The sequence below is a fragment of the Gastrolobium bilobum genome, unplaced genomic scaffold (genome assembly GCF_033153095.1).
Source record: "Gastrolobium bilobum isolate Gb01-03AN ecotype WA unplaced genomic scaffold, APGP_CSIRO_Gbil_v1 utg3261, whole genome shotgun sequence".
Taxonomy (NCBI): domain Eukaryota; kingdom Viridiplantae; phylum Streptophyta; class Magnoliopsida; order Fabales; family Fabaceae; genus Gastrolobium; species Gastrolobium bilobum.
This window is the reverse complement of record NW_026899069.1, coordinates 487-144,665: the sequence shown is the minus strand read 5'-3', so window position 1 is coordinate 144,665 and position 144,179 is coordinate 487. Positions and strand designations below refer to the sequence as shown.

Here is a 144,179-nt window from a genome sequence, read left to right as displayed (position 1 = left end):
AAGCTAAAAGTTATTTTAAGTTAAAGCTAAAAAAAAAAGTTTTAAAAATAAATCTAAAAGTTGTTTGATAATTATAAATAATTTTTAACTTAAAAATTGTTTTTTTAAAAAAAAAACTAATACAATCTAAAAAAAGCTTTTCTTTTGGCTTTTGACTTTTTTTTATTATAAAAAAATTATTTTATTATAAATTTTCTTTTGGGCTATTAGAATAGTCCTTGATTCGCCATAAGATATTAGGTCCAACCATAAATGTGCGGATGCTCCTGGTGCAAACCAAAAACAAAGTGTAGAAAAATAATATTTCATTCAAACCAACCGAAAATTTCGTTTTTATTTATTTATCTTATTCGTATTTTATCACGTTTTCATTTTATTTTATCATTTTTTAATTTTTTTATTATGCTTAAAATATTATTCTCAAACACAAATCAATTTTTTAACCTTAATTTTTTTTTATAAAGATTTCTTTCAACATCTATTTTTTCCATTTATAAATTTAGATATAAAATTTTACTTAAAAAAATATCGAGTTCCTTGCATCTCATACATGTTGGTACAAGATTTTATTCCATGTCAGTTAGAGTGTGCATGACAATCATTCTATTTTCAAGAACTGTTTCTGAAAAGAAATAATTTTTTTCTATTTCTGTGCCTTGAAAAAGTTTCTGAAAAAAAAAATGTGTTCGATAACATGTTCTATTTTTATTCCATTATGTTTAATAACACAACAAATAATATAATAAAAAATAATTCCTATTAAATATAAATTTGCATATGGTGTGGTTGTGGTGGTGGTGGCAGTGGGGATGGCATGGTGGTAGTGACGACGGCGGCGGTACGGTAGTGGTGGTGGCAATGACGTGGTGATGATAGTGGTGGTCGTTGGGACGACAATGACTGCGGCGATGGCGATGGTAATGGTGGCGGCGACTGTGATAGTGGTGGAGATGGTGGTAGTAGAGGTGACGACAGTGGCTGCGACAATAGTGGCAGAGATGGTGGTTGGTGGTGTATGTGGTTGGTGGCATTGATGGCGGCAACAATGGTAGCTGTGGCATGGTGGTGGTGGTTGTGATGGCATCATGGTGGTGGAGGTGATAGTGGCAGTGGCTGCGACGGTGGTGGCGGTGGCGGTAGGTGGTGGTGGCGGTGGCGGTAGGTGGTGATGGCGGCGTGGTGATGGTAGTGGCGGGGGTGGTGTAATGGTGGTGGTGGTTGGTGGCGGCGGCGGCAGTGTCGGCAGTGGCTGCGGCAATGATAGTGGTGGCGTCCTGGTGGCGATGGTGGTGGTGGCAGTGACGGCAGCGGATGTGATGTTGATGGTGGTGGTGGCGACAGTGGTAGTTGTGATGGTGGTGACGGTGTCATGGTGGTAGTGATGGGTGGAGGAGGTGGTGATGGTGGCGGTGACATCGTGGTGGTGGGCGGTGGTGACAACGACACTAGTGGTACAACGGCGGCGGCGACGACGATGGTGGCGGTGTTCATGTCGGGATGATGGTGGTAGTGGTGATGATGGTAGAGGTGGAGAGTGATTGAGAGAGATAAATGTTTCTCATTTTGTGCCCGGAAAAAAAAACAGAAATTTTCTGATTCTTTTTTCTGTTCCCCTGCACAAAAATTAAACTGGTTCATCTCGAGAACAAAAAAAATAAATCCATTTTACCAAACGAGTTTTCTATCCATTTCTGTTCCCGAGAACATAAATTAAAAAAATTGATTCCGGAAAGGTTGTCATGCACACTCTTAGACTTTAACTTTTTAATAAAGAACATTAATTTTATTTACTCATAGAAAATATCACATTTATTATATGATTGCGGCTGATCACAATTACACAGTATATTCTCAAGCATTAATAATTTTTTTTTTTTCATGTACTAGAAAAAGTAAAAAAAACTTTATAGTTATCACTATAAGTCGGTAAATTGACATAGCTACTCCAAGTCTTTAACTTAGATGAGATGTGTGGTAAAAGAATTAATTTATTATTATTTAAATAAAAAATTATGAAAATATAATCATTTTGAACTAATTTACGGATATATTGCACTCAATTTCATCTAATTTAGGAGAAATTTATCTCGCCCAACTTAGGCGAAACACCTGAAGCGAAACTAGTGGAGCGAGACTATGTATCTATCTAATTAGGGTTACATATTATACCCACTTTATGATCACGTAGGGAGTCAATGACAATATGCAAAATTAAGAATTGTAGGATGGTCGTAAATTCCATTATAGAATGACCACAAACCCTGTACCAATATAAGAATACACAGATCTATCATAAATATGACCCAACGTTAAATAATCATTCTGCAACAGTATTAAGGATGCCATGAAGGCTATCATATACTACTACAATTTCTCATGCACATGAGCATATAAACTACAACATAAAGTCTTACTTTTCAGCTAGCCAATTTTACAATGTCACTCCAATGACTCAGGTCGTCAGAATTATACTTTTTAAGAAGTTTATTTTGATCCTTTGTCAATGTAAATTATTTTTGTTTATATTAATAGTCTAATAATGTGTTGTCACGTCATTAAAAGAGTTTATTTAGATATCAAATATTTCTTTGGCAAGCATATAGTCCACATCAACTGGAATTTCATTGTTTTTTGGCACCAAAAAGGCATTGATATACTGACTTGGTTACATATATCATATTATTCATTGGATAATGTGTTATTTGATTTTCATTTTTTATGATGATTTTATCTCTAGTTGATGAAACATTTTACACACTGAATATTTTATCTTGAATCAAAGGGGAAAAAACCAATAATAATATTTTACCTTGAATCAAAGGAAATTGGTGTAATAGAACCAAAGCTAATTGGAATCCCTTTATTTTATATTTTTATGTGAAGTTTCTTATAAAACCCAATAATAATAATAATAATAATAACAATAATAATAATAATAGTAATAATAATAAAACAAAAACAAAAACAAAGAGAGAATTATTATATGAAGTGAAGATATATTTGATGTGGACTGTTTGGCTGCCGAAGGAATATTTGATGTGGTATGTGTCTCAAATTTGTTCGTTGTGCAAAATATTAAGTGGATAGAATTGTTATAATATATGACTCGTAATTGCTGATAAAAACTCTTGTTGACTTATGTACCAAAAAAAAAAAAAAAAAAACTCTTGTTGACTTAATAGACAGATAAATGAAGTTGCGAGGTAACAAAGTCTCACTCAAGTGAGGCGACACTCCTTCGGGTGTTTCCTCTAAGTTGGGCGAAACTAGTTTCGTCAATGTGAGGCGAGATTCTTTCAGGTGTTTTGTCTAAGTTGGGCGATACTTGTTTCACTTAAATTAGACAAAACTGAGTGTAATAGATTCGTAAATGTTAGAGAATAATATAAAATATTAAAAAAAATCATCACTTAACACATTAAGATTTTGGGTTGAAGTGATTTCTTAGATGGTATCAGAGCTTTAGCAACCATAAGGTTGCAAGTTCGATCCTCACCGCCTCCCACTTTCAAGTGGAATTAAGAAAAACCTCCTACTTTCAGGTGGAATTAAAAAAAACACAAGTCAGCCAAAAAAAAGGAGCTTGTGTCATATCCACACTTCAAGCCCAAAGGAATCTTGCGTGAGAGTGTGTGTTAGAGAATAATATAAAATATTAAAAAAGACCATCACCTAACACCTTAAGGTTTTTGATTAAAGTGTTTTTTTATTAAAATAATAATATATCAATTTTTTTGCATGAGATGTGTTGGCATGGGAAGTTTTATTCTCTAATAAATCACCCTTTCTTTTCTTTTACTTAGCTTAGTTAGGCACTTGTACCTTCGAAGACAGGGAAAAAATAAAAAACTCAACGATGTTAACATTTAGTTATTCATATTATTATAATATGAGTAGGATTATATTGACAAATATTTTTTTTACAAACTTACAAACTATATTATGTCTGACCGGTAACACTCTACTCAAGAGTGTCTTACCGGTCAGATAATATAATTTGTAAGAGTTTGTAAAAAGAAAGTTTGTAAATATAACTTTCCCCTTATAATATAATTGTTGATTTATATGAAATAAATGTAAGTAAAACACTGATCATACAACAAGAACAACCTTCGTGGCTGAATCACTAAATGTATCAAATGTCAGTTTTGATGCACCTAGACTTGGTTTAAAATTGTGTGTATACGTGAGTTGTAAGTAGGTTTTTAAGTCTTTACTTGTCAGTTTTGTTTTTTCATTTTGATTGCATTTTAAGGTTAATTAAGAGTTTGTAAAAGAGAGTTTAAGTCTCTAATTGTCGTGCTGAATTTTCTTTTATTTAATAATTCATCTGAGAAAAAGAAATTATTAATTTTTTCGCCGTATTACTCTCTTCAATCATAGTTTAAACAGAATAACAAAAACGGATATGAATTAAATTTTTTAATAAAAATAACAAACAATGAATTATTTTTCTAGATAAATTTATGTGTATAAACAGAGCACACAAATTTAAAATATAAATATTCATTTTAAAAGATTATGAATATTTATATGTAAGTTTATCAAATCATGGCGCTTAATTATTACCCTCTAGATCCGTCCTGATCTTAACCTATCAATATTTAGTTGCTTATGAATAATTCCATAAAAAAAAAATATAGAATGCAACTTTCGAACCATCTATTTCTGTATTTCAATTTTATATTTTGCTTAACAAGTAAAGCCTAGCTATATTATGGAAGGTGATGAGAAATTATAAAATATATAGGATAAATATTTTTTGGACTGTCATTTTTATCTGGATATACTCAACGAAAAATAACATTCTGAATGAATACCAAATCTCAAACAAAAAACACCAATAGTGTATTTATTCAACCCATCAAACACTTTTTGAGAAGTAAACATTCTTAAACAAGATAGAATAAAAAGTGGTGAAACAAGGAAATAAACAAGCCAGTTGTAGACAATCCATCATGGTCACTTATTTTGGCATCTACAATGATAACCATACATCAAACAATGAAAACTTGGACCCTTTTTCAATGGAAAAAGGGATTTGGCCAATAGCCATTTTGGTTATTAACATCTCCAAAAGGCAGTGCCTCTTCCCCACCACCACCATTATTCATCAAATTCACAAACCAATTCTGCTTTTGCATGACATCCATGTTCATATCCAATCCCTGGCCATGACCACTCCCTTGTGCCTTCTCTTCAATCTTGGCTACTCCATCAGTCACCACTGGTGTTGCCATTTGGGGTTGGCTCTGAGCATTCTTGTTCAATGTTTCAATCCTTCTATTGATGTCCTTCAAGTTCTGGTCAATCAACCATGCCAAATCATTCAAATCAACCATGCTTATATTGTGAAGAATTTTACCTGCACTAAGGTACTGAAACATGAGTTGAGTCATCTCCTTTTCCCTATTGTCCTTCCTTTGTTTCTTCAGCTGCTCTTTGGCCTTTAGGATCCTCTGCCTCATAAAACTCTCTTGGTTCACCATCTTCTTGCTTTGCTCCAATTCAGGCATTCTTCTGAACTTGGCAAGCACCCTTTGAACTCCCAATGGGGATGGCCAAACCTCTGGTTGAGGATCATAGGGGCTATAAATTATAGCACATGCATCAATCCCACAAAGGGTGCTAAGTTCACTAACCTTCTTCATTAGACCCTTCTTCCTTTTCTTGAATGTTGCCTTCCTTGCTGAGTCATTTACTATGAAGGCAAGTTTCACCTTCTTTCTAGTGATGGTGGTGATAAGGAAACAGAAAGAACAATATGGAAATTGGAAACTTTCTTTGTTGTGGTTTTTGCAGACAAGCTCTTCTTTATATAGATCACTTCGAGATAACCAAATTTATTTTACAGCAAGTCATTGTTGGCAGCATTAACATGAGGCATTCAATACCAAATATTTTGCCATGATTGGGAAATGTCCTTCTATCCATGGAGGATATAGAATATTTTTGTTATTAAGAGGACAAGATACTCAAACTGTAACCTTCACAATATGAGTGAACAATTTAATGGATTAAATCAGTGTGTATTAAGAAAAATTATTCTCATTCAATTCATAAAATTAGTAGATTTAGGGGTATAAATGGGCTAGGCCGACCTACAGGGGCCTACGACTTAGCCTATATTAGACTAGACTTGGCCTATTATAAATAGTAAATAGAATAGGCCTAGACTTTTAAGAAAACCTATTTAGAAAACAGGCCATAGACTTTTTTGTACATATCGGGCCTATAAGCCTACAGGTCGGCCTATATTATATTATTTATTTTAAATAAAATAAATAAAATTATTATTTTAATAATTTTGAAAAATAAAGTAATATTATTTTAATTATTCTTTTAATTGTTGAATGTTTAATAGGCTTAAACAGACTAACAGGCTTAGGCCAAGGCTTTTATTTTTTAAATATAGGTCAGACCAGACTTATAATTTGAGACCTACACAGGCTAACAGGCCAGACCATATCCAATATTTTTAACACAGACCTAGCATCTTTAAGTCAAAGCCTAGCCTAGCCTAACCTATTTACACCTAGGTAGATTGATCTTATTGTATTGTCAATTTGTGATAGTGGATTTTATACGTGTGATTATTATATTTTAATTAAGAGTAAATACACTTTTTGATCCCTAACAAAAAAACACGGTCTCCACTTTAGTTCCTTACAAAAAAAATTAGTCTCGAGGTCTCTAACAAATTCAAAATGGACTCATTTAGTTAAAATCGTGGTCACTCACAAATTCAAAAAAAATCTACATTAGTCCCTCAAAAGGACTAAAATGGGTCCACTTTGAATTTCATAGGGACCAACTGACTAATTTTTTTATAAGGGGCTAAAGTGGGGACCGTGTTTTTTGTTAGGGACCAAAAAGAATATTTACTCTTTAATTAATTTTACTTAATTTTTACAAGGGTTATATACTTCTTCTGTCACTGCAGATGGGAAAAAGTGCAGCAACACTTATTTTTATCGGGATACGCGTCCGGATCCTGATGTGTTTTTTTTTTAGGCCAGGATCCGGACGTGTATCCTAGTGTTAATAATTTATTGCAACTTTTCTCATCAGCAGCGAAAGGAGAAACGACAAACCCTTTTTACAATGCTTAACCTGTTTCTACTTATAACATGCGTTAGTCTTAAAATGTAATAGTATTCATTCCTTTTATTATAATATGTATATCTACCCAGATAAGATTATCAGTATCATATAAGAGTTTGTTTTTTCTGATATTACTTTAGATAATTTTATCTAATGTTCATCAAAACGACGTCGTTTTGGGACGGAAATCATTGTATTTTTGTAATTTTAATTTATTTCAGGGTTATAATAGTCTTTATTACTCTAATTTTTTAATTTTTTAACCCCAAAACGACGTCGTTTCGATGAACATTAGATAAAGTTATCTAAAGTAACATCGGAAACTTTTTTCCCATCATAAATTAGTTATGTCTTTATTAGATATAACAATCTTTCAATTTTTAAAATAAAATATAATTGGAAAAGAAAAGAAAAAAGATAATTAAGTTATATAAAATTTACTTTAAAGGAAATCAAGAATCATATTCATTTTAAATTGAGTTATTATCAAATGAATAAGAATATCAAAATAAAATTCTATCTGTGATTATTTTGTGATATGGAAATATAATTTGGATACCACAATCTTAATTTTAAAATCAAAATTATGAAATCATTAAACCAGATATCTCTTTGGCGATTCTATTACAAATAAGGCCTTTAACTAATTAATTGTCATTAGTCATTATTGTTTTTATGATTTTGAAGGAAACAAAAATTAATAAATTACAGCCCATTTAAACACTTCATCATATTTGCTGATTGCAGGATAGGTGTTTATTTCGCAATGGTCTATAATATCAACAAACTGTAATTAGCAGAATTCAGTTTCATTTTTATAACATCATTCGCTAGAGAGATAGTATATAATCCAGAAGGTCTCATTTCTATGATGCATAAGATTACTAGAACAGAGAATACAATATAAAAATGAGTTGTTAACATCTTACATCTTTATTTTAGATATTCTAGGACTTAATAAGAATAATGTTTATTTACACATATTTAAGCGCACGCAAGCACATATACATATATATACATCACACAGTTATATATTAATTTAAAAATAAACAAACATATTATATATGATTAAGCACAATCGCATGTTTAATTTATAATTTTATTAATTATTTAAGGTCAAACTACAAATAGATAAAATTCTTATCAATAAGTAATTAATTTAACTTTGACCTAATTAAAAAGCAACCAATATACCCTTAAATTTAAAAAATAAGGACAAGATAACTTTAGATAGTATTGACATACAAATAAATATTTATATTTACATATAAAAATACAATATAATAAGCTAGAGAGTTTAGTTTTAATTCATTATTAATCAAAAAAAATTTATATCATCATCAAAATCATATGTCAATATAACATTAAAAGAAATTATACTTTATAATAAGTATATTAAGATGCAGGCAGGGAGTTGGAGCAAATATTTATAAATTATAGGATAAAAAAAATAAACCGTAAGTATTATTATAAATTTACTCTTTTTTTGCTAAATAAATTAAACTCTTTATCTTTTACTATTTTTTTTTATAAAAAAAACTTCTTACAATCAGAATTCAGTCTGGCCCACTATGACTAGAAGCCCAACCCAGCGCATCTGGTTCTCAGATCCCTGCAATACGTAGAGGTGTCAATATGGGTTTTGACACGCGGGTCGACCCGCGACACGACACGAAAATTCGTGTTCGGGTTGACCCGTAAAAAAATTCGTGTCGTGTTCGTGTTGAAAAAAATGACACGCAAAAAATTCGTGTCGTGTTCGTGTTTATGAATTCGTGTTCGTGTCGACCCGTATTATTTTTAATTATTATTATTTTTATTTTTTTATTATTATTTTTTAATTTTTTATTTATTTTCGATCTATTTTTTTAATTTTTTTTGTCAATTACCGTTTTGTCCCCTATTTTGCGTGTTATTCGTGTAGTGTCGTGTCAACCCGCAAAAAATTCGTGTCGTGTCAGTGTTGAAGATTTTGACACGAATGAAAATTCGTGTCGTGTTCGTGTTGATGTATTCGTGTCGTGTCGAATTCGTGTCGTGTCAAATTCGTGTCGTGTCAACCCATATTGACACCCCTAGCAATACGTGTTACTGTGTAACACTCAAAAGGACAAGAAAAAAGAAAAACAGACAAGCCCTAACCTCAAACTTCAACAGTTAAACTACGTTTTAGCTTTTATATTTTTTGGACTGATCCGTAGAAATCCCTGTTCCTTTATGTCATCTTCCTTATGATGTTCTTCTTTTACATTTAACTCTCTCTCTCTCTTGTAGTTAGGATTATGGATCCGACGTGAATCCTAGTCGTGGTTTAATTTAGTTTCTTTAATAAATTGTTTTAGTTATTTGTGTTTACCTTGCATGAACTTCTATATCCTTATATGAATTGATCACTCTTATAGGGATTTGAGGGTTAGGGCTCACAATAGACATATTGGGGTTTGAATCCTGACAGGGGTAAAATATCAATTCTTACATGATCTAGACATAGGCTTGCTTGAGTTGTAGACTTTATAAATCATTGTGTCTAATGCTTATTTTAAGAGGAATCACTAAGACATTAGGATTCTAATTAGAATAAAGGGTTAAAGTCACTAAGACATTAGGATTTAACCAACTATTTTTTTAGAAGATGAATTGTCTGAAATATCTGAGATACTTTAATAATTAAATTAAATTAAACAATTCTAGGAGGATCTGAGGTGAAATAATTCCTAACTACAGTTTCCGTTTTTGACATTCTTTACTCATATCTTTTCTTGCGTTCTTAATTATTCTTGCATGTTCTTTAATTGTTCTTGCAATTATTATTTTTTGTTCTTTTATTTTTATTTTAATTCATAAATTATTCTCAAAAATCAATTTGATTTGTCCAAATTAGACGGAATAGTGAGAATAGTATTTGGTGCATTAATCCTCGTGGGATGATACTCTACTCACACTTTATTACTTGAAACGAACGGTATACTTTCCGATTTTGGAACATTGTGTCAATTGGTACTGTTGTTAATAAACAGTCATTCGAGACGGTTGTTGCTGCCTTATCGTCTGAGGAGATGAGAAGGGTAGGTTCTAAAGATACCAGCAATGAGGCTCTGGTTGTTAGAGGGAAGAGTGGTGACAAATCAAAGTCTGGTCACAGAGAAAGATCGAGGGGACGATCAAAGTCTTGTGAAAAATCTGAAATAAGGTGCTGGAGGTGCAAACATGTTGGACATCTGAGAAGAAATTGCAGAAGCAAAAGCGTAGGTCCTGTGAAGCGGGATGATTCACAACCTTTTGTTTCGAGTATAAAGACAGATGATGATGATAGTACAGGGGACCTGTACATGGTGTTTGACTGTCATAGTGATTGCAATGACTAGATTATTGACACTGGAGCATCGTTTCATATGACACCTCATAGGGAGTGGTTCTGGACCTATGAATCATATTCTAGCAGGACAGTTAGAATGAGAGATGACATAACTCGTGTTATTGTGGGGCGTGGGAAGGTAAAGCTGAAGATAAGTGGCGTGACAGTCAAAAATATGCCGAGTGTGATGCATATTCCGGGGCTTACCAGAAATCTGATCTCCGTTGGTAGTATAGAAGATGCCGGTATTAATTTAAGCAATGACAAGTATTCCCTCAAGCTGACTTGAGGAGCTTTGGTTATTGTAAGAGGAGAGCGCCATGGTAAATTGTGAAAAATAGTGGGTAGAACAGTATTCAGTGGTGAAAGTTATGTTTCAGAACATGCGGAGGAGGACACTGCTACGTTATGGCATAGAAGACTGGGGCATATTGGAGGAAAATGTCTGGATACTTTGACATCAAAGAAGCTGGTGGATGGAATTCCGAGCTTCTTTATGGGGTTTGGATTTTGCGAGCATTGCCTGCAAGGGAAGAAAAATCGGGTATCTTTTGATTCCATAAGAGGAAGAACTGATGGGATTCTGGACCTGATACACAGCGATGTGTTTGGCCCCACACATGTAGCATCACATGGAAAATTAAGGTATTATGTTTCTTTTACTGATAATTTTTCAAGGTATTATGTTTCTTTTGTTTCGCGAGTTCGAGGCTTTGGTGGAAAATCAGTTTAATCGAAAAATCAAGGTGTTGAGAACTGACAATAAAGGGGAGTTCTGTTCAACAAAATTTGACCAGTTCTGTGCGAGCAATGAGATTGCAAGGCAGAAGACCACGTCTTACTCACCTCAACAGAATCGGGTGGCAGAGAGGTTGAATCGATCTCTTATAGAGAAAGCACGGAGTATGCTGAGCGGTGTAGGTTTGGTAGTTGAGTTTTGGGCGGAGGCAGTGGCTTCTGCTTGTTATCTGAAGAACAGATCTCCTACATCGGCCTTGAAGGTGAAGACTCCATATGAAGCACTGTTTGAAAAAAGGCTAGACTTATCTCATGTCAGAGTGTTTGGTTGTGAGGCATATATGCATGTACCCAAGGAGAAAAAAAGCAAGCTTGATAATAAATCTGAGAAGTGTATCTTTATTGGGTACAAGGATCGCGTCAAAGGTTATAAGTTGTGGAATTCAGATACTAGAAGTGTAACTTACAACAAAGATGTTGTATTCAGAGAATAAGCTCCTGAAAAGCCACAGACAGTGGAGTTGGATGTGGGTTTGAAAGAGGATACATTAAACTCACAGGTTGGATTGGAAAATCTGAATTCTGAAGCTACTGAATATAACGAGGTAGAGGATGAAGTTTCTGAAACCGAGGCTAAAGTTGAAGCACCAGTGCTGAGCAGGTCCACGAGGGAAAGAAGACCATATGAGAGGTATATACCTGAAAATTATATCTTGTGTGCAAGTGATGATGTTTATGCATTTAGTATTACAGGTGATGATTCGAGCACTATAAGATAAGCTAGGAGCTCAGAGGATGCCAAACAGTGGGAGGAAGCTAAAGAAGAGATAAAGTCTCTGATAAAAAATCAAACTTGGAGTTTGGTTAATCTACATGCAGATCGAAAAACAATTGGTTGCAAGTGGGTATTCAAGAAGAAGGATGGTGCCAATGGGGAGATTGATTTCTATAAGGCTCGATTGGTTGCAAAGGGATATACACAGACAAAAGGAGTTGATTATAGTGAGGTGTTTTCACCTATTGCAAAGTTAAATTCCATAAGGCTGATTTTATCTGTAGCAGCTACATATGACCTAGAGGTGGAACAGCTAGATATGAAGACGACTTTTCTTCATGGTGATTTGGAAGAGGTTATTTTCATGAAGAACCAGAGGGGTTCATAGTAAGAGGTAAAGAGGAGCTAGTCTGCAAGCTGAATAAATCTCTGTATGGCCTGAAGCAGTTCCCCAGGATGTGGTACATGAAGTTCGACACTTATCTGGTGAAGCTTGGCTTTGACTGCTATGATGCTGATCATTGTGTTTATGTGAAAAAGTTAGAAGGTGAAATTGTTATTCTAACTTTGTATGTTGATGATATGTTACTCGTTGGCAACAGTTTGAAGATGATTAACATTGCGAAAGGACTGCTAGCTAAGCAGTTTGAAATGAAAGATCTAGGCGCTGTAAATGTGATCTTGGGTATACAGATTAAGAGGGAGCGTGACAAAGGAAGATTATGGTTGAGTCAACGAAAGTATACAGAGGATGTTCTGAAGAAATTCAAGATGATTGACTGCAAACTTGTGTTAACTCACATGTCTACTGGTTCTAAGTTATCGGCTGATTAGTGTCCTAAGACTGAAGAAGAGGAGATGGCATGAGTTCCTTATGCTAGTGCAGTTGGGAGCCTGATGTATGCTATGATTTGTACTCGACCTGATATTGCTCAAGCAGTAGGAGTATTGAGCAGTTATATGTCCAAGCCAGGAAAGGAGCATTAGACGATGGTGAAACGTGTGTTATGTTATCTTTGTGATACGTCTGACCTTGGGTTATGCTATGAAGGCGTGAAGGGCTCAAGGGGACAAACATTATTAGATTTGAGATGCTTTATGGGTGCTGATTGGGGAGGTGACATTGATAGTAGAAGGTCTACAAGTGGATATGTTGTTTCCTCATTCAGCAGAGCTATCAGTTGGATGAGTAAGAGGTAGAGCATTGTTGCTTTATCTACTACAGAGGCTGAGTGCATGGCCTTGACACATGCTGTTAAGAAAGCTATTTAGTTGCGGAGGTTGTTCAAAGAGCTTGGCTTTGCACAAGGAGAGATGATCTTTGGGTGTGACAGTCAAAGCGTTATTTTCTTGCCTAAGAGCCCAGGTTTCCATGCGAGGACCAAGCATATCGGCATACAGTACCACTTCATCAGGGAGAAGATTGAAGACAAGGTTGTATTGCTGGAGAAAGTTGACACAAAGGTCAACAATGCTGATTTTTTGACCAAGGTAGTGACTTCAGAGAGTTTGAATGGTGTACAACTGCATTGAGATTAAAGAAACATGCGAAGCATTTATCAAGTGGGAGAAGCTCGAGCACAACCCAGCTCTGATACCTTTTGATAAAAACCTTGAGGTGAATATAGTACAGACAAGCTGGACGTATCCCACCATTTGAGCTAGCATTTGGGGTGGTGCACCTCAAAGTTCTTATCAAGTGGTATCAGAGCCGGGTTGGGCTCGAGCTAACCCGGTGATTGACTAGGAGGTGGGTTGAGTACTTGGGCCATTGGGTACTCGGTTGAGGGGGAGCATATCAATGTTGGATTTCATACTTGAGGGGGAGGTTGGTGAGATATTCAAGTGTGATGAGTCCCACATTGATTGGTAATGGGCTAAGTGAAAAGTATATAAATGGAAGGACCCATGAACCCAATGCCTTATAGTTTGGGTTGAGATGTGGTGTCAGACTCACTTGTTACGATTGGTGTAGCTTAGCCCATTGGTGGTGGTCCCCCTCCATGAGCTTCTCCTGAACCCGTCTGATAGTAATAATGTATGAACAAATATTAGGTGCAAACTTCCATAGATGTTAGTTTTAAAGAATAATTTTTTCTTTCAGTTTGATGGTAACTGTTGATACTTTATCTGAAATTCAGGATCTTCTGAAATGGAAAATGTGTATGGGTATTTGAGATTTGTCTGTAAAGGATCATTGTGGTTACAAACCTATTCCACTGATATTTTTGTGATTAAAACCGAAAGTTCATGGCTTTTTTTTTTTTGCACAAATAATGTACTCTCTTGTGGGCTTCATATGATAAGATTAAAATTTCCTAAGAAAATGAGCATAAACCCAAGTGCTTTTGCCAATTGTCAGACTTGGCTGCATGAAGACATTAACAGCCAAATTTTATACATTTACTCTCTATCCTAGTAATAATGTGCATCATGGAAATGAACAATGTTATAAAATTTGGTCCGGTTGTTGATTCGGTCGGGGTACTGGATCAATGATTTAGTGAGTTAATTAGTGGGTTATTGGTTCAATTGCTTGAATCAGATTGTATACATATCCATTAGAATTTATATAAAATTCTAAAAAAAACATATTATGACTTAATACAATTTAATAATTAATATTATATTCATTAATTATTTAATTATATTTTATTAATTTTTTAATGAACTTTAAATAAATAAATTAATTCTTAATAATATATATAAATGTGGGCAATTCAAATATTAGACATGAGCCCGATTCAAATTATCCACGATACTAATATAAGCCCACCTAGAAACTATAATTTTTTTTAAATAAAAAAATATGATTTTTAAAATTCAAAACTAAAAAAATATATTAATAAAGTTATAAACCTCTCAAATTTAAACTACTCACCTCTTTGAGCTCCATACCTTTTTTTTTCAAAATCAATCACATTTATTTCAAAAACCAATATTTCATTAACTATCCCTCCTTGGAGCTTATTTTCGGTGGTCCTGGACTTGGACCATATGGTCCTTACCCAAAAATGGAAAAATGAGGGATATGAGTGAAAATAAATATAAAGGTAAAGGTAGTAGAAAAGTGTTACTTTTTACCATATTTGGTAAAAGAAGTATTGAATACTATGTGGTTCTAGAGCACCAAAAATATTTTCCCCATTTTCTTACTTTTCTCTCTTACCCATTGTACCTTTTTTTTACTCTTTCCTTTTCTCTTCATTTCTCCACTTCTCCCGCCCCTTCGTTTTTCACTTATTTTCTCTCTTCATTTCACTTGTTTTACAGTGATATTCCCGATGTAAAGTACACAAGGGCAAAGATCATACCACCAAAGCCCAAGCAATACATTGAATGCCAACAGAGGAACACTTGGTGGGTGACCTGTGCATACCCATCACTGTTAAGATTGTGATGTAAAGGAACAAGAAAGTGGCCATAAACTTAGTAATCCCAAGTCCGTAAAAAGATTATGACTATAACTCCCCGGGCTCAAACAAGGGTGTTCGGGGTAGCTCTTTGTAGTCCTTGTCACTTTGAGCCCCTGTGCCTTTTACATGCCTTTCTGAGAATTTGTTTGCTCCAACCTTAACATTTTCCTTATCTTTCTCTAACCTTTGGATGCTCTAGTTACCGAAGATTCAAAGCAAAGGAAGAGCCTAATTCATTGCTCACTCACGACCCCTTCTTCTTCTTTGTTTTTTTATCTCCATTTCAATCCTCCACCTCAAAGCATAAATGGATCTAATTCAGTGAACCAGTGGGTCACTGGTCTGAATGAAACCCGACCAAGTTACACGGGTAATTCCGGTTGAAATGCATCTCCGATCTACTGATATACTCGGACGATTACATGACACTTTTTGGATTATATATTATCTCGCTAAGGAAGGATAGTATAAAACAATGTTATTAAACCTGGACCAGTCATCGACTCATTCGGGATACCAGATCAGTGGGTCACTGGTTTAACATCATGACTCAGATATGTATATAAATTTATATTTTATACTCAATTATATAATAATTTTTTTAAACGGTGCAAGTGAATAAACAACCAAACTTAGCCTAATGGTAAGTACTATGATTTATATCTCTATGATAAGGGTTCGATCCCCACTAGCTACAACTTTTAAAACAATTCTATTAAATTATGTGATAAATATGTTAAATGGCGTATATTAACCAACAACTAAATGTAGAATAGATAGTGGAAATATTTTGTGTTTACATTTTCCAAAACTGGTACCGCTAGTTGAACCACAGTTCATCAACGGTGTACCGGGTCAATGACATATCCAGTCCATTGCTAGAATCGGACTGGTTGATGGTCCGATTTTCGGGCCAATTGGTCGGATCGGCCCCAATTTTAATAAAACTTGTATAAAGGCCATTTGAATGGCCTTTTTTTTAAAAAAAAATCCACTTCTCTTTATAAAATCTGTTTGAATGTCTGCTTTAAAAAAATATGTTACAAAAACAGTCAAAAATCTATTTTTTTAAAGCTAAAAATTTTAGCTTTTAAAAAAAGTAAAAGTAAAAAAAAAAATAATTTTTTCAAAAATCAAATAATTTTTTTAAAAATCTTAATAGCTTTAACTTTATAAAAATCATTTCTAAAAGAAGAAGGGGATAAAAATTTCTTTATTTACAAGTCCATTTAAACAGTCCTATGAAACTGAATTCTGCTAATTACAATTTCTTGAGTGATGAAACAGACTAAGGACTTGTTTGGATGGGCTTTTTTCTCTCCAAAATCGGCTTTTATTCTTGAAAAAAAGCGCTTCTCATTTTTAGTTCGTTTGGATGTTTGTTTTTAAAAAAAACAGAAGTCACAAAAAAGTCAAAAGATTACTTTTTTTCAGAAGTTAAAAATTTTAACTTCTAACAAAAGCAGAAGTCAAAAGTTAAATATTTTTTTCAAAAACTAAATATTTTTATAAAAATATAAATAATTTTAACTTTTTGTAAAAAAAAACTTCTAAAATAAAGAAGAGATAAAAATTATTTTTTTTTAAAAGAAAAAACAAACAGACTCTAAAGCCTCTTACCAAATAAACACGTGTCCTGCAGTGCGCAAATAAAATAAAGAAGATTAACTGAAATGCCTCGATTTCATCATTGTTTCTTTACTGAATTATATGAACACATTTTGGTTAGGAATCTAGCATCTCACCTGACTGTTTGCTTCCTAGGATAACCCTTGGTCCTCTCTTTCTTTGCTTCTTCTTCATTAGTCAATTTTATCAAATTTAATTTGGGATTCCTCCGGGAACATCTTTTCATTTTGAAACATAAATCAAAATGATGAGTGCTTCTTCATCCAAAAAAGTGGACAATGTTTGTGACCAAAATTATTTTGCTTATGTACTCCTTTTATGTTAATTTGAGCTATACTTAGCAAATAGTCCTTTATTTTTGGTATTTTATTTATGGGATTTATGAATATTATGTTACGTGATGAAGCTTATATCATGTTACACTCACAATGTAAGTGGGCCCCACCATTTTCTTATTTTTTGTTTTTTGAAAAGAACTTGTGGGGCCCACTTGCATGATGTAAGCTTTATCATGTAACATAATATTCATAAATCCCTTTATTTATTCTTTCAACAATTTCCCTCTTTATTAAAAAAAATTCTGTCAATGAAATGTTATTAAAAGACAATTTGTTTTTTCATGATTAGCTCTTCTCATGGATAAAAAGAACGAGTTTGAAGCAGTGACAAAATTATTTTTTTCGTGATTGAAAAATCACATATTCAAATCCAAAAAATAACTTTTTTACAATTATACAAAAAGGTAACGTTACTTACAAAGATTCTCTTATTCTCACCCCCAGCCCTCAGAATGAGAGTGGTTTAGCTCTTCTAATGGATATGTGAACAGAAATATTTTTCATGTATATTCCTTATATGTTAAGTATTTAGCAAATATTTTTCCACACTCACGTTATGCCGTTCAAACTTGAGACCGTCTTATAAGTACAACTATAACCTACTCTCTCACATTATTTATTCCTTATTCACAAATCGTAGGATTTCACCTTCTATTCATTCATAAACATCGACATCCATATCTTCAAAGTTTCAACAGTCAATATTCAAATACTCTCTTTGTTCCCACTTTAAAAAAATAAAATAAAGAAAAAACCTTCACCATTCTTTCATTAATTGATTTTAAACTTACCTTCTTCAACCACTACCTAGCTTTCACCGCGTACCACACCACTTATGTATGATTAACCTTGTTTTCCTCAAATCATTCATAAAAAGAAGGAACCAAAAACAAAAAACTGAGACTTAGTTCTGTGCTTTGTAGCAAAAGAAATAAAAATGGTTTTCTCTGGGACCAGAAGAAATGCACGCAAGGGGAAGGAACAATTTCCCGGTGGTGATTTGGAGGTGGAGATTGTGATCCCCACCCATTTCCAGTGCCCGGTGAGTTGGGAATTGATGAAAGACCCGGTGACTCTATCAACTGGCATCACCTACGACAGAGAGAGTATTGAGAAGTGGATTGAAGCAGGGAACAGAACTTGCCCAGTTACCAATCAGGTTCTTACAAGCTTTGACATGATCCCAAACCATGCCATTCGGAGGATGATTCAGGATTGGTGTGTTGAAAACAGTTCTCATGGTATTGAAAGGATCCCAACACCTCGTATACCCGTGTCAAGTTACGAGGTTTCCGAGGTTTGTTCGAGGATTCTGTCTGCTTCTCAGCATGGTTATGAAAAGAGGTGCCAAGAATTGGTGGGGAAGATCAAGGTTTGGTGGAGAGAGAGTGAGAGGAACAAGGAGTGCTTATTGGGAAATAGCGTTGGTTCTGTTTTTGCCAATGCATTTGATTCTTTTTCAAGTGCATCTATTGAAAAACATGTGGTTATTTTGGAGGAGATCTTGGAGGTGTTGACATGGATGATCCCAATTGGTGAAGAGAGTCAATTATTATCCAAGTTGGGTTCAGAATCTTCTTTACATTGCATGGTTTGGTTTCTTGATGGTAAAGACATTGCTTCAAGGCAAAGTGTTGCTTTGTTGCTGAAGGAAGTGCCTATTAAGGAATTGGCAAAAACTGAAGGAGTTGTTGAAGCTTTGATTGAGATGGTTAGAGAACCTATTGGGCCTATTGCTACAGAGGCATGTTTGGCCACAATTTTCAACTTGGTTTCCTCAGCGGAGAATAGAAATGCAACTGCTCAAAGATTTGTTGAATTGGGTTTGGTTTCACTGCTGCTAGAGATTATTGTTGATGCAGATAAAGGGGTATGTGAGAAGGCACTTGGGGTGTTGGATTCCATTTATGACAACCAAAAAGGAAAGGAGGTTGCTAATAACAATGCTTTAACATTGGCTCTTGCTATTAAGAACACATTTCGGTACCGTTTTTTTTAAGTTAAAAGTTGCTTTTAATCCAAAGTTAAGAAAAAAAAAACTTAAAATAAAGAGGAAAGTTCATAACCCCCACTTACTTTATTCTTTTATCACTTACACTCCTATGCTTTTTTTCTTATCAATTGTCTCTTTGTGATTTTTTTTCATCCAAGTTCATCTTTAACATCGTTAGTAATATGGGTCTGTTTGATTGTGTTATAGTTTTTTTGTTCTTAAAACTGTTTTGTAAAATAGTTATGGAAATAGTTGTTTTCTATATTTTTTAATTTTTAAAAGTTAAAAACAAAAACAGAAAACAAAAACAACTCAGACATGTTCTCTAAATTTGATTCTAAAAACAAAAAAACAGTTATAGTTTTTAAAACATTTTTTACAAAACAGGCCTTACCAAACGAGTTTTTTTGTTCTGAAAACTAAAAAACTATTTTTCAAAACAACAATCAAACAGAGCCATAATTACCTTATCCATTTTACTCCTATTTTACTTTGAAAAGTGGGCTTTTAATTTACAATAAATTTGAGGTTCTTTCTAACATCCTTATAAAAAAATAATTTAAAAGAGAAAAAAACCCCAAAGAAACAAAAATCATACCATTGATATATATGCATTATTGAACAATTCCAATTATTGGAGTATATACACATAGAGTATCTGCTACAAATTAAGGTCGAGTAAATAAAATACATCATTTACTAGCAAGTGTAAGCTATCAAGCCTAAATAAATAATAAACAGGAATCCTTTCACACAGAGGGAACATAACATCTATATTATTCTAAAGTAAAACCGTTTGTTGGAAAGTTTGGTGACGTGTCGCGTTCTCCTTCAATTTCAATTTTGTGTTCATACCTGAAGAAATTTGAAATCTTTCCTGTTATAGTAACTTCTTAAATTATTTTTTAGGCTTATAATTTAAAAAAATAAATTGAAAACCGATTAAAAAAATAGTTTTTGACACACATAATTAAATTCCCACTATCTCTTTATTGGAAGTTGCGAAAGTTGGAAGCTGCAACAATCTATTGAATCTTATTGGGAGCTGAAAAGTTTTTATTAATATGACTCAGATACTTTCTGCACCGATTAAAAAAAATAGTTTTTATCAAATTTTCAAATTGGTGAATGGGAAAAGACTTTCAAATTCTATTGTGGGAGACAACTGTATTAATTTTCATTACTTTCTGCATAATTGATAAGCTATTAATTGTTAGAAGTTTTAAAAAATAATTTTGAATTTTTAATACGCTAAATTAAGTTTAATTTACGAAATTATTTTGTATATAAATAGGATGTGTTACTGGACATTTTCCCTAATCGTGCACATATTTTTTCCATTCTCTGTCTTTTTATCTTCTTCGTCTTCTAATATTGTTCTAAGTTCTAACTAACGCTCTGGTCACAGGTCTCCGAACAACATCTCGGACCTCAAGATCTTTGCCTTTTCAGGTGTTGACGATCTTAAGCGCCGGATCGACGATCGCTCTCACTGTGAAATCCTCGAGGATCTCGAAGCTTCTCATTCGCGTCTCCACAACCATTTCAAGGTTTCTCCTTTTCACGCTTTCTTGCTCACTTTCTTACATATTGTATAATCACATTTCTGAGATTATTTTGCACTTTATGGCATGTACTATGGATTCTCCTTAGATTGTCTACTTTTCGTTTGATTGCTCGGAGAACACATGAAAAAGAAATGCATGAAACGATTGAAAATCTTTCAAGGACTAGGACATGTCAAACATGAGTTTGAATTCTGTGACCAAACAATCTCAGCTTTTATCTCAAAGGGTGAGTATTTTTTTTCCCCTTTTTATTAATACCATTAACTGCCACGAACAAAAGAGAGTTTTGAAGATGAGATATTGAGGATGAGAGCTCTAAAAATTCTTTACCTCCATCCGTTGAACTACCAAAGGGCCTAGAGGGGATGATAAATGTAAATTCACTCAATTGCAGGTGGTTCAGCCTTGAGGTTCTGAAGTCTTGCACCAGCCAATTCTCTTCAGGTTAGACCATTTTTGCTTACACTGACTGTTATGACCTTCTTTAGTTTTTAAATGATAGTAACTTTGAATTCCATTACAGAAAAGTTGATTGGGAAAGGAGGGAGCAATCATGTGTACAAAGGAGTTCTCCATGATGGAAAACCAATAGCAGTCAAAGTTATGCAGTCAACAAAACAAGTCTGGAAAGATTTTTCCCCTGAGGTGGAAATAGTATCCTCATTGAAGCACAAAAGCATCGCCCCTCTACTTGGGATTTGCATTGAGGACAATGCTTTAATTTCAGTGGTTTTTTGCTTTCCCTTTTCACCCATCATTTGAATTGCTAGAAGATGGAAATGATGTTGATATGAATCTTGAAATGAATGTAGGAAAGAACAAGGATGGATCTATCTTGACATGGGAAATGAGATTTAATATAGTTGTTGGATCGCAGAAGCCCTTGATTACCTACACAGGGAAGCTTTGAAGCCTGTTATACATAAAGATGACAAGTTTTCAAACATTCTTCTTTACCAAGGGAGCAGGTCGTCAAGTTTTGATTAGTTCCTTTGAATTATAATGCCTCTATAGTCTATATCATTAGTTTGTGCGATTATAGTTACATTGAAGGTAAAAAAAGAAAAAAAAGAGATGCGCCCTTTAATGAGGTGGTTTGTTGATTTAGAAAGGCAAAGTTTTCTTTTTAATTTATCCTACCAACAATGTACGAATTACGAAATTGTGTTTATTATAATGCATGCATCATTGGCAATGGTTGAATATGTGAATAAATTTTGCTTAGCCATTATGTATCCGTTGACTGAAACCGACCATTAGACATAATTGCATTTATAAAATTTTAATGAACCATAACCTTGAAATTTTCAACCAATAATGTAGGGATTACAATTATGTTTTGGTCAGTGCGGTTACAAAGAGGAAAATAGGTCATCATTTGGAAAATAGGTGGAAAATATTTCACTTTTCAGATTTGAATTTTGAAATTTGAACTTGATGTGTGGAAAATAGGTCATCATTTGGAAAATAGGTCATCATTTATTACAAATATAAAATATAAAATTACACTACTTTCTGCCTTGAAAATTGAATCTATTAATTTCACTACATTCAAGAAAAACTATAATAACAATGAAACCACTATAAAATGTTTCCTATTTAATAAGTTTCTAAATTCAAAATTTTAATTCAAAATTTTAATTCTACCTTGATGCATTGAAATTGGTTAAGTCTATTAATGATATTTATTATTATACCTATTTTGTTTTTTTGCACGAGTAATTGTTAACCTATTAATATCCACATTCATATTTTCACAAAAACACTATTCTTATTTATTATTATTTTGTAAATCTAATTATATTAATTGAAAGTTCATGTCTGAGATAAAATACAAAAATCTAGACACAACTATAAGAGCCTTTTTTGTGGATTCCATGCTAATAGATAGAGGTGACAAACTGGGCTCAGCCCGGAGGGCCGGCCCACAACACATTTTATAATTAAATTAAAATTTCACCCTTCTTCTTTTATAATTGAATTCCTAAATCTGATTTTGATTTTTGTAAATACAAATTTGTAAAATTTCAAATACAAACGACACAAATCCTTGCAAAAAAAAAATTATTTGTTGCTATTTTTTAAATCTGATTGTAATAAATGAAAGTTCATCTCTGAGATAAAATATAAAAACCTAAATGTGACTGTAAGAACCTTTTTTGTTGATAAATATATAAATCTATTTTATGCTGATAGTTAGAGGTGGCAACTTGGGTCGGCCCTCCAACATATTTTTATAATTAAATTAAAGTTTTATCCTTCTTCTTTTATAATTAAATTTCTAAATCTTATTTTAATTTTTGTAAATACAAATTTGTAATATTCAAAATACTAATGACACAAATCCTTGCAAAAAAATAATTATTTACATAAAATGCTGATAGTTAAAGGTTTCAAACTGGGTTTGGCCCAGAGGGCCTGCCCGCTCTGCCTGCCAACGCGTTTTAATAATTAAATTAAAATTTCGCTATTCTTCTTTTATAATTAAATTCCTAATTTAGATTTCAATTTTTATAAATACAAATTTATAAAATTTCAAATACTAACGACACAAATTCTTACAAAAAAATAATTATTTATTATTATTTTATAAATCTAATTGTAATAAATGAAAGTTCTTCTTTGAGATAAAATATAAAATTCTAAGAGCAAATATAAGATTTTTTTTATGAATAAATATGAAAACTTATTACATACTAATAGTTAGAGGTGGCAAACTAGGCTCGGCCCGGAGGACCGGCACACCAACACATTTTTATAATTAAATTAAAATTTTATCCTTCTTCTTTTATAATTAAATTCCTAAACCTGATTTTAATTTTTGTAAATAAAAATTTGTAAAATTTCAAATACAAACGACGCAAATCCTTGCAAAAAATAATTATTTATTATTATTTTTTAAATATAATTGTAATAAACGAAATTCCATCTCTGAAATAAAATATAAAAACGTAAATGTGACTATAAGAATTTTTGTGTGGATAAATATAAAAATCTATTGCATGCTGATAGTTAGATAGGGCAAACTGGGCTCGGCTCGGAGGGCCGGCCCACCAACACATTTTTGTAGTTAAATTAAAATTTCATCCTTCTTGTTTTATAATTAAAATCCTAAATCTGATTTTAATTTTTGTAGATACAAATTTATAAAATTCCAAATACTAACGACACAAATCCTTGCAAAAAAAAAATAATAATAATTATTTTATAAATCTAATTGTAATAAATAAATGTCCATCTCTGAGATAAAATATAAAAACTTAGATGCAATGAAGATATCAAGTTTCAAGTGTTTGAAGCAGCGAAGCTATTGTCACTTCATTCTTTAAGTCTTTGGTGGACCCGAATATATGTTGTTATTTTTTTAAATTTTATCATTGTGGGTTCTTTATATTGTTACAATTTTTTAGCATGTGTATTGATTTGATGCTGTTTAGACACATTTGTTCCAATGTAAGCAAAAAATATGACTCATACATGACTATTTGGTTAATTTGCTTTCAAATCCCTTTCAGACAACATTTTTTGGGTTCTAAAAAAAAAACCCATTTTTTTACTTAGACTATTACTTCTGGGTGTTAACATATTAACGTAATTTATTTAACGAGCATTTGCATTTTGTATCGTAGGCATAAATATGATAGTAGAAGAGGATGTCCCTGGTAATGCATAAACATAAGAAATCACATGTTTGGTATGTGTTGAATTCATCCCTCTAATGATTGCTACAGAATGACACTGAATTAATAGCGTTTTCTTATTATAGGTACAAGCTGATCTTTTAATTTCATATTTGCTTGGTCTGTTTGTTAGCTTGATTTTATTGGTGGCTGTTATAGTTAGCAATAAGTTGTATTCATTTTTTTTAGCCATCCTCATTTTAACATAGTCTACTATGTCATATTTATTTTTTACATAACTCATCGAGTAGATAAATATATTTGATTTGCATAATATTGATCACTCTGGATAGCATATTTTTGTTTATGGTTGATATTTGTAAAGTTCTATGTTATTGCTGTAATTTTTTCAACCTGAAATATAGAACAAGATTGTAACACAGTTTTTTGTAAGTATAAGGTTTGTAGTGTGATTAACCAACCACGACGGACGACAAAATTTTTGATCTTTTTTCTCCGTGCATCGTACGGGTAATATACTAGTAACTAACTAAAGGTGGTCCAATTTCATTAGATCGGAGCAGCACACGTGGTTCTAAAATGTCTTGTTTGATTGCAACGATTGCAATGCACTACTCTATTTTATATGTATAAAATATTACTAATTAACCTGATATAAAGATTTACGACAACAGCAAAATAATAATAATAATAAGGATAAAATGGGTAGGGTAGTTAAATTACTAACCGTTTTAAAAGTAGGCTTGGATGGAACAAAATCACATAGAGGTAATTGATAAGAAAACAAAGGGGTATAAGTGATTAAGGAGTAAATCACATGGGGGCAAAAACACCATACTACAAACCTTTTCGAAAAAAGTGTCCTATTGAAAGCATCTCAGAGAAGTATTTTCATAGTAGAGTAGTCAAAGACGTTGGTCAAACCTACGAATCAGTCCCATCAGCAAGCATGGCGCGACACCCCTCCACGTTAGTCAGTTGCACGCAGTCCCGTAAGGCATCTTGACAACATTAGTCACGTAAGGCATGTTGATGGCACTAGTCCGCTTTATTGATGACGTCAGTCCTGTCAAGGTATTTGATGGCACTAGCTGCCACATCACCCACCCAGCACTAAAAATGTTAGTGAAAACGTCAATGGAAACATGTTAAGCATGGATCTGAGTCTCGTTACTGATACATACAGCAGTAGTCTCGTAACTGACACTTATGGGAGTAACATTACGAAACCACACTCTGTGTATATATAGATCCTCGGCTCCGAAATTCAATTGTTCAGTTTCTCACATTCGTTCTTTTTGATATTTACTTTGTGTTTCACTCATAATTTTTATTGTTTATCATAGCCAATTTGTATTTTATCACGTTGTTTATTTTCCTATTTTGAGCCATAATAATCCTCTAATTTTTTGATTTATTTTTATAAAAATACTATTTCAATTAATCAATTTCATTCATTTTATATTACAATGGTTCTAAAATTAACGGTGTAGGCAGTTTGAGCTTCAAAGGGGAAAAAAGCGCAATGTATATTGATTAAGACATGTCTGTTGAAGATCTAAATGAGAAGATCTGTCGGAAGTTGAAGCTGCAACAAAAGCAGGTACTATCTTCAGTTATGGGTAGAGTCTCGTATGGAAACCACAGATATGCAGGTTTTAAGATATTTGATGATGAGAACACGTATGTTTTCCTTAGAACATTCGTCGAAAACTCTACGTCTCAATTTGTAGTTATACGTGGATATTGAGACATTAGAGGATATATCAATATCGATTCGTAGGCTGGACCTTAATAGTCAGTAATTTTATGTATCGTTGTCTGTACCTCATCCCACATAATCAACCATTGCACATCGAGAAGAAAGAGACTGTATGGTAGATGTTGAACATGACAATGAGGAGCAAGAGGAAGATGAAGACACTTTGTTGGCAAATGACCATGATTAGAATGACAACAAGCAAGACTAATATCCCTATGTCCAATCTCACAGTTGTTCCACCATCATCAGGCTAGTTAGTGAGTTGTATTATTAATTCGCTATTTTTTATTAGTTACCATGTTTTCGCATCTACCCTATTATGTGTGCATATGCAGATGTTACACCATTTTGGAATGTGATTCCACACTATGAGACTATTGATTGGGATTACCCGAACGAAGATATACTGGATGTTGAAGGCTTAGGTCATGGTCTATGGACAAGAGGAGAGGAAATGTATGTGAAACAAGAGCTCGGTCCAATAGCGGTGTCCAAGCTGCGATAAAACATTACTGCATGAAGGAACATCAAAAAGTTGTAGTGGTTGAGAGTACTATGACCAAGTTATCTATGAAATGTCGGAACCATGAACAAGGTTGCAATTGGCGAGTAAGAGCAGTTAAACCGAAGAATAGCAACACCCGGGTGGTTAGTAAATGGGTTTGAAATCATAGTTGTGCGAGCAAAATCCTCTCTAAGATCACAGACAACTTGATTTTGAATTATTTATGAGGCCATAATAGGTACTATGCATTCTTTAACTATTCGTTTTGATAATTATCTGTGTTTATCAGTGAACATAAATAACATTCCTAATGCATACATGTTGTGAATGGGATTGCAGACATGGTCAAGGCTTCACCTTCGATACCCGTGATCTTGATACAAAAACGGGTGATTGGTCTTTTTTAATATTATGTTTCTTACAAGAAGGCAAAACAAAAAGCAATTGCTAAGATTTACTATAAGAACCCGCACCGTTAAATTAGGAATTTTAATAATTTAATTATGATTTTAAGAAATAATCTCATAATTGACGTCGAATAAATATGAGAAAACTTAAATAATTATTATAAGGGCTTAATAACGCTGAAAGCTGCTTTTCTAACGAAAAGTACAGATACTGGTTCTGCTTCATAGTATAAATGTGTACCGATGAAGTATCCCAAAAAATTATAATAAGTTCATGAATATTCCTAGAAAAATACCTAAGTTGAGAAAACCAAGTTTGAAATCATAATTATGAGTTTTGATGTCAGAACTAATACCGGCTACGTGTAAAACGATTACTGGCAAAGTGTTGCAAAAAATTATGATAAAAATATGACAAATCCTAGAAAAATAGCTAGGTTCAGAATATGAAGTTTGAGATTAAAATGATTAGCAGAGCTATTAGAACTAATATTGGCGGATTAATTAAGTGGACCTATAGATACTAAAGGGCACAAAACCCTAGGTCAATTTTTGCTCTCTTCTACGTGGGATTTCTGATCCTTTTGGCTGCCACCCTCTCCTCTCTTCAGAAAACTTGAGTTTTTCCTTTATTTCTGCACCAAAGACTCCACCTTTTCTTCTTGAAAACCTTCCTCCATAACATTGTAGACTTGTAGCAAGCATTTAGGGTGTAGGGAGAGTGTTCTTGGGAGCTTGAGGTTCTATTTTCTGAGTGTTTGAGGGTTGCCTCCTTGGTTGTGGGAGTGTGAGTGTGCTCCACCTCCATTGGAGCTTCAAGAACCAAGCTTTGGAGAGATAGAACCTACCTTGGTGTGGAGATTTTCTTCCACCACTACGCCAGTGGCTTGGAGCACTTCATTGGTCCTCAAAGTCCCTTCATTTTCTGAGTTCAAAGGGCCATAGGTAACCATTGACCATTTCCCTTGAAATTTCATGATTTTAGCTTGTTTGAATTATTAAAAGAGGGAACTTTGATTATTCAAGTTATGGGTTGTTAATATATGCATGAGAAGTGATAATGAACTGTTGTTTTGAGAAAAAATCGAACCTTTTATTCTCTGGCCAGTAGGATACTTTCACACATGACTTGGTTATATGCTGCTTTGCACAGATTATGAAATTATACTGATATTCTATTTTAGAACTTATATTGCACATGTAAGTGAGCTTGAGGTGGAGAGATCCTTGAGGACCCTTTGTCTTACTGAGATTTCTTTTTAGAGATCTCACCCCGTGTTGGGGCATATTTTCAGGTACAGGTACCTCGGGGGTTGAGACCTCTGGTGGCAGGAGGCCAGAGTTGAGCTGATTTTGCATGCTGCTTTTATTATATGCCTGGATATTACTTCATGTTTTACCTTCAGTGCATTGTTGTTTGATTTGAGACATTGTTTGGCTATGTGCCTTATTTGGTGAGTATGGGGGTTGTCCATGCCACATTGATGTCAGTTTTGCTTTTAGTCTTGAGTTATATAATGTATCAGGATATTGTCTGGTCTACGTGTTGTAGTTCCGTGACTAGATACACATTTATCGAATGAGGATATTCAGTGTAGTTATTTATTGAAATTTACATACATGCAATATTTTGAAAAAGTATAAGTAATCAACTTGGTTAATTTAATATGTACATAATTGGAAAGAAAAAGTTAGCTTCCGCATTTATTTAGCTGCGCCATTACCATATGTATGTTTAATATACTGGGTGCACATGGGGTGTTACATTTACGGTGATTGAGATGAGTCATATGCATTCTTGCCAAGATAGTTCAGGCACATGTTGCATTTTTCCTGGGAATCTGTTTATCATATTCACGATGAACCATATGTCATCAATCGGCAGGTTGTTAATGGGTATTGGGTTTTCAACGTGTTTTTTGAACTTTCCGGCAATGTTGTGAGGCATTTAAATGGTGCAAACCAGTTATACAGGTGGACGATATGCATCTGTACGGTAAATATAAAGGAATATTATTGATCGCTACAGCCCAAGTTGGAAACAATGAAGTGCTGCCAATTGCATTTGTGGTTGTTGAAAGTGAAACAAAGGAAGCATGAGAGTATTTTTTTTGGCATCCATTCGACTGTACGTTACAAATAAGACTAGTATATGTCTTATTTCTGATCAACACAAAAACATAATATCGGCTGTTAGTAATGAGGTCCTTAGTTAACAACCTCTAAATGTGTACTATGTGTTTTGTCTTTGTCATGTAGAGAGTAATTTTAATACACGTTTCAAGGACCAGTACTTGAAGGATTATCTAAAGAAGCTAGGTAATATACTCATACAAAATGTGTACTATGTGTTTTGCCTTCGTCATGTAGGGTTACTAATATTCACGTCTGTTTTGCTAATGTTGTGTGATTGTGTATTTTTCGTAGGATATATTCCAAACAAAATCCACTTTGACGCTTGTATTATGAATTTTACAACATTAGTCCAGAAGTGGCTGCATGGATTGAGAGCATTCCAAAAGAAAATTGGACTCAGAGTTACGATGAGGATGGACAAAGATAGAGTTATATAACAACTAATTTGTTCGAATCAGTCAATAGGGTTTTCAAGGGAGCGAGGAACATACCAATTACTATGTTGGTCAAATGCACTTATAATCGACTTGCTCATTATTTTTTCAAAGAGGGACTAAAGCCCAGAAAGATGCGCAGAGCGTGAAGCATTTTTCGAGTGTTATCAATGAAGCCATAATAAAGAATGGCGAGAGGGCTATATCGATGCGTGTTCAGGAGTATAATGTGACGCATACCACATTTGAAGTTAATTATCAGGGCGATACATTCTGGGTTCACCTGAGTGAGGGGAAATGCCAGTGTGGTAAGTTTCAGGCATTCAAATTCCCATGTAGCCATGTCATTGCAGCATATTCGAAGGTATCCCATGATGCTGAACAATACGTGGATCCGGTTTTCTCAGTCTACAATGTTATGTATGTTTACTCTTCACCATTTCACCTTATTGATAGTGAAAAAGGAATATCGCTAGCTCCTGGACCAAAGGTTATCCCTGATGTCTCAAAGTTACGTGGAAGGGGGCATCCTAAATCTACACGTATTTGCAATGAAATGGATGAGGTGAAGGTCCAACCTAGCTCCAATCGAACTAGATGTACTATATGCAAACAGTCTAGCCATAATAGGCGTTCATGTCCTACAAGGCACATAGCCAATTAGTGTGTTGTAATGTATTATCAAGTTTATTATAATATTACGTCACTTTTTGTTGCATTTATTGCATATATTTATAGTTGACGCATATATTCTTTAACTAATAACCTGCAAGTAGAATTCGCTAAAAAAGGTTGAAGTAATTAAAAGTAGATACAGTAATCCATAACTACAATAATCCATAATACAGTCATCCATAAATATCCCTAAACAATAATAAAGGGAACTTAAAAACACAAAGATAATCCAATAAAAACACAAGTAAACATCCATATACGAGGGTGGAGGCCACAGTCTCGAACACGCTTCACGCTCAGGGTTCTTGCGGATGCCACCAGGTCCTCGCACTGCATCAGGATCGTGCCTAATCTCAAAATCCTCGACAGCTGCCTGTAGAAAGTCATCTCTATGGCCACCTCTATCATCATGTATGTCATGTGATGACGGTACAAACTATGAGTAGACTGTGACAGATCACCTGGCACGTATCCTCCCAAATCAATTGTATCAATCATCTCATTCGTGCTCCTACCCGCAGCAACACTACTCGACTGTCCAAAAAATCCTACTATAGGCTGGTAAGAAATGAAGCCACCAAATTATGAGTAGATTGTAACGGATCACCTGGAACGTATATTCCCAGATCAGTTGTATCAATCATCTCACTTGTGCTCCTAACGTAACAACACTACTCGACTATCCAAAAAACCTTACTATAAGCTGATAGGCACTGAAGCCACCAAAATATGGGGGTTACGTACTCTGCGAACTCGTACCCTGGTCTAACTGTGTGCCCATGAATTGATAGGAAGAAAGATACTATGCAGCAAACCCAAAGGACATCTTTGGTTGTGGATGTGCAAGCACCTGTGTAGGCATACATGGAGGGTGCCACATAGACATTTGTGTAGGCATCTACAGTGGTGATCAGCTGCGACTATGCCCATATCTGCAACAGCAACAAACAACCATGGTAACATACCAAGGGTTCGCAAGGGCAAAGAGTGATCGCTGGTGCAAAAGAGGCATTGACAATGAGCGGTTCATGCCAAAATCTTGCAGGTGAGGGGGTACATGAATGAATCGAATCAATATTCGAAGGAGAGGGATTCCATAGACTATGCAGGTACGAGACTATATAGTTGGGGATAACTTATAAGAATTAATTTATACTACCTAGATTAACGAGATGCATCTACTTTTTGGTAGCCTGAAACGGAAGAACTCCATAGTTGAGCATGCTGGACTAGGAGCAATTCTGAGATAGGTGATCTCTTGGAAAGTTTTTCCAGGAAGAGTGTGAGTGAGGACAAAGCACGATGAAAAGTCTAGTGTTATTTTGTGAGGATAATCATTAGTCCTTGAAGTGGTCTGGTGTTACAAGTGGTATCAGAGCAGGGCCTCTCTCCCAATACAGTATGGTTCGAGGACGAACTAAGCGAAAGTTGGTTGACATGTAACATCCCAAGGGTTGGCAAGGGCAGAGAGTGATCACAAATGCAAAAGAGACATGGACAATGAGCAGCTCATGCCAAAATCTTGCAGCTGGGGAAAATATGAATGAATCGAATTAATACCCGAAACAAAGGGATTCCATAAACTATGCAAGTATAGGACTATATAGTTAGGGATAACTTATAAGAATTATTTGATACTACCTATATTAACAATATGCATATACTTTTTGGTAGCCCAAAATGGAAGAACTCCATAGTTAAGCGTGCTTGACTTTGAGCAATTTTGGGATAGGTAACCTCTTGAGAAGTTTTTCCAGGAAGTATTTGAATGAGGACAAGGAACACTGCAAAGTCTCGTGTTAGTTTGTGGGGATAGTCATTGATCTTTGAAGCAATTGGGCATTACAACCGCCAATGTCTTTAGCCAAAGATGACGTGGCCTGACATTGCTCGTGAAATAGTGTAACCAGCACAACAAACCCCCAGCTATATGTAGGAGTAGCCTCAAAATCCCCACCCAATAATTGAATAAATCGACAAGGGACCACTTAACTAGACTTATCAAACAACAAAAATCCTCCAATAAACGCATAAGATAAGCACGTGCGTAAATAATTTGACCCTAGGGAGTAGCTGAGTGCTCGTCCCAATGACCCCAATGACGATCCAACCAACTCATCTTAAGGTTGCCACCCTCCAAATCATCTGTGCATGGAGTCAGTCCCATGTACTGCTGTATTACTGGCCCCAGTTGCTATGTGTATAGCCGAAAACTACCCGCCCTTTAGTAGCCAAGCCTAAAATGGCCTCTACATCTTGTAGCGTGATAATCATATCTCCAATGGGCATAGGGAAGGTACGAGTCTCTGGCCTCCACCTATCTACCAATGCAGTAATAAGCCTGAGGTCAATCTGCTAGAAAACAATTAAGAACAAAAATATAAGGGTCCTATGTTATCGGTATCATGTAAAAATAAATGACCGTAATTAAATCAAAAGTTAAACATATTGATAATCGTCTCATGCGAGAAGCGTGCTAGAAACCTGCTCGCATCAGGTGCTATTGCAATTCAAGCGTAATTTCATCTGGGTTATACACATCTATGTTTCCCCTACCTTGTGAGGCTCGCCTCACCCTCAGAGGCCTCAAATGTCCATCGTTCCACACAACTTGCGATTTGTGTGACCGTTGCACAGCCTCATCGAGTACGCCCCACTCTTTGGGACCGAGGTCAATGTGGGCGCGATGACCAACCATTTAACTAATAAAAAGTTACCAAAAAAATAATTAATTCACTAATTATACTTACCTAATTAATTTACAAAAACATTAAACTGATTCACTAATTATAATTCACTATTTAATTAATTCAATAATTAATTCACTAATCAGGCTTTAGGCTTTTATCCTAAGGTATTATAAATAAGATATAAAATAATTCATAAAATTTAATTATTAATTCACTAATTTTTTAATTCAATACTTAATTAAACTAATTCACTAATAGTTTATTAATTTACAAAAATATTAAACTAATTCACTAATTGTAATTCACTACTTAATTAATTCACTAATTAGGCTTTTACCGTAAGGTATTATAAATAATATATAAAATAATTCACAAAATTTAATTATTAATTCACTAATTTATTAATTCACTACTTAATTAAACTAATTCACTAATAGATTTCAAATATTAATTTACAAAAGTAATAAACTAATTCACTAATTGTAATTCCCTACTTAATTAATTCACTAATTAAATTCACTAATTAGGCTTTAGGCTTTTACCCTAGGGTATTATAAATAATATATAAAATAAGGGAAAACTTCAAAAAAAACCCCTATAACTTTCTTCGTAATCATTTACTACCTCTCCAAAATTTTGAATTATTTATCCCTCTAACTTAAAGTTTTTTTTATCATTTACCCCCCTAAATGAGGGGGGTAAGTGATAAAGAAACTTTAAGTCAAGGGGGTAAGTAATAAAAAAAATCTAAATAAAAGTGTAAATGATTCAAAAAATTTGTGAGGGGAGTAAGTGATAATTAAGAAACTCATAGGGGGATTTCTGAAGTTTTCTCATAAAATAATTCACAAAATTTAATTATTAATTCACTAATTATTTTTGTCCATTTACTTTATTCACTAATTTATTAATTCACTAATTAGGTTTTTAAAATAAGATACAAATATTAATCTACAAAAATATTTAAACTAATTCACTAATTATAATTCACTTCTTAATTAATTCACTAATTGAATTCACTAATTAGGCTTTAGGCTTTTATCCTAAGGTATTATAAATAATATACAAAATAATTCACAAAATTAATTATTAATTCCCTAATTGTTTTTGTCCATTTACTTTATTCACTAATTTATTAATGGGAAAAGTATTTGTCATTTTAAATGACATTACACTCTTTCATTCTAAGAGAGAGACAGACAGAGAAAAATAAATTTTATTTAAATTTTAAATTAAAAAAAATCACTCACTTTCTCTCTCCCATGATTTTCATTTTTCTGTGTCTGTCTCTCTCCTAAAATGACATAACTTATGTCATTTAAAATGACAAACACCAAACCCTTAATTAATTCACCAATTAGGTTTTTAAAATGACATACAAATATTAATTTACGAAAATATTAAACTAATTCACTAAGTATAATGCACTGCTTAATTAATTCACTAATTGAATTTACTAATTAAGCTTTAGGCTTTTATCCTAAGGTATTTTAAATAATATATAAAATAATTTACACAAATTAATTATTAATTTCCTAATTATATTTTCTATTTAATTATTTTGTTTATTGTAATTACTAATTAATTATTTTACTAAATAGGCTTCTAACCTAGGGTTTTGCAAATAACATATAATTGCTATTTCATTATTTTATTAATTATAATTATTAATTAACTATTTTACTAAGTAGCTTCTTACCTAGGGTTTGCAAATAACATATAAAAGTATTTATAAAAATAAAAATAATAATAAAGTGCCATTTACATGGAAATATGAAATGTGAAACGAAGTGGTAGAGGAGAGGTGCCTAATAGAGAGAGACGAAAATAAAATAGAGAGGAGAGAGTTAGTAGAGAGAAGTCAGAGAGAGAAGGAAAATTATAGAGAGAGACACGAAAACAAAGAAATGAGAGCAGTGCGAGGGGATCAGGCATGTTTATGGTTGCAACGAGTGCCGTCAAGCAACCTGACAAGACTGATGCCGTCAATAAAGCTTAAGGGACTAGTTCCCTCAACTTGCCTTACGGGACTAGTGCCATCAACATACCTTACGGGACTGCCTACAGCTGGCTAACATGGAGGGGTGTCGTGCCATGTTTGACAGGACTGATCCCGTAGGTTTGACCAATGTATTTTGACTGTTCTACTATGTAAATATTTTCGAAAAGGGTTGTAGTACGAAGCTTTTTCCACCACATAGGGGTTTATGAACTTTTCCTTAAAATAAAAGTAAAATCTATTTGATGATTTTATAAAATTATATCTTAAAAGTTACTTGAAAACTCAAATTAAAAATAAGCTGATAAAACTTAAAAAAATATTCTCCTACGAGTTTTTATCTTTTGACTTTTTTTTCACCGTAAAAAAAAGTTTTTTTTTTATTATAAGAACTTTTGTAAAAATTTATTTAGCCTTGGTTATGCTTATAAAAAGAAGATAAGCCAAAAAAAGCTTACCAAATAAACAAGAAGATTGAGGGTGTCCCAATTAGCTTCAAGTTTTGCAGTCTCTATTATTTGGAAGATTATTTGTGACAATAGGGAGGAAGGGGTTTTGATTGATGCACTTCAAGTTGGGGCTTTTCAGAAACTCTTGGTTGTGTTGCAGGTTGGTTGTGAATTGTGATGAGATCACAAGGAAGAAAGCTAGCGAGTTGTTGAAACTTGAAACTGTTGAATGGTTACAAGAACAAAGCAGAGTGCGTTGACTCCTCTTTGGATCTCAAATATCTTAAATAGCTCTTCTTATTACTGATTCATGAAAAAAGAGATTTATTTATTTATCTATATTTTTTTGTATAGGCCATGTTATAGAAACAAAATTCATTGTTGTACAAAGATACACACATTCAATTGATTCTTTGAAGTTTATTTTTTGGAAAATTGAGACATGCATGTTACGATTGGAATCACACGGATCGGATATCTTTTTTTGGGTGGAATAAAGGGCTCACGCCCAAAAACAAAAACAAAATCAGATAATAATATTACGATGGCTACCAACAAAACCCATATCAACTAAAAGTAAAAGACAAACATCAGGGGGAGGAGATTGATAATAACAGTAAAGCTCCCCTTCTGGATGATCCAGTGAGAAATTTGCATACAGTCCGCACTTTGATTTTCTTTTCTATAAATATGGTTGATGTGTACCTCCTAATCTCTAGATAAACAAATTCGTATCTGAGTCACCAAATGAGACTCACAAGCAACTTCACCATCTTTGGTGAGCACAACTATTGTGTTATTTGAGTCAATTTTAATAATCACCTTTCGTCAAGCACTTGTCCAAGCCATTTCTAACCCTTCTCGAGCAGCACCATCAATTTCCTTTTTAAATAGTAATTGGCACCAATTATATTTGATTTGTTAAGAAATTAATAAAATATTTCATAACAATGTTTTAAAATAAAATTGTTTGACCATTTAAAGTTAGGTTCGATATTTGGCTTTTATACAGAAAAATATCAAAAACTAAATTATACTATATTCTTTATGCATTTATTCTAAAAGAATTGTTTTAAAGTTAATCGTGTACATTATAATAATTTAAATATATTAAGTATATACTTAAAATATATATTAAATATCCCATTGTGACCTATAATCAAGAAAATTAAATCATTATATTTACAAGCAAAACAAGAAATAAAAATGATCCATGAAAAAAAATAGTTACAAGAAACAATAAAATAAATATAAAAAACTAAATTATGAATTGGACTTATACAAAATAAACATTTCATTAATGCCTACATATTATTTGAGTACAATGAGCATTTAAGGTCTTGTAATTTTTATAATTATTGGTTGGTTTGTTTTAATTAAATAAAAAAGCAAAATGCTCAAAAAAATTTGTTCAATAATAGATTAATTTATAATAAGAACATGTAAATTGGTGTAACAATCAAAAGAATAAACTGGAGAAAAAACAAACCTACCCCATAGTTAGTTTGGTTGTGTGGTGGTAAGAGGCATTTTAACCCAAGAGCTAGACGGTGATAAAAATAACACAAACAATGAATTATGTATATATATAAAAAAAACACAGACAATGAATTATTTAGAATAAAAAGATTACCAATATTTATATATAAGTTTATCAAATTATGGTACTTAATTACCACGCTGTAGATCTGTCGTGATCTTAACCTATCAATGTTTAATTGTTTACGAATAATTCCATAAAAAAAATATAGAATGCAACTTTCAAACCATCCATTTCTGTATTTCAATTTTATATTTTGCTTAACAAGTAAAGCCTAGCTATATCATGGAAGGTGATGAGAAATTATAAAATATATAGGATAAAGATTTTCAGGACTGTCATTTTTATCTGGATTTACACAACTAAAGGTAAACCGGCATCCTTTTCTAAAGCAATCTTATTCTTAATAATAACAAATCTCAAATAAAAAACCCCAATAGTTTATTTATTCAACCCAACAAACACATTGTGAGAAGTAGACATTCTTAAACAAGAAAGAATAAAAAGCCACTGAGATTGTTCTAGTGGTGAAGAAAGAGTTTGAGTAGTTTCTATTAGGTTGATTGTTCTAACGCGGTGAGAGGTTTGAATAATTTGTATTAGATTGTATGTTCAATTTCCATCAATATATGGGGAAAAGAAAAGAAAGAATAAAAAGTGGTGAAACAAGGAAATAAACAAGCCAATTGTACACAATCCATCATGGTCACTTATTTTGGCATCTACAATGATAACCATACATCAAACAATGAAAACTTAGACCCTTTTTCAATGGAAAAAGGGATTTGGCCAATAGCCATTTTGGTTATTAACATCTCCAAAAGGCAGTGCCTCTTCCCCACCACCACCATTATTCATCAAATTCACAAACCAATTCTGCTTTTGCATGACATCCATGTTCATATCCAATCCCTGTCCATGACCACTCCCTTGTGCCTTCTCTTCAATCTTGGCTACTCCATCAGTCACCACTGGTGTTGCCATTTGGGGTTGGCTCTGAGCATTCTTGTTCAATGTTTCAATCCTTCTATTGATGTCCTTCAAGTTCTGGTCAATCAACCATGCCAAATCATTCAAATCAACCATGCTTATATTGTGAAGAATTTTACCTGCACTAAGGTACTGAAACATGAGTTGAGTCATCTCCTTTTCCCTATTGTCCTTCCTTTGTTTCTTCAGCTGCTCTTTGGCCTTTAGGATCCTCTGCCTCATAAAACTCTCTTGGTTCACCATCTTCTTGCTTTGCTCCAATTCAGGCATTCTTCTGAACTTGGCAAGCACCCTTTGAACTCCCAATGGGGATGGCCAAACCTCTGGTTGAGGATCATAGGGGCTATAAATTATAGCACATGCATCAATCCCACAAAGGGTGCTAAGTTCACTAACCTTCTTCATTAGACCCTTCTTCCTTTTCTTGAATGTTGCCTTCCTTGCTGAGTCATTTACTATGAAGGCAAGTTTCACCTTCTTTCTAGTCATGGTGGTGATAAGGAAACAGAAAGATCAATATGGAAATTGGAAACTTTGTTTGTTGTGGTTTTTGCAGACAATCTCTTCTTTATATAGATCACTTAGAGATAACCAAATTTATTTTACAGCAAGTCATTGTTGGCAGCATTAACATGAGGCATTCAATACCAAATATTTTGCCATGATTGGGAAATGTCCTTCTATCCATGGAGGATATAGAATATTTTTGTTATTAAGAGTACAAGATACTCAAACTGTAACCTTCACAATATGAGTGAACAATTTAATGGATTAAATCAGTGTGTATTAAGAAAAATTATTCTCATTCAATTCATAAAATTAGTAGATTTAGGGGTGTAAATGGGCTAGGCCGACCTACAGGGGCCTACGGCTTAGCCTATATTAGACTAGACTTGGCCTATTATAAATAGTAAAATAGAATAGGTCTAGACTTTTAAGAAAACCTATTTAGAAAACAGGCCATAGGTTTTTTTGTACATATCGGGCCTATAAGCCTACAGGTCGGCCTATATTATATTATTTATTTTAAATAAAATAAATAAAATTATAATTTTAATAATTTTGAAAAATAAAGTAATATTATTTTAATTATTCTTTTAATTGTTGAATGTTTAATAGACTTAAACAGACTAACAGGCTTAGGCCAAGGCTTTTATTTTTGAAATATAGGTCAGACCAGACTTATAATTTGAGACCTACACAGGCTAACAGGCCAGACTATATCCAATATTTTTAACACAGACATAGCCTCTTTAAGTCAAAGCCTAGCCTATCCTAGCCTATTTACACTAGGGGTGGCAATACGGGTCAACTCGACACGACACGACACGTTTTCGACCCGTACACTATTTGACACGACCCTGACATGATCCGTTTTGTAAACGGGTCACAAAACACGAACCCTGACACGACCCATTGCGGGTCACGGGTCGACACGACACGACCCGCAAAATTTAAAATTTAAAAAAGAAGTGGGATTTTTTGAAAAATAAATAAATTAAAAACAATAAAAAATAAAAAATAAAATAAAAAAAGATTAGCTTATGTTTCTTGAGATTTTTAGTTCCTTGTATTCTTTTCAATACTATATATATCAATATATAAATGAATAAAAATAATAATATAATAAAATATTTAATTGAAAATTAAAAAAATGACATTGTGCGGGTTGACACGTGACCCGACACGAAAAAAAACGAGTCACATTTACACAACCCTGACACGACCCGCCCTGACCCGCGGGTTGACACGACACGTGATTTGGCGGGTCGGGTCACGGGTCAACCCACGGGTCAATACCTGTATTGCCACCCCTAATTTACACCCTAGGTAGATTGATTTTATTGTATTGTGAATTTGTGATAGTGGATTTTATACGTGAGATTATTATATTTTAATTAAGAGTAAAAACACTTTTTGATCCCTAACAAAAAATACGGTCTCCACTTTAGTCCCTTACAAAAAAAAATTAGTCTCGAGGTCTCTAACAAATTCAAAGTGGACTCATTTAGTTAAAATCGTGGCCCCTCACAAATTCAAAAAAGATCTACATTAGTCCCTCAAAAGGACTAAAATGGATCCACTTTGAATTTCATAGGGACCAACCGACTAATTTTTTTTTATAAGGGACTAAAGTGGACCGTGTTTTTTGTTAGGGACCAAAAAGAATATTTACTCTTTAATTAATTTTACTTAATTTTTACAATGCTTAACCTATTTCTACTTATAACATGCGTTAGTCTTAAAATGTAATAGTATTCATTCCTTTTATTATAATATGTATATCTACCCATATAAGATTATCAGTATCATATATTAGTTATGTCTTTATTAGATATAACAATCTTTCAATTTTTAAAATAAAATATAATTGGAAAAGAAAAGAAAAAAGATAATTAAGTTATGTAAATTTTGCTTTAAAGGAAATCAAGAATCATATTCATTTTAAATTGAGTTATTATCAAATGAATAAGAATATCAAAATAAAATTCTATCTGTGATTATTTTGTGATATGGAAATATAATTTGGATACCACAATCTTAATTTTTAAAATCAAAATTATGAAATCATTAAACCAGATATCTCTTTGGCGATTCTATTACAAATAAGGCCTTTAACTAATTAATTGTCATTAGTCATTAGTCATTAAACACGAGTTTGAGGCTTTGGTGGAAAATCAGTTTAATCGAAAAATCAAGGTGTTGAGAACTGACAATAGAGGGGAGTTCTGTTCAACAAAATTTGACCAGTTCTGTGCGAGCAATGAGATTGCAAGGCAGAAGACCACGTCTTACTCACCTCAACAGAATCGGGTGGCAGAGAGGTTGAATCGATCTCTTATGGAGAAAGCACGGAGTTTGCTGAGCGGTGTAGGTTTGGTAGTTGAGTTTTGGGCGGAGGCAGTGACTTCTTCTTGTTATCTGAAGAACAGATCTCCTACATCGGCCTTGAAGGAGAAGACTCCATATGAGCACTGTTTGAAAAAAGGCTAGACTTATCTCACGACAGAGTGTTTGGCTGTGAGGCATATATGCATGTATCCAAGGAGAAAAGAAGCAAGCTTGATAATAAATCTGAGAAGTGTATCTTTATTGGGTACAAGGATCGCGTCAAAGGTTATAAGTTGTGGAATTCGGATACTTGAAGTATAACTTACAAAAGAGATGTTGTATTCAGAGAATAAGCTCCTGAAAAGCCACAGACAGTGGAGTTGGATGTGGGTTTGAAAGAGGATACATTAAACTCACAGGTTGGATTGGAAAATCTGAATTCTGAAGCTACTGAATATAACGAGGTAGAGGATGAAGTTTCTGAAACCGAGACTAAAGTTGAAGCACCAGTGCTGAGAAGGTCCACGAGGGAAAGAAGACCATCTGAGAGGTATATACCTGAAAATTATATCTTATGTGCAAGTGATGATGTTTATGCATTTAGTATTACAGGTGATGATTCGAGCACTATAAGATAAGCTAGGAGCTCGGAGGATGCCAAACAGTGGGAAGAAGCTATGAAAGAAGAGATAAAGTCTCTGATGAAAAATCAAACTTGGAGTTTGGTGAATCTACCTGCAGACTGAAAAGCAATTGGTTGCAAGTGGGTATTCAAGAGGAAGGATGGTGCCAATGGGGAGATTTATTTCTATAAGGCTCGATTGGTTGCAAAGGGATATACACAGACAAAAGGAGTTGATTATAGTGAGGTATTTTCACCTATTACAAAGTTAAATTCCATAAGGCTGATTTTATCTGTAGCAGCTACATATGACCTAGAGGTGGAGCAGCTGGATATGAAGACGACTTTCCTTCATGGTGATTTGGAAGAGGTTATTTTCATGAAGCAACCAGAGGGGTTCATAGTAAGAGGTAAAGAGGAGCTAGTCTGCAAGCTGAATAAATCTCTGTATGGCCTGAAGCAGTTCCCCAGGATGTGGTACATGAAGTTCGACACTTATCTAGTGAAGCTTGGCTTTGACTGCTATGATGCTGATCATTGTGTTTATGTGAAAAGGTTAGAAGGTGACATTGTTATTCTAACTTTGTATGTTGATGATATGTTACTCGTTGACAACAGTTTGAAGATGATTAACACTGTGAAAGGACTGCTAGCAAAGCAGTTTGAAATGAAAGATCTAGGCGCTGTAAATGTGATCTTGGGTATACAGATTAAGAGGGAGCGTGACAAAGGAAGATTATGGTTGAGTCAACGAAAATATATAGAGGATGTTCTGAAAAAATTCAAGATGATTGACTGTAAACTTGTGTTAACTCACATGTCTACTGGTTCTAAGTTATCGCCTGACCAGTGTCCTAAGACTGAAGAAGAGGAGATGCCGTCAGTTCCTTATGCTAGTGCAGTTGGGAGCCTGATGTATGCTATGATTTGTACTCGACCTGATATTGCTCAAGCAGTAGGAGTATTGAGCAGTTATATGTCCAAGCCAGGAAATGAGCATTAGATGATGGTGAAACGTGTGTTATGTTATCTTCGTGATACGTCTGACCTTGGGTTATGCTGTGAAGGCATGAAGGGCTCAAGGGGAAATACATTATTAGATTTGAGATGCTTTATGGGTGCTGATTGGGGAGGTGACATTGATAGTAGAAGGTCTACAAGTGGATATGTTGTTTCCTTATTCAGCGGAGCTATCAGTTGGATGAGTAAGAGGTAGAGCATTGTTGCTTTATCTACTACAGAGGCTGAGTGCATGCCCTTGACACATGCTGTTAAGAAAGCTATTTAGTTGCGGAGGTTATGCAAAGAGCTTGGCTTTGCACAAGGAGAGATGATCTTTGGGTGTGACAGTCAAAGCGTTATTTTCTTGCCTAAGAGCCCAGGTTTCCATGTGAGGACCAAGCCTATCGGCATACAGTACCACTTCATCAGAGAGAAGATTGAAGACAAGGTTGTATTGCTGGAGAGGTTGACACAAAGGTCAACAATGCTGATTTTTTGACCAAGGTAGTGACTTCAGAGAAGTTTGAATGGTGTACAGTTGCATTGGGATTAAAGAAACATGCGAAGCATTTATCAAGTGGGAGAAGCTCGAGCACAACCCAGCTCTGATACCACTTGATAAGAACCTTGAGGTGAATATAGTACAGATAAGCTGGACGTAGTCCACCATTTGAGCTAGCATTTGGGGTGGTGCACCTCAAAGTTCTTATCAAGTGGTATCAGAGCCGGGTTGGGCTCGAGCTAACTTGGTGATTGACTAGGAGGTGGGTTGAGTACTTGGGACATTGGGTACTCGGTTGAGGGGGAGCATATCAATGTTGGATTTCATACTTGAGGGGGAGGTTGTTGAGACATTCAAGTATGATGAGTCCCACATTGATTGGTAATGGCCTAAGTGAAAAGTATATAAGTGGAAGGACCCATGAACCCAATGCCTTATAGTTTTGGCTTGAGATGTGGTGTCGGACTCACTTGTTACGATTGGTGTAGCTTAGCCCATTGGTGGTGGTCAAGGAAGCACGGACACTTGTAAAAACAGGAAGAGTCGGGTCCGACACGCTCCGACACGGTGTCGGACACGCGGTTGACTTTTTCCGACACGTTGACCATTCCGACACGCGAATTTAACCGTGTCCGACACGGTCAAATGGCATTTTCGTAATTTTTTTTATTTTTTTATTTTTTATTTTTTGTTTTAATTTTTTAAAAAAAAAATTATTTTTTTTAAAAGTTAAAATATATTAATAAAGCTTCAACCTGATCATGTCAATTTTATCTTTTTGTCTTTTTTCCCCCTTAAGTAGATAAGAGATCATCTCAACATCATTGTTATCAATTCCTATCACGCTCTTGTTGTATCTTCTTCTCTCTGATATCTCTCTAATATGATTTAATCTCTCTATCTGATATTATATCTCTCTCTCATCCCAGTTCTTATTTTTTGATTAAAGCTTCCATCTTTATAACGTATTGATGGGTATTATTAATTCAATTTCATTTTTTTGTTAAATTATTAAATATTAAATGAAATATACACTATATAAATTAAAAATATTATTTAATATTAAAACGTGTCCCAACGTGTCGAAATCCATAATTTTTTAGGATTGACGTGTCGGAGTGTCGTGTCGTGTTGCGTCACGTGTCGCGTGTCGTATCGGTGCTACGTAGGTGGTGGTCCCCCGCCATGAGCTTCTCCAGAACCCGTCTGATAGTAATAATGTATGAACAAATATTAGGTGCAAACTTTCATAGATGTTAGTTTTAAAGAATAATTTATTCTTTCAGTTTGATGGTAACTGTTGATACTTTATCTGAATATCAGGATCTTCTGAAATGGAAAATGTGTATGGGTATTTGAGATTTGTCTGTAAAGGATCATTGCGGTTACAAACCTATTCCACTGATATTTTTGTGATTAAAACCGAAGTTCATGGCTTTTTTTTTTTCTTTTTGCACAAATAATGTACTCTCTTGTGGGCTTCATATGATAAGATTAAAATTTCCTAAGAAAATGAGCATAAACCCAAGTGCTTTTGCCAATTGTCAGACTTGGCTGCATGAAGACATTAACAGCCAAATTTTATACCTTTACTCTCTATCCTAGTAATAATGTGCATCATGGAAATGAACAATGTTATAAAATTTGGTCCGGTTGTTGATTTGGTTGGGGTACTAGATCAATGGTTTAGTGAGTTAATCAGTGGGTTATTGGTTCAATTGCTTGAATCAGATTGTATACATATCCATTAGAATTTATATAAAATTCTAAAAAAAATATTATGACTTAATACAATTTAATAATTAATATTATATTCATTAATTATTTAATTATATTTTATTAATTTTTTAATGAACTTTAAATAAATAAATTAATTCTTAATGATATATATAAATGTGGGCAATTCAAATATTAGACATGAGCCCAATTCAAATTATCCACGATACTAATATAAGCCCACCTAGAAACTATAATTTTTTTTAAATAAAAAATATGATTTTTAAAATTCAAAACTAAAAAAATATATTAATAAAGTTATAAACCTCTCAAATTTAAAATACTCACCTCTTTGAGCTCCATACCTTTTTTTTTTCAAAAATCAATCACATTTATTTCAAAAACAATATTTCATTAACTATCCCTCCTTGGAGCTTATTTTCGGTGGTCCTGGACTTGGACCATATGGTCCTTACCCAAAAATGGAAAAATGAGGGATATAAGTGAAAATAAATATAAAGGTAAGGGTAGTACAAAAGTGTTACTTTTTACCATATTTGGTAAAAGAAGTATTGAATATTATGTGGTTCTAGAGCACCAAAAATATTTTCCCCATTTTCTTACTTTTCTCTCTTACCCATTGTACCTTTTTTTTACTCTTTCCTTTTCTCTTCATTTCTCCACTTCTCCCGCCCCTTCGTTTTTCACTTATTTTCTGTCTTCATTTCACTTGTTTTACAGTGATATTCCCGATGTAAAGTACACAAGGGCAAAGATCATACCACCAAAGCCCAAGCAATACATTGAATGCCAACAGAGGAACACTTGGTGGGTGACCTGTGCACACCCATCACTGTTAAGATGGTGATATAAAGGAACAAGAAAGTGGCCACAAACTTAGTAATCCCAAGTCCGTAAAAAGATTATGACTATAACTCCCCGGGCTCAAACAAGGGTGTTCGGGGTAGCTCTTTGTAGTCCTTGTCACTCTGAGCCCCTGTGCCTAATACATGCCTTTCTGAGAATTTGCTTGCTCCAACCTTAACATTTTCCTTATCTTTCTCTAACCTTTGGATGCTCTAGTTACCGAAGATTCAAAGCAAAGGAAGAGCCTAATTCATTGCTCACTCACGACCCTTTCTTCTTCTTTGTTTTTTTATCTCCATTTCAATCCTCCACCTCAAAGCATAAATGGATCTAATTCAGTGAACCGGTGGGTCACTGGTCTGAATGAAACTCAACCAAGTTACACGGGTAATTTCGGTTGAAATGCATCTCCAATCTACTGATATACTCGGACGATTACATGACACTTTTTGGATTATATATTATCTCTCTAAGGAAGGATAGTATAAAACAATGTTATTAAACCTGGACCGGTCATTGACTCATTCGGGATACCAGATCAGTGGGTCACTGGTTTAACATCATAACTCAGATATGTATATAAATTTATATTTTATACTCAATTATATAATAATTTTTTTAAATGGTGCAAGTGAATAAACAACCAAACTTAGCCTAATGGTAAGTACTATGATTTATATCTCTGCAACTTTTAAAATAATTCTATTAAATTATGTAATAAATATGTTAAATGGTGTATATTAACCAACAACTAAATGTAGCATAGATAGTGGAAATATTTTGTGTTTACATTTTCCAAAACTGGTATCGCCAGTTGAATAAAACTTGTATAAAGGCCATTTGGATGGCCCTTTTTTTTACAAAAAAACCACTTCTCTTTATAAAATCTGTTTGAATGTCTGCTTTAAAAAAATATAAGTTACAAAAACAGTCAAAAATCTATTTTTTTTTAAAGCTAAAAATTTTAGCTTTTAAAAAAATTAAAAAAAAAAAAAATCAAAAATCAAAAAATCAAATATTTTTTTAAAAATCTTAATAGGTTTAACTTTATAAAAATCATTTCTAAAAGAAGAAGGGGATAAAAATTTCTTTATTTACAAGTCCATTTAAACAGTCCTATGAAACTGAATTCTGCTAATTACAATTTCTTGAGTGATGAAACAGACTAAGAACTTGTTTGGATGAGCTTTTTTCTCTCCAAAAGCTGCTTTTATTCTTGAAAAAAAGCACTTCTCTTTTGTAGTTCGTTTGGATGTTTGTTTTTAAAAAAACAGAAGTCATAAAAAAAGTCAAAAGCTTACTTTTTTTCAGAAGCTAAAAATTTTAACTTCTAACAAAAGCAGAAGTCAAAAGTCAAATAGTTTTTTCAAAAACTAAATATTTTTATAAAAATATAAATAGTTTTAACTTTTGTAAAAAACACTTCTAAAATAAAGAAGAGATAAAAGTTACTTTTTTAAAAAGAAAAAACAAACGGACTCTAAAGCCTCTTGCCAAATAAACACGTGTCCTGCACTCCGCAAATAAAATAAAGAAGATTAACTGAAATGCCTCGATTTCATCATTGTTTCTTTACTGAATTATATGAACACATTTTGGTTAGGAATCTAGCATTTCATCTGACTGTTTGCTTCATAGGATAACCCTTGGTCCTCTCTTTCTTTGCTTCTTCTTCATTAGTCAATTTTATCAAATTTAATTTGGGATTCCTCCGGGAACATCTTTTCATTTTGAAACATAAATCAAAATGATGAGTGCTTCTTCATCCAAAAAAGTGGACAATGTTTGTGACCAAAATTATTTTGCTTATGTACTCCTTTTATGTTAATTTGAGCTATACTTAGCAAATAGTCCTTTATTTTTGGTATTTTATTTATTCTTTCAACAATTTCCCTCTTTATTAAAAAAAATTCTGTCAATGAAATGTTATTAAAAGACAATTTTTTTTTCATGATTAGCTCTTCTCATGGATAAAAAGGACGACTTTGAAGCAGTGACAAAACTACTTTTTTCGTGATTGAAAAATCACATATTCAAATCTGAAAAATAACTTTTTTACAATTATACAAAGGTAGAGTTACTTACAAAGATTATCTTATTCTCACCCCACCCTCAGAATGAGAGTGGTTTAGCTCTTCTAATGGATATGTGAACAGAAATATTTTTCATGTATATTCCTTATATGTTAAGTATTTAGCAAATATTTTTCCACACTCACGTTATGCCGTTCAAACTTGAGACCGTCTTATAAGTACAAGTATAACCTACTCTCTCACATTATTTATTCCTTATTCACAAATCGTAGGATTTCACCTTCTATTCATTCATAAACATCGACATCCATATCTTCAAAGTTTCAACAGTCAATATTCAAATACTCTCTTTGTTCCCACTTAAAAAAAATAAAATAAAGAAAAAACCTTCACCATTCTTTCATTAATTGATTTTAAACTTACCTTCTTCAACCACTACCTAGCTTTCACCGCGTACCACACCACTTATGTATGATCAACCTTGTTTTCCTCAAATCATTCATAAAAAGAAGGAACCAAAAACAAAAAACTGAGACTTAGTTCTGTGCTTAGAGTAGCTAAAGAGAAAGAAAAAAAATGGTTTTGTCTGGGACCAGAAGAAATGCACGCAAGGAGAAGGAACAATTTCCCGGTGGTGATTGTGACCCCCACCCATTTCCGGTGCCCGGTGAGTTTGGAATTGATGAAAGACCCGGTGACTCTATCAACTGGCATCACCTACGACAGGGAGAGTATTGAGAAGTGGATTGAAGCAGGGAACAGAACTTGCCCAGTTACCAATCAGGTTCTTACAAGCTTTGACATGATCCCAAACCATGCCATTCGGAGGATGATTCAGGATTGGTGTGTTGAAAACAGTTCTCATGGTATTGAAAGGATCCCAACACCTCGTATACCCGTGTCAAGTTACGAGGTTTCCGAGGTTTGTTCGAGGATTCTGTCTGCTTCTCAGCATGGTTATGAAAAGAGGTGCCAAGAATTGGTGGGGAAGATCAAGGTTTGGTGGAGAGAGAGTGAGAGGAACAAGGAGTGCTTATTGGGAAATGGCGTTGGTTCTGTTTTTGCCAATGCATTTGATTCTTTTTCAAGTGCATCTATTGAAAAACATGTGGTTATTTTGGAGGAGATCTTGGAGGTGTTGACATGGATGATCCCAATTGGTGAAGAGAGTCAATTATTATCCAAGTTGGGTTCAGAATCTTCTTTACATTGCATGGTTTGGTTTCTTGATGGTAAAGACATTGCTTCAAGGCAAAGTGTTGCTTTGTTGCTGAAGGAAGTGCCTATTAAGGAATTGGCAAAAACTGAAGGAGTTGTTGAAGCTTTGATTGAGATGGTAAGAGAACCTATTGGGCCTATTGCTACAGAGGCATGTTTGGCCACAATTTTCAACTTGGTTTCCTCAGCGGAGAATAGAGATGCAACTGCTCAAAGATTTGTTGAATTGGGTTTGGTTCCACTGCTGCTAGAGATTATTGTTGATGAAGATAAAGGGATATGTGAGAAGGCACTTGGGTGTTGGATTCCATTTATGACAGCCAAAAAGGAAAGGAGGTTGCTAATAACAATGCTTTAACATTGGCTCTTGCTATTAAGAACACATTTCGGTACTTTTTTTTAAGTTAAAAGTTACTTTTAATCCAAAGTTAAGAAAAAAAAACTTAAAATAAAGAGGAAAGTTCATAACCCCCACGTAGTTTATTCTTTTATCACTTACACTCCTATGCTTTTTTTCTTATCAATTGTCTCTTTGTGATTTTTTTCCATCCAAGTTCATCTTTAACATCGTTAGTAATATGGGTCTGTTTGATTGTGTTATAGTTTTTTTGTTCTTAAAACTGTTTTGTAAAATAGTTATGGAAATGTTATCAAAAAAAAAAAATAGTTATGGAAACAGTTATTTTTTATATTTTTTAATTTTTAAAAGTTAAAAACAAAAACAGAAAACAAAAACAACTGTTATAGTTTTCAAAACATTTTTTACAAAACAGGCCTTACCAAACGAATTTTTTTTTTCTGAAAACTGAAAAACTGTTTTTCAAAACAACAATCAAACAAAGTCATAATTACCTTATCCATTTTACTCCTATTTTACTTTGAAAAGTGGGCTTTTAATTTACAATAAATTTGAGGTTCTTTCTAACATCCTTATAAAAAATAATTTAAAAGAGAAAAAAACCCCAAAGAAACAAAAATCATACCATTGATATATATGCATTATTGAACAATTCCAATTATTGGAGTATATACACATAGAGTATCTGCTACAAATTAAGGTCGAGTAAATAAAATACATCATTTACTAGCAAGTGTAAGCTATCAAGCCTAAATAAATAATAAACAGGAATCCTTTCACACAGAGGGAACATAACATAACTAACTAAAGGTGGTCCAATTTCATTAGATCGGAGTAGCACACGTGGTTCTAAAATGTCTTGTTTGATTGCAACGATTGCAATGCACTACTCTATTTTATATGTATAAAATATTACTAATTAACCTGATATAAAGATTTACGACAACAGCAAAATAATAATAATAATAAGGATAAAATGAGTAGGGTAGTTAAATTACTAACCGTTTTAAAAGTAGGCTTGGATGGAACAAAATCACATAGAGGTAATTGATAAGAAAAAAAAGAGGTATAAGTGATTAAAGAGTAAACCGCATGGGGGCAAAAGCACCATACTACAAACCTTTTCGAAAAAATTGTGCTGTTGAAAGCATCTCAGAGAAGTATTTTCATAGTAGAGCAGTCAAAGACGTTGGTCAAACCTACGAATCAGTCTCATCAACAAGCATGGCGCGACACCCCTCCACGTTAGTCAGTTGCACGCAGTCCCGTAAGGCATCTTGACAACATTAGTCACGTAAGGCATGTTGATGGCACTAGTCCTAACAGCTTTATTGATGACGCCAGTCCTGTCAAGGTACTTGATGGCACTAGCTGCCACATCACCCACCCAGCACTAAAAATGTTAGTGAAAATGTCAATGGAAACGTGTTAAGCATGGATCTGAGTCTCGTTACTGATACATACAGCAGTAGTCTCGTAACTGACACTTATTGGAGTAACATTATGAAACCACACTCTGTGTATATATAGATCCTCGGCTCCGAAATTCAATTGTTCAGTTTCTCACATTCGTTCTTTTTTATATTTACTTTGTGTTTCACTCATAATTTTTATTGTTTATCATAGCCAATTTGTATTTTATCATGTTGTTTATTTTCCTATTTTTAGCCATAATGATCCTCTAATTTTTTGATTTAGTTGTATAAAAATACTATTTCAATTAATCAATTTCATTCATTTTATATTACAATGGTTCTAAAATTAACGGTGCAGGCAGTTTGAGCTTCAAAGGGGAAAAAAGCGCAATGTATATTGATTAAGACATGTCTGTTGAAGATCTAAATGAGAAGATCTGTCGGAAGTTGAAGCTGCAACAAAATCAGGTACTATCTTCAGTTATGGGTAGAGTCCCGTATGGAAACCACAGATATGCAGGTTTTGAGATATTTGATGATAAGAACACATATGTTTTCCTTAGAACATTCGTCGAAAACTCTATGTCTCAATTTGTAGTTATACGTGGATATTGAGACATTAGAGGATATATCAATATCGATTCGTAGGCTGGACCTTAATAGTCAGTAATATTATGTATCGTTGTCTGTACCTCATCCCACATAATCAACCGTTGCACATCGAGAAGAAAGAGACTGTATGGTAGATGTTGAACCTGACAATGAGGAGCAAGAGGAAGATGAAGACACTCTGTTGGCAAATGACCATGATTAGAATGACAACAAGCAAGACTAATATCCCTATGTCCAATCTCGCAGTTGTTCCACCACAATCAGGCTAGTTAGTGAGTTGTATTATTAATTTGCTATTTTTTATTAGTTAGCATGTTTTCGCATCTACCCTATTATGTGTGCATATGCAGATGTTACACCATTTTGGAATGTGATTCCACACTATGAGGCTATTGATTGGGATTACCCGAACGAAGATATACTGGATGTTGAAGGCTTAGGTCATGGTCCATAGACAAGAGGAGAGGAAGTGTATGTGAAACAAGAGCTCGGTCCAATAACGGTGTCCAAGCTGCAATAAAACATTACTGCATGAAGGAACATCAAAAAGTTGTAGTGGTTGAGAGTACTATGACCAAGTTATCTATGAAATGTCGGAACCATGAACAAGGTTGCAATTGGCGAGTAAGAGCAGTTAAACCGAAGAATAACAACACCTGGATGGTTAGTAAATGGGTTTGAAATCATAGTTGTGCGAGCAAAATCCTCTCCAAGATCACAGACAGCTTGATTTTGAATTATTTATGAGGCCATAATAGGTACTATGCATTCTTTAACTATTCGTTTTGATAATTATCTGTGTTTATCAGTGACATAAATAACATTCCTAATGCATACATGTTGTGAATGGGATTGCAGACATGGTCAAGGCTTCACCTTCGATACCCATGATCTTCATACAAAAGCAGGTGATTGGTCTTTTTTAATATTATGTTTCTTACAAGAAGGCATGGAAGGCAAAACAAAAAGCAATTGCTAAGATTTACTGTAAGAACCCGCACCGTTAAATTAGGAATTTTAATAATTTAATTATGAGTTTAAGAAATAATCTCATAATTGATGTCGAATAAATATGAGAAAACTTAAATAATTATTATAAGGGCTTAATAACGCTGAAAGCTGCTTTTCTAACGAAAAGTACATATACTAGTTCTGCTTCACGGTATAAATGCGTACCGATGAAGTATCCCAAAAAATTATAATAAGTTCATGAATATTCCTAGAAAAATACCTAAGTTGAGCAAACCAAGTTTGAAATCATAATTATGAGTTTTGATGTCAGAACTAATACCGACTACGTGTAAAACACGTACCGACAAAGTGTTGCAAAAAATTATGATAAAAATATGAAAAATCCTAGAAAAATAGCTAGGTTCAGAATATGAAGTTTGAGATTAAAATGATTAGCAGAACTATTAGAACTAATACTAGCGGATTAATTAAGTGGACCTATAGATACTAAAGGGCACAAAACCCTAGGTCAATTTTTGCTCTCTTCTACGTGGGATTTCTGATCCTCTTGGCTGCCACCCTCTCCTCTCTTCAGAAAACTTGAGTTTTTCCTCCATTTTTGCACCAAAGACTCCACTTTTTCTTCTTGAAAACCTTCCTCCATAACATTGTAGACTTGTAGCAAGCATTCGGGGTGTAGGGAGAGTGTTCTTGGGAGCTTGAGGTTCTATGTTCTGAGTGTTTGAGGGTTGCCTCCTTTGTTGTGGGAGTGTGAGTGTGCTCCACCTCCATTGGAGCTTCAAGAACCAAGCTTTGGAGAGATAGAACCTACCTTGGGGTGGAGATTTCCTTGCACCACTAAGCCAGTGGCTTGGAGCACTTCATTGGTCCTCAAAGTCCCTTCATTTTCTGAGTTCAAAGGGCCATAGGTAACCATTGACCATTTCCCTTGAAATTTCATGATTTTAGCTTGTTTGAGTTATTGAAAGAGGGAACTTTGATTATTCAAGTTATGGGTTGTTAATATATGCATGAGAAGTGATAATGAACTGTTGTTTTGAGAAAAAATTGAACCTTGGGGAACCTTTTGGGTCGCGAATTATGCAGAAAAACTCTGCAGAATTCTGTTATGTCCGCGTGGTAATTGATTATCTTTCGTATGGTAATCGATTACCATGTACAGTAATCGATTACCCTGTTTTTGGTAATCGGTTACCATGTTGAGTAATCGGTTACCCTATTTTCGGTAATCATTTACCATGTGGAAGTAATCGATTACCCACTGTATGGTAATCGATTACCCCCTGTCAGAAAGATACTATGCAGCAAACCCAAAGGACATCTTTGGTTGTGGATGTGCAAGCACCTGTGTAGGCATACATGGAGGGTGCCACATAGACATCTGTGTAGGCATCTACAGTGGTGATCAGCTGCGACTATGCCCATATCTGCAACAGCAACAAACAACCGTGGTAACATACCAAGGGTTCGCAAAGGCAAAGAGTGATCGCTGGTGCAAAAGAGGCATTGACAATGAGCGGTTCATGCCAAAATCTTGCAGGTGAGGGGGTACATGAATGAATCGAATCAATATTCGAAGGAGAGGGATTCCAGAGACTATGCAGGTACGAGAATATATAGTTGGGGATAACTTATAAGAATTAATTTATACTACCTATATTAACGAGATGCATCTACTTTTTGGTAGCCTGAAACGGAAGAACTCCATAGTTGAGCATGCTTGACTTGGAGCAATTCTGAGATAGGTGATATCTTAGAAAGTTTTTCCAGGAAGAGTGTGAGTGAGGACAAAGCACGCTGAAAAGTCTAGTGTTATTTTGTGGGGATAGTCATTAGTCCTTGAAGTGGTTTGGTGTTACAAGTGGTATCAGAGCAGGGTCTCTCTCCCAGTACGGTATGGTTCGAGGACGAACTAAGCGAAAGTTGGTGGACATGTAACATCCCAAGGGTTGGCAAGGGCAGAGAGTGATCACAAATGCAAAAGAGACATGGACAATGAGCGGCTCATGCCAAAATCTTGCAGCTGGGGAAAACATGAATGAATCGAATTAATACCCGAAACAAAGGGATTCCATAAACTGTGCAGGTATGGGACTATATAGTTAGGGATAACTTATAAGAATTATTTGATACTACCTATATTAACAATATGCATATACTTTTTGGTAGCCCAAAATGGAAGAACTCCATAGTTAAGCGTGCTTGACTTTGAGCAATTTTGGGATAGGTAACCTCTTGAGAAGTTTTTCCAGGAAGTATGTGAATGAGGACAAGGAACATTGCAAAATCTCGTGTTAGTTTGTGGGGATAGTCATTGATCCTTGAAGCAATTGGGCATTACAACCGCCAATGTCTTTAGCCAAAGATGACGTGGCCTGACATTGCTCGTGAAATAGTGTAACCAGCACAACAAACCCCCAGCTATATGTAGGAGTAGCCTCAAAATCCCCACCCAATAATTGAATAAATCGACAAGGGACCACTTAACTAGACTTATCAAACAACAAAAATCCTCCAATAAACGCATAAGATAAGCATGTGCGTAAATAATTTGACCCTGGGGAGTAGCTGAGTGCTCGTCCCAATGACCCCAATGACGATCCAACCAACTCATCTTAAGGTTGCCACCCTCCAAATCATCTGTGCATGGAGTCAGTCCCATGTACTGCTGTATTACTGGCCCCAGTTGCTATGTGTATAGCCGAAAACTACCCGCCCTTTAGTAGCCAAGCCTAAAATGGCCTCTACATCTTGTAGCGTGATAATCATATCTCCAACGGGCATATGGAAGGTGTGAGTCTCCGGCCTCCACCTATCTACCAATGCAGTAATAAGCCTGAGGTCAAACTGCTAGAAAAAAATTAAGAACAAAAATATAAGGGTCCTATGTTATCGGTATCATGTAAAAATAAATGACCGTAATTAAATCAAAAGTTAAACATATTGATAATCGTCTCATGCGAGAAGCGTGCTAGAAACCTGCTCACATCAGGTGCTATTGCAATTCAAGCGTAATTTCATCTGGGTTATGCACATCTATGTTTCCCCTACCCTGTGAGGCTCGCCTCACCCTCAGAGGCCTCAAATGTCCGTCGTTCCACACAACTTGCGATTTGTGTGACCGTTGCACAGCCTCATCGAGTACGCTCCACTCTTTGGGGCCGAGGTCAATGTGGGCGCGATGACCAACCATTTAACTAATAAAAAGTTACCAAAAAAATAATTAATTCACTAATTATACTTACCTAATTAATTTACAAAAACATTAAACTGATTCACTAATTATAATTCACTATTTAATTAATTCAATAATTAATTCACTAATTAGGCTTTAGGCTTTTATCTTAAGGTATTATAAATAAGATATAAAATAATTCACAAAATTTAGTTATTAATTCACTAATTTTTTATTTCAATACTTAATTAAACTAATTCACTAATAGTTTATTAATTTACAAAAATATTAAACTAATTCACTAATTGTAATTCACTACTTAATTAATTCACTAATTAGGCTTTAGGCTTTTACCATAAGGTATTATAAATAATATATAAAATAATTCACAAAATTTAATTATTAATTCACTAATTTATTAATTCACTACTTAATTAAACTAATTCACTAATAGATTTCAAGTATTAATTTACAAAAGTAATAAACTAATTCACTAATTGTAATTCCCTACTTAATTAATTCACTAATTAAATTCACTAATTAGGCTTTAGGCTTTTACCCTAGGGTATTATAAATAATATATAAAATAAGGGAAAACTTCAAAAAAAACCCCTATAACTTTCTTCATAATCATTTACCACCTCTCCAAAATTTTGAATCATTTATCCCTCTAACTTAAAGTTTTTTATCATTTACCCCCCTAAATGAAGGGGGTAAGTGATAAAGAAACTTTAAGTCAAGGGGGTAAGTGATAAAAAAAATCTAAATAAAAGTGTAAATGATTCAAAAAATTTGTGAGGGGAGTAAGTGATAATTAAGAAACTCATAGGGGGATTTTTGAAGTTTTCCCATAAAATAATTCACAAAAGTTAATTATTAATTCACTAATTATTTTTGTCCATTTACTTTATTCACTAATTTATTAATTCACTAATTAGGTTTTTAAAATGAGATACAAATATTAATCTACAAAAATATTTAAACTAATTCTCTAATTATAATTCACTTCTTAATTAATTCACTAATTGAATTCACTAATTAGGCTTTAGGCTTTTATCCTAAGGTATTATAAATAATATACAAAATAATTCACAAAAATTAATTATTAATTCCCTAATTGTTTTTGTCCATTTACTTTATTCACTAATTTATTAATGGGAAAAGTATTTTTCATTTTAAATGACATAACACTCTTTCATTCTAAGAGAGAGACAGACACAGAAAAACAAATTTTATTTAAATTTTAAATTAAAAAAAATCACCCACTTTCTCTCTCCCATGATTTTCATTTTTCTGTGTCTGTCTCTCTCCTAAAATGACATAACTTATGTCATTTAAAATGACAAACACCAAACCCTTAATTAATTCACCAATTAGGTTTTTAAAATGACATACAAATATTAATTTACGAAAATATTAAACTAATTCACTAAGTATAATGCACTGCTTAATTAATTCACTAATTGAATTTACTAATTAAGCTTTAGGATTTTATCCTAAGGTATTTTAAATAATATATAAAATAATTTACACAAATTAATTATTAATTTCCTAATTATATTTTCTATTTAATTATTTTGTTTATTATAATTACTAATTAATTATTTTACTAAATAGGCTTCTAACCTAGGGTTTTGCAAATAACATATAATTGCTATTTCATTATTTTATTAATTATAATTATTAATTAACTATTTTACTAAGTAGGCTTCTTACCTAGGGTTTGCAAATAACATATAAAAGTATTTATAAAAATAAAATAAATAATAAAATGCTATTTACATGGAAATATGGAATGTGAAACGAAGTGGTAGAGGAGAGGTGTCTAATAGAGAGAGACGAAAATAAAATAGAGAGGAGAGAGTTAGTAGAGAGAAGTCAGAGAGAGAAGGAAAATTATAGAGAGAGACACAAAAACAAAGAAATGGGAGCAGTGCGAGGGGATCAGGCATGTTTATGGTTGCAACGAGTGCCGTCAAGCAACCTGACAAGACTGATGCCGTCAATAAAGCTTAAGGGACTAGTTCCCTCAACTTGCCTTACGGGACTAGTGCCATCAACATACCTTACGGGACTGCCCCTAACATGGAGGGGTGTCGTGCCATGTTTGACAGGACTGATCCCGTAGGTTTGACCAATGTATTTTGACTGTTCTACTATGTAAATATTTTCGAAAAAGGTTGTAGTACGATGCTTTTTCCACCACATAGGGGTTTATGAACTTTTCCTTAAAATAAAAGTAAAATCTATTTGATGATTTTATAAAATTATATCTTAAAAGTTACTTGAAAACTCAAATTAAAAATAAGCTGATAAAACTTAAAAAAATATTCTCCTACGAGTTTTTATCCTTTGACTTTTTTTTCACTCTAAAAAAAAGTTTTTTTTTTTATTATAAGAACTTTTGTAAAAATTTATTTAGCCTTGGTTATGCTTATAAAAAGAAGATAAGCCAAAAAAAAGCTTACCAAATAGACAAGAAGATTGAGGGTGTCCCAATTAGCTTCAAGTTTTGCAGTCTCTATTATTTGGAAGATTATTTGTGACAATAGGGAGGAAGGGGTTTTGATTGATGCACTTCAAGTTGGGGCTTTTCAGAAACTCTTGGTTGTGTTGCAGGTTGGTTGTGAATTGTGATGAGATCACAAGGAAGAAAGCTAGCGAGTTGTTGAAACTTGAAACTGTTGAATGGTTACAAGAACAAAGCAGAGTGCGTTGACTCCTCTTTGGATCTCAAATATCTTAAATAGCTTTTCTTATTACTGATTCATGAAAAAAGAGATTTATTTATGGGTTTTATAAGAGTTATGTTGTAAGAAAAGTGATTGTGTAATGTTATAGATATTCGTTTTGCGTGCTGTAATTTTCTTTTTATTTTTTTCTTCAAAAAGTGTGGACCCCACAAAATGTTGTATGTACAAGAAAGTTTGTTGTGTCATGTTAAATGACAAATGCAAATCCCTTTATTTATTTATCTATATTTTTTTGTATAGTCCATGTTATAGAAACAAAATTCATTGTTGTACAAAGATACACACATTCAATTGATTCTTTGAAGTTTATTTTTTGGAAAATTGAGACATGCATGTTACGATTGGAATCACACGGATCGGATATTTTTTTTGGGTGGAATAAAGGGCTCACGCCCAAAAACAAAAACAAAATCAGATAATAATATTACGATGGCTACCAACAAAACTATATCAGCTAAAAGTAAAAGACTATGGGGCTTAGCCCCTCTTTATTTATAAAAAAAAAAAAAAAAAGTAAAAGACAAACACCAGGGGGAGGAGATTGATAATAACAGTAAAGCTCCTCTTCTGGATGATCCAGTGAGAAATTTGCATCCAGCACTTTGATTTCCTTTTCTATAAATGTGGTTGATTTGTATCTCCTAATCTCTAGATAAACAAGTTCGTACCTGAGTCACCAAATGAGACTCACAAGCAACTTTATCATTTTTGGTGAGCACAACTATTATGTTATTTGAGTGAATTTCAATAATCACCTTTCTCAACAACTTGCCCAAGCCATTTCTAACCCTTTTCGAGCAGCACCATCAATTTCCATTTTAAATAGTGATTAATTGTCACCAATTATATTTGATTTGTTAAGAAATTAATAAAGTATTTCATAACAATGTTTTAAAATAAAATTGTTTGACCATTTAAAGTTAGGTTCGATATTTGGCTTTTATAAAGAAAAATATCAAAAACTAAATTATACTATATTTTTTATGCATTTATTCTAAAAGAATTGTTTTAAAGTTAATCGTGTACATTATAATAATTTAAATATATTAAATATATACTTAAAATATATATTAAATATCCCATGGTAACCTATAATCAAGAGAATTAAATCATTATATTTACAAGCAAAACAAGAAATAAAAATGATCCATGAAAAAAAATAGTTACAAGAAACAATAAAATAAATATAAAAAACTAAATTATGAATTGGACTTATACAAAGTAAACATTTCATTAATGCCTACATATTATTTGAGTACAATGAGAATTTAAGGTCTTGTAATTTTTATAATTATTGGTTGGTTTGTTTTAATTAAATAAAAAAGCAAAATGCTCAAAAAATTTTTGTTCAATAATAGATTAATTTAAAATAAGAACATGTAAATTGGTGTAACAATCAAAAGAATAAACTGGAGAAAAAACAAACCTACCCCATAGTTAGTTTGGTGGTGTGGTGGTAAGAGGCATTTTAACCCAAGAGCTAGACGGTGATAAAAATAAAACAAACAATGAATTATGTATATATAAAAAAAAACACAGACAATGAATTATTTAGAATAAAAAGATTACCAATATTTATATATAAGTTTATCAAATTATGGTACTTAATTACCACGCTGTAGATCTGTCGTGATCTTAACCTATCAATGTTTAATTGTTTACGAATAATTCCATAAAAAAAATATAGAATGCAACTTTCAAACCATCCATTTCTGTATTTCAATTTTATATTTTGCTTAACAAGTAAAGCCTAGCTATATCATGGAAGGTGATGAGAAATTATAAAATATATAGGATAAAGATTTTCAGGACTGTCATTTTTATCTGGATTTACACAACTAAAGGTAAACCGGCATCCTTTTCTAAAGCAATCTTATTCTTAATAATAACAAATCTCAAATAAAAAACCCCAATAGTTTATTTATTCAACCCAACAAACACATTGTGAGAAGTAGACATTCTTAAACAAGAAAGAATAAAAAGCCACTGAGATTGTTCTAGTGGTGAAGAAAGAGTTTGAGTAGTTTGTATTAGGTTGATTGTTCTAACGCGGTGAGAGGTTTGAATAATTTGTATTACATTGTATGTTCAATTTCCATCAATATATGGGGAAAAGAAAAGAAAGAATAAAAAGTGGTGAAACAAGGAAATAAACAAGCCAATTGTACACAATCCATCATGGTCACTTATTTTGGCATCTACAATGATAACCATACATCAAACAATGAAAACTTAGACCCTTTTTCAATGGAAAAAGGGATTTGGCCAATAGCCATTTTGGTTATTAACATCTCCAAAAGGCAGTGCCTCTTCCCCACCACCACCATTATTCATCAAATTCACAAACCAATTCTGCTTTTGCATGACATCCATGTTCATATCCAATCCCTGGCCATGACCACTCCCTTGTGCCTTCTCTTCAATCTTGGCTACTCCATCAGTCACCACTGGTGTTGCCATTTGGGGTTGGCTCTGAGCATTCTTGTTCAATGTTTCAATCCTTCTATTGATGTCCTTCAAGTTCTGGTCAATCAACCATGCCAAATCATTCAAATCAACCATGCTTATATTGTGAAGAATTTTACCTGCACTAAGGTACTGAAACATGAGTTGAGTCATCTCCTTTTCCCTATTGTCCTTCCTTTGTTTCTTCAGCTGCTCTTTGGCCTTTAGGATCCTCAGCCTCAGAAAACTTTCTTGGTTCACCATCTTCTTGCTTTGCTCCAATTCAGGCATTCTTCTGAACTTGGCAAGCACCCTTTGAACTCCCAATGGGGATGGCCAAACCTCAGGTTGAGGATCATAGGGGCTATAAATTATAGCACATGCATCAATCCCACAAAGGGTGCTAAGTTCACTAACCTTCTTCATTAGACCCTTCTTCCTTTTCTTGAATGTTGCCTTCCTTGCTGAGTCATTGACTATGAATGCAAGTTTCACCTTCTTTCTAGTCATGGTGGTGATAAGGAAACAGAAAGAACAATATGGAAATTAGAAAAGTTGTTTGTTGTGGTTTTTGCAGACAATCTCTTCTTTATATAGATCACTTCGAGATAACCAAATTTATTTTACAGCAAGTCATTGTTGGCAGCATTAACATGAGGCATTCACTACCAAATATTTTGTCATGATTGAGAGATGTTTAGTTTAAATGTCCTTCTATCCATGGAGGATATAGAATATTTGTGTTATTAAGAGTACAAGATACTCAAACTGTAACCTTCACAATATGAGTGAACAATTCAATGGATTAAATGAGTGTCTTAAGAAAAATTATTCTCATTCAATTCACAAAATTGGTAAATTGATCTTAATTGTATTGTGATGGTGGATTTTATATTTGAGATTCTTATTATATTTTAATTAATTTTATTTAATTTTTACAATGATTAACCTATTTCTACTTATGACATTCGTTAGTCTTAAAATGTAATAGTATCCATTCCTTTTATGATAATATATATATATATATATATATATATATATATATATATATATATATATAAGTATCATATATTAGTTATGTCGCGGGGGGAAGATAACTAAGTCATCTAAAATTTACTTTAAAGGAAATCAAGAATCATATTCATTTGAAAATCTAAAGTTAACAATATATATAGGTGCACGTGCGATTTGGATTCTCTCATGTGAAAAGTGATCATGTGGTCATGTTATTTGATCATAGCCATTTATTTTCGCTCATTGATAATGAGATAAAAGAGAAAAAAATGTATAATTTTTAAATGAATGGTTATGATCAAATAACATGACCACATGATCACTTTTTCACATGAGAGGATCCAAATCCGTGCAACGTGTGTTTTATAATTAAATAAACTGTCATGAGTTTTTATCAAATGAATAAGAATATCAAAATAAAATTCTATCTGTGATCATTTTGTGATATGGAAATATAATTTGGATAACACAATCTTAATTTTTAAATCAAAATTATGAAATCATTAAACCAGATATCTCTTTGGCATTTCTATTACAAATAATGTCTTTAACTAATTAATTGCATTAATCGTTATTGTTTTTATGATTTTGAAGGAAATAAAAATTAATCAATTACAGCCCATATATTTAAACTCTTTATTATATTTGCTGATTGCAGCATAGATGTTTCTTAGCACTCAACAACAATGGGCTATAATATGCTTCATCACTCAACAAACTATAATTAGCAGAATTCAGTTTCATTTTTATACCATCATTCCTTAGAGAGATAATATATAATGCAAGTCTCATTTCCATGCGCATAAGATTACTAGGACTGAGAGTACAGTATAAAAACGAGCTGTTAATAAAAAAAAAATTTAGTACTCGAGCTATTAACATCTTACATCTTCATTTTGGATATTTTAGGACTTAATAAGAATAATGTTTACTTACACATGCTTCAACGTACAAGCACGCACGCAAGCGCATATATATATATATATATATATATATATATATATATATATATATATATATATCAGTTATATATTAATTTAGAAATAAATAAATATATTACATATGATTAAGCACAATCATATGTTTAAGTTATAATTATATTAATTATTTAAGGTCAAACTGCAAATAGATAAAATTCTTATGAGTAAGTAAATAATTTAACTGACCCAATTAAAAACGAGCCAATAAACCCTTAAATTTAAAAAATAAGGGCAAGATAACTATAGATAATATTGACATATAAATAAATATTTATATTTACATATAAAAGTACAATATAATTAGCTAGAGAGTTTAATTTTAATTTATTATTAATGCAAATTATTTTAAATCATCATCAAAATCATATGTCAATATAACATTACAAAAAATTATACTTTATACTAAGTATATTAAGATGCAGGTAGGGAGTTGGAGCAAATATTTATAAATTATAGGATTAAAAAATAATAAACTATACATATTATTATAAATTTACTCTTTTTTGCTAAATAAATTAAACTCTTTATCTTACAATCAGAATTCAGTCTGGCCCATTATGACTAGAAGCCCAACCCAGCATATATGGTTCTCTCATTCTCTGTTTCCTGCTATAAATGTTACTGTGCAACCCTCAAAAAGACAAAAAAAAAAAAAAAAGGAAAGAAAAAAAGAAAGAAAGGAAAACAGACAAGCCCTGACCTCAAACTTCAACATTAAACTACTTTTTAGCTTTTTTGTTTCTTGGATTGATCCAAAGAAAATCCTTGTTCCTTTATGTATGTTCTTCTATTAAATTTAACTTTTTCATATAATTTCGCTATGTGAAAGCGCACATATATTGCTTATTACAAAAAGCTACGATAAAGGTGCACTCTTGGAGCGATAGGCAGAGAAGAAATTTTTTTTTATTCGAAAGTCTTAATTTTTAAAAATATAATTTTTATACCGCGTACCAAACACCCTTTTTTTTTTTTTTTATAACATTACCAAACACCCTTTACTTCGTTGTCTTAATCCATTTTACTTTTGAGACTGAGAATATTATATATCTCTCAAACAAGTTTATTTTTTAAAATATTGAAGTATTACTGTGATATTTTTTTTAAAATACTTTTATTATTAATTTAGTTAGTTGACGATAATAAATAATTATTAAATTACTTTTTTAATCATCACTTTAATTAGATGAATGTTGTGATATTTTAAATATTTGAAAATTTTATTTTTTTTTAAATAAAATAATATGTTTCCATGATAATTTTTCTTAGTACCAATTTTGGGTTTAACCTACTATTCCCTTTTGCAGACAACTATGGAGGCAACTGAGGAAAACAATACCAATGAGGGTAATGCAGACCAAACATGTGTTTTTCATCCAAATGCATTTCCATTCTCTCATGGGTAAGTACATTGAAATCATAAAGTTGATACTTTGTTTGATTTATTTATTTTTATTTTTTGAGCAAGTGAGCTGTAATGAAGTATGAACAAATATTAGGTGCAAACTTTCATAGATCTTAGTTTTAAAGGATAATTAATTTAGTCTTTCAGTTTGATGGTAACTGTTTATACTTTATCTGAAATTCAGGATCTTCTGAAATGGAAAATGTGTATGGGAATTTGAGATTTGTCTGTAAAGGGTCATTGCGGTTACAAACCTATTCCACTGATGTTTTAGTGATTAATACCGAAGTTCATGGCTTTTTCTTTTACTTTTTTGTCTTTTTTGCACAAAGAATGCACTCTCTGTGGGCTTCATGTGATAAGGTTAAAAATTGCTGAGAAAATGAGCATAAACCCAGGTGCTTTTGCCAATTGTCATTTATGGCTGCATGAAGATGTTAACAGCCAAATTTTATACATGTATTCTCTATCTTGTAATAATGTGCATCATGGAAATGACACTCTGGATTATATACTATCTCTCTAAGGAAGGATATTATAAAAATGAAACTGAATTCTACTAATTACAATTTGTTGAGTGATGAAGCAGACTAAAGCCACATTGCCGAATAAACACCTGTCCTGCAGTCCGCAAATAAGATAAAGAAGATTAACTGAAATGCCTCGATTTCATCATTGTTTCTTTACTGAAATATATGAACACATTTTGGTTAGGAATCTAGCATCATATCTGACTGTTTGCTTCCTAGGATAACGCTTAGTCCTCTCTTTCTTTGCTTCTTCTTAATTAGTCAAATTCATCAAATTTAATCTGGGATTCCTCCGGGAACATCTTTTCATTCTGAAGCATTAATCAAAATGATGAGTGCTTCTTCATCCAAAAAAGTGGACAAGGTTTGTGACCAATTTTTTTTGCATATGTACTACTTTTATGTTAATTTGTGCTGTACTTAGCAAATAGTCCTTTATTTTTGGTATTTTATTTATTCTTTCAACAATTTCCCTCTTTACTAAAAAAAAATTCTGTCAATGAAGTGTCATTAAGACTATTTTTTCATGATTAGCTCTTCTAATGGATAAAGAGAGTGAGCCTGGAGCAATGGTAAAGTTGTTCCTTTGTGACTGAAAGATTACGGGTTCGAATCCGGAAAACAGCCTCTTTGCAATTATGCAAGGATAAGGTTGCTTACAAAGATTTTCTTGCCCTCACCCCACCCTCGCTAGTCGAGGTTTAATAGAGAGTGGTTTAGCTCTTGTAATGGATATGTGACCAGAAATTTTTTCCTATATATTCCTTTTATGTTAATTCGAGCAGTATTTAGCAAATACTCCTTTATCTTGGGTATTTTATTAATTCTGTTAACAATTTCCCTCTTCACTGAAAAAATTCTGTCAAGGGGTGTTGTTTGAAGAATTTTTTTTTCATGGTTAGTTCTTTTAAGTTCCAAAGCACTTAATGTTTCTGATGCTTGGTAAATCATCAAGAGAGAAGTTAGATTCCAATTCTTTTTTTCGATGCAATTAAACTAATTGCTAGTCAAAGAAGTAGCATAGAATGACCAAAATACTGAAGATTTAATGATTTCAGAGAATAACTGCACTGAATATTTTCATACATTTGATTCTATTGTAATACCAAACATTTCTTACTATCTTTTTTAGTTGTAGTCATATGGAAGTTTCACATGTTAAATTGCTATAATTTAGCTTTTGATGTATTTGAATAACAAATGTGCTCAAGCAAAGACAAATAATTATTGCTTCGCCATAAATTACTTTCAACCTGATCTTCAACTCCTATTAAGCTCTACACCCTCAGTACTCATTTCTATATATTTTTATGTGGAATAAGCTGTTCTCATTTTTGGTTGGCCTGTAATTTAGAAGTAATAGAATGCCTTATTTGCGGTAGCTCCATGTGTACTTCGTTCTTCTGTTTCAATGGTAAGACCATAAAAGACAACACTAATAGGCGGCAAAGTGAGTTTGGACATTTCGACGCATCAATTGTAACGAAGTATCTTTCCAGCCACAAAATTGCCAACATTTAAGCAGGACAGTCGACTTTTAGGTGACATGGAAAATTAAAACAAAGTTAAGAGTGAAAGTTATAAAAAAGGTAGAAGGATAAGCAATGGTTTCTGAGGATGCAGGAAGTAGTTATAGAATTAGTTAGGTGGTTAGAGTTGCAATAGCTGAGGCTTATAAATACAAAGGGGATAGATGAGAAGGTCATTCAGATTTGTTAGTAGGTAAAACAAAGCAGTGACTCTTGGAGGAAAATTCTCTCCTTTTTCGTTTTTTGTAGTTTGTAATGCACTTCCTTTTCATTTCTGTTCTCTGTTTTCCTCATCTCTCTATCTGAAAACTTAGAACCGATTTCTGGGTTCATAACAGTTTCTTTCTGTACCTTTCAGTGTAAGCTTTACTGATATGGCTTACTTTGTAGGATGAGCAAGTGGATAAAGCTTACCAGCCAAAGTGGCTTGAGGATTTTCTGAGCAAAGCTTTCTTTGACCCATGTACAGCTCATCCTTCTTGTAGGAATGAGTTGAACAAATACTGTATAAACTGCAGTGTGTCAGTTTGCCAATATTGCGCTTCATCGAGTACTCATTGCCAGCACAAGATGCTTAAAATCTATAGACACCTTTTCACAGATGTTGTCGCCCTTGCTGCTATGGAGAAGCATTTTGACTGCTCACAAATTCAGGTATGATATCCAACCTTGACTTTAAGGTTCTGACCGAATATTTCATATGTAGCATCCAAATCTTATGCAACGGAGCACACATTTATGTGTTTGTATTGATTAGTTTGTTAAGATAATATTACTGGCTTAAATTCATATGGAGAAGCTGCAAGAGATCATTATCTCTTTGGCAAGTCTTGATTGACTCTTGATTGCCTATCTTGTGAAACGCAACAAGAAAACAGGTACAATGGAGAATTAATTTAAATGCATTATTTATTCCTTTTCCTTATTGTTGTGTTGTTGGGTGATCCTCATTTTTTATATAGGACATAACTTGCTGGATTTAGCTTAAGTGCCTATTGCTAATACTTTTTATTAAGATTTTTTCTATCATTTGACCTTGGGAATAACTGTCCTATTAATAATTATGTACAACATGTATGGATAGGCTTTTTGACCCTTATGCCCCTTAATTAATAATTAATTACCAAATTGCCCCTCATTCAAAACTATTTCGAAAATTTACCCTTCCCAACAAACATAACACCAATCTGCCCCTGTTTGACCGTTGACCACGAAGCCTACCCGGGTACACCATTACCTACCCGGGTAAATTTTGAAACTTTTTATCTACCCGAGTATGTAGGGGTGTACCCGGGTAGAGTTCTTGAATCTGGGAAAATGTTTGAATTATTTACCCGGGTACGGAGCAGTGTACCCGGGTAAACATCGACGGTAGGGTTTTAAAATACCCCAGCAGCCCCATTTCGAAAACCCACAAAAGGGGTACCCGAGTAGAGCTGCTGGAGGAGTGTCATCTTGAGCGATTTCAGGCATAATCTTGCACTAATTCGTCTTGTTTGTGATCATCATTCGCGGACCTTGCAACCTCTCTGCCTTCTACCGATTGAAATCGATCAAAGGTGCATTTTTTTTTCAGTTTTTTCAATTATGTTATGATTTCTGTTCTGATTCATTGTATTTTCGTTTATATCATTTGATTCTGTCCGAATTATTTTATCAATTTGTATGTCATACGCCCAGTTAATGAATGAATAATGTTGGCTTTCATTCCAGAATGGCTCCTCAGACCCTGCATCTAAAGATCATGTCAAATTTAATAACTTACCACAAATAATAAATTGTCTAAAGCAAATATTCAAATTTAATAACTTACCACTACTGACTGGGTCGACATGAAGTGGTGACAAGGCTGGGGTACCGAGACTTACGGCGCTCATGTCAGCCTCAAAATTACCGTCCACGTCAGTGTCTGACGAATCACCTTCTGGAATAGCACTTTCAGGTTCTCCCTCATCTTCGCTGTCCACATAGTCCTCGTCTTCATCCTCTTCATCCTCATCCCATGCTACCTGAGGAGGTGCAGAAGATCGTACAACTGTATCTTCTTGACCGGTACAGTGTGCAGTAGTGGTTGTATGCACCGGTAAAGATGAAGATTGTCCAACATCAACTTCAACATATATCTCAATATATTTTAATATTTTCCATTCAACAAACGCATCTGTTACGAACTCCACATCTTCATCATCATTTATATCGTTTCCAATGTAGTATATTGTATCCATATCCACTCCAGTCTCTAACCTGGCTATCATGCGGTGGATGGAATGTATGCCTTCTGACCCCATTTTTTGAAGAATTCTCTCCTTCAGTTCATTGCATGTAGTGCCCACTTTGATTTTCATTGTTTTTGTTTTTCCTTCAAATCGGACACCGTTCGGACCTTCAAAATGCCTCCCATTGTAGTAAACAACTATAGGAACCATGTTTGGACTTGAACTCATCTTTCACACAAAAATTAGATCTAGGTTTTGGGTTTGGAGGTTGGTTCGGATTTTTTAGCACAAAATGGGAGTGTGGAGATGTAATCTCAATGTCCCACCAAGATTCAGCTTTCTGAAATGATGAGATGAAATATGTGTGATGTTTCGGATTAGAGAGGGTAAGAGAGAAAGATTTGGGGTTTCAAAAACCCTATACCTCGCAACAATGGCCGAAACCCATACATATTGGGGTTTCTGGACGCGATTTACCCGGGTACACTGCTCCGTACCCGGGTAAATAATTCAAACATTTTCCCAGATTCAAGAACTCTACCCGGGTACACCCCTACATACTCGGGTAGATAAAAAGTTTCAAAATTTACCCGGGTAGGTAATGGTGTACCCGGGTAGGCTTCGTGGTCAACGGTCAAACAGGGGCAGATTGGTGTTATGTTTGTTGGGGAGGGTAAATTTTCGAAATAGTTTTGAATGAGGGGCAATTTGGTAATTAATTATTAATTAAGGGGCATAAGGGTCAAAAAGCCTGTATGGATATGTTGGTGGGGCATGAAAATCAGAAATGTAGACAAAATACTTCGCTGGTTATCACTACATCTTTTGCTAATTGTCAGCTAGTTCTCCTCTGGTTAATATTTTCTCGTGGGGATCATTCCCAACCACATCATTTTGTTGTGTCCAGTTGTCTTGCATTGTGTATTAACAAATAATACCGGATCAATTGGTAGCAATCTCAAAAGAAAAAAGTTCAAATCACATCTATATATGTGATTGTCAGTCACATGTGATTCTCCACGTGATCAATGTTGATTTATTCTGCATTTAATCCTGTTTTTTGTTTCCTAGTTTAGGTTGATGTTATTCTTTATTTATTCCTTTTATCTGTTTCCTAGTTTAGGTTGATTCGACCCGTTTGTCAGTCAACCTTATAATATTTTGTTTTCTTGTTTAGATGATTCTAGTTTTATTTCTTGAAATTATGGGATTTTTTGGCCAAATTTGTGTGTGGTCAACACCCTTAAATTTGTAACAATCTTCTTCATAGAAAACTGCTCTGTTTTTCTATATGGTATCAAAGCTCTCTACTGAGGGCCTGACCATGAATTTGTGATCTGATTTGGCATCATGAGTGCCTAACAGACGTCTCAAGAGACGTCCTCCATCATATCTCAAACATCGCTCACCTCTGACAATCAGTCAAACATCACCCCATTCCTACTATGGGTGTCGTCAATCCACCTCTCATGATTACCAAGACACCAGTTCAACGGGACCAATTATCTAATGTGGTCCGTAAATGTTATCATCAGTTGCGTTTTGCGGAGCTTCACCGCATCCATCTGCGCCGCGCCGCACCAAAATCGCAATAATCTCACCGCAATAGTGTATTTTTATGGTTTTAACCCTAACCCACTCTCTCTTTCTGCCTCTCTGTTGTGCGTCTCTCTTCTGCGTCTCTTGCTTTTTTTATCGCGCTGGTTTCTTCCCTTCTCTACTTCTCTCTTATAGTATTGAAGTTCAATGTGGAAGCCATGAACGAAGAAGCAAAGCTTTGAGTGAGAGAAAGAGTGAGAGAGAGAGAGAAATAATGAGAGAAATAGTAAGAGAGAAAGAGAACAAATGAAGGAGAAAAAGAGAAGCTGTGAGAGAGAGAACGGATGAAAGAGAAAAAGTGAGAGGAAGATACATGGAAAGGAAGATAAAGAAGATACACTTGCACTGATGTTTGTCTGTGGTCATGGAGAGGAAGATAACCTTACTAAGAATGTGCTCAGCCAGTGAAGTTTGATCTGAAATACAAGACATGAAAAGTTGAGAACAATATGGTTATGTCTTGGCTTGGGAATTCCACGACAACGGAAATTGCAGAAACTTGCACGCTGGACGCGATAGCCAAGAAATATGGGATGCTGTACGAGAATCCTATTCCAAGGTAGATAACATTGTTGCATTATTCTAGATAAAGGTATCTGGAAGGATCTGAAACAGGGAGATAATAATGTTACTTAGTACTACAACACCTTGGTGAAGTATTGGCAACAACTTGTTCTCTATGAAGATCATAATTGGACTAACACCGTAGGTGCAGCCTCTTATAAGAAAATTGTGAAGAGGGAGGATTTATCCTATTGGACCTTGATCCAATGTATGATGCAGCCAAAGATATGATCATGGCCACACACCCATTACCCTCAATTCAAGAAGTGTTTGTTGAGGTAAAATGTGAATATAGTAGGCAACAATTGACTCACAGACAACAAAATACAAAATTAGCCTCAGAGTGCGCTACTTTTGCTGTTAGGGGAAACTTTACCTCTGAAAATAAACCTCGAAGGAATGGTAAACTATGGTGTGAACATTGCAATAAAACAGGTCACACCAAAGAAGTATGTTGGAAGTTACATGGAAAGCCTGCCAATTTGAAGGCTAGGCAATCAAGTGAAAACTGATGTCTCCTGGTATCCACAGAGGAATAGAAACATACTGCTCTTGAACCTGCCATGTTCAGCAAAGAACAGTTGGAGGTCATCCAAAAGATGTTTAATGCTCACAATCTAGATAAACACATGGGTATTGGTGCAATAGCATAGGCAAGTATCCTCTGACACCCTTGCATGCTTAAACTAGAAAATTCAATGCTTTGGTTGTTGACTCAGGAGCTGATGGTGATTTAGCAGAAGTTAGTAGCATTGTGATTGTAAAACTATCAGAGGCCTTAATACTTAAGATGTTTTGTTTGTTCCTCAATTGACATGCAATCTTTTACCCATCATCAAATTTACTTGAGATTTGAAGTGTGTTGGATTTTTTTTGGGATTTTAAATCGGGGAAGAGGATTGGCATCAATGTTGTAGAAAGAGTACGATTCACGATTTGTATCGTACATTTTGATCTGATTCGCAATCAAAACGATACAAATCGCAGACCGAACCGCTTGGTGGTTGGAATTGCTACACGAAATGCCTGAATTGGGCGAAACTATTTAGAAATTGTGTATCTCGGTGTTCAGTCGATTCGTGAACCTCCAATTTTTGTTGTTCCTCGCGCATCCCTTGCTACTTCTCAAAGAGAGCCTCTCAAATTCAATTGATGATTGATCAGTGGGAGAATAATTAGTTTGAAATTTGGTTGCTTATGTATTATGAATTTTTTAATTTTTAGCTTTTATATTCAATACATCGTTTGTATGATGCATTTTAAGCTATTCTTCATTATGTTTCTAAATCTTATGATTCATGATTTGAATTGCAGTTCAATAACCTTATTGACAATGCTAAGATGTGTGTTTGACTCTACCAAACAAAGTCCCGGAAGGATGCCGAAAGAAACAGTGACCCAATATGCTTTAGTCAACCAAATTGATGATGTACTGTTGTGGCATAGGCCACCCAAATTTCCTTTACATGAAACGGTTGTATCCTGATTTACTGGATAAAAAATTATCCTTTTGTCGTCATGAAATTTGCCAAATTGTCCAAGCATGTAAAATCTTCTTATCCCACACACAGCTATCATGATTCATGCTTATAAACTGATTTCACTTATAAATAGTGATGTATAGGGACTAGCCACACTGAAAAACTTTAATGGGGCAAGATGGCTCGTCACCTTCACAGACCAAACTAGGCTAACATGGGTGTGTCTCTTACAAACTCTAAAGTCACAAAAGTCTTTAAAACCTTTCATATGTTGATTCAGAACCAATTCAAAACTCAGATTTAAATCCCAAGAACTAATAATGTTCGGGACTACTTCAACCTTGAACTAACCTCATACCTGTAAAATCATGGAATCCTACACCAATGCTCATGTGACAATACCCACCAACAAAATGGGTTTGCGGAAAGGAAAAATACAGACACCTATTAGAAGGGGTCAAATCTCTCGTTTTTACCTCGTATACTCCAAACACTTCGTGGGTGAAGCTATCCTCACAGCCATAAGGTAGTAGAGGGTAAAGCAAAATACTTCAGGATACGTTTAAGATGTTGAAGGCAACATATGTCTTAAGCAAGGTTAGGCCATTTCTCTTATTTCTAGTTCCAAATGGAGTTGGATATGGCTATTTCCATGCGAAAAGGGGCAAGAAACTATATTAAACATGCAATCAACTACTTCATTTCTATAATAAGTTATCTTCAAGGTTGTAAACATTTGTGAATAGCGTGGCGCTTGAGAAAATCCGTAACAACTTTTATGAGGCAGCAAAGAAGGAAGAATGGTGGAATGCCATCGAACAAGAGTTAGTTGTTCTTAAGAAGAATAAAACATTGGATATAGTTGATCTTCTACCAGACAACACACTTGTAGGAATAGGATGCAAGTGGATTTTCTCATAAAAATATAATCCTGATGGAAGCATCAACTGTTACAAGGCTACACTTGTAGCCAAAGGATTTACACAAACTCATGGAGTCGATTATCAGGAAACCTTAGCACTCGTGGCCAAATTCAACACGATTAAAGTGTTACACTCTATTGCCATAAGCCTAACTAGCCTTTTCATTAGTTAGATGTAAAAAATGTGTCTCTAAATGGAGACTTGGAGGAAGGCATCTACGAGGGAATTCCACAAGGGATGGAGTATTAAAATGGCTCTAAAAATGTGTTTAAACTTCATAAATTCCTATGTAGTCAATCTCAAGCAATCACCATTTGAAAGATTCACCACTATAGTCGAGGTTCAAGGGTGCAAACAATGCCAAACAAATCACACTCCGTTTGTCAAGATAGGGCTAGACCAAAAATTAGTAATATTAATTGTTAGTGTGGATGATATTGTAAGAGGTCAAGTCTTGAGCAGTGATAAACCTTTTCTTTTGTGACTAAAACGTCATATGTTCGAATGTAGGAAACAACCTTTGTGTAAAAATGTAATGGCAAGGCTGTGTACAAAGATTTTCCTTACTCATACCCTCGCAAGTCAGGATTTCATTGGGAGTGATCTTTTTTATGTAGATATATTGTGATCACTAGAGACCATATTGATGAAATTGATAGATTAAAGAAGTATCTAGTAGGTGATTTTGAAATAAAAGATCATGGCTGTCTTAATGTACTTTCTTGGAATGGAAGTGACAAGAACCAAAGAGAGCATTTCCATTTCGAAAGGGAAATACACACTAGACCTACTTGAGGAAACATGTATGTTAGGTGTAAACTTGCATACACCCCATGGAAGCTAACTACAAAATAGGTCTCTATTACGATCCAATTGCAAAGTATGAGAATTGGAGTTCCACATCAGAAACATAGGGATCTGGTGTGAGGTTTATATGGACTTTAGGCTCTCCTACCTTACGAGCTAGCTTTTGGTGTGAGGTTCTCCTATGGTTCATATCGATTGGTATCAGAGCCTTCCACTATGTCTCCCAGTTGCAATCGAGCGGCGTGGATGGTGATGTTGACATTGCAATGTTCGTCCAGGGCTAGTAAAAGACTAATGCAAAGCCAACCCACGTGGGCGCTAGGGCTGCAGCGGGTGGTAGAATGTTACGATCCAATTGCAAGGTATGGGGCGTGGAGTCCCACATCGGAAACATAAGGATCTAATGTGGTGTTTATATAGACTTTGAGCTCTCCTACCGTACAAGCTAGCTTTTGGGTGAATTTCTCCAAAGATTTGTATTAATCTCAAACTAGAAAGTTACGAAGTTGACACTTAGAAATATTAGAGGCTAATGGGAGATATCTTAACTCACACTTGTCGAGAATTCAATTTTCAAGGTGGCATTGAGTTAGTTCATGAACAAACCAAATGATGAGCACTTGGAGGTAGTGTACAGAATCGGGAGATATCTTAAAAATGATTCCTTAAAGGATCATTTTTCAGAAAGGGACCTTATAAAGGTGTAGAAGTGTACTCAAATGACCTGGTTGGTTCAGTAGTTGACAACAGATTTGCTACAAGTTATTCTACTTTTGTGTGGAGGAACTTAGTAATTTGGATAAGTAAAAAACAACCAGTTGTTGCGAGGAGTAGTGCATAGACAGAATTCAGGGCTTTAGCACTTGAAATATGTGATGGAATGTGGATACTAAGACTCCTTAAGGAATTAAACTATTGCCACGACTTGCCAATGAAGGTGTTCTACGATAACATGACATCAAAAAGGGATAGTTAAGAACCCTATTCATATTGGCAGGACTGAGCACGTTAAAATTGATAGGCACTTCACTAAGGAAAATATTGACTTGAGTCGTATTGAATTGAATTATTTCTCCTCCAGTTATCAAGTAGTAGATGTGCTAACAAGGCCTTGTCAAGCATAAGCATTAGATTTGAAGAGTTGGCGGTCGGTTGGCCACAAATCGGGAATGATCAACATCTACTCTCCTACTTGAGGGGGAGCGTTGTCAGTCACGTGTGATTCTCCACGTAATCAATTCTATTTTTTCTGCATTTATTCCAATTATTTGTTTCTTAGTTTAGGTTGATTATATTCTGTATTTATTCCTATAATTTGTTTCCTAGTTTAGGTTGATTAGGCCCATAAGTCAGTCAACCTTAAGATATTCCGTTTTCTTGTTTAATGATTCTAGTTTTATTTCCTAAAATTATGGGATTTGATTGGCCATATTTTTGTGTGGCCAACATCCTTAAATTTTGTAACCTGTCTTCTTCATCAAGTTAACAAAAAAATACAGAAAAAAAGAAATGCTATGTTTTTCTTCAATAAATATTCTGATGGAATAACTAGGAGGCCATATCGCATTCTTGAAGAAATGCATTGTTTATGACTTTATGTCTTTAATACACATCAGCAGTCCTTACAGCATTTTAGCAATGCTTAAAAAACTTGAATATTGGGTTCAGAAAGTTGAATCTTTGCAACCAAAACCATTACTATGCTTTTTTATTCTATTCCTCTTTGGTTGCAGCCCTACAAATGCAATAAGCGTTTGGTTATTGCTCTGAAGCCTCTTCCACACTGTGGTTCAGCAAAAAGGAATGAGGCATGCAATATCTGTGGTAGAAAGTTGGCTGAGCCTGATTTATATGACTACTGCTCCATTTCTTGCAAGGTGGTGAAAGTAATTTGACAATCACCCCTTAATCCTGTTTTCCCCATCATCTCCCTCCCTCTATATTGAACTTTTTAGTTAGTGTTTTCTAACTTTTGTATCTGCACTTTCTCAGGTCAAAGCTGTTTTAAGCAAGCTTAATGATTCAGTTCCTGCCTCCATTTCCACCCTGAGTCTTCATCAGGAAAACAAGGAGGAAACTACTGAACCCTCTAAGTGGGTTAACAAAAGAAAGAGAACAACACCCCGTAGAGCTCCTTTCTTCTAAAAGCCTCAAGTTCATGTAATCTAGACAATGAATCTATTAGTCATGTTGTAATGAAATTATTAAATATCCTGAATTCTGAACTTTTTGTTGTGGCTTCTACTATCTGTATCAGATTATTATGTATCACATTCTAGCTAAGTTGTTGTTGTTGTTGGTGTTATTTCACCTATTTGCTGGGAGGATTGCAATTCTCATAGTGTTTCTTTAAAAATGCTAGAGCAGTCTAAATGTCATTGGCAATGGCAAGAGAGAGAGAGTGATGCAATTATCCTGTGTGTCAAGAGTACAACATGTTAAAGAAAATGTGACAAAATGGAGAAAATCAAATTACAGAAACAAAGGAAGAAAATCAAAGAGATGAGGTTGACTATATCTCATTATGAAATCTAGGAATTACAGGTGCTCCAATTTTTACTTATTCTGCATTAGAAATATCCCTTGCATATTTCCTGAAATAAAGGAAAGATAAGAGGAGAGGTTGATAGTTTAGGGTAAATAAAAGAAGACAAATTTCATGTACAAGGCTTCCAACTTATGGAGGTTGTATACAGTCTTATCTTTACATTTTTATAAAAGGCTGTTACCCAAACTCCAATTCGTGACATGCTCCAAAGGCAACAAGCCTTGTCTTTTAGCATTTAAATTATAGCATTTTATGTATCAATAGTGTCGAATAGAATAAAATATAATAGTTTGTTATAAAAAAATAAAAAATAATAGTTTAATTTTATTTAATTTAATTTTAGTTTTTTTTAATAGAAGCAAAAAATATTATTTTTTAATCTCATGTCAAGTTTTGTTTTATTTTAACAATGTACTAAACAAATAATAGCACTAATGATGTTCATAATGTGGTGCAATCCAATAAAAATCCAAAAAACTGAACAACAAGCTAAAAACTGAATAAATCGAAAATTATAAATATGAAAAATTGCATTTTTTATTCGATTGTATCAATTTTATTTCTAATTTTGAAAAATGTCTCAATTCAAGCCGAATTAACATTACATAAATATATATAATTTATTTATAAATTCACCAAATCACTCATATATATATATATTGCAAAAATATTTAAATATTTATATAATTATCATGCAACCTATACTTATATATTGAGCGCTGAAATATCTGAGATCAAGCTACTCAATTGTGCTCATTCCAAATATTTTTGAACTGATCAAGTTCCTAATCACTAACTCATTCTAGTGGTTTATATACTTCTTTTTTTAAAAAAATTTCATACAATATTATCTACTCATCAAAAAAATCGTAAAATAAGAGTAGTTTAATCTCTTAAATTACTTTCTTTATAAAAATACAATTCTTAAACTTTTTGTCTTTCAAATTAGTCATACATATATTTTTTATAATTTGAGATATTTTTTTAATGTATCTATTTTTTTGATACATAATGTATCTATCTTAAATTCTATCTAAATTGATTATATATACTTTAATTGTAATTTTATTTTTCTTAAATATATTTTTTAAATTTACACTTTTTATATTTAAATTAAATTTCAAAAATACTCACATAATATACGTGATACTTGCCACTTGCCAGTAATTAATGATGCATGGACCAATTAAATTATTTTGTAAATAACACTGAATCCAATTAAAATAAAATCACAAAATGATCATCCACCAAAAAAAAATAAAAAAAAAATCACAAAATGAACAAATTAGTGTATGTCTGTTACAGTTTTTTTTTTTTTTAAATATTATTACTTTTTAAACTTTCTTAAAAAGCTGTTAAAAAATTAATTTATGTGCACAAACATAAATTATTCAAAAGAGGAAGGATATTGTAACAACCAAGTTGTGTTATTACTATGTTACTATCAATCAATCTCATTGTTAGATCGATTATGTTGATCCAACAGTTATATTTATTTTCATCTTTGTACAGTCATGATTTCCCAAATTTAATACTTTATATTTATTTTCATCTGGTTATGATTTTTCATATTTAATGTTTTCACTTTAAATATGAGAAATAATAACTATACAAAGTTGAAAATAAATATAACCGTTGAATCAATATAACTAATAAAATTAATAATAACAGAACTTAATTATTACAATACTTGTTCAAAACCCACACCTTTCAATCTTCGAATTTTGAGAGAGAACAAAAGCATAGGACCCAAACCCAAACCAGTCCCCATTTGGAAACTGAATCGAAGCCGTACGATTCGTTTGATGTTAATGAAATCACAGAACCCTGCAAATTCAGAATTAGAAGAAGAAAACTGAGAAGGCATAGTAGAAGAAAAATACACACACTGCACCTGCACCTGCACCACTCTCACTAGGGTTTATTCACCTATGGCACCAACCTTTCTCTCTCTCTACTTCCTCTTCTTCACCTTTCACCTTCTCCCCTGCCTCTATGGTATCAACATCTTCCTCGTTGACTTCAATATTCGATTCAAACACTGCTACGATCAAATTCCGCATAAAACCTTGTTTTGAACTGTCATTTCTCACTGATTGCGTTCCATTTTTAACAGGACAATCCAGTTCCATGGAATCGGTTCCTGATCTTCAGAACACTATGTACACGGTCGTCGATGGATATCCTTGTGTGCGACTGCTAAATCTTTCTGGAACCATCGGTTGTTCAAGTGAGTCTCAATATCAGCTTTCTCTCGCATTTTTACGATTAATTGCAATTAATTTGCGTTTTTCAGGATTAGTTGCAATTGAAATGTTATTTGCTATGATAAGCTGGTGAATTGTTCTTTCGTTGTAATAAATATTTTTGAATCCTTAGATCCTGGGCGAGATAAGGTTGTGGCTCCGATTGTAAGGTTCGAAAATGTTGATGAGCTATCAGAGCCATCTGCTATATTGGTGTCATTGGATGAGTTTCCAACTCTCTTTACCAGGTATCACATTTCAACATTTCTGTTTCAGAGGTGCTAAATTTTATTGCATCTTAGCTTAAAGTTGTAGAAACTTTATAAATTTGCTGCTGGGAAGAAATGTGGTCCTTGCTTAGTTGCTTTTAAGTGATGTTGCATGTTCATCTTGTATATTCGTTTGTGATTCGTGAAATTATGATTGTTTGCTTAATTTGATTTTTCCCTTTCAGAATATCAGAGGACTTGAGTTTTGCAAGTAAAGTTGGCGGTGTACTAGTTGAATCAAGAACTGATTTGCAGAATAAGTTAAAGGGTAAATAGCTTTTGTTTGCTCATTGTCTCGTTTCAAACAAAGCTAGAGTAATACTCGCTTCTAGAGCTGCTCATGATAACATTTTCTGTCACGCGTAGGATTCTCTCCGGATAAAAAGTTTCCACAAGCTGAATTTGCTCCTGACCATAACATCAGCTATGAATGGAATCCAATTGTACGATATGAATTTTCTTGTGTCATCAAGTTTCTTGGGATATTTATATCTCGTGTCAATATAGGTTTTTTTTTGTCCTTTTCCTTTTTCTTTGCTTGTCACCGCTAATCATTTTCCAACTCTAATTTGTTTTATTTTTTATAGAATGGAATTTACAACTAATGTATACACTCTGATTCTTATAAAGTTCTTAATTTTGATGGATGTATATTGCTGAAATTCAGTGACATGGAGCTATGGTTAAAAAATAAATTAATATGTCAAGCATGCCGTGGATTATGATCAGAAGCATATAGTGGTATTAGATGAATTGGAAGATCTATGCTGGGAATATAACCAATTATTTGTTGGATGTTTGGCATTGCTATTTTAGTCTTGAGACAACACTATCAATTATTTAGAATGATTAATTTATTTGTGTTTTGTATTTTGGCTCTAAATCTGCAGGGTTCTGGTATTATGTGGAAATCCTATAATTTTCCTGTGTTTTTACTCACAGAAAGTGGCTCAAAGACTCTTCAAGAGGTATTGCTTAGTATTTTCATGTTCTTACACTTGCAAGAGATTAGTGATGGTTTATTACATTTTGAGATTGTAGTCAGGGAGTCAATCTTATTTTGTTAATTGATCTAAGTAGCCAACCCCACCTAGGGAGGTAGGCTTGGTTTTTACTTTTTAGTTTATTTTTATATTAGGTTTTTTATTTTTTTTGGGACTAACTAGCCTACACAAATCTACATTTTTTGAGTGATATTGTTAATTCAATTGACATTAATTTTATAGTGCCTTGCTATGAATTTTATTATTCTGTATGTAAAAATAAAGATTATTCTCTTTCCTGTTTGTACAGTTTGTAATTAAGAATGGAGGCAAAAGGAAAGCTTATACTTCTAATGTGGCTGAGTTTGATCTTGTGATGCAGGTATGATCCAGATTCTTGTAAAGAATTGTTATTTTCTGGCATATGAAGAAAAATGTTTCATTATTTGCATTTTTTCCTTTTTTATTATCTTGGATTAGACAATGAAATCTGGAACACATGATTCGGAGGCTTGTTTACAAGAAGCAACTTGCCTGCCGTTAGGTGGATACAGGTGAAGTTTCTTCGATTCTACTCTATAAATTCTGTGTGTGTAATTTTGTGAATGTGATTTTTTCCCTGTGGGAAAAAATTTAGGTTTGGGAACGCCGTCCCTTTCCAGGGATAGGGAAGCTATCCAGGTAAAAAATTTGTGAATGTGATTTGTATATGTAGAGTTGTGCCGTAAGACCATACAATATTATGAACTACATTCAAAACTTTATCTTAGATGACATGTTGCTGCAGAACTATATACAAGTTCAATCATGTAAGATAGTGAATATATATAGAATTTTCAGAATCCTCCCGAAAAATCTTTTGGAGTGTCAAAAGTAATCATTTTGTTTATATGCAACAAATTTCCATGCATAAAATACAATCAGCTATTAGTTTATAATTGCCATAAGGAATAGGTGTTTATGTACTGGAGAAAACATGGAAAGAATTGCCTTTGTGAATATAGTATCCACCATAGGACAGAATGATATTATCATGAAAACGCAAAAGGTTATGCATCACATGGTTCCCATAGTAGGAAATGGGTTGTCCTGGATCTAAATAAAGAATAACTTATTGTGCATTTGGGTTGTTTTTTGTTTTCATTTTCAGTTTATATATTTTCACTAATAATTACAAAAAATGCCACCTTGTTTTCACTTTGTTTCGTGTAGGAAATGGTGAAAATTTGTTCATTTCAAAAGTTTTCAATTTATGTGTTTTCACTTTGGTTTTTGCTAAGGAAATGGTGAAAAATTGTTTTCACCATTTCAAGAATTTTCAGTTTATATGTTTTCACAGGAAACAAAGTGAAAACAGGATGGCATTTTTGTAATTATAATTGAAGACATATAACCAAACACACCCTTAATATTCTCCCCTTCTCATTTTGCAAACAAAATTAAAACCTTAGCATTGTTATGTTTGATGTTAACTTTGTTTATGTTTCATATGGAAGGCAGTGTCTGGTCGTCTCTTCCTCCAATCAACATCTCGTCCATAAAACAGTCTAAGCCCATTATATTGACGGTAGCATCTATGGATTCTGCTTCATTTTTTCGGGACAAAAGTCTTGGTGCAGACTCCCCTATTTCTGTAAGTTCAAGACTATAGTTTTCTTTCTTTATGATGTTTGTTTGTTGCTAAATCAAATTTGTCTAATGTAAGACAACTTTATAGGGTTTGATTGCATTACTGGCAGCAGTTGATGCACTTTCTCGTTTGAATGGTCTTGGTGACCTTAGTAAACAGGTGCATACAAAATGATCTATGGATTTTTTTCTTTGTTCAATTTTTGGACTGTGTAACTTAAAATTTGTTCATTGTCACTGTGCTGTGACTTTATCTAATTTTCCATGTATGTTTTTTGTTATTCTTTACCTTGAAGATCTTTTTGTGGGAAACGTTAACCTGTTAGGTCAATATATCTTAGTTATTGGTGATCTTCTTGGGGCTTGTGAGATAATTATCTACCATCCTTCCTAGTTTCTTGTGATGAGATTGTGGTTAAAATTTGTTCTTGGGCAGCACTCATTGCAGCAAGGCAGGAAGCCGTGTGAGCTGCCCTTTTGTTTTCTAAGTAGTGAACTTCTGATGGTTCTTTTATAAAAGAGCATAAATGTATTGGGTTTATCGTATATGCTTACATTACATTTCCTATTGTATGGTGCTTTATGCTTTCAAATTTTTAGGCAGTAATCTGCTCACATGCATGTATGGGTGCATTTTGCCTTTATCTGATATATTTGTTTATACAATAATTTTCAGGGTTGCTTTTTGAAACATTTATATAGGGTATGTTTGGATAAGCTTTAAAAAAGACCGCTTTTATAAGCATATGGCTTTTTTTAAAAAAGCTACTCTTTCTAGCTTCCAATCAAAACACTAAAACTGCTTTTTTTATGTTTTTTCTTTTCTTTTCTTTTTTTATAAAAAATTATCTAATTAATTATTACAAAAAAATTTAAACTTGTGTTATAATTAAAAAGGGATTATTTTCTTTAAAAAAACACAACAAACATGCCCATAATACTCAAGTACCAAGTACTTTGCTGACATGTTACTAATATTTCTGATTGTTTCTTAAACTCAATGCAGCTTATTTTTGTAGTTCTCACTGGAGAGGCGTGGGGTTACCTCGGAAGTAGGAGATTTTTGGCAGAACTTGACATGCAGTCCGATGCTGTTCATGGCCTTGATCATTCATTAATTGAAACGGTATTCCTTATGCTCCTAGTAAATATGACCACTGTGTAATATTGGAGGGTGATCTAATGCACTGCTTTAAATTTATAAGCTAGATTGTATATAAATGCCTTCTCTAGATTCACTTTATCTGCCAATAACCTTATTTATGCTTTCCTGGCTGGTATTTCACAGGTCATTGATATTGGTTCTGTTGGAAAGGGTCTCAGTCAAGGTGTTAAAAACTTTTTTGCTCATACAGATGGGGTGAGATCTTGATTGATATGTCAACTTTGTTCATACTCATGCATCTTCTAGATAATTTTGCAGTTTTAATTGGATATCATGTATTGTGTTATATAATTTTCTGTGTCTGCTCTTCCTAGAGTCAGAGGATTGTTCCAAATCTGCTTATTACTAACACTGCACCAATGCAGGATTCTTCTGCCGCAAATCAGACAATGGTTGCCTTGAAACGGGCACAAGAGTCACTGCTATCTGAAAACATAAAGATCGCATCTGCCAGTACCTCAAATCCTGGGATACCTCCATCCTCTTTAATGACCTTTTTGAAAAAGGTGCTCAGTATTACAATTGTTTTATTTTCCTCCCTAGTATGACATTATTGTGAAAAGAGCTGGCTAGGGAGCACAGCAATGCTTACTAGAATATAAATTATTTGTAAGTAGTGGTGGTTTCTTAAACATGAACTTCTTAAAGTTCAGACTTTTCTTGAAGAGAGGGGCATAGTGAATTGAGCTAAGTTTGTGAATATGGTGCTTCGGCAGTTCTAAGGAGCCCTGTTGCGAAATCGGCAAGTGTACTGTTCGTTTCAAGTAATAAAATGATGAGTAGAGTATCGTCTCCACGAGGATTGAGGCACCGAATTTATTATACTATCCCTCTCTTGTTGGATTAATAAAATTGGTTTAAAGAACAATTGTGGTTTGTGAGAAACAAGAATAATTCAAGAAAGTGAAATTAATTTCCAAGATGCTTTTTAAACTCAAAAACAGAATATTAATGGTTGAGAAAATATTTGAGAGAATATTGCGGTATAGAGAAACAAACACCTTTATGATCCCCACCTTATAACTTGGATTAACGTTTACATTTAATTATTCAATTGATCAAACGACCCACCATCTTTTATTTAATTGGTTAAGCCCTAATTCCTTAATTGCTTTAACCTTATTAACTTTATTAGAATCTTAATCCCTTAGAAATCCTTTTTCAAGTTAAACCTTAGAATCAGTGAATCTTTCACGTTTGCGATTCATGTAGCCTATCCCTAGCGCATACACGAACAGTTATCTTATCTTTTGTCAGGTATTAGAATCCCAATATCTCTATTGAAAATCCTAACCCTCGCAATCCTAATAGATTGATCGGTTCTAGAAGAATTATGAGATGAAGAACAAGGCAAGATAAATTCAATTTAAATAAATAAACATAAATTTAACCAAAATACAAGGGGTTCACATCAAGGGTTGTGACCCTTAATAAAAGACTAGCCGGACATATTCATGTCTGACAAATCTATGAATGAAAAAGAATTCATGAAAGAATAAAACCGGAGATAGAAGAAGATGAAGAAGAAATCTTGAATCTTCAACTTTTCTGAGTATTGATCTTCAGCCTTTCAAATTTCAGAGCTTTCTCTCCAATTGTGTTTTTTTTAATTCCTTCCTTCCAAAAGATGCTCCTTTTAGGGTTTCTGACCCCTTTTTATCTCCAGTAATCCAATCTCGTCATTATCTTCTTAGATAATTGATTAAATTTCCATTTTTATCAAATCCCACAAAACCAGGACTGCATTCGCGACGTCCGCGCAATCAGCGCTAACTCCGGGCGATTCGCGCGGGAGATCAGTAAAGAATTCTTGTGCTTGGCGCGATTAGCGTGGATGTCACGCTACTTGCGTGAAGAGGCAGTGGTGTTGGCCCTTTCTTCCTCAATCTTGGCGTTATCAGCGCCAATGTGGCGCGATTCGCGTTGAAAGGATGTGATCATGACGCTATCCGCGCCATTCTCACGCTGTTTGCGTGAGATGGATATTTGCAACAGTAGCTTTTTCATGCTTTCTTCCTACAAAAACATAGAATCAAATTGAAAGTGTGCCTGAAGATGGATTATCAACAATTCCTCAAAAATACTAACTTTTATTACTGAATTACTGTCAAATCCTTGTTCTTTTTACTCTGAAATATCTATATGTTGAAGGCACATCAAGCCCTCTTGATCTGATGGTTCCTATTTGTGCTTTCTCTTAATGCATTACATTAGAAATCATTTAGTGTCTTTTTGTGTCACCTATTTCTATCTACATCATTCTTATACCTAGATTCCCACACGCATGAAATTAATTTGATATAAATAAGTTTTAACCCCATATTTAAATGGTGGTGGTGCTTCCAGGGGCACATTGCACTAACATGCTCAAATAAAAGGTTATGGGAACTCTGCAACTACATCAATAAGTTAGGTGGAAGATGCAGTTGACCTAGTTATTAATGTGCCATGCTGAATCACTTTATTTGTATTGGCATAAATTGACTGCTTGTATTAATGTACTATGTTCAATCACAGCACTACCCAAAGTTTTTCATTGTTCATTAATTTTCTTCTTTTGTTCTTTCCGTCCTATTTTTATCAGAATCCTGCAATCTCTGGTGTTGTCTTAGAAGATTTTGACTCTGTCTTTGTCAACAAGTTCTACCATAGTCACCTTGATGATTTATGTGAGATAATCTATACTCTTGGCATTATTTTCTTTTACTTGCTTGCCTTGTTCTAATCATGCATGTCTGTCTCTTATGTCATATGCCTTCTCATTTGTATGATCAATGCAGCAAATGTGAACTCATCAGCTATAGTTGCTGCTGCTTCTCTTATTGCCCGAACCCTTTACATACTTGCTAGTGAAACTAAAGGTGTACAAAATTCCACTTTGGCTGCTATAAATGTAAATGTCTCACTTGTTGAACAACTAATGGATTGCTTGTTGGACTGTGATCCTGGTCTTTCTTGTGAGTTGGTGAAGAAATATATTTCACCCTCGTCTACCTGTCCGGACCATTATGTTGGTGTTATCATAGATGAACCTTCATCTACACCTTATCCAGGATACATTAATGATGTTCCTAGGTTCGTCTGGAATTTTCTAGCTGACAGAACTTCTATCCCGAGGGAGAATAATAGCTCAGGTTGTCAACAAGGTTGCAATGGTAAAGATGAAGTTTGCATTAAAGCAGAGACTGATGGGAAGGGAGTTTGTGTTCTCTCTACGACCAGGTATTTTTCCTTGTCTACCTATACTTATTAGATTTAGTAGAGAGATTCAGATATATCACTCTTGAATCTTGATCCTGAATTAAGGATGTTAGCGGTGCAGTTTTCAACCTATATTTTGTAGTTTCTTGTTGGGAATTTTTTTTTTTCAAGGATTAGGCATGCTTGCTATCATTTAATGTTCTGCTTCTGCCTCTATATTTTAATTGAGTTTTACTGCTCAGGGAATTCGAAAAGTGTTATATCTTTTCGTTTTATGGTGGGAATGAACAAAACCATGGATAGAACATAAAACTCATGAATGCCATGACTCCTATATCCAACTTATTTTTGGATTCCATAACCCTAATTATTCCTTTGGAGCAAGTCAGGTCCCTTAGGTATCTCCACGACCAAGACAGGGAAAGAGGCCAGCACAGGTATAGCGGTTAGACAATTGTCTAGCTCTGGCCCCAAAGGTACTCTCCAAGATTCGAACCCTTGCTATTTTGGCAGTTCGTCCAACTTAGGTTAAAATGAAACTGGGATTTATCCCTGTTGTGTTTCACCATTGCTGTTTAACTATGATTACATTAATTATTGGTTGACTGTCCCATCCTATGGTTAGATTTAGATTGGAATCATATGCGTACCTTTTTGCCATTTTAAATAGAAAATGTAATTTTATGAATCAGATTGAAGTTGGAAATGGTTGTATAAGATACATGATTTGTCAAATCTCATTTGACTGTGTACAAGAGGTGTTTGTTTTCATGTTGGAGTCATTTGATCCTAAACCTGCCCCCCTCCCGCCCCACCCCCCCACGCACACCACACCAGAGACACGCTCACAGGTTCACGCACATGCAGGACATATTTATCACACTTGGTATTCATGCTGATTGCGGATTAACCCATTGGTTTTTCCCATTGAACTCAAAGGAGAGGAGGAAAAAAGGGGGACCGGGGGGGGGGGGGGGGGGGGGGGGGGGTAATATCATTCACTGTATGGCTCCTTAAATGGATTTTGTTGTTCTAGAATATTACCATGTTTAAGTTTCACATCATATTTAACACCTTGCTTACTACGCTGATGTGATGTTCATAATTGGGTAGACTGCACCATTTACCTTTTAGATTATTTATGTATTTATGTGCCAGGTACCACTGTCCTGGTAGTGTGCTGCTTGTTGGATTGACATGAATAAAAGGCCAGATTGATGCACCTTGATTTTACCATAATGTTTAATCCTTTACAGGTATGTTCCAGCATATTCAACACGGTTAAAATTTGAATCAGGAGTATGGAATGTTTTGCCCCCTAATTCCTCTGACAACATGGGGGTTGTGGACCCTGTCTGGACAGAAAGCAACTGGAATGCAATAGGTTTGCGGGTCTACACAGTCCAAATTGGTGCTTACGATCGTCTTGTTCTGTTTGGAGGTATCATTTTGACAATCTTGGCCTACCTTGCAATAGTTATTACAAGAGCTTTAGTCACCAAAGCGATGAAGAGGGATTAACATATGATTTGCGGAAATTGACTACTAAATTTTGTGAAACTAGGGCAAAATTAAATAGGGTCATTCTATATGCAAATTACTAGTTTCTGAAGAATTTCCAAGGATGTGCATTATTTGGGCCGCATTCTTGCGCTTGTGAATTTTATTTCAGAATTTTCTCTGTAACACAGGTCATTTATATATAACTTGTAGGTGAGTGTAAGGAAATGTAATGAAAATAGTCAAAATATAGCCTTAATGTGGTGTATCTGTTTTTCCTTTGTCAATGTTAGCGCTGTAAATATCTTCTCCGTACCTAAACAATTTTTACTCGTTTAGTTATTTTTACTACTTTTATCGTGACTGAAGGTTTTAATTTATCAGTTGGCATTGAGAGAGTTGTAGTGTGGGGGTTTTTGACTTTTTTAGGGACAGATAGTGAAAGAAAGGTTGCTCCTATTCATGCCATCAAGTTTCTCAGTTTGGGTGAAAAAAAGTAAAGCATGGCAATAACTAGTGATGGAAGAATTCAACAAAATGGAATCGGTTTAGCCCAATGTTTCTTGTATTAGGATAATTTGTATTAGGATAATTCGTATTAGGACAAGGTAAGAAGTTTGTATAATCAGAAACATGGAAGAAATGAAATTGTTACTATTCTTACTATTGGCATTTGCGATTAGTTCTCTTGTTGGCAAGCAAAGTTCGGATTTCTTTTCTATTTAATTAAATTATAACTATACAAATTAAGTTTTTATTTATTTTTTTACGCGTTAAATAAGATCAACCTAATAGCATCTGCATTTTATTAATTGTAAGTATCCACTGAAGTACTTGGATTGATGATGAGTTTCAAATAATTCCAAATAGGAGTTATACTCTATATAGCACCGATACGACACGTGACACGACACTCCGACACGTCAATCTTAAAAAATTGTGGATTTCGACACGTTGGGACACGTTTTAATATTAAATAATATTTTTAATTTATATAGTGTATATTTTATTTAATATTTAATAATTTAACAAAAAAATGAAACTAAATTAATAATACCCATCAACATGTTATAAAGATGGAAGCTTTAATAAAAAAAATAAAAACTGGGATGAGAGAGAGATATAATATCAGATAGAGAGATCAAATCATATGAGAGAGAGAGATCAGAGACAATGAGATACAACAAGAACGTGATAGAAATTGACAACAATGATACTGAGAAGATCTCTTATCTACTTAAGGGGAAAAAAGACAAAAAAATAAAATAAAATTGATATGATCAGGTGAAACTTTATTAATATATTTTAATTTTTTTAAAAATAATTTTTTTAAAAAAAAAAAATTAAAAAAAATTACGAAAATGTTATTTGACAGTGTCGGACACGGTCAAATTCGCGTGTCGGAATGGTCAATGTGTCAAAAAAAGTTGATCGTGTGTCCGACATTGTGTCGGAGCGTGTCGCCGTGTCGGACACGACTCTCCCTGTTTTTACAAGTGTCTGTGGTTCTTTGGTTATACTCAGTATCTTCTAAATTTTCACTTACTAATGTATTTTAAAAGTGGGTAATCTTATGTAACAAAAAAAAAGTGGGTATTCTTTATGATAAGTTGGTAACTAGCAATTTTATTGCATATTGAACAGTTGGTATTTTACGACATAAGATAAGATTCAATATAATATATTAATTTTCTTAAATATTTAGTAATATTTTAAAATCTAATTGGATTATACCGTGAATTGGTTATATTTTTGTTCAAGTATCGTAGTAAAAAGTTAAATTAAATGGATTATGAAAAAAAAAAATCTCGCTGATACTACTTAGTAGATTGTTAGAAAGTCGTAGTGGACTGTGGACATGATAAATAGATGAGAAGGTTTACTATTATGATAAATACTAACTAGTACGATTATGATAATTATTGTGCTTAATGAAGAAGGTCTTGAAAAAAATTGAAAAGACAGTTCATTAGTATAAGTCGGTTAATGGGTTGTCCTCCAAAAATCTATTTACGTTTTATTCATTTTTCAACATTGAAATTGAAAGGCTAAAAAAGCATTGTTGACAAAAGAATCAAAGCATTTCACTCATCTTACACCATTTATTAACGGGTCGGGTTTGGGTAAACCCGAATCTGGTATCGGAGTAGCCCACCCATTTCTGCAAATGCATTTTCCTCTTCAATCCCCACACTCTCACATACTCACATCTTAGCTCCGAAAATCGAAGATTCCTTCAACGATCTGAGACGCTTCTCTCTCGTAGCACCAAATCGCACACTCCAATCAAGGTCACAATCTAGAGAGAGAGAAAGAGAGAATCAGAGGAAAAAAAATGTGGTTGGGTTTGTTAGCTTCGAAGGCCATGAGACCCACCTCAAGGCTCTTCAATTACCAAAACCCTAGCAACTTCCTCATCCGAACCATTGTTTCAAAACCCGAGCTTCGGAATCCGGAAGCTACCGCCGCACAACCCCAGCCGGAACAGCCTCCGCTCCCTCCCCGAACTCCGGTCGCCGGCGCAAGAGTTCACTTCCCGAACCCTGACGATGCAATTGAGGTGTTCGTCGACGGCTACCCCGTGAAAATCCCCAAGGGTATGACAGTTCTTCAGGCCTGTGAGATTGCCGGCGTCGACATCCCTCGATTTTGCTACCATAGCAGACTCTCCATTGCCGGCAATTGCCGTATGTGCCTCGTTGAAGTCGAGAAATCCCCCAAGCCTGTTGCTTCTTGCGCCATGCCTGCTCTTCCTGGTTAGCTCTTTTTTTTTTCTCAATTTTTTAAAAAAAAATTATTTTCTGTTATGATTAGTTTTCTGTTGGTTCTGTTGCTGGCTTGATGATTTTTGCGTCTATATTGATTAGTTTGATCTTATTTATGATTAGAGTGATTCTGCATATTCTGATACTTTTTTCTTTATTTAATTTGATTAATTTTTCTCTGTCTGATTTCCATTATCATCAAACTTTAGACGCACATTATCAAACCTAGTTGATGACTGTCTGGTTGCTTGCTGTTATGCTCAAATTTCTACTTTCGTTTATTGTGTTATAAACTTCGATGAATTTATGTTATTTGCACATTGTAGTTCGTAGATGATGGTGAATTAGTGATACTAGCGAACTTTGATCTAGTTGTATTTAATATATTATTCATTTCAACCTTCGAGCTGACATTTCTGTTTTTTGTAATAATTTATGTTTAGTCTATTGTTATTTTTGCGGATTTTTATGCAAAATAGTTTGTGCTTGTTCTCTTATTATTTTTTTTCATACTCTAAATTTTCCATTTTTACTTCTGTTGTTTTTCTCTTTCTTTTTTCCATTGCACCATAATCATAATTCATTTTTTTAATTATAGAGAAATTTTGAGATAAGTTAGTTTTGCTGATGGCATCTTCATTTTTCAATCGGATTGTACTTATTTACTCATTTGATATTTATATGCACTAATTCCTGCACACATGTTAAAGATGTAATCTAATGCATTCACCAATAAAAAAAACAAAGATGTAATCTAATGCGATGTTCATCTTTAGGGATGAAAATTAAGACCGACACGCCTGTAGCAAAGAAAGCTCGAGAAGGGGTGATGGAATTTTTATTGATGAATCATCCATTAGATTGCCCGATTTGTGATCAGGGTGGGGAATGTGATCTTCAGGATCAGTCAATGGCATTTGGCGCTGATCGTGGTCGGTTCACTGAAATGAAGAGATCTGTGGTGGATAAAAATCTTGGACCTTTGGTGAAGACTGTGATGACTCGGTGCATTCAATGTACAAGGTCAATATTGGATATGACTACTTTTTTTACCTGCTAATCTTATCATCGTGAATTGCAGTTTTTACTATACATTCTACACATTAGAAGTCAGAAATTCATTATGACTTATTTGTTCTCAAAAAAGTATCAAGTACTGTGATAGTTTATATCATGTTTATGTGTACAATATTCTTGTAAAAGTTAAGGACCTCCTGAGTTGCTTAATTTCAATTTAAAATGGAGCAGTGGTTAATATGGCATTATGATTGTCTCCGAGGAAACTTGTGGGTCAATTTAATTTACATATAATGGAAGTGACTTTCCTGAGTATAATTTAGTCTGATTATTTTCCTTACTTGTTGCTATGTGAGCTAAGGGCCATCTATGGTTTCTTTTAATTTCTGGTTTTGACATTTGGTACTAATAGGCATTGGCAATTTTGTGAGACCCAACCTTCTCTTTTGAGAAACACGCTCTTTATGTTGTCACTTACGTGCTATATGTCTTGTAAAACAATGTTATCTGAGTGCCTTAGAAGGCTCTGGTGAAATATCTCTTTCTTCGAACAGGTGTGTTAGATTTGCAACAGAGGTTGCAGGGGTTCAGGATCTTGGCATGCTAGGTCGTGGCAGTGGAGAGGAGATTGGAACATATGTTGAGAAACTTATGACAAGCGAACTTTCTGGAAATGTGATAGATATCTGTCCTGTGGGAGCACTCACTTCAAAACCTTTTGCATTTAAAGCCCGGAATTGGGAGTTGAAGGGTACAGAGAGCATTGATGTTACTGATGCTGTTGGATCCAATATTCGAATTGATAGCAGAGGACCTGAAGTCTTGCGCATTGTTCCTCGTTTAAATGAGGTTAGATTCTGATAAATATGTTTTGTTGAACTGTTTGTGGTTGCTAAGGCTGCAATTTTCTTTTTGGTTCTTAAAATTATTCGGTTTCTCTATGAAAAACCACTGGCATTCATGCACATGTCAGAGTTTGCTGATGCTTAAGGAGTATTTTTCCCATGAATAGTCGGAAACACATTACACATAAGTGGAACTATGTGGAGTATTCGAAAAACTGATGCTGATTTTTTTTTCCTAATTATAATTTGATTAATTTCTGTGTGTACCAATTATTCCATTGATGTGGGTTTCAGGATTAAGGAAGAAGAAGAAATCCTTTAAGGACTGGATTGGTACAATAATTATTGTTACAGAACCAAATAACTGCTGGTTCATTTGTAACTGAACAACCATACTTTCAAAAGAATAAATGAGGATTTTACTCATCTTTTTGAGCATTTTGTTATAGAACTTCCTTAACCAGTCTTTTATTGTTTTCAGAGGGTGGGTTGGAGGGAAAGTATTGGGCCATTTGCCATGAACTCTGGAGTAACCTCTTGAGTCTGGACTCTAGACCATATTGTTATGAAATGTGAATGTTTTTTTTTTAAGGAACGGTGATCCTATCATGTTAATTCTTCACTAGATAGGGTCATGTGGAGAGAGAGAGAGAGAGAGAGAGACTGTACAAGGAGTCCCACATCCCCTGTATAGGCCCCCCACAAATATCAAATATTTTTGTTGCCTTTTTTAATATTGCCATTTCAGTGAAAAGCTCACTTGAGGAGTTCACATCCCCTGTATAGGCCCCCCACAAATATCAAATATTTTTGTTGCCTTTTTTAATATTGCCATTTCATGTGAAAAGCTCACTTGAGAGAATCCAAATCTGGTTTGCAGTGAATCCACATTTTATGTGCCATTTGATCTTGTGAGATCAAGGGATGTGATTTATTATTTTTTGGATTAACTTTATACTGCTTAGTTTGGGCAAATCGTTTCATATTTTTATGCATTTGGGAAAACTTAGTGCTATTACTATGGGAGTAGTGTTTATTTTTTTTATTTTTTTGGAGTCGTGCTTTTTTTTTGGGGGGGGTGGGGGGGATAGTTTCTGTTCATAGTCTGCTAATACAGCTCTTTCTGCTTGCTCATTGCAGGACATAAATGAAGAATGGATTTCAGACAAGACCCGCTTTTGTTATGATGGTTTAAAGAGGCAGAGGTTAAATGACCCCATGATTCGTGGTTCTGACGGACGCTTTAAGGCTGTGAGCTGGCGTGATGCCCTTGCTGTGGTAGCAGAGATTGCCCATCAAGTTAAACCAGAAGAAATTGTTGGAATATCTGGCAAACTTTCTGATGCTGAGTCCATGATTGCACTAAAAGATTTCTTGAATAAGATGGGGTCAAATAATGTGTGGTGTGAAGGCATTGGCGTAAATACTAATGCTGATTTGAGATCAGGATATATTATGAATACTAGCATTGCTGGTCTTGAGAAAGCGGATGTTTTTCTGTTGGTTGGTACCCAGGTATAATTTATTTTAGTGAATAATATATATTTTTTAATGTTATTGATGATCTAATGATTCCTGTGTTATTGAAATGTCATTCCTTTTTAGCAATATCTTGGTATTTGCACTGGATTTGATAATTATTATTTTGGGGCTTTAAGGGCACGAGGGAGGTTATGTGGAAGAAAAATTAAGACTATTCAATAAAAAAGCTTTTTGAATTATTTTGTGTTTTTGGCTAAGCTCATATCTACTGGTTATACATAGTGCTGGGATGGGATCTTCTAAGGGTGTATAATTTTCGTTGCTTCTGGCGTCTCTTTGATTGCCTTGTGTGTTCATTTTCAAATTTGCAGCCACGGGTGGAAGCTGCTATGGTTAATGCCAGAATACGGAAGACTGTCAGATCAAACGAAGCCAAGGTTGGGTACATTGGGCCTGCTCCTGATTTCAACTATGATCACCAACATCTCGGTACTGGCCCTCAAACACTTCTGGAAATTGCTGAGGGTCGCCACCCATTTTTCAAGACTATCTCAAATGCTAAAAACCCTGTTATCATTGTTGGTGCTGGTATTTTTGAGAGGAAGGACCAGGATGCAATTTTTGCAGCTGTTGAAACCATTGCGAAAAAAGGGAATGTTGTCAGACCTGACTGGAATGGCCTTAATGTATTGCTTCTCCATGCTGCCCAGGCTGCTGCACTTGACCTTGGACTTGTGCCCCAGTCTGAAAAAAGCCTTGAGTCTGCAAAATTTGTATATTTGATGGGTGCTGATGATATAAACATGGACAATATCTCGGAGGATGCTTTTGTTGTTTATCAAGGTCATCATGGTGACAAGAGTGTTTATCGCGCAAACGTCATTTTGCCAGCAGCAGCATTCAGTGAGAAGGAAGGGACCTATGAAAACACTGAAGGATGCACCCAACAAACATTGCCTGCAGTTCCAACAGTTGGTGACTCCAGAGATGATTGGAAGATAATTCGAGCTTTGTCTGAGGTGTCAGGAGTGCGGTTGCCCTATGATACAATTGGGGCTGTTCATGCCCGAATCAGGACTGTAGCACCAAATCTTGTGCACATGGATGAGAAAGAGCCAGCCACATTGCCATCTTCTCTGAGACCAACCTTCACCAAAAATGTTGATACGACTGCATTTGGGACTGCAGTTGAGAATTTCTATATGACTGATTCCATTACCAGGGCATCAAAGATAATGGCACAATGCAGTGCTATGCTATTGAAGAAGTGAAGCATGGAAACTTTTTTTTCTTGGTTTAAATAAAAATGCAGATTCATGTTTTTCTTTTACTGGCCATGGAAGACCATGCTTGCCCAGAGCTTGTCGGATGTTGGAAGTACCCAATAAATTGAATTTGGTCTTTATATATTCCATTTGTAATATGCGGTGTAAAAACATCACTTTTTAGAACTACTCCATGTACGATTTGGGTTATCCGACTGATTATGAAAGTTTACTACTTTAATTATCAATTTTCTGAAGTCTGGAAACTGCAGAGTCAAATTTTTGTTGCTAACTTCGGGGTCTTACTATTATATATCGGTGAAATGTTTAAGCAATCCAAGGCAAATGTCAAAATTGTGTTCGAGCTTTCGAGTCCATCAGTGCAAAGTTACATTTGAAACTTGGGGATAGTTGTCATTTTATTCTTGATTATGGTTTTATCTTAAAATTCCATTTTGAGGTCATGTGCAGGAATACTTGTTCTACCGTCATATTAGGAGTATTATTTGTGGGAGACGATCAAGTCTAGATTGCACTGTTTTATTTAATGGTAGTTCTACATTTCTCTTGTTTCTTAATTGCAAAATCTAAGCAGTGATTACCTATTTGCATTAGTAAAATCCAAAAGTAAGCAAAAATACCGGTCATTAAATATCAATTTGAGAAGCTATCTCTACGTTTTATGAAGACCATAGCTTTGACGTGTAAGTTGAAACCTTCGAAGCATAAACATTCTAAACACAAGAATACCTCATTCAAATAGATTATTTGTTTGTGAACATTTTTTTATTGTACTTTGTCATATTTATAATGTCCAGACTCCAGAGTATTTGGATGAACAACACAAAATGTGTTGAGGGAACATAAATTTTCATACGGGACAGCTATTGATCTCAACTATTTTCTAGTCCCTTTATGTTAAGGGATTTACTTCTGCACCTTTGAACACGAAGAGATGCCTGTCTGATTATATGAGCTTTCCCAATTCTTCCCATCAAAATTCCTGATTTCAATGTGTGTCAATGTTCCAGGATCAATACACCTGAATGTAACTGCAACCCCATCTGGATTTGAGCGTGGATAATAGAATGAGGTTATACCACAGATTTTACAGAACGTGTGCTTTGCAGTGTGAGTGCCAAAAGTATAAGTACTAAGAAACTTCCCGGAATCTCCCAAAAGCTCAAAATTGTCAGCAGGTACAATAAAGCCAGTATTAACTCTCATGTAGCAGATTGAGCAGTTGCAGTCCCATGCCACAACACTAGAAGGAGCAAGCACTTTCCACCTTACACTCTTACAATGGCAACCTCCAGTATGCACCCCCATTTCAGCATCCATTTCTGGTTTCTAAAACAACCAAATATCAACAAGAGTTTGTCAAGTACAGAGACTCAGTTTTTACTGAACTTGGTATCATAAATTTAAATTTAAATTAAATGGGGAACAATTTGGAATCACATCCATACTAGAGGCATAAATATATACTAAGAAAGCCTTCATATAACAAATGGATTCTGCTAGACATAAATTTCTATAGATATTGGACCTCTAAAAGGGGGTGATTATGAGTTTATGATAAATATTTATGTTTCTAACACAAATTATGGATTTTGTTCGCTTAGAAAAACATAAATAAAAAAAGGAAGGATGAGGGCTCAAAGATAATAGGATTTTGCATTTTGCAAATCAAAGTGATGAACTCATTGAGGCTCACGTATATTAAACAAGCGGAACGTAGTATTTTTTATTTTTGGTATGAAAAAATTCTCCAATGCTTATAGAATGGGGAGGAATAAGATTTTGGGGTATACTTGTGTGACTTGATCAGGTTTCAAGATCAGATCCTAGTGAAGCTACACAGAACTAATCAACAGGTTTATATGGTTTTGTCTCCTTCCAATTATTGAGTCAGATAAATGTTCAACTTCTAATCAGTAATCATCCTTATGCACAACAATATCATGCATTGCATTTCCTGAGTTCCTAAGTTTCGTAAGCAGAAAGCTTCAATACACAAAAGACATAATCATCGGTACACTTTTGAGTGTCTTCCCACTGAGACATTATCATCAGATTTATAGGAATTTTATCAAATTCTCAACACTACTGACTGACGCTAGGAAACAAATAACCATAGAAAAAGAGGTGTTGGTTTAAACTTCAAACAAAGAAGAAAACCTTGATAGGTACAAGTGCAAGAGAAATATATGATAAAGCAACTAGATTTGCAAGTTATTGCTCAACAAAAGGAACATTACTAACAAGTACAGCGAAAACCTAAGCAAGAAACAGCACCAAAGATTCTTTACAATAACTGGTCAGTTATTAACGAAAAAATAGAACTGAGGCTCATAAATGAGTTTTCACCTGATCGGATGCTAGATATGCTCAATGTCACTGTACCCTTATTTGCAGGGTGATTCCCCTTTGACAACTTTAGATAAAGAGAACGAACTACTTTGACTTTGCATTTTCATTTATAAACCGACGAAAATGGACACACACACAATATTATGTTGTATCTATTTCACATATTTGCATTTGTCATTTAACATGACACAATAAATTTTTCTACACACAATATTTTGTGGGACTCACATTTTTTGAAGAAAAAAGAAAAAAAGAAAATTACGATACGCAAAACGAATCTCTATAACATTACATGATCACTTTTTCTACAACATAACTCTTATAAAACTCATTATTAATATGGTTAATTTTTTGAGACAATTAACATTGCAAATAGTTTTTGTTTCGTTATTTTTGTTTGTAGTTTCTTGTGAGAACTGAGAACTCAAAAACTAAGGGCAAGTTTGAGACATTTAACATTGCTAGTGTACATTATATCTAGGTTTTGGGTGCAGGCAAGTGATTGGGCTTCACAATCCAGATTAGATTCCTTTCTGTTGCTAATTTGGGCTTTGGTCCATACATATGAGAACAAAACCCAATCTACAATCTATACTTACTTTTCTTTAGGGGGACTCTATACTTCGGTTTTTAATAGTAAGAGTTTCTTTTGTAACATTTGGGGGCTTCTATATGTATATAGAAAAAAGTGTCTTGAGAGAGGTAATCAAATGTTATTTATTTTGAGAAGTAACAAATTGTATAATTACATATCAATTCTGTGCGTAAATAACTTTTTTTGCTATCAACGATTTGAAATTACAATTCATAAATTGTAAAAACTAATATATATATATATATATATATATATATATATATATATATATATAGAAAGGTTATACTTACAACCATATCCGTCAATCAACAGTTATCATTTATTGCGAATTAATAATTAATTAATAAATTTTATTTACGAAAATCTTAACCGTTGATTGACGAAAATCAACGGTTAAGATAGTGGTTGTAAGAGGTTGTAAATGAAAATAGGTTGTAAGTATAACCTCCCTTCTATATATATATATATATATATATATATATATATATATATATATATATATATATAATTTTTTTGTAATCACTTAACATATCAAAATAAATTAGAATAACTATTTTTCCTTGTATTTAACTTTAAATTTACATAGCTAAATATTGCTACACATAAACATGACAAAATTAAAACATATAATTCTTAAATTTTGAATATGAGTTTCTATGTTAATTTTATTAGAGTGAAACTATTTTTAAATTAATTTTTTACATTTAAAAATATTTCTTAAATTATGTTGACTAATTAATTAGTTAAATGCTTTAAATATGTTTACCGAAAAAAAAATGCTTTAAATATATTGGGTCAGTAAGAGGAGTACTATGCCCTTAACACCACCAGAATTAGAATTATTATTTAGTTTCAATTTACATAAAAGTTTGTATCAGAAAATAAAGGAGGTTAATTTACAGGTGTTCTAAATAATTACTTATTAAATTAGAAGCTCATAGGTAATGAGCTTAAATTAATATATATATATATATATATATATATATATATATATATATATGGAAAAATATTTCTCCAGCAACTTGAGATAAGTTTATCTCCGGCCACCCAAAACTACGTCGTTTTGTTTATTTATTTCCTTAAATTTAATTGATTCACCTTTGAATCTCTTCCTTTATCATCATTGATACGGTTATGATTTAGTAGCCGAAGATAAAATTATCTCAAACAGTTTGAGAAACGATAAGCCTATATATATACACGTAAATATTTTACGCGAATATGGGGAGCCCATGGTGGTGATCTCATTATTAACGAGCTAAATGACAATCCATTGCTATAAATGGGTTTGAAAACAAAAATGTAGATTCATGTTTTTCTTTTACCGGTCATGGAAGACCTTGCATGTTGGGATGTATGAATTCTCGAGAAGAGAGGAGCGACGGTGGTCCCCCCATACCGCCTGAATCCCATGAGTGAATAGAAAGTTGGATCTCACCTGAATCGCCCCATCTATCCTCCTGAGGAGATGTTTGGTAAGTACCCAATAAATTGAACTTCGTCTTTATATGTTCCATTTGTAACATGCGGTGTAAAAGCATCACTTTTTAGAACTATTGCCATGTACAATTTGGGTTATCCGACCATAGGCGGATCCACATACAAGAGAAGGGGGCAAGTGCTCACCCTTGAAATTTGATATAAAAATACAAAAATATCCTTCTCTTAAAATTCAAGTTTTTCTAATTTAATTTCGGGATAGGATATTATAACAACCAATTAGGGTTACTACCAATGTTACTACTAATCAATTTCACTGTTAGATCAATTATGTTGATCCAACGGTTATATTTATTTTTATCTTTGTATGGTTATAATTTCTCATATTTAATACTTTATATTTATTTTCAACTTTGTATGGTGATGATTTCCCATATTTAATATTTTTACATTAAATATGGGGATGATAACTATACAAAGATGAAAATAAATATAACCGTTGGATCAACATAATCGATCTAACAATGAAATTGATTAGTAGTAACCCTAGTTAGTTGTTACAATATCCTACTCCTTTAATTTTTCTCCTTCTATTTTATTTTTTCGTGATTTTTTTTCTCCTCCACCTTCATTATTTAAACCTAACAGCAGAGAACTCTATTCCATACCCATCATATGCATCTAGACACTTATTCATCTTCTCTCAAACCTAAATCTCCATTATTGGAAGATGGAATATTTGCTTCTTCCTCCATCATCGATCCAGTTGAGTCGCAATCCGTCAATATCTAGATCTAAACCAGACTCATACAGTCGGCAGCTGCTCAAAAGTCACAGTTCATATCAGAACTAGATCTATATGTACTTGAACTTAGTGCCCACCTTTCGTTAATTTTCTGAATCCGCCACCGTATCCGACTGATTATGAAAGTTTACTATTTTAATAATCAATTTTCTCAAGTCGTGAAACTGCAGAGTCAAATTCTTATTGCTAACTATTGGCTCTTACTGTTAAATATGGGTGAAAAATTTAAGCAATCCAAGGCGAAGTCAACGAACCTGGACACCAAAGGTGAAAACTGAAGCTCAACGTAGAAGAGGCAAATTTCAAAATTGCGTTCGAGCTTTCGAGTCCATCAGTCCAAAGTCACATTTGAAACTTGGAGATAGTTGTCATTTTATTCTTGATTTATGGTTTTATCTTAAAATTCCATTTTTATGTCATGAGCAGGAATACTTGTTCTACCGTCATATTATGAGTATTATTTGTGGGAGACGATCAAGTCTAGATTGCACTGTTTTATTTACCGGTAGTTCTACATTTCTCTTGTTCCTTAATTGCAAAATCTAAGCAGTGAGTACCTGTTTGCATTAGTAAAATCCAAACGTAAGCAAAAGATACCGGTCATTAAATATTATATCAATTTGAGAAGCTATCTCTACTTTCTATGAAGACCATAGCTTTGACGTGTAAGTTGAAACCTTCGAAGCATAAACATTCTAAACACAAGAATACCTCATTCAAATAGATTATTTGTTTGTGAACATTTTTTTATTGTACTTTGTCATATTTATCATGTCGAGACACAAGAGTATTTGGATGAACAACACAAAATGTGTTGAGGCACCAAAAATCTTCATACAGGACTGCTAATGATCTCAACTATCTTCTAGTCCCTTATGTTATGGGATTTACTTCTGCACCTTTGAACACGAAGAGATGCCTGTCTGATTACATGAGCTTTCCCAATTCTTCCCATCAAAATTCCTGATTTCAATGTGTGTCAATGTTCCAGGGTCAACACACCTGAATGTAACTGAAACCCCATCTGGATTTGAGCGTGGATAAAAGAATGAGGTTATACCACAGATTTTACAGAATGGGTGCTTTGCAGTGTGAGTGCCAAAAGTATAAGTAGTAAGAAACTTCCCGGAATCTCCCAGAAGCTCAAAATTGTCAGCAGGTACAACAAAGTTAGTATTAGCTCTCATGTAGCAATTTGAGCAGTTGCAGTCCCATGCCACAACGCTAGAAGGAGCAAGCACTTTCCACCTTACACTCTTACAAAGGCAACCTCCAGTATGCACCACTCTATCAGCATCCATTTCTGGGCTCTAAACAACCAATATCAACCATACTCAGTTTTTACTGAACTTGGTATCATAAATTAAAATTAAATGGGGAGGCATAAACATACACTAAGAAAGCCTTTACATATAGATTTCAGTAACAAATCGATTCTGCTAGACATAGATTTTTATAAAAAAAATTGGACCTGTAAAAAGGGGTGATTATGAGTTTATGAGAAATATTTATGTTTCTATCACAAATTATGGATTTTGTTCGCTTAGAAAAACATAAATAAAAGAAGGAAGGATGAGGGCTCAAAGATAATAGGATTTTGCATTTTGCATTTTGCAAATCAAAGTGATGAATTCATTGAGTCTCACATATCTTAAACTCGCGGAGAATAAGATTTTGGGGTATACTTGTGTGACTTGATCAGGTTTCAAGATCAGGACCTGGTGAAGCCACATAGAACTAATCAACAGGTTTATATGGTTTTATCTCCTTCCAATTCATGAGTCAGATAAATGTTCAAATTCTAATCAGTAATCATCCTTATTTGACAGAAAAGCTTGGAGTATGCACAACAATATCACATACATAATTAAAAGACATAATCATCAGTACACTATTGAGTGTCTTCCCACTGAGACATAATTATCAGATTTACAGGAATTTTATCAAATTCTCAGCAATACTGGCTAACGCTAGAAGATAAATAACCATAGAAAAAGAGTTGTCAGTTTACACATCAAACAAAGGTAGATACAAGTGCAAGAGAATATATAATAAAGCAGCTAGATTTGCAAGTTATTGCTCAACAAAAGGAACACTATTAACAAGTACAGCGGAAACCTATGCAAGAAACAGAATCAAAGATTCTTAACTATAACCGAATGGTCAATGGTTAGTTATTAACAGAAAATAGAAGTGAGGGTCATAAATGAGTTTTTACCTGTGGGAGGTCGATCATAGAAGGAAGAGAGGAGGGGAGTAAAGGGGAAAGAGTATAAAGAAAAGAGAGACAGAAAAGAAGGTAAATTGTCTCTGCTTTATTCATACCCTTTACTTTCTTATATAGACCAGAAGCATACAAGTTAAAAACGTAAACGACAAAGAAAAGTCCTAATCTTGGCAGCTAATTAAAAAAAGACGGGAGTGAATAGTGTCAGATGAAAAAGTGACCAATGTGATTATATTATTTGATTATAATTATTTATTTATTTAAAAATCGTATATATATATTTTTTTTTATCTCATCATCAATAAATAATTGTGATCAAATAACATGACTACGTTACTACTTTTTCACACCACAGTATACAAATCCAAAACAAACACTTATAGCTATTATTATCTTCAACATCTACTTGGAAAGTCGCTAGTTGCATTTCCTGGTAGTGGTGTATTGGGCTTTTATAGTCTTTTAATTTGTTGGGCCGTTTGATGAGTCTTGTGGGCCTTGCCATGGAGTGGGCTGCAACATTACCTGAACGGATCAGATGGGCAGCTACATATGCTCACTGTCACTGTATCCTTATTTGCAGGGTGATTCCCCTTTGACAACTTTAGATTAGATCAAGATACCGACGAAAATGGACACACAGAATATTATGTTCTATCTTTTTCCTTCTTCTTTTTTATGAAGTCATTTTAAAATTCCAATTCAAGAATATATCAACTTATGTATGGACAACTGAGCTAAAATTGACAAATGTGATTACAAGATTAACTAGATTAGCTATGAGGTTTATCTTACAAAAATAATAAATATTTCCATCATTGATCCTTTCATAAATTACATTCGTTTATTATCTGGCTGAAAAAATAGGATATTACAAGGAGAATGTGTTTTTCGTAGACAAATTATCTTATGCAACGCACAAAAAGTGAATGAAACTTATTTTTTTCTTTTCTCTCTTTTGTCCATAATGGGTCTCGCCCACTCTTTTATATATTACATGAGTCAATTCTGCTGGACAAAGGGCTTCTTTAATAAGGATGCGGAAGAACACCTAAGGGGGTGAATATGTTCACAAATTTTTCAAATTTTTTTTGTTAATGGATCTTAAATTTGCTTATACTAAGAGTGCAGAATTTGAAGACTTTAAAACACACTAACTAAAAAGGATCATCAACCCTTAATTTTACTAGTTTGATATCAGATAACACACAGTCAATTATAATGTCAAAAGCTTAAGTCCCTATCACTGGCAGACCCAGAAAATTATATGACAGTAGACAAAAATTTATATTACTATTATGAAAAGGTAATGTCAATTTTGGTTGGATGATCACGTTAAGAATACAAAAATACCTATTAAGAAGAATCTAATAAAATTATAGAATTTTTTGCCAATTATTTGGTTGGAATGTCAATTTTTTGTTTCCGGTAACAGTGTTCCACTGCACCCTCTATTTCAATGAAGAACTAGCCTTAAGACCCTATATTTTATTTGTAAGATTAATTTTTTATTGTTTACCCTCATGCCTTCTGGTGTTATAATCTATGTAGCACCGATACTGACACGGAACACGTGACACGATACGATACTCCGACATGTTAATTCTAAAAAATATTAAATTTTGACACGTTAGGACACGTTTTGATATTAAATAATATTTTTAATTTATGTAATGTATATTATATTTAGTATTCAATGATTTAAAAAAAATGAAACTAAACTTATAATATTCATCAATTTTGCAAAGAAACATAAGATATCTCAAATATTTATATTAAACTCAATAAAATGGTAATCGTAATCCAACGAATCTAATAGTTGGAACTAAAAACTCAACGCAACGCAACCTTTAAACCTTTTTTTTTATTCTATAACGCGTGTTAGAGTGTCGGGAAGTGTCGAAGTGTCAGAGAGTGTCGGGAAGTGTCAGATACGACACGTCAGAGTTTTTGAAGTGTCGATGCTTCATAGGTTATAATTGCACTTTCTTTGATTTCTTTAGAATCTTATTTTCTCCCTTAGCTGTTATTTAGCATAAGACATAATAAATTAATTAATGTGTTATTTATTTTTAGCATTTGATCCCAACTAATAATTGATAACTATTATTGACCTTTTTTCTTTGCCAACAAAGACAAAACTTAAATACTCTTCTCCTGAGTTCTAACATGACAATCTGAACAAATTTTTAATGATTATAAAAAGAAAATTAGATAATCAAAAAAAAAAATTTGTTCTTGCATGACTGAAAGGTCATGGGTTCGAATCCAGGAAACAACCTCTTTGCAATTATGCAAGGGTAAGGCTGCGTATAAGGATTTTCTCTACCCCACATTCACTAGTCGGGTTTAACGGGGAGTGATTTTGAAAAATTAGATAATCAATTAATATAAAATCAAATTCTAGACAAATTTGACATGTAGAATGAATAGCATACTAGTTGAACTCTTCTTTGTATACAACGGAAAAGCCAACTTTCCACATTAACTGGGGAAGGTAGCAAACAAAGAACAAAATTGCCGTATATTCGGATAGGTTGAATCTGATAATAATAGTTATCTTTAATTGGGTGCAATGAACAGGTGAAACACTTTTCTTATGAATAATATCGCTTGTCTTTCACTTTTTAAAAGCACTTTCAAAATTTTGCCTTTTTAGACCATGTTGCATATCATATAGTAGAACATATTTTCATATTTTAGAGGAGGACGGGGACCCATCCTAGCCCCCCATGTAGGTCCGCCCTTGGTCCCTATATGCCCACTTGAGTTTCACAATATTATATGATGTATAACAATAGAAAGCGTATCTTAGTGATTTTTCAGAATATATACATAGCTACATACTTTGAATATATCAGAAACAATTTAAGTGCTAAAGCACTTATTTAATTGAACAAACTAGAAATCAATTAAGGTGCTATAGCACTTGAGAACCAGAAAATAGTGTTATTATCACTCTATCTAGAAAATTAAAAAGGATAAATTAAAGAGAAAAACACACCGATATATCCTAATTCACATCCCATAGTGCAATGAGATGCTACATTCAGACTGAAGTACCTATATATATTTTATTGATCACAAAATAGTGTTATACAAACACACTTCTCACACACAATCAATCAAAATACACAAAACTATCCTAGTGCCTAAACTGCTCCAAGCATCAAAAAATTTCTCAAGCCAATCCTAGGAGTTCACCAACTCCTCAACACAAGAACTCATACTGCCAGTGGATTCTTAAGGCTCTAGGCCTTCAAAGACACTCTCAAGCCAAGCAACAAGGTCACCAACCCTCTTGGTCAGACCCAACACACCTAGGACAGATTTTACACACTCAGGCACACCACTCTAACACACAATATAATATTCAAAAAAATTATAAAAAAATATATTCAAAATTACAGTCTCCTATCACACTATATATATCACAATAAGTACAATCCAAGCTCCAAAAATTTATGACATATGCAAAGATTCAAGATAATGAAATATGTACCAAAAGCCCTAAAATTATTGTATGAAAGAACCTGGATATCTCACAATAATAATGCTCCAAACTGATGAACAATGCAGGAATTTAAGTTTTCAGAGTATACCACAATAAAGTCTCAAAAATCAGATTAGAGTTGCTTCTAGAAGAATCCTCAAATTTCAGAATACAAAATAGACTAGTGTAGGTAGAAATCTTGAACTTTGGTTCCAAAAAAGTTTCTTCAAATGTCCCAATCTTGGAGGACGATGAACTGAGTTCCTACTCCCACAAACAATGCTGAGATCGAACAAGAGATTCAACAATAATAGCACAATGTATTTAGGGTTCAATGTGTTTGGGATTTTCTTGAGAGGAAGATGATGAGGAAGTTTGGATTAACAAGGTGAAACACTTTCACAATCTATTAGATCTTATACATACTAGAATATCACAGATTCAATTTGGAGGATGATTTTCGTTCTTGAACGAGTTGGAATACGGAGAGAGAAAACTTGTTGAGAGAGAATGAGTTTTCATAATAAAACAGTGAGCAGCAACTAAAATCCATTCAAACTTCAAATTTTAAACTTTTAAAACATACTTTTATATATTCTTATTTTTAATATGAAATGAGTATGAGATGCATGTTATACAGTGGAGCTTAGGACGGTATTTAGTGATATAAAAAATGTGTTACAAAAGTCTATAAAAACTTAACCTATATACTTTGCTTTAAATCTTGGATCTTTATATAGCTTCAATTTTAGGAAATCTCAATAAGCTTATTGATAACATCAAAATTCTTCGACCTTTAGGATATAGGAGAAACATATTTCCTCACTATTATTAATATGATTCATCTTTTTTAGACAATTTACATTGCAAATAGTTTCTGTTTCAGTGTTTTTGTTTGTAGTGTTATGTTATCGAAGAAGTGAAGCATAGGAAAAAAAATTCTTGATTTAAATAAAATTGCAGATTCATTTTTTTTTTTACCAACCACGGAAGACCTTGCTTGCCCTAGGCTTGTCGGATGTTGGAACTTGGAAGTACCCAATAAATTGAATTTAGTCTTTATATATTCCATTTGTAATATATGGTCTAAAAGCATCACTTTTTAAAACTATTGCCATGTATTATCTGACTGCTTATGAAAGTTTACTACTTTAATTATCAATTTTCTCGAGTTAGGAAACTGTAGAGTCGAATTCTTATTGTTAACTACTGCCTCTTACTGTTACATATGGGTGAAATGTTTAAGCAATCTAAGGAAAATGTCAAATTGTGTTCGAGCTTTCGAGTCCATCAGTCCAAGGTTACATTTGAAAATTGGGGATAATTGTCATTTTATTCTTGATTTATGGTTTTATCTTAAAAATCCATTTTGACGTCATGAGCAGAAATACTTGTTCTACCATCATATTAGGAGTATTATTTGTGGGAGACGATCAAGTGTAGCTCTGGATTGCACTGTTGTATTCACACCGTTCCATGTTTCTTTTGTTCCTTAATTGCAAAATCTGTTAGTTTTGGAAAAGTATAAACGTGAAGAAAACTGAATCATCTGAAAATTAATTGTTGTGTAAAAATTACATAGCTGCAATGAATATATCAGTGACTAAAAAGGAGGCCAAAACAGAAAGGACAAAAACAACTTTCTAACAGAAAGCACACGTGCAAGCATAAGGCACGTAATACATATCTCTAACCAAAACAGAAAATGGACACCTCATAAAACAGAAAAAGAATAAAAATATATTAATAGCCCCCCTCAAGATGGAGAGTATATGTTCAAAACTCTCATCTTGGACAACAGAAAACTGAGAAGGAAAAAGAGGCTTGGTAAATATATCAGCCAGCTGCTTGGAAGAAGAAATGGAAAAAGTCTTTAAACGACCCTTGAGGATGTGTTCACGAACAAGGTGACAGTCAATCTCAATGTGCTTCGTCTTCTCATGAAAAACAGGATTGGCAGCAAGATGCAAGGCAGATTGATTATCACAAAAAAGATGTGTTGGTGCAGAATGAAGAACATGAAGATCCTTGAGAAGAGAAAAAAATCCAAAGCAACTCAAGTGTAACATTGGCCATTGAACGGTACTCAGCCTCAGTAGATGATCGAGATACGGTGGGTTGCTTCTTTGACTTCCAAGACACTAAATAATCCCCAATAAAAACACAGTAACTGGAGAGGGATCTTCGACTATCAGGGAGAGTTGCCCAATCAGAATCACAAAAAGCATTAAGATGAATAGGTGAAGATGAAGGGAAAACAGGCCCTGTCCAATTGTTTGTTTCAAATAACTAAGTAACCGATAAGCGGCCTGAAGATGAGGAAGCCGAGGAGAAGCCATAAACTGGCTGAGATGGTTCACTGCATAAGAGAGATCAGGGCGAGTAATAGTGAGGTAAATGAGTCTACCAATTAACCTGCGATACACAGTAGGATCAGGAATCAAATCACCAGAATTCAAGGATAATTTAAGTCCAACATCCATAGGTGTGCTTCGAGGTTTACAACCCAAATGGCCTGAATCTTTGAGAACTTGCAATGCATAGTGACATTGACAAATAGTGATCCCTTTGATGCTACGAGCCACCTCTAGGCCAAGAAATTTTTTTAAGTTTCCCAGATTCTTCAAACAAAATTTATCATTTAAAACACCAGTAAGGGACTGAACATCTGAGGGACTGTTGGAAGCTACAATGATGTCATCAACATACACCAAAATTGAAATAAAACAGGAAGCATCAGATCATACAAATAATGAATTATCAGATTGTGATTGAGTAAAACCAAGCTGCAATAAAGTAGACGAGAACTTAGCAAACCACTGCCTAGATGCTTGGCGTAGTCCATACAAAGACTTATGAAGGCAGCAAGCGGCATTAGGTGGAAGAGAGGGGACCGTGAAGAGTATCCAGGAGGTAATTGCATGTAAACCTCTTCAAACAAGTCCCCATGCAGAAATCCATTATTAACATCCAATTGAATAAGAGTCCAATTAAAAACAGCAGCTAAAGCAAGAATAATTCTGACAGTGGTTAACTTTGCAACAGATGAGAAAGTGTCTATGAAATCAATACCTTCCTATTGAGTAAAACCTTTAGCTACCAAACGGGCCTTACATCGTTCAAGGGTGCCATCCGAATTGTATTTTACCTCATAAACCCAACGGCAGCCAACCACATGCTTGTCCTTAGGAAGAGACATAACAGTCCAAGTTTTATTTAATTCAAGAGCTAAAATTTCAGATTCCATGGCATCTTGCCATTCTGGTAGTTGTGATGCTTCAGAATAGGAGGTTGGCTCAAAATGAGAAGAAACCGAATTTGCAAAGGTTGTATGAGAGGCAGACAAACAATGGTAAGAAACAAAATTGGACAAAGGGTGTTGGGTGGAAGAGGAACACACATAATCAGTGAGGTGTGGGGGAGGGTTATGAGGTCTCTTAGGTCTCAAGGAGAGTTGATTTGGTAGGGAGGCATCCGAAGTAGTAGGTGAATGTATAGAAGGTGCTAAACTTAAAAAATTTAGTATTGAACGAGGGTAGGGAAGTGTTTAAGGCAAAAGGAAAAATGTGTTGAAAGAAAAATTACATCACGAGAAATAAAGGTAGAATTAGATGCAATGTCTAACAGTTTATAACCCTTATAACCAGGAGGGTATCCAAGAAAAATGGCAGGGGAAACACAGGATGAGAATTTATGACGATGTTTGGGGAGGGTGGAACTATAACACAGGCAACCAAACACACGAAGGTGATCATAAGAAGGAGCTTTGTAGGAAAGGAGTTCAAATGGTGTCCTACAAGAGAGAGAAGATGAGAAGGGGTACGGTTAATTATGTAGACAGCTGTAAGGACACAATCTTGCCAGTATTGTAAGGGAACTTAGGATTGAAAATGTAAGGCACGAGCTACATTTAAAAGATGCTGGTGCTTTCTCTTAACAACAGAGTTCTGCTGTGGACGATCAACACAAGAATGGAACACTTGAATACCTTTAGATGAAAAAAAGGAGGAGAGATTGAATTCAGGAGCATTGTCACACCTAATGGATTTAATGGGAACACCATACTGAGTATGAATTAAGGTGTGAAACACAGGAAAAATAGTAGAAAAATATGATTTGTTTTTCAAAAAATATAGCCATGTGAATCGGGTGGAATCATCCACTATAGTTAAAAAATATTTAGAACCTTCCACAGATGGAGTATGAAAAGGTCCCCATATATCAAAATGCAGTAAATCAAATGGAGATGCAGAAAGTGCGGGATTTAAAATAAATGGAAGCCGTTTTTGCTTGGCTAGGGGACATATGGAACAATGATGAGACACATGCATATTATCAGAAAATCCTAAAGAATTTTTCATTGAATTCAAAACATTTATAGAGAGATGACCAAGTCGAGAGTGCCATAGAATGTGATCTTGAACATTTAGGGAAAAAAAGGGGAGGGAAATATTAATAGTGGGAAGGAGACATTTACTGTCCAAAATATAAAGATCACCACAGCGTTTAGCAATCCCAATCATCTGATCTGAAACACGGCCTGAAGAAAACAATAAGAGGAGGAAAAGTTAGCAATGATAGGAGAGTCTCTGGTTAAAGCTCCTATGGATAAAAGATTGAAGAAAAAGGTAGGCACACAGAGAACATTAAGAAGAGAAAAAGAAGCAGAAAAGTAAATAGATCAAACAGCAGACACATCAACAGAAGTTCCATTAGGAAGAACAACAAGAGGAGCTGACCGCAGAAGAAGAGTGAAACAAGTTAAGAGTGATGCATACATGGTGCGTAGCACCAGTATCAAGTATCCAACAAGATGAAGGAAAAGAGAACGAAGGCTTACCGCTGAAGCTCGCCACAGAAGGAGACAATTCAGCAACAGAGGAAGCGACCGAAGAAGGTGCAGAACTCTGATGTAAAAGAGAAAGCAGTTGATTGTACTGTGTAGGTGTGAAGGCAAGGGAAGGATCTGTAGTGGAGGGATTAGGTGACGAGGATGCAGTTGACCACGGAGACTTGAGGATAGGATTGAATTTGGGTTGTGGATCATGGGTCATGCAATTGACCGATTGAAGGGAATGGGCTTGAGGTGAGGATGAATAGGTATTGGGCCTGGGAGACTTGGGTTTATAACCTGGTGGATACCCGTGGAGTTTGAAGCACTTTTCACGCGTATGACCAGATAAATGGCAGTAGGTGCAAGTTGGTCGTGGACGGCGTTGGGCAGCAACGACCATGGATGCCGGAGTAGGATCAGTTACTGAATGCATTAACGGAGTATCTGGAATAGCAGGAATCGAGAGCGACACTGAAATTTGACGCTGACGTTCCTCTTGAAGGATCATGGGGAACACCTTTGCAAGAGACGACAAAGGATCAAGTAGGAGAATCTGAGCACGGGCAGCAGAGAATGAGTCATTTAGTCCAATTAGGAACTGGAGAACATGATCTTGGTCATTCCTGGAAGTCATCTCGCGAAGAGTACCACAAGTGCACCGCGGAAGAGGGAGATAATCATGAAGCTCATCGTAAAGAGACTTCAGCTTAGTATAATAACTGGTGATATCAAGTGACATAGAGAAGAGATTTGCTGCTTCAATTGAAAAATTCTAAGGCCGTTTTCCTGCGAATATTGAATCTTCAAATCAGACCAAACTTCAGAAGCATTTGCAAAATATAGAAGACTACCAGTTATTTCTTTAGTAACAGAATTCAACAACCATGAAATGACCATGGAATTACATCGATTCCAAGCTGAAAAAAAGAGATCAGTGGATGGAGGTCAAAGCAAGGAGCCATCCACAAATGCCAATTTATTCTTGGCAGTCAAAGCAAGAGTCATAGCTCGAATCCATGAATGAAAATTAGATCCAGAAAGGGTGTGGGTAACAAGAACCAAACCCAGATGATCACCACTCTGCAAAAAATAAGGACTAGATGAATTGTCCATGGTTGCAGGAGATCCAGATGAGGCCTCAATGGTAGAAGAACGGGCAGCGTTAGTGGTGCCGCGAGCCATGAGAGAAGCAAAGGCAAGAAGAAATCATCTGATACCATGTTAGTTTTGGAAAAGCATAAACGTGAAGAAAACTGAATCATCTGAAAATTAATTGTTGTGTAAAAATTATAGAGCTGCAATGAATATATCAGTGACTAAAAAGGAGGCCAAAAACAACTTTCTAACAGAAAGCACACGTGCAAGCATAAGGCACGTAATACACATCTCTCACCAAAACAGAAAATGGACACCTCATAAAATAGAAAAAGAATACAAATATATTAATAAAATCTAAGCAGTAATTACCTGTTTGCATTTGTAAAGTCCAAACGTGATTATGCTTGGCGAAAATACCAGTCATTAAATATCAATTTGAGAAGTTGTCTTTATGTTTTATAAAGAACATACTTTTGATGTGCCAAATGAAACCTTAGAAGCATAAACATTCCACACAAGAATACATCAATCAAATAGATAAGTGTTTGTGAATTATTATTATTATTATTGCACTTTGTCAACTCAGTTGCCATAGCATGTTGCCAACAAGGAAGCTTAAAAGGTGCATGACAACCATTATGTTCCTCAACACTGATTTTGAGATGAAACAGTTTTTTCTGATTCTATGAATTTGAAAAGTTATGAGAATCAGAATTACGTTTGTTAAAACATTTTATTTTTATTCCGAGAATCAGAATTACATTTGTTAATTAAACATGCAATCCAGTTCAGATGCATTCAACATCTCATCTCAAGAAAACAGAGCACCACCATAACATCCACAACCCTAAACGCAAATCAAATTGACCCTAAACCCAAACCAACGTAAGAATTAAAAAAATCAAAACAAAAACAAAGATTAAATTGACCCCTGCCAAAAACCCCAAAGCAAGATATCAAAATTAATCAAATAAAAAATTGGATTAGAGTTTGAATTTACCTGGAATCACAATAGAAAAATGAAGCAAAGTGAGAAAAAACAACAATAGTGGATAAAAACGAAACAGAGAAGTTGCAACAGTAGGGGAGAAAAGAAGAATGAAGAAGGAAGGAGAAGAATGTTAGAAGAAAAAAGCAAAGGAGAAAAGATGGGAAGAGAGGAAAAGAGAAAAAAACTTACAGAAGGCAAAAGCGTCGAAGGAGGAAGGGGCATGAGGCGTCTTTTTTTTTTAGAGAAAGGGTTGAAAGTAGTGAATGATAAAAAGAAAAACAGAAAAATGTTTCTCTTTTTGGGACCTAGAAGGAGAATGAAAAATTTTCTATTTCTTTTTTTTATTCCCAACTCTAAAATTAAACTGGTTCATCCCAGGAATAAAAAAAATAAATTGATTTTACCAAATGTTGTTTCTATCTATTTCTGTTCCCGGAAACAGAAATTAAAAAAAAAAATTAATTCTCAGATGGTTGTCATGCACACCCTAGAAGCTTCAGCATATGACTTTGGTTCAACAGTAGTGGTAACATTAAAACAGAAATGACTATATGATAGGGAACATGTTGTATATGACAAAACAAAAAATGATATTTTATTGCACTTATTTATTACTCTTGATTAGTATTTTAGGAGTATTTGGAATGAAAATAATGGTCTTTTGGGTTAAATTAAATTTTTGGTTATTTATTGGGTTTAATTTATTTTCGTCATTAATTCCCAGCTTTGCGTTACTTTAGTATTTTGACTATATCTCACTCCACAGGTGTCCGATTGACTCCATTCTTGTTGCGTTTTAAGATAACTGGGCTACAAATGCTATGAAGACAAGAAAGCCCAGTTCAGACAGGAGGATGGTCTAAATTAGAGCCCAAATCGAACGTTAATTGCTGGAGATTTATTGATTTAAGTTTGTAATTAGAACCCAATATTGTTTAGGCCTAAGACCATTTGTTTAGTTTTCATTCTGTTTTTATTTTTATTATGGGCCGACATTAGTTGAACCCTAACCCAGTTTGGATGAGTTTAAAATGGTTCGTTTAGGAAACTTGTCGGCAGTCTTTGTTTTGGGAGTTGGTATGATCGACAAATTATCTCTGGAGATTTTAATTCAATTTTGTTCTTCTTCTTCATCTTTTCTTTTTCTTCTTTTTAATTTTTAATTATGCTTACCTTAGCTATGCGAGGCTAAGAACCCTTTAATCAACCTAAGGCTAATGGATTCCATGGAAGAGTCTAGAGGATTTGGTATTTTCATTTTAGAGTAAATACCCATTTTGGTCCCTAGCAATATTAGCGAAATCCATTTTAGTCCCTGACAATGTAAAAGTACCAAATTGGTCCCTAAAGTTATGAAAAAAGGGCCACGTTAGTCCTTCTGTCAACTCCTCCGTCACGGTCAAACTAACGGTGCTCATGTGGCACGTTATCTGCTGACGCGGACTCCACGGTGGACACGGTGGAAAGCTGGACGACGACGTTTTGAATGAAAAGGATAGTAAAGCTTTCCAAAGGACAAACGACGTCGTTTTATTCTTCAGAAATGAAGAGGCACCAACACTGCAAGTAACCGTGGAGACTCATTTTTTTCACTAAGTTATTGCATATGATTGGAAGACCATTGTTGACCTCCACTGGAAGCTTCGTTGAACGGCGAGGGTTGTCGAAGACGGTGGTTGCAGGGAAGGCAATCAAGCGTGGACTTTGAAGGTTGTCGAAAGGCTGGTCCTGTGGTGGTTAAGGGAAGTTCGAGTGTGCTGGTTTTCTTACATGCAGGTAAGTGTTTTTTTAGGAAATCTTCAATATTTGTGGTCCCCCATCACCTGATGTTGTCTATTCTTTGTTGGAGAATGGTCCCCCATGTGCGCTCCATTGTGAGTTATCATGGTTAGGGTTAAAAAAAATACCCATTTATGTATGTGGTCCCCTTCATTACCGGTTTGTAAAGTATATTGCCATTTTTTAGTGCATTGTGGTCACCAATTTTTTAGAGCATGCATAATTTGTAAAGGTGCAATTTTTTTCCACGTTATTGGCTTGTCCCCCCTCTCGGCAGTGATGAGTTTGATGTACATGGTTATTGCCATTTTTTAAATTGGTTTGTGGCCCCTGATGTTCGCATGAATATATTGTAATTTACAGCCCTGTGTTGCTTTTTTTTCCAGATGGATGAATACATAGTGATAAGGTATCATCATAGGGGTGTGTTGAGGAGAGATGATAAAGGGGTCCTAACCTATGTAAATGGCAAAATGGTTGACTTACCTGAGATGGATGCTGACTTCGTCAACCTGCGTGACCTTGATACTCTGTTCAAGGGTTATGGGTATGAGACGTGTAAGCAAATGTTGTGGCTCATGCCAAACGCAACGGATTTAGATGTAGGTTTAAGGCCTTTGAATACGGACGCTGATATTGTGGAGATGGTCAAGGCTGCATTGAGTAATGGCAATCTCATAGAAATTTATTTTGAAGATTGCATTGCAACCCCTGTCTATGTTTCACCAGAAGAAGTTATTGCACATGCACATGAGGGTGGCAGTGGTGATGGGTTGGAGGATGAGGGTGGCAGTGGTGATGGGTTGGAGGATGAAGGTGGCAGTGGTGATGGGTTGGAGGATGAGGGTGGCAGTGGTCATGGGTTGGAGGATGATGGTGGCAGTGGTCATGGGTTTTCTACTGATTCAGAAGATAGTGTGGAGGATGAGGCAAATAATCCTCCTCCACCTATGTATGATACAGAAACAGAGAGTGAAGAGGAGTGCAAGGGGAAGGGTAAAGCTGCTGGAAAAAAAAAGCAAAAGAGAACGAAAAAAAAGAAGGTTGAAGATGTGGCAAGGGAAGATACAATGGAAGAGGAGGATAAGTCAATGTCTTTCGAGGAGGGTGGGTATGGGTATAACTCTGAAGAGTTGAACACGCCTCCTTCAAGTGGTGCTGAAGAGGATGAAAAGGTTGTCAATCCAAAATTTAATGTGCATGAGGATTTTGGTCATGTGCACTTAGAGGTAGGAATGGAGTTTGCGAGTCTTCAATTATTTAAAAATGCTGTCAAAGACTACAGTATTGATCTAGGAAGACAATTCAAGTGGCTGAAGAATGACAAAGTAAGGGCCCGAGCAAAGTGTAGTAATGATGAATGTGATTGGACGATTTACTGTTCGTGGAACAACAAAATGAAAGCTTTCCAAATCAAGACTTTTAATAACATACACACTTGCTGCAGACTTTTTAGAAACAAGAGGGCAAGTAGGGATTGGGTTGCGAAGAAGTTAGAAAAAAGGCTAGACACAACCGAACATGACAAGGGCTGAGGCCTACGACCACATGAAAGAGGAGTACAAAGTTCATGTCCATTTGAAGAAAGTGACCAAAGCACTTCAGAAAGCCAAGGCCAAAATAGAAGGGTGCGAAAAAGAACAGTACGCAAAATTGAGAGACTACTTAGGTGAGCTATTGAGAAGCAATCCAGGGTCTACATGTCAAATGCAAGTGATCCCACAACCTGATCCGAACTCCTCTCCCATATTTTCTAAGTTGTACATTTGTCTGGATGCATGCAAGAAAGGGTTCAAAGCTGGCTGCAGGCCCTTAATTGGTTTGGATGGATGTTTCTTGAAAGGATATTATGGAGGTCAATTGTTAAGTGCAGTTGGTGAGGATGCCAACAAAAGTTTCTATGTCATTGCATATGCAATTGTTGATAGTGAAACAAAAGAGAACTGGAAGTGGTTTTTAACCCTATTACAGGAAGATATTGGCCCTAACGCAGTGTTTGGATGGAATTTTATTTCTGACCAACAGAAGGTGTGTTAAGCTTGTTTCATTTCAACTTGCTTAAGTATTCAGATTGATCCAATTGTTGAATGATTTTTTTCTGCTGTTATTTACCTGCATTGCTGACCCTATCATGATTACATAAACTGCATTTTTAACTGCATTGCTGATGTTAAGTGCATTGCTGATGTTTAGTGCATTTCTGATGTTAAGTGCATTCCTGATAATGTCAGGGACCAATTAGTCCCTCGTGCAATTTGTCAGGGACCATAACGACCCTCGATGGCAATTGCCAGGGACCTATTTGATCCTCGTCTATTTGATTCAGCAACACTTTGTGGCAATCTATATATGTTTTTGTGATACCTTTTTTTGTGTGTCTGTGTGTAGGGGCTGATTCCAGCACTGCAAGAGGTGATGCCTAGTGCATATCATCGTTTTTGTGTGCAGCACGTTTGGAAGAATTTCATAAAGCAATGGAAAGACAAGGCAATTCGAGCCATGGTTTGGGAGTGTTCAAGATGCACCACTGTCCCCCAGTTCCAGCAATGCATGGCACGATTGAAAGTAAAGAATGAGGCTGCATGGAAGTACTTGGATGGCATCCAGCCCTCAAGTTGGGTGAAAGCTTATTTCAGCCACTGGTCTAAATGTGATAATATCACAAACAACATGGCAGAGGTATGGAATGCCAAGATCGTTGGATATAGGTCAAAACTGATTATCACTCTATTGGAGGAACTGAGATGCTACATTATGAGGAGGATGGCTGCACATCAGAGGGTGTTAGGAACTGTTCGGGGTAAAATAGCTCATGCTCAGCAATTGAAACTGGATCAGTTAAAGGTTCTTAGCAATTCATGGACACCCACTTGGACTGGAAATCTGCAGCAAGATATGTATGAGGTCAGTGGGAAAAGTGATAGAGTTGGAGTCAATTTAACAACACATGCATGTGCATGCAATGTATGGCAGTTGACTGGACTGCCTTGTGAGCATGCTATAGCAGCAATTTGTCACAAAAACGAGCCAGCCGAGAACTATGTCCATCAATGGCTTACAGTTGATGCATTGCATGCCACATATGAGCACACCTTAAACCCAGTGAACTCGGACAAGTATTGGCCTGCATCTGATGAACCTAAACCTCTTCCACCAAAACTGAAAAGGCCAATTGAGCGACCCAAGAAACACAGGAAGAAGGACCCAACTGAAGACCAAGGGAGCATGACAAAGAAAGTTAAAAGGACATATGAAGCCAAATGTAGTAAGTGTGGTCAGACTGGACACTATGGCAAGAGTTGTAAGGGGCCAGCAGCTTCCAAAACAGACAAGAGCCAAGCAAGACCACAATCTGTGAGGATTGGCACAGACTCAGTAAATGAAATCCCATTAAGTCAAGGAGGCCCGTCAGAAATTGGTAGTTCTCAGGCACAACAAATCAACTTGAGAGGATGCAGCCCACCTCCTTCAAATCCAGAAGAAGCAAATGCAGTGTTGACTGAAGAGACAATTAAGGCAGCCAGCACTGGCACACGAAGCAGATTTATGCACTTCATGACAACACCTGGTTTTATGCCACCAAGGCGATCCTCAAGAAAATGAGCTGCTGATGAAGACGAACAAGGGAGTAGTGCATGAGCCAACTGAAAATGAGTGGATATAATGCCCTTTTTTTGTACATTCTGGCCATTTTTTTTGGGAGGCCTTTTACAGATATCATGTAATCATTTTGATGCATGGCCAAGATTGTATTTATAGGCCTCACTTGTAATTTCTATCAGTTGACTTTTATTTGTAATGCACTACTGGTTTGTAGTTGTAGGAATGTGATAAGTTCATTTTGATGAATGTGATAAGTTCATGTCCATTTTATGTTTTTTAACTGAGTTAGCTTGTTGTTGGTCATTTAGCTGCCATATTTGCATTCTGGTGCAGGTTTGTGCTGTGTTACTGATTAAACAGATCATGTCCAATTTTCTGGATGCAGGGACCAATTAGGACCCCGACAATCATTGTCGGGGACCAATTTGGACCTCTACCCGCTGCATTTTTGTGATACTTCTATTTTGTTGATCTGGACTGCATTCAAAAGCATATAAGTCAGGGACAGCAAGTGTATCTGATGTAATGCACTACTGTTTTTTAAAATGAGTGCTGCATTTTGTTGATTTGGACATCAACAACTCATGTCCTATAATTCTAGAATCAAGGACCAATAAGTGCCCCGTGCACTTTGTCAGGGACCAAAACGACCCTCGACTAACATTGCCAGGGACCTAATTGGTTCTCGTGTTTTGCAATCAGTAACAAAATATGCATAACAATATGCAACTTCTGTATCAGCAATGTCATGAGTTATGTGTCTATATCAGTAGCAATCTATATCTGTTTGTGATACAATGTAGCAATCTTTTATCCTTCATTCGATGCCTATCTATGCAATAATATATAATGCCATAATATATTAAGGAATACATTCAAGGCTTTTTTATAATAGGCCATATGATAATACACACAAACAGATTTGAACTAACAACAGGAAGGAGTACTCATTACAATTCACTGAAGCAAAAATACATTTGGGTCACTTTTTTTCACTTTTACCACACTAACAACAAACATATAGATCCTGATCATACCCACACAAGCACCTAAGACTCTAGCTGACCTATCAACTGTCCTAATTTTTTTGTCCATCCTAACTAACTCCTCCACCATCTTCAGGTATACATCATTCAGTTTTCTTTCCTGCTGATGAAGCTTCATTCCTTGCTCAGTAATCTTCACATCTTGCTCTCTCATCATCATCTCCACATACTTCAACTTGAAGTTAATTTCAGCAACATCCAACTCCACAGTGTGAATTCTTGCTTCTTCCAGTTCCATGGGTTCATTACACATGTCATCTACCCATCTAAAAAAATCACAATAGGGCTTCTTCACCTGAAAAAATAAACACCATGGTTAGCAAGTGTTCCAACTCAGTAAAGGAGTAGATTACAAATTCGTACCTTGAAGTTAGGACACCCAAGGAAAGCCCTGTTTGGGTTCCTCTCAGTTTTGGAGGTATAGACAATACTTTGTCTCCCACATTTGCACCTCCAACCAGTGGTCCTTGCCATTGTTCTTCCCCCCATTGATTTACTCTCACTTGACCCCCCCATGCCAGAAGAAACACTCATCTTCTCCCACGCCCAGAAATCCGGTTGATGGCTTAATGTCTTTCGTCGAGTTTCAATCATCAAAGTGCAAACTTTCTGGCGGCGTTTTGCTGTTTACAGATTTGCTCATCAATTTGGGGGATGGAGTTTCCGGTTTAGGGTTCTATTGAAGGCATTTCAGTTTTTTTCAATTTTAGGGTTCATTATTTGGGTTTTATCAATTAATTGCATTCAAGTAAAACGACGTCGCGCTTTCCATGGGTGTCCACCGTCGTCGTCCAGCTTTCCACCGTGTCCACCGTGGAGTCCGCGTCAGCAGATAACGTGCCACATGAGCACCGTTAGTTTGACCGTGACGGAGGAGTTGACAGAAGGACTAACGTTGCCCTTTTTTCATAACTTTAGGGACCAATTTGGTACTTTTACATTGTCTGGGACTAAAATGGATTTCGCTAATATTGCTAGGGACCAAAAAGGGTATTTACTCTTCATTTTAATCAGATTCGTTTATCTTCCAAACACATATTGATATCGTGCGTCTGTGGATATTCAATATGAGATTCGCAATTATGATTAGTAAAAAAGATTAATCATCAGATTAGATGATTAGTTGATTAACCATATGATCTTAAGTCAAACAGGCTAATACTCTGCGATTGTATGAGTAGAAGCACCGTATTTGATCAAACTCTAGGCGATCGCTTAGAGAGGGTTCTCAATTGTATACAAAGATTCTGATTCAATTGAGGTCAATCACTAATTTGGTATCTTTTTATTCGAGGAGAGACGTCTTAGGAATCCTAACCTTAGGTTGGTTATTTTAATTACAAATTTCAGTTTCAATTTTTACTCTCTATTTTATTTTATTTTAAGCAAACAAACCTCCCCCTTTTATTTTCTATTTTTAATCTGCGATTTTAATCCTTGCAATTTCCTTGTGAGACGACTCAGGTTGACGCTTTGCTACAAAAATTAAGAAACATGATTTTATTAATTTGTGCAAGTTCGACAGTTCGTGTCAAATTTGGCTTCGTTGCCAGAGAAATCGCATCGGTTTTTATCATTCTTCTTACTTTTTCGTTCTGAATATTAATCCTTTTTATTTTGACCATATTTTTCTTGAATTCTTAGTTTTCGTTTTGTTCTCTTTTAGTAGGATAGGTTATTAATCGTTTTAGTTTAATTAGTTCTTTCGCGATTTTGGGTGTTTTTGGTGATTGGAAAGACGACTGTCTTATCCAGATCGTTCTTAAGGTTTCAATTAGTTCTAATCCTTTAATTTCGTGAAATTTTGTCGTTTACTAACCCTTTTTGCTGTTTCTTTGTCATTTCAGGACGTATCGGGTATTTTTGCACTTGTTCGGCTTGCTCTGATCGCTCTGAAAATTAGTGAGCTGAAGGAGGCAATCATCCTGGTCATGATGCAGGCCCAATTTTAGCCAAATTCCTTCATTTACTATTTCTTTTTATTTTTTAAAAATTTTATTTGATTTCTAAGTTCTTTGGTATGATTAGAATTTTTGTGTTGTAGTCTCATAATTTTTAAAAATCGTTTGCTATTTTTTCTATATTTATTTTCATTGTTTTTCATAAGTTTCGTGTGTTTTCATATATTCAATAGTACTTTTTGCTTTCTGTCTGCGCCTAAGATGCATGACTAGAGGTGGCAATATGGGCTGAACCTGATGGGCCAACCTGCCAAAACGGGGCGAATTTGGTTACACATCTTAACCCACCAACCCGCCCCGTTGGGTTGTGGATCAAAATGAGTTAGCGGCCGGTCGGCCCCCCGGGTCAGTTTTTTTTTTTTTACTATTAGGTAGTATTTTATTTGTCTTTAAGCTTTTGCAATACCCAATTTTTTTTTATCTTAGCACTCCCTAGAAAAAATAGAGAAGAAAATCTTTATTTATGACAAATGTTATCTATATATGGAGACAAAAATAAATCCCTAAAGAATATTTGATTGAATATTAGCATACATTTAGACTTGAGATTGGAAAAAAATTAAGGGAAGTGTGAAATAAAAATAATTAATGTTATAAAATTAATAAAATATAATTTATTTTTAATTTTTAATTATTATTTTTTTTTTAGGCGGGTTGACCTGCTAACCCACCATAAAACAGGGTGGGTTGGGGTTTTCAACCCACATTCAAGCGGCGAGTCGGGGCGGGCCAACCCGTTTTTGGCAGGTTGACAGCGGGTCGGGGCGGGCCGACCCGTTTTGCCACCCCTATGCATGACTAGGAGTAATATCAATGTTCATGATTTGTTTGCATTTGATCCTGGAATAGAGATAACATTGCATGCTGTTAGAAGAGCTCATTGGTTAACTTATATTTGAATTGTTGAACTTGATCCTATTTCTGAGCATACAGATTTTAATTGTTCTAGTTCTTTTGATAGAGTAGATTTCACTTCTTCTAATAATTCTGTAGTTAATTCTGAAATCATGGATAACAGAAATTTGAAACAATTGGCTGAACCTGATGTTGAAAACTATAAGCCATTATGTATTCGTTATCCTAGCCATTATGTATTCGTTATCCTGATTTAGATGTTGCATTTGACTTAAAACCTGGTTTGATTCATTTGCTGCCAAATTTCCATGGTCTTGAAGGTGAGGATCCTCATAAGCATCTGAAGGAGGTCCATGTGATATGCAGTACTATGAAGCCACGAGGAGTAGATGAGGAGCAAATCAAACTGAGAGCTTTTCCATTTTCTTTAGATGGTGATCTTGATCTCTTCGAACATGAATTTCAAGCAATGCAAGACAGTTGCATGCCATTGCACATTGACAAGTAGGAATTGGTCTCAAACTTTCTAACGCATTGCACAAACCTTTCAAGTGCGTGAAGTATTCGCTAATGCTTTTGTCTCATTGCCTCAACTTGTAAATATTTCCTGCAAGTCTGGGATTCTGAAAATGTCCGCTTGTGAAAACCTTTCCTTCAGATCTCTCCACGCGTCTTGTGCTTTATCTATCCAGAGAATTGATTGTAGGATTGATGGAGAAATGGAATGGTGGATCCAAAGCAACACAATGGTGTTACCTTGTTGCCATGCAGTGAACGAATGATCCATTGCTGGAGGTTGTTGTGGGCTTCCATCGATGAAAGGTTTTGATCTTTGATAATAATGCCATAGACATGGCTTTGTGCTTCCATTGCTTGGATGAAGGAAGTACGGGTGAGAAGGATTTGTGATGAAATCAAAGTCTAAGCTCTGATTCACCATGTTGAAATCAAAGCAACAGAAGACAGGTATCTTTGAAACAGTGAAAAAAGGAATTGTAACGTCCTAAGTGCTGGCAAGGGCAGGGAGTGATCGCCGGTGCGAAAGGGCACATACAATGAGCGGCTCATGCCAAATCTTGTAGCTGGGGGTACATGAATGAATCGAATCAACACCCGAAAGAGAGGGATTCCAGAAACTGTGCTGGTATGGGACGACACAATTGGGAATATCGTATAAGAATTAATTTGTACTACCTATACTAACAAGATGCATCTACTTTTCGGTAGACCGAAACAAAAGAACTCCATAGTTAAACGTGCTTGACATGGGGAAATTCAGGGATGGATGACCTTCTGGAAAGTTTTCCCGGGAAGTGTGCGAGTGAGGACAAAGCACGCTGAAAAGTCTCGTGTTAGTGTGTGGGGATAGTTGTTGATCCTTGCAAGTTGTCAGGCGTTACAAGTGGTATCAGAGCAGGGCTTCTCTTCCAGTACGGTGTGGTTCGAGGACGAACCAGGCGGAAGCTGGTGGGCATGTAACGTCCCAAGTGCTGGCAAAGGCATGGAGTGATCGCCGGTGCGAAAGGGCACAGACAATGAGCGGTTCATGCCAAATCTTGTAGCTGGGGGTACATGAATGAATCGAATCAACACCCGAAAGAGAGGGATTCCAGAGACTGTGCTGGTATGGGACGGCACAGTAGGGAATAACTTATAAGAATTAATTGGTACTACCTATACTAACAAGATGCATCTACTTTTCAATAGCCCGGAACGAAAGAACTCCATAGTTAAGCGTGCTTGACATGGGACAATTCTGGGATGGGTGACCTTCTGGGAAGTTTTCTCGGGAAGTGTGCGAGTGAGGACAAAGCACGCTGAAAAGTCTCGTGTTAGTGTGTGGGGATAGTCGTTGATCCTTGCAAGTTGCCAGGCGTTACAAGTGATATCAGAGCAGGGCTTCTCTTCCAGTACGGTGAGGTTCGAGGACGAACCAGGCGGAAGCTGGTGGGCATGTAACGTCCCAAGTGCTGGCAAGGGCAGGGAGTGATCGCCGGTGCAAAAGGGCACAGACAATGAGCGGCTCATGCCAAATCTTGTAGCTGGGGGTACATGAATGAATCAAATCAACACCCGAAAGAGAGGGATTATGGGACGATACAGTTGGGAATAGCTTATAAGAATTAATTGGTACTACCTATACTAACAAGATGCATCTACTTTTCGATAGCCCGGAACGAAAGAACTCCATAGTTAAGCGTGCTTGACATGGGACAATTCTGGGATGGGTGACCTTCTGAGAAGTTTTCACAAAAAGTGTGCGAGTGAGGACAAAGCACACTGAAAAGTCTCGTGTTAGTGTGTGGGGATAGTCGTTGATCCTTGCAAGTTGCCAGATGTTACAGGAATGGAGTATCAGAGCTTCTAAGAAGCTCTGATACCATCTTATGAATGTGACTTTCTGGTATTCATATATGAGAAAACTGAGTTCATCTACTGATACAAGTACATATATAGCTGGAAGAAAACAAGAAAGACTAGCTAAACAGACCAACTAGCTTCAACAGAAATTACACCTAATCACCATAAATCTCAAAACCAATTAACCGTATACATATCAGCTACACGCAACTACATAACAGAAGAACTTATGGAACTAGATCACAGACTCACTCATCCTCCTTGTGCTGATCACGTGTGCCATCACATGTGTTATTACTTGTACACTTTAACAGTCAAATTTATCATGTCCATACTCCAGAGTATTTGGATGAACAACACAAAATGTATTGAGGGAACAAAAATCTTCATACAGGATAGCTTTTGATCTCAACTATTTTCTAGTCCCTTTATGTTATGGGATTTACTTCTGCACCTTTGAACACGAAGAGATGCCTGTCTGATTATATGAGCTTTCCCAATTCTTCCCGTCAAAATTCCTGATTTCAATGTGTGTCAAGGTTCCAGGGTCAACACACCTGAATGTAACTGCAACCCCATCTGGATTTGAGCGTGGATAATAGAATGAGGTTATACCACAGATTTTACAGAATGTGTGCTTTGCAATGTGAGTGCCAAAAGTATAAGTAGTAAGAAACTTCCCGGAATCTCCCAATAGCTCAAAATTGTCAGCAGGTACAATAAAGTGAGTATTAATTCTCATGTAGCAGATTGAGCAGTTGCAGTCCCATGCCACAACACTAGAAGGAGCAAGCACTTTCCACTTTACACTCTTACAATGGCAACCTCCAGTATGCACCACTCTTTCATCATCCATTTCTGAGTTCTAAACAACCAAATATCAACCATAGTTTGTCAAGTACAGAGACTCAGTTTTTACTGAACTTGGTATCAAAAATTAAAATTAAATGGGGAACAATTTGGAATCACATCCATACTGGAGGCATAAACACATACTAAGAAAGCCTTTATATATAGATTTCAGTAACAAATGGATTCTGCTATACATAAATCTTTATAGATATTGGACCTCTAAAAAGGGGTGGTTATGAGTTTATGACAAAATATTTATGTTTCTAGCACAAATTATGAGTTTTGTTCACTTAGAAAAAAAACAAAAACAAAAATAAAAAATAAAAAAGGGAAGGATAAGGGGTCAAAGATAATAGGATTTTACATTTTGCAATTGGGGAGGAATAAGATTTTGGGGTATACTTGTGTGACATGATGAGGTTTCAAGATCAGGACCTAGTGAAGCTACAGAGAATTAATCAACAGGTTTATAAGGTTTTATATCCTTCCAATTATTGAGTCAGATAAATGTTCAAATTCTAATCAGTAACTCATCCTTATTTGAATGAAAAGCTTGGGGTATGCACAACAATATCACAGAAAAGCTTCAATACACAATTAAAAGACATAATCATCTGTACACTGCGAGTGTCTTCCCACTGAGACATAATTATCAGATTTATAGGAATTTTATCAAATTCTCAACACTACTGACTGACGCTAGGAAATAAATAACCACAGAAAAAGAGTTGTTGGTTTAAACTTCAAACAAAGAAGAAAACACACATAGATACAAGCACAAAGAGAATATATAATAAAGCAGCTAGATTTGCCAGTTATTTCTCAACAAAAGGAACATTATTAACAAGTACAGCAGAAACCTATGCAAGAAACAGAACCAAAGATTCTTAACAAAAACCGAATGCTCACTGGTCAGTTATTAACAAAAAAATAGAAGTGAGGCTCGTAAATGAGTTTTCACCTGATCGGATCAGATGGGTAGCTAGATATGCTCAATGTCACTGTACCCTTATTTGCAGGGTGATTCCCCTTTGACAACTTCAGATAAAGAGAACGAACTACTTTGACTTTGCACTTTCATTTATAAACTGACGAAAATGGACACACACAGTATTGTGTTCGATCTATTTCTTAATTCTTATGTATAGCCTTTTTAAAATTCCAATTCGAGTGTATATCAACTTTATGTATGGATAACTGATCTAAAATTGACAAATGTAATTACAAGATTAACTAGATTACGTAAAATCCGTGATTTATATTTCCATCATTGACCCTTTCATAAATTACATTCGTTTAGAAATGAGCTTATTATTAATATGGCTACTATTTTTGAGACAATTAACATTGCAAATAGTTTTTGTTTTGGTATTTTTGTTTGTAGTTTCTCGTGAGAACTATGGGCCTATTCGAATTCTGTTTTCAAAAATAGATTTTTCATTTTCAATCCCAAAAAAAAAAACCTGTTTAATAAGACTTATTTTGCAAAAACACTTTAAAAATTATAACTTTTTCTAATTCTTAGAATCAAAATTAGAGAATATGTATAAGTTGTTTTTGTTTTGTATTTTGATTTTTAAGTTTTAAAACAAAAAATGCAGAAAATTTTTATTTAATTAATTATTCTACAAAATAAATTTTTTTTTAAAAAAAAAAGCACAATGAGGTCCATTATGTTGCTCTATTTGCTCCTGGTATTTTCAAAATTTTGGGCTAAAAAATTGTTTGTGATAAATTGCTATGTGTAAAACAGAAGAAATAGTTTAAATAATGGAAAATAGCTTTCTCATTTTACACGAGAAAATTTTTCCATGCTACACTCATAATATATGAGTGGGTTCCTTCCATCTTGACTTTTTTGTCTTCGGTCCTCTTTGTAGACCCCACTCATGTATTATGAGTGTAGCATGAGCAAATTTTCTCATGTAAAATAGAAAATTAATTCCCTTAAATAATTGAGCTAAAAGTGAGGCTAGCCCATAATATCTAGGTTTTGGGCGCATGTCCGCAGGCTAGTGATAAAAACTACAAAACTATATATAATTTTTTATGTAATAAAGATCACTTAATATATAAAAATAAAGAGTTTTATACTTCTTCAACAATTGGATAAGAAAAAGATTCCTGGCTGACCCTTTGAAAAATGTGCCAAACCTTTTGTTTTTTTTGTTTTATTTTATAAGTGGGGTTCGCTAGGATTTTGTCTCAGAAACAAAAGATCTCCCTTCTATTATTGAATGAGAAGATGATATTCCAAAAATAAATTAGAATAACTGTTTTTCCTTCTATTTAACTTTGAATTTACATAATTAAATATTGCTACATATAAACTACAAAGACGGACACGGCATTTTTTTTTTTAAATGCGTGTCGGAGCTCCGACCGACACGTGTTCGACACACAATCAATATTTTTAGACACGTTGACTATCCCGACACGCAATTTTGACCGTATAGGACACGGTCAAAGGACATAAACATAAATTTTTTGAAATTTTTGTAAAATTAAAATAATTCAAAAATAAAATATAAAAATAAATTGTAAGAAGAGGAAGAATGGAGAAGAAAGTGACGATGAATGTGGTGACGGTTGCTGACTCGGGACCAACTCGTCGAGTATGAAGAAACTCAGTTCGGATCGGTCTGGTGGTTGCAACTTGCTGGGATCTCATGTTCATCGTTGTCTTCGCCGGAATCATGTGCGGTCTGGGTTGGGTTGCAAAGAAGTGACAATGAAAAGGAAGAAAAAGAAAAGAAAAGAAGGATTATTTTTATCCATGTCTCATGGATAAAAATATGTGTTATGTTTTCAAAAAAAAAAAAAAAAGAAATCTGTGTTATGTGGTTGTTTCTTAGCCACTTGTTTTTTAAAGTGAATGTAATAATGACTTTGCTTGGCCTCACCGCATGTTCACTGTGACTCTGCTACAAAGGTCAGAAGTTTCATTTAAAGTGAATATAATAATCACTTACGGACTATGCTATTGCGAAATTACAGACTACAAAGGTCAGAAGTTTTTTTAATAGATAAATAAATTATAAGCGTTGGACCCTACTAGGCTACTACACTGTGAATATAATAAGAAATTATTTATAAGTTTATAAATAATCACGGTGACTCTGCTACAAAGGTCAGAAATTTTTTTAATAGTCACTATAGTATATCAATTGTTAAGTTGTAAATTGTAAAAATTTATATGATTTTAAATAGAATATGCATAATAATTTATAATATGGGCCATTTATTATCACAATCCATCTCTACTCTTACAAAAATAATATCAGTTTCTTGTGACATCATCTATTATATGTATTAAATATAAATTATATCATATATATTAAAATTTTTATTTAATATCAAAACGTGTCTCAACGTGTCGAAATATGACATTTTTTAGAATTAACGTGTCGACGTGTCGTGTTGTTTCGTATCCCGTGTCCGTGCATCATAGCATATAATCATAACAAAATTAAAAATATAATTCTTAAATTTTGAATTTGAGTTTCTATGTTAATTTTATTAGAATGAAAATATTTTTAAATTAATTGTTTAATTTTAAAAAAATTGACTAATTAATTAGTTAATGCTTTAAAATGAGGAGCATCCCCTTAACATCACCAGAATTAGAATTAGAATTATTATTTAGTTTCAATACATAAAAGTTTATGGAAAATATAGCTTTGTTGTTGCTGGGAAAAGAAATTCTACAGCAACACATAGAAAAGCTAGAATACGCGAACAAATCCTGACTTTTTTTTTTTTAAACAAGTGAGTCCCATTTTTTCTGTATTTGCTGAAAAAAAAAAAAAAATTCTATAGTGACTACGAAAAAAATAGACCCAAAGTTTATATAAGAAAATAAAGCAGGTTAAACTCATATGTAATGACCTTAAATTTTTTTAAAAAAAATACATAAATATGTTACATGGATAGAGGGAGCCCATGGTTGTGATCTCATTATTAATGGACTAAACAAATATCCATAGTTATAAATGGGTTCAAAATCACGCCTCCTCAAAGTATTAGATTCATGAGTTTTTCAATTTATATGGTACTTACTAATTTATTCTTAATTAAAATGGGACTTTACACTCACTTGAATTCCAACAATCTCTCCAATTGGAACTTCACAATTAGTGCACAGACAAATATTATTGGCTTTTCACGTGCCTACAAATGCAAGAAAAATATACCTGTAGCGGAGAGGATTGTTGCTTTGACGTTAATTATATAGTCAACGAACTTGAAGATACCTATACACATTGGCAAGATTTAATGAGATGAAGGAAGAATGGTATTTCTGATTGAGTTATGTATTACTGATATTTTTTATTATGGATCATCTTTTTTATGGTGGAGTTCACATAGTTCAGAGATGGAGATTATAATAATTAAACATGGGATTAAGCATGAATTAACAAGATAAATGAGATTATTATATAAGAAATTAATTACATGTCAAACAAGTCATTTAGGACCAAGAATATAATTATGAAAATTATTTGGAGCCAGATTATAATTTTGGTAAAGTTTGGAAACCAAATTGCAATTATACAAAAATTATCCTAAACTAAATTCTGAGGTACTAATATATTATTTTTTTTGGAGAATTTAGTGATATGAAAATAACATTAGTAATGTTGGATTAAGTTTAAAAACTTGGTTAGAAAGTAAATTAACTAGAAGGACAAAGTAGCAAATTCCATAAAAGGAAAATCAATAGTTAACATGTGAACTTTTAAACAGTGTTTTAAAACTCGGACCGGTAATCGAACCGGTCGAGGTACTGGGTCACTGGTTCAACCGGGTTGAACAGGTTTTACTGTTCACATATTAAAAATATAAAAATATTACTTATATTAATAAAAATTCATATAAGAAAACTATCAATGAGCTTCAAGAAATAAATTGGTTTTCAATGATAGCAAATATTATATACTTCTAAGCTTCTAGCTCTAGACCGTATCCTAATATTGGATTAAACCATGCAATATAAGTTAAATGCACTTTTTATGCTTGACATGATACGGATAAATTAAATTATGATAACAAATAGTATGCATGAAATATACACTATAAGAAAAAAGTGTCCACCGTTGAGATGAGATCATGAGACCATCAGTGTTTATCACCACTTAACTTCATGAGATCATTATAAGATGCAACTAAATTACATAAACGAATTACACTAATCTAAAATACCTTATTATTTTCACCTTACTTTTAATCCTATTCATCATAAAATATGAATATGATTTAATTCAAGAGTTCTTATCAACAACAAAAAAATTTACCAAAAAAAAAAAAGAAGAAGGAAAAACCGGTTTAACCCGAGTCAACCGGGTCGCCGGGTTTCGGCCGGGTCAACCGGTCCAATCCGGGCTGACTGCATAACCGGTCCAACTACTCGCTCGGACCGGGGAACCCACCGGGTCACCGAGTCCTGGGTCGACCCGGCCGGTCCGAGCCGGGTTTTAAAACACTGCTTTTAAATGCCTTAGACTAAGAAGAATAGTCATTTCCTATCTTCTTCTCTTGCGCTGCACAAAACAAGAGGGAGAGCTTGAGGGTGCAAAACTTGTAACTCCTTGGTTACTCATCTTTTAGTCTTAGGTTTCTTCACAAAAAATTAAGCTTAGCACTTCCTTAGCAAAACCCAACACTTGGCTCACCTTGGCAGGCTTTGTTTGGGGCCCTGCCACGGTTCATGAGGAGATGGAAAATGTGGATTTCCATGAATTAAAGCTTGGAGAAGAACAGAAACAAGAACATAGTAACGGAAATTACAAATATGGCTAGTGATAACGCTCCAATGTATATAGCAGTAACAAAAGCAAAGAAAAGAGCCAAGAATCCTCCAGCCGCTGCCAAAGACATCAGCAACGATATGACAATGGTTGGAAAACAATGAAACAGTATTGCTTTCTTTGGAAGATTAATAAAAAGAATGTTAACACAATAACCAAAGCTCTTTATAAGTAGTGTTACTACTACCTGCATTATAATCATCTCATTTGTTCCGATTAAGAAAACATCAACAGATATTGCAAATTAACACAGCATAAATGAATTAAAAAAAAACAAAAATCACCCTTGACATAAAAAAACAAAACCAAGAATTCCATATGATTCTATATTAAGAATCGAAGCAGCTTTTGTTCATTCTGTCATGTCATCCTCGTCATCTTCATCCTCTAGATCAAGGTCAAGATCAGCTAGCAACTCCTCCAATGAAACAGAAGGTAGCTCTTCCCCATCAGTCACTGATGCAATCTCTGATGGCTGGTACTCTTTATTTCGGTACAATGATATGTTGAACCTCATATCAGGGTTTTCTTCAAGATCTTTCAAGAATTGTTCATATTCTGAGTTCATCTTGTCTGGTTCAACTCTAACCTTATCGTCAACCTCCATGTCAAGTGACTTAAGCTTCCATGAGCGAGGCTTGCCCCGTTTCTTCTGGCGCTTCTCTTCATAACTCTTCTTTATTAAGATTGCATCAGGAAGAACAAGTCCTTTGTACTTGTCCAATTCAATGTCATTACTGTTAGCCCTATATAGATCATAACCAAGAGCATAATCACCAGGACTTAAAAGATGGCCTAGATGAGTCCTGATGGAAAATATTGTGTCATTCTTTCCAAAATCTGACACGCGAGCCACTTGAGCATCTGCCAAAACATATTTTGTGCCACCAACAGTAACCTCAGATGAAACAGCCTCCACATCTAACACAATATATTCCACTAACCTTCTGCTAGTAAGTAAAGACTTAAAAGATGTCCTCCAGTACTGATCAGCATCTAAGAAACAGTGCCTTAGGGTAAATGGATCAAGCAAAGCAATGCTGTTGGTAACCTTGGTACAAATCACAAGAGGACCAAGATTTCCCAAACTAACAGCAACTTTAGGAGGCAGACAAATTAAATCCTCCCGACAAATGGGGCTGATTTCAACAGAAAATGTATATTTGTAGTTGTAGTTGTTACTCTTTGTATCATGAGAAACAAGTTGCTTATCGTGACGGCTCCTCACAGGAGCAACTTTCCCAACAAAGTCCACAAATTTGATACCATGACTTCTATTAGAGAAAAAGAAATCAATACCTTGATCCATTTGTTTTATTCTTATGGCACTAGCAGCAGCACCATGCTTCAGAATCAGCTGCTCCAAATAAAAGAAAGTACGCCTATGAGAAACATGTTGCCTGAGTTGCACAGCGGCAACCCATTGGTCAGGGTTAGCCTGGACCCTAGAACAAGACTCACACATATGCTCCTGTTGAACATACTCCACAGTATAAGATTGTTCAAGAATAGCTCCATTCATAACCTCCTTCTGAACTTTGACATTGACTTTTATCCTCTTGGAGTGGGGCTCAGTCCAAATAAATTCGGCATGAACCATCCTTACTTTATTGGAGTTTAAATTCTTCTGCAATTTTTTCAAGCAAAATGTTAGCAGCTCCTTTGATTCTAGTTGTAGTTTAACCCAAGTTCTGGGTGGCTGCAAGTAACTCTCACACTCAGGGCAATGGACAAGCACTAGACGCTTCAATAATCCTTCTGTGATATCAACTTCTGAGCGCAAACACTTCACACACATATTGGCAGCATTTGGTTGCATTGGAATTCCACATTTGCAACACAAAACACTGCCAATTGTTTGATGAACCCTGAACATGCCGGCTTCTTCTGCAATGCCAGGTGGACCTAACATAGTATTCTCCTGTTCGAAAGGGAGATAAAAATATATGAGTATGCATAGTGGAAAATTAATAAAAAAAGAAAAGAAAGGGAGTTATGAAAAAGAGGAAGAAGAGACCGAGGAAACAGGAAATAACTTGAAATACTATACAAAGTACACTATTCTTGTAAGAATCCAGATTCAAGTTGATTAATCAATAGATTCAATACCAAGTTTATGCCCAAAGTAATCGTACTCAATCCATAGAAATATTATAGATATTGGTGAGAAACAAATGCACATGTATTAGCCTCGAAAACCTTTTCCACTTATGCTATGCTTGTCAAAAAGTATATATTCATATAACAGATTGCTGTCAAGCAATAAATAGAACATTCAACATAAGGAATACAACAATTGACGAAAAGAGTACGAAGCAAAATCTTTTCCATTTATCTATTTGCAACATCATGTAAAGCCAGAAATAAAGATCTCATAAAATCTAGCAAATCATCCATTTACAACAAAGACAACATATTTGAACCAATTTTTGCTACTTTCCAGCATACCCATGCTTTTGTTCATTTAACGAATTCATCATTTACCCATTACAATTTAGAAAATAAAAAAACAAACTTAAGCCATTCAACCATGTCAAATATAAGGCATTTCATCATACAGCTTGTGGGCAACCAGGACAAACACTAACCTAAAGACGCAATTCAGTATACTAGATATAAAATCCTCAAAATCAGTCTCCCCAAGCTACTCTATACAACACGAATCAATAAAAAATTAAAAAAAAATTACCACAGAAAAATTCAGAATAAGGACCTCACAAAAATCAAAAACAAAAAAAGACAACGTATCCACTGACAAAATTATGAGTAAATAATAACTTTAATAATTTACTAATTCCACGATCCATGGATAGTTGCTTCATCGCCCTGAAACATGAATACAGAGGAAACACTCGGAAGTACTTCTACTCGGTGTTTGACAGGATTAATTCAGTTTTTGATTCACTTCATCCAGATATAGGCATTTGAATGAAGATATTAATGAATTTCATACTAGTTTTTTGTATTGCCAATCCTGACGAAATAAACGTATGTATCATCACTAGTAGTTACAAGGTACCTCTTCTCGTTATAAACAAGTTGCAAACCCTACTATTTTGACATATTATCATTTAAAACCCAATGATGCTTTTAATTTTGAAAAACAATGTTCAGACTGAGCATTTATCACAGCTTGACAAGTATTATTGCGGCTCATCTTAGCATGCACCATCAAATGAATTTTGTAGACAGCCCCTCAAGCCCAAAACCCTAACAAATTTTTTTTTGTAATCCCTAAATTTGTATTTACAAAACCTCAGACAAAACAGATCAAAAACATCAGGGTCAGACTAACAAAATCGGCTATCTATTCATAATTCGAACAGTTCCATCATCTTCCACATCCTCATTTTGTTTTCATTAAGTTTATGTTATTAATCTCAGTCTAATAATCATTAGACGGACATAATAACTTTAAGAAAACAAGTTGTAGTGAAAAGCAATGAATTAGAAGACTTACTGTGTAGAGAAGGGTGATAAAGGAATCTATCTCTTCTTCTGCAGAGGCTGAGAGTAAGGGTGCCGCGTAGCACACTAGCACCTATATGAGAGAGAGAGAGAGAGACCAAAACACAATCAACAAAACCAAGTTGAGAACAAACTCAAAGACGGTGGTGCGGCCATGTTGTCGGCTGGTTCTGAGACAAAACCCATGGGCTTTGACCTAAAATATCAAAACAAAATAACCATGGGCTTAAAACCCAATTGATTGTCCAATATTGGGCCCAGCCCAACACTTTTGATTCTGCTCTTATCTCCAAAATACACAAATAAATATTTGTTTTATTCTTAATAAATTCTCTTTCACATAATAGAGAGTTGTAACAAGTGTACAATGATGAATCAGCACCGCCACGTGGAGGGTGAAGATGTAATATAAGGTGCCGACATGCTTCTCACTCTGTGACGTGTTGCTGTTGCTTAATTAATCGGAACAGTCACCATTTTGTCATGGCAAAAAAATTTATCAGACTGCCACGCCAACAGTAAATTTTGCCAAAATGTCATGCGGCATATTTCGCTACACTGGGTAACGAAATATGTTTGCATATAATTCGCTACACAGTATAGCGAATATGTTATGTCAGGCTGCACAGTCAGCAAAAATAACATATGTCAAGCAGGCAGAATCCAAGTATAAGTTTCAACATGCATTTTTTTTCAATTAAATATATTATTTCTTTACAAAAATTAAAATTAAAAAAATAAAACCGTTGTCAATCTGTTGGTTGAACCTATGAGTAGTTGAGTGACTTCACACTTGATGCTGAAACTGTGGAACATCAATTTTGCAAAGTGCAGATCACTTGGAGTTTTTTATTTTTTTTTTATTTTTTTTGAGTTTGCTATGTTTTTATTAATAATTATAAAAATGTCATCATTTTTCATTATGTTCCTTTTTTCAAATTTATGAAGGAAAGGCTTTAAAAATGGGAAACAGAATCCAAACAAGGCAGTTTTTTTTAATCATTATTAATGAAAATATTATCTACCAAAGTGAAATTAGAAAACAAATCAAACATCAGATTGGCGGCAATAGAGGGTTTAAGTAAAGGTGTAACATTTATATGCAAAATAAGCTAATGGAAAGGGACGCTTATGGAGGGCTTCTAATGGATTTTTTCACATGCAGGATAAAATAATTAGAATTAAAAGCATGCAAGATTATCTCTTTTGACGATATTGAACATGGGGGAAATCAGAAGGGCATGCATGATTGTCTGTTTTGATGTCGTTTAGTCTTGTCCTATTGTAATCTTAATAAATATAATGAATCATCTTCTATACATTTCCAAATAAATAAATAAATAAGCCTTTTAATATGCTAGTTCCATAGATTTTTTTAGGCAGAACACTCTTCTGTATGATATTTATATTAAGGAAAAGGTGTATGATAAATTTATCTTTTGATTTGAATGTTTATGATTTGTTTTTCCTTATTGCTGCAGGTTGGGTCGGTTACTTTTGTTGCTCTTACAGGACTGCTTGTATTTATGCTTTTCTTTCTGGCTGCGACCATAAATGCCATTTTCATATCGTTGCTTATGTCTTTGGCAGCGGCTGGAGGATTCTTGGCTCTTTTCTTTGCTTTTGTTACTGCTATATACATTGGAGCGTTATCATTAGCCATATTTGTAATTTCCATTACTACATTTTGGGCAATTGTGGCTGTTCTGATAACCACAGGTATAAAGTTGTTTGGCCACCTCATCCTTTTCTCAGTTACTGTCCAGATATCTTGTTTAAGGTTTGATGTGGTTTGCTATTACACTCTTATGAGAACTTTCATCACTTGTGTGAAATGCAGTAGTTTGAAAATAGCTATAGACATAATATCTCTTCAACAAGATGTGCTTCTAAATAAGATTTGAAATGATATTAACTGCATCCTTTTGTTGCAATTAGGCAGACATTATTGCAGATCAATGACTCTACTAATTTGTAGTCCTTCTCAGTGTATAAAAGTACATGTAGCAGTAAGATTTTTTTTTTTTTTTTTTCCACCTCCTGGGCGCTGCATATATATAAATGATGGATATTTATAATTTTGCATATAGTTATCCTAATATTAGGCATATCTTTTTGAAAAAGACCACCTACTGAACTCCTAATGGGTTAAATGTTCAGTATTTGTCAAAAACAGTTGCCATTAGACCAGCGTTGCCTAGTGTGGTAGATTCCTTCCTCAGAATTTCAACATTATTTATGTGAATATGGCAACCACAAGGGAGGTTCTTTGGCTTCTCTAACTTATATGCAACTGATTTTGTCCTTTTCATTCTAAAATATAAGATTCTGTAGACATTTCCTTGATGGATTCCTATAATGTTGCTCTTTATTTTTCCAAAAATAATTTCTTCTGTGGGTTAACACTGTAACGTTCCCTGGACATGGAAATCAATGTGAACCAGGCTGGATTGGATTCTTTTATTCTGTCTGGCTGGTAACTAGAAAGAGCTTTGGATTTGCTAAACACTCACTGAGTGCGACTGGCTCTGCAATTTCAACTTACACTACTGCTCGGCATGCCCGCCACCGAGTACACAAAGATTCAGATTAAAGGATGATCACAAATAGAAGCTTATGAACAAATCTTAAGTTACATGTGCTTGTTTTGAAATGAGACAAGCTTCTGTTGGCTGGTATGATGCCTTATTCCTAGATCTTGCACAGTTTGGTGTCGATGCCTATCTTTTATTTTGTATTTATGAACTGAGAGTTGTTTTGAAAAATAATCCAGGTTATTTTGTGTTGTGTTTGAAGTTTGATGTTAATATAAAACAGTGGCTTTTCTTCTTTAGCCACTAGTTACCTGGTGCTGTAAACATATCTGAGACAATAGTTTTTTTTTTTTTTTTTTTTTCTCTTTTCTCTTCACGTTAAGTCCATATATTTTTATATATGTGCAAGAGATAAATTTATTTTCTATAATATAAGAAAAATTAAAATAAGGCAATTTCTGTTAATCTAAATTAAATATGAATTAATCTAACAATGTTTATTAAAAAAATTTAATCCGACTTAACCAACTCAAAATCTAATCTCTTTTTTTTTTTATCTTATCAACTATCATCTTTTAATTAAAGAATTAAAATTCAATTAGCAGTAAGTTAATGACCTAATTAATTTGTCTTTAACACTAATTATTCAAACTTCTTAGTTTTCATTAATTTGAATTTAAAAAAGATAAATTTATAGAACTACAAATAAACTAAATTGACCATTACAACCCGCAATCTGCAATAAGGCTGACAAAAGACTTCCTTAAAATATATTTAGCCCAATTTAACCCGCCTTGAAAGCTGAGGGGTAGCAAATGAATCAAGGATCTTTGACTTGGCTCCGAAAAGCTTAAGTTTATATGTTTAAAATTGATTATTGAAATCAGGCTTGGACTTATATAAAAGCTCGTTTAATAAAAAGGTCTCATGTTCCAATTAAAAAGTTTGACCTTAGAACCTTCCAGGCTAGTCTAGTATATTAATTTATATTTATATTTTATATTTTGTATACTACTTTTAGTTAGGGTTTGCAAAACGATCCAACCCGGCTTGACCCGACCCGCGTTCAACCCGAAAAAAATGAGCTGGGTTAGGGTTGGCTCGAAAAATAAATGAGCCAGAAAACTCAACCCAACCCACTCGAGTCGGGTTAGGGTTGGCTCGAAAAAATGGAAAAAAAAAATCCATTGACACTATAACTTCAAAATTTTTTCCTAAATTATAATTCATTCCATACAAAGACATTATACAGATAAACCATACATAATTCCTTTTGCATTTAGACTTGGACTTATTAGCAGTTGGCACCTCATTCACACTGTCACACATACTATAAAAAAGGTCCTTAATGCACGGTTTTGAACTTATTGGCAGTAGGGTATTTTCGTTTGGGTCTTTGAATTGGGATTTTAGATTTTAGCTTTCCACTTTACCTTTATTAATTTTTATACTTTTATATTAAAAAAAATCATAACTTGCGAGCCAACCCGTGCGTTGGCTCGATTTTTTTTTGAGCTGAAACGAGTCAGGATGACTCGAGTTACTAACTCATTTTTTCCTAACCCAACCCGACTCATTTTAGCCGGGTTACGAGCCAATGGGTTGGCTCATTTTTGCCAAGCCTACTTTTAGTAGCTTTCTCTCTCCTCAATATATTGTTTAGATGTATATTGGATTTATGAATATTTATGAAATTAGTAGTGTTCTTGATTGTATATTCTGTTTCGATAAATTTTTATTATCTTATTTTTTTTTAAACAGAATAAATCATGCTTTTATTTTTTGAAAATAAATCAGGTCACATGCCGATAATTATATTCATAACAGGTAACAGACTTTGTCAGAATTTAAACACAACCTTAACCTTTTAAGATCAAAGCTGGGCTCGATTCATTATCACCCTTACTCCTAATATACTTTTGACATTGAACAATTTAAAAGAAAAAATATAAAAAAGGAGAAAATAAATGCATTCATCTCACTTGTAATAAGAGTAAATCTTATCTATAATACAAAAAAAAGAGTAAATCTTATCTGTATGTCAAAATCTTATCCATATATATAAGCCAACACCCCCGGCATGTCAATGTAAACATTCAACTCTCCAAGAACTTTAAAAGAATCCAAAACCTTCCAAACCACACCAAGAAAAAGAAAGAAAAAGAATCCAAAAGTAAAACCTTTCTTCTGATAGTGATGGAGTCAGAGGTCCCAAGACTCGTTTCCTATGTCCTCGCTGAAACCGTTTCCGCTATATCCAAAACTCATCAAGATCACTGGCCTCAGATTCTTGAATGGCTTGTGTCGTCTATCGCTTCAAACGATGACGACAAGTTTCGTGAAGTCGCGCTGTCGGTTTTGTCCTCGTTGCCAAACGATTGTCGTTTTCTTGTTTGCGATGCTCTCCGCGACCGCCGCCGCCTTCTTCATTCGTCGTTCTTGAGTTCTCTGGCGTCGTCGAACCCTAACGTTCAGGTTGCGTCGTTTGGTGCGCTTGTGAGTTTGGTTCAGTTGTTCTCTGATCCTTCACTGTTCCATGACCTCTTACGCGCGATGATGGCTGGCGTGTTCACACTCTTGCATGGTTTCGAAGGTACCTATTTTCGAATCGCGTTCATTGAGTTGATAAATCTGGTGTCTCAAGAGCCTCTTCTGTTGAAGCCTTACGTGAGTGACATGGTTCTCGACGCGCTTCAGATCGCGGAGAGTGAGGGTTTCAGTAAAGAAACGCATCGTTTGGCGTTTGAGTTGGTTATGGGCATGACTGAGGTAAAAGAGTACGGTGAACACGTGTTGCTGAACCTTCCTTCTCAAACTGTGGTTAGGTTGTTCCTCGTTCCTATGAAGATGCTTCTGTGTATTGAAGAGGATGGTGGTGTTGGTGACCATGACCATGACCATGACCATGACTTTGGAATAAAGTGTTTGAAACAACTTTGTGTTACACTTGGAGGGAGTAAAGTATTGGCAATTGCTTCTGAACTGTTGCCTCTTTACTTGGATTCCAAGGAATGGAAGAAGCGCCATGCTGGAATTACAATGCTTACTTTGATCTCAAAAGAGTTCTCTGATGAAATGGTGACCTCATCATCTTAACAACTCTCTTTGCTTTGCTTTCATATATATTAATAACTTTTTTACTTAATTGCTGGTGAGGTTTACTACTTTCTCACACTGTCTAACCTTTGTTTATTAATTACATTTTTGGCAGGTATTGATGGAAAATTTTCTTGGGGAAGTGCTGACCAAAGTTTTGAATTCATTCCAAGACTCTCATGCTCAAGTTAGGTTGGCAGCTTTTAATTTTATGGAGACGCCTACAAACTTTGTCCATGTGGCGCAAACCCTTTATCATCCTAGGCTTCTGAATGCTTTTTCTATTGCACTTGACAATGATCAGGACTATAAAGTGAAGGTATTGTAGATATATAGATGTGAAATTGCATTTGAATTTACTTGCATCATGTTAAAGCTGATTATTATGATCTACAAACTTCCATAACCCATAGATAGTTGCTTAATTGCTAGTACATATACTCACTTTGCTAAAAGTCTAGGGGATTAATTCAGTTTTAGATTATTCACTTCATCCATTGCTTCATTTGAATGAATTTTCTGCTAGTTTTTTGGTATGCCACTCATGACTAATAAACAAAGGTATAATCACTAGTGTATAGTTAAAAGGTACCTCCTCTTATTATGATCAAAATACATACCTCCTCTCAATCTCATGTTGAAATTTTTAGCAATTTATCTTTTGATAGTTTTTCTTTGAAATGAACACTCGGGGTGGGAACGTTGGCAATGCTTGGAAGCATGAACAGTGTCTAGGTATTTTACTCATCCTTCCATTCTTTATATTTTCACTATCACCGAGCAAGTCATTATTGTTATTATCATCAGCATGTGTGTCTTCTTTATCTTGTTTTTCAAACTTGTCTTATAAGTTAATAATCTTGTGTTGCTTTTCTAGGTAAAAGCTGCCTCAGCAATGCTATTCTTTCTAAGGAACACTTTTCCAGAGAGCTTAACTATGTTCAAGGACGTGGACACGGAAATGGGCAAATTGTTGTCATTGCTTCAGGTAAAAATTACAATCTTTTTTTATGCTGGAATTCAGTGTCTGTGGAAAAGTTCCCGGATAATATTTATTACTACCAATAAAGTAGGAATTATCTTTCTTACATTTTCCTTTTGAAATTTTCATCAAGGCTCATAATATTCTAGTTCCCACCATTGTGATATGCTTATTTGATGTTTTTCAGCCATCTGCTTGCAAAGAAGTGTTAAGCAAAGAAGAATTGCTTTGTCAACTTTCAACTTAGTTGCACAGCGGTGTCATGAAGTAGCTCACAAGTAGTCTTGGCGAGAGGATTTTGTTATTAGTAAATCACAATTATTTAGTTGTATTCACGTGCCCTAGTTTGCATCATGGTACCATTTTCTTCTTTTTTGTCACCTTTTCCTACACCTCTTAACGTGCATCTAGACAGATCAGAGGGGATTATATCAAAATCATCTGTGTTTGCCCTCAGCAGTTTTTTAATTAAATATCTTTAACTCTGGTCCACGATCAACTGATTGAGTTTTTTTTTTTCCGCCTCATGACTCTGTATATCACAAAGAAACTGAGTACTAGTCCCACTTACCGATTCTGCGACTTATATCACACGTTTTAATTGCTATTGGAAAAGCAGCACCCCTCAGTATATAATATATACACAATTATACATTATATTGCTGCCACGTCCCACGAGATAATAACTATTTAAATGTCATGGTCTAAGTATCTACATAGCAGGGATTTATATGGAAATGCTTAATTAATAGGGGGGTTCGCGGTCTGGATTGGATCGATTTTAGAAGCAAAATTCATCTGATTCAATCCTTTCGGTTTGATCATATAATCATCCATTCGGTTTGGATTTTTTTCAAATTCGATCCAATCTAATCCATTTTTTTTTGGTTTGGATTGGATCAGTTTTCGATTTTTGAAAATCCTAAAATTTATTTCATGATTGTTGTGCAAATAACATCTTTTTTATATATTGTATATATTGGCTTTGTAAATTTTTATTTTTTTTGAAATACAAAAGCATTAGTAAACTATAATATAGTTTTTTTTTTTTGCAATGAGATATATATGAAGTTCTATAAAGATAAAATTGTGTTGATAAGATATGACTAGATTTTCTCTTGGGTTTAGTTGATGGGTTAATGGGTCTTGGGTTTAGAAATTTTTAGGCTATGATCAGGGAAAGACCCAAGTAGGTAGATGGAAATAAATATATTTGATCGGTTTTCATCAACCCATTCAAAAAACGATCCAATTCAATTAAAATTTGCGGTTTTTTTCGGTTTTCGATTTTCAGTTTATTCGGTTATCGGTTTTTCGGTTCGGTTACCGCGGTTTGGATCGATTGATGAACACCTCTACTAATTAATTTCTCTTCAAAGTTATCTAAAGATATATAACAACCCTTGTACTGAATTATGGAACGCTTTAAACGCAACATCCAATTTAACCAGAGAGGGGTCCAATTCCAAGCTATAGGAATACCCAAGTACGTATTTCCTTTTTCCAAACGTGGAAAAAATTTAAAGGTGGACAGAAAAAAAAATTCAAAAATGAAAATAAAAATTTTTATATTTGAAAAAAAGGAGTACCCACCACCGTATCACTATGTATAGTTTTGTTCCCTTGTTATAAGGTTGCTCCCGGTCTGTGTCAGTCATGGCTGACATGCACAAGATCAAATAGCTGTCTCTCCGTCAATTGTGTGGGTCACCTTTTTTTCATATCTGCTATACCTAATTTCCAATATTTCTTATTAGGATAAGTAGATGAAATGAAATCTAAAGGGTCCTTACTTGCCATAAATTTATTATGGGGTCAAAGTTTAGCAAGGAAATTATTTGGTATTGGGAATTGGTCTATTATATATACGAAACCCTCAAACCCCTAATGATGAGTTATCTAAAACAGGTTATAGGCATCGAATGAACTTACATGTTAACACTTGTATTTACAGCCCTTAAAAAGATAATATTAAGTGATATATTTGGATAATTGTTTCTTATGTTGTAAGGGATAATTTTATCTTCTATATACATAAAAGTGTATGAGGTCCATGTGAAGAGAAGTGAAAGAAAAAGATAATATAAACCTCACATATTATATATATATATATATGAGATAAAATTATCTCTTACAATATTAAAAATATTAATCTCATAAATAAAATGATATATGCTGAATGTTTAGATTAGATTACTTAACTAATATTGATGATGCATAACATATATTTAATTGATGGGTTTTATAATTCTCATTTAACATGATAATTTGAATTTTCCTACACACCCTTCGATTTCTGTGTCAACGTGGGTCCTACACATAATTTTTTCTTACATACGGGTCCCACATGTTTTTTGTCTCTACAACATGAGAATTCAATTCTCATGTTGAATGAGAAATATAAAACCCTTAATTGATATAATTAATAATTGTCCTTTCATTCTCTATTGTGAAAATTATTGAAAATGTTAGGATTCTAATTTCTGTAATTATGTCACGTCAAACGGCCTGGAATAAAAGTTAAAGAAAATAAGGTTATTTTGTAATATCAATTATCTATTGGATCAAAATCATTTTAGATAGTTACATTTCCAATCTTGCATCGTCGATCATATTTATATCTAACGATTCTGATTTATTATATATGTAAGTCATATATACAAAGCAAATCAATGGCTAAATTAAAATTAGGTATAATTTTTTTTATTCTAGTATAAGAATACCTGCCTTAAGCTGTTTAATAAGAGTAATTTTGTTAATACGAATATATGACAGTCCATGACTATTTCATCAAACCCTTTTATTTTTATTGAATAGAGTGATATTCCAAACCAAATGTAACCATACTCCACGCACCTGAGGCAAAGAATTGACTCCAACACTTGTTTCTACTTTCTGGGATTCTAACATGATCCATTATCAAATGGGGGCTAAAGGAACAACCTACAAAGGATATGACGTGGCAAGATTACTTGCTCTCTTTTTTTTTGGTAATAAATAAAAATTCTTTAGTTATAATAAATGTTAAATAAAATATTTTTATTATGTGGAATGCTTTTATCTTTCATTTTATTTTATTAATTTTTTCAAATTAATCAAAAAAGAGATCGATCTTAACACTTGTTTTTTTTTTTTAATAAAAAGTTGCATGTTTCTGATTTTTGTTTTTTTTAACATTATCCTCCGATAATCTTATAGGTTCCTAACTAATTTGGAGTTCAAGACGGATTTAGAATTAGGATTTTAATTCCCTTTCAAAAATAATATTAAAAAAAATCTAACACATATTTGTATCCTCACTTGTTCAACTTTCATACGTCAATTATTGCATGCTTTTGATTTTGTTTGAA

At 34.4% G+C, this 144,179-nt stretch overlaps 14 protein-coding genes and 2 pseudogenes across 15 annotated transcripts; 8 read left to right on the top strand and 8 right to left on the bottom strand.

Moving 5' to 3' along the window:
• Nucleotides 1-5,024: 5,024 nt before the first annotated feature.
• Nucleotides 5,025-5,934, bottom strand: LOC133286869 (agamous-like MADS-box protein AGL80). The gene is made up of 2 exons (XM_061484371.1): nt 5,879-5,934; nt 5,025-5,826 (listed from the first exon to the last, which is right to left on the bottom strand). Exons 1-2 carry the CDS (start codon nt 5,932-5,934, stop codon nt 5,025-5,027), a joined length of 858 nt encoding a protein of 285 aa, XP_061340355.1.
• A 12,358-nt stretch (nt 5,935-18,292) lies between these two features.
• LOC133286899 (U-box domain-containing protein 21-like) lies at nt 18,293-35,905 on the top strand (annotated as a pseudogene).
• Nucleotides 35,906-37,922: 2,017 nt separating this feature from the next.
• LOC133286868 (agamous-like MADS-box protein AGL80) lies at nt 37,923-38,633 on the bottom strand. The gene has a single exon (XM_061484369.1). The coding sequence runs from the start codon at nt 38,631-38,633 to the stop codon at nt 37,923-37,925; it is 711 nt and encodes a 236-aa protein (XP_061340353.1).
• A 9,661-nt stretch (nt 38,634-48,294) lies between these two features.
• Nucleotides 48,295-58,218, top strand: LOC133286898 (U-box domain-containing protein 21-like; annotated as a pseudogene).
• A 2,247-nt stretch (nt 58,219-60,465) lies between these two features.
• On the bottom strand, nt 60,466-61,176 carry LOC133286867 (agamous-like MADS-box protein AGL80). Its single transcript, XM_061484368.1, has one exon. The coding sequence runs from the start codon at nt 61,174-61,176 to the stop codon at nt 60,466-60,468; it is 711 nt and encodes a 236-aa protein (XP_061340352.1).
• Nucleotides 61,177-63,323: 2,147 nt separating this feature from the next.
• Nucleotides 63,324-76,004, top strand: LOC133286845 (protein RGF1 INDUCIBLE TRANSCRIPTION FACTOR 1-like). Of its 2 annotated transcripts, none has more exons than XM_061484342.1 (5): nt 63,324-63,437; nt 63,968-64,062; nt 66,515-66,778; nt 75,448-75,591; nt 75,707-76,004. In XM_061484342.1, the coding sequence occupies exons 2-5, from the start codon at nt 64,024-64,026 to the stop codon at nt 75,857-75,859; spliced, it is 600 nt and encodes a 199-aa protein (XP_061340326.1). In that variant the 5' UTR covers nt 63,324-63,437; nt 63,968-64,023; the 3' UTR covers nt 75,860-76,004. The 2 variants fall into 2 exon arrangements, with proteins under 2 accessions (XP_061340326.1, XP_061340325.1); XM_061484341.1 differs by having other exon boundaries at nt 63,332-63,527.
• A 2,048-nt stretch (nt 76,005-78,052) lies between these two features.
• LOC133286857 (nicastrin) lies at nt 78,053-87,562 on the top strand. The gene is made up of 16 exons (XM_061484355.1): nt 78,053-78,260; nt 78,379-78,492; nt 78,642-78,756; nt 78,963-79,045; nt 79,144-79,220; nt 79,668-79,745; nt 80,071-80,142; nt 80,241-80,314; nt 81,261-81,393; nt 81,478-81,549; nt 82,396-82,515; nt 82,678-82,749; nt 82,920-83,060; nt 85,139-85,223; nt 85,335-85,776; nt 87,012-87,562. The coding sequence occupies exons 1-16, from the start codon at nt 78,194-78,196 to the stop codon at nt 87,274-87,276; spliced, it is 2,010 nt and encodes a 669-aa protein (XP_061340339.1). The 5' UTR covers nt 78,053-78,193; the 3' UTR covers nt 87,277-87,562.
• A 1,899-nt stretch (nt 87,563-89,461) lies between these two features.
• On the top strand, nt 89,462-94,869 carry LOC133286859 (NADH dehydrogenase [ubiquinone] iron-sulfur protein 1, mitochondrial). Its single transcript, XM_061484361.1, has 5 exons — nt 89,462-90,011; nt 90,797-91,043; nt 91,592-91,886; nt 93,023-93,397; nt 93,736-94,869. The coding sequence occupies exons 1-5, from the start codon at nt 89,591-89,593 to the stop codon at nt 94,633-94,635; spliced, it is 2,238 nt and encodes a 745-aa protein (XP_061340345.1). The 5' UTR covers nt 89,462-89,590; the 3' UTR covers nt 94,636-94,869.
• A 517-nt stretch (nt 94,870-95,386) lies between these two features.
• Nucleotides 95,387-97,069, bottom strand: LOC133286897 (uncharacterized). Its single transcript, XM_061484400.1, has 2 exons — nt 97,000-97,069; nt 95,387-95,979 (listed from the first exon to the last, which is right to left on the bottom strand). The coding sequence occupies exon 2, from the start codon at nt 95,968-95,970 to the stop codon at nt 95,557-95,559; it is 414 nt and encodes a 137-aa protein (XP_061340384.1). The 5' UTR covers nt 95,971-95,979; nt 97,000-97,069; the 3' UTR covers nt 95,387-95,556.
• Nucleotides 97,070-100,533: 3,464 nt separating this feature from the next.
• On the bottom strand, nt 100,534-102,174 carry LOC133286893 (uncharacterized). Its single transcript, XM_061484395.1, has 2 exons — nt 102,061-102,174; nt 100,534-101,152 (listed from the first exon to the last, which is right to left on the bottom strand). Exons 1-2 carry the CDS (start codon nt 102,163-102,165, stop codon nt 100,730-100,732), a joined length of 528 nt encoding a protein of 175 aa, XP_061340379.1. The 5' UTR covers nt 102,166-102,174; the 3' UTR covers nt 100,534-100,729.
• A 13,638-nt stretch (nt 102,175-115,812) lies between these two features.
• LOC133286866 (uncharacterized) lies at nt 115,813-117,867 on the top strand. Its single transcript, XM_061484367.1, has 3 exons — nt 115,813-116,292; nt 116,458-116,514; nt 116,653-117,867. The coding sequence occupies exons 1-3, from the start codon at nt 115,813-115,815 to the stop codon at nt 117,865-117,867; spliced, it is 1,752 nt and encodes a 583-aa protein (XP_061340351.1).
• Nucleotides 117,868-118,824: 957 nt separating this feature from the next.
• Nucleotides 118,825-119,387, bottom strand: LOC133286864 (uncharacterized). Its single transcript, XM_061484366.1, has 2 exons — nt 119,277-119,387; nt 118,825-119,208 (listed from the first exon to the last, which is right to left on the bottom strand). The coding sequence occupies exons 1-2, from the start codon at nt 119,385-119,387 to the stop codon at nt 118,825-118,827; spliced, it is 495 nt and encodes a 164-aa protein (XP_061340350.1).
• Nucleotides 119,388-124,110: 4,723 nt separating this feature from the next.
• On the bottom strand, nt 124,111-126,075 carry LOC133286888 (uncharacterized). The gene is made up of 2 exons (XM_061484388.1): nt 125,904-126,075; nt 124,111-124,955 (listed from the first exon to the last, which is right to left on the bottom strand). The coding sequence occupies exon 2, from the start codon at nt 124,944-124,946 to the stop codon at nt 124,533-124,535; it is 414 nt and encodes a 137-aa protein (XP_061340372.1). The 5' UTR covers nt 124,947-124,955; nt 125,904-126,075; the 3' UTR covers nt 124,111-124,532.
• A 4,644-nt stretch (nt 126,076-130,719) lies between these two features.
• On the bottom strand, nt 130,720-134,357 carry LOC133286861 (uncharacterized). Its single transcript, XM_061484363.1, has 2 exons — nt 134,210-134,357; nt 130,720-132,670 (listed from the first exon to the last, which is right to left on the bottom strand). Exon 2 carries the CDS (start codon nt 132,659-132,661, stop codon nt 131,102-131,104), a length of 1,560 nt encoding a protein of 519 aa, XP_061340347.1. The 5' UTR covers nt 132,662-132,670; nt 134,210-134,357; the 3' UTR covers nt 130,720-131,101.
• LOC133286863 (uncharacterized) lies at nt 133,555-137,032 on the top strand. The gene is made up of 3 exons (XM_061484365.1): nt 133,555-133,641; nt 135,699-135,936; nt 136,662-137,032. The coding sequence occupies exons 1-3, from the start codon at nt 133,555-133,557 to the stop codon at nt 136,808-136,810; spliced, it is 474 nt and encodes a 157-aa protein (XP_061340349.1). The 3' UTR covers nt 136,811-137,032.
• A 1,915-nt stretch (nt 137,033-138,947) lies between these two features.
• On the top strand, nt 138,948-141,111 carry LOC133286851 (uncharacterized). The gene is made up of 4 exons (XM_061484347.1): nt 138,948-139,829; nt 139,963-140,166; nt 140,725-140,839; nt 141,029-141,111. Exons 1-4 carry the CDS (start codon nt 138,948-138,950, stop codon nt 141,109-141,111), a joined length of 1,284 nt encoding a protein of 427 aa, XP_061340331.1.
• The last annotated feature ends 3,068 nt before the right edge of the window (nt 141,112-144,179 follow it).

Coding starts and splice junctions, on each gene's coding strand:
- LOC133286866 (XM_061484367.1), top strand. CDS start 115,813: ATGAAAGAGGAGTACAAAGTTCATGTCCATTTGAAGAAAGTGACCAAA. Junction 116,293..116,457: donor TTATTTCTGACCAACAGAAG/GTGTGTTAAGCT, acceptor GCTGATGTTTAG/TGCATTTCTGATGTTAAGTG. Junction 116,515..116,652: donor GGGACCAATTAGTCCCTCGT/GCAATTTGTCAG, acceptor GTCTGTGTGTAG/GGGCTGATTCCAGCACTGCA.
- LOC133286845 (XM_061484342.1), top strand. CDS start 64,024: ATGTGTTTTTCATCCAAATGCATTTCCATTCTCTCATGG. Junction 64,063..66,514: donor GCATTTCCATTCTCTCATGG/GTAAGTACATTG, acceptor CTTACTTTGTAG/GATGAGCAAGTGGATAAAGC. Junction 75,592..75,706: donor ACTGCTCCATTTCTTGCAAG/GTGGTGAAAGTA, acceptor GCACTTTCTCAG/GTCAAAGCTGTTTTAAGCAA.
- LOC133286863 (XM_061484365.1), top strand. CDS start 133,555: ATGGATAGTTGCTTCATCGCCCTGAAACATGAATACAGAGGAAACACT. Junction 133,642..135,698: donor TGTTTGACAGGATTAATTCA/GTTTTTGATTCA, acceptor TTATTGCTGCAG/GTTGGGTCGGTTACTTTTGT. Junction 135,937..136,661: donor GGCTGTTCTGATAACCACAG/GTATAAAGTTGT, acceptor AATGTGAACCAG/GCTGGATTGGATTCTTTTAT.
- LOC133286864 (XM_061484366.1), bottom strand. CDS start 119,387: ATGGCAAGGACCACTGGTTGGAGGTGCAAATGTGGGAGACAAAGTATT. Junction 119,209..119,276: donor TTGGGTGTCCTAACTTCAAG/GTACGAATTTGT, acceptor TTATTTTTTCAG/GTGAAGAAGCCCTATTGTGA.
- LOC133286859 (XM_061484361.1), top strand. CDS start 89,591: ATGTGGTTGGGTTTGTTAGCTTCGAAGGCCATGAGACCCACCTCAAGG. Junction 91,044..91,591: donor CGGTGCATTCAATGTACAAG/GTCAATATTGGA, acceptor TTCTTCGAACAG/GTGTGTTAGATTTGCAACAG. Junction 91,887..93,022: donor TTGTTCCTCGTTTAAATGAG/GTTAGATTCTGA, acceptor TGCTCATTGCAG/GACATAAATGAAGAATGGAT.
- LOC133286893 (XM_061484395.1), bottom strand. CDS start 102,165: ATGAATAAAGCAGAGACAATTTACCTTCTTTTCTGTCTCTCTTTTCTT. Junction 101,153..102,060: donor CTATGATCGACCTCCCACAG/GTAAAAACTCAT, acceptor TTGGTTGTTTAG/AGCCCAGAAATGGATGCTGA.
- LOC133286897 (XM_061484400.1), bottom strand. CDS start 95,970: ATGGATGCTGAAATGGGGGTGCATACTGGAGGTTGCCATTGTAAGAGT.
- LOC133286861 (XM_061484363.1), bottom strand. CDS start 132,661: ATGTTAGGTCCACCTGGCATTGCAGAAGAAGCCGGCATGTTCAGGGTT.
- LOC133286869 (XM_061484371.1), bottom strand. CDS start 5,934: ATGGATAGAAGGACATTTCCCAATCATGGCAAAATATTTGGTATTGAA. Junction 5,827..5,878: donor TTTGGTATTGAATGCCTCAT/GTTAATGCTGCC, acceptor GTTATCTCGAAG/TGATCTATATAAAGAAGAGC.
- LOC133286888 (XM_061484388.1), bottom strand. CDS start 124,946: ATGGATGATGAAAGAGTGGTGCATACTGGAGGTTGCCATTGTAAGAGT.
- LOC133286857 (XM_061484355.1), top strand. CDS start 78,194: ATGGCACCAACCTTTCTCTCTCTCTACTTCCTCTTCTTCACCTTTCAC. Junction 78,493..78,641: donor TGGAACCATCGGTTGTTCAA/GTGAGTCTCAAT, acceptor TTGAATCCTTAG/ATCCTGGGCGAGATAAGGTT. Junction 80,315..81,260: donor CTGCCGTTAGGTGGATACAG/GTGAAGTTTCTT, acceptor TATGGAAGGCAG/TGTCTGGTCGTCTCTTCCTC.
- LOC133286867 (XM_061484368.1), bottom strand. CDS start 61,176: ATGACTAGAAAGAAGGTGAAACTTGCATTCATAGTCAATGACTCAGCA.
- LOC133286868 (XM_061484369.1), bottom strand. CDS start 38,633: ATGACTAGAAAGAAGGTGAAACTTGCCTTCATAGTAAATGACTCAGCA.
- LOC133286851 (XM_061484347.1), top strand. CDS start 138,948: ATGGAGTCAGAGGTCCCAAGACTCGTTTCCTATGTCCTCGCTGAAACC. Junction 139,830..139,962: donor AAGAGTTCTCTGATGAAATG/GTGACCTCATCA, acceptor CATTTTTGGCAG/GTATTGATGGAAAATTTTCT. Junction 140,840..141,028: donor GTTGTCATTGCTTCAGGTAA/AAATTACAATCT, acceptor CCATCTGCTTGC/AAAGAAGTGTTAAGCAAAGA.